Source organism: Oryctolagus cuniculus, chromosome 6 (genome assembly GCF_051225735.1).
Source record: "Oryctolagus cuniculus isolate XC-2025 breed Fujian yellow rabbit chromosome 6, ASM5122573v1, whole genome shotgun sequence".
Taxonomy (NCBI): domain Eukaryota; kingdom Metazoa; phylum Chordata; class Mammalia; order Lagomorpha; family Leporidae; genus Oryctolagus; species Oryctolagus cuniculus.
The window spans coordinates 36623441-36767619 of NC_142872.1; the positions used below are offsets into that span (position 1 = coordinate 36623441).

The 144179-nt window shown below is 39.1% G+C and overlaps 2 protein-coding genes and 1 long non-coding RNA gene across 7 annotated transcripts in view; 2 read left to right on the plus strand and 1 right to left on the minus strand.

Annotated features, from left to right (window-relative positions):
• Positions 1-245: 245 nt before the first annotated feature.
• C6H5orf46 (chromosome 6 C5orf46 homolog) lies at positions 246-17631 on the minus strand. 4 transcript variants are annotated; one of them, XM_008255202.5, is made up of 4 exons: positions 17011-17155; positions 11420-11555; positions 6835-6892; positions 246-477 (listed from the first exon to the last, which is right to left on the minus strand). In XM_008255202.5, the coding sequence occupies exons 1-3, from the start codon at positions 17150-17152 to the stop codon at positions 6844-6846; spliced, it is 327 nt and encodes a 108-aa protein (XP_008253424.1). In that variant the 5' UTR covers positions 17153-17155; the 3' UTR covers positions 246-477; positions 6835-6843. The 4 variants fall into 4 exon arrangements, with proteins under 4 accessions (XP_008253424.1, XP_089192167.1, XP_008253423.1 ...); XM_008255201.5 differs by lacking the exon at positions 246-477 and adding an exon at positions 2152-3257; XM_089336041.1 differs by lacking the exon at positions 6835-6892 and having other exon boundaries at positions 17011-17154.
• Positions 11959-91614, plus strand: LOC138850180 (uncharacterized). Of its 2 annotated transcripts, none has more exons than XR_011389798.2 (3): positions 11959-13119; positions 14231-14301; positions 91289-91614. It is a non-coding gene; the product is annotated as an uncharacterized LOC138850180 (long non-coding RNA). The 2 variants fall into 2 exon arrangements; XR_016236346.1 differs by lacking the exon at positions 91289-91614 and adding an exon at positions 18026-20037.
• Positions 91615-143756: 52142 nt separating this feature from the next.
• SPINK5 (serine peptidase inhibitor Kazal type 5) overlaps positions 143757-144179 on the plus strand; it is a 94320-nt gene continuing 93897 nt past the window's right edge. The window contains exon 1 of the mRNA XM_089336040.1: positions 143757-143853. The gene's annotated coding sequence lies outside the window, so the exon portion shown is untranslated. The remainder of the gene's footprint in view (positions 143854-144179) is intronic.

Genomic DNA, 144179 nt, shown 5'->3' on the forward strand with positions numbered 1-144179 from the left:
AAGAGGAGAGGAAGGAGGAGGAAGGGTGAGAGTATGAGATTTAGTATGCTCCTAAATCTGTATACGTGAAATGTATGAAATTTTTATACCTTAAATAAAATTTTTAAAAGTAGTAAAGTGAAAATAAGAGCTTTAAAGTCACACAGATTTTTGTTCAAGTTCAGGCTGCAGCATTAGTGATATGGGTCATCTTGGGCATGTTCCTTAAACTTTTAGGTTCTCACTTGAAACATGAAAAAGGAATATTAATATTGAATTATTTTATTTGAAGTATTAAACAACATAACATTTATAAAAGGACAAGCAGGGAAGGTGTGCCCTCAATATTTGATCCTTAACAATGAGACGTAGGTGTGAAGGACTGTAGGGCCATCTCGGAACGCCGTGCATTGCCACAGTCTGAGCTTGGGTTTCAGCCTTTCTTGTGGTAGAATCATCCTTCCTCCTCCTTCTGCATGTCTTCAAATCCTTTATCATCTGTCAAGACATGTCTCAAATATTACCTCTAAGAAGTCTTCCCAGATCTCCAGAGGGGGCATGAATGGCTATGTATCTTATGTCATACCATGCTGAGTGTGACTAGCTGGTGATGTGCTCATGTCATACCACACAATGCTCAATGTAGTCAGCTGGTAATGTGCTCATATCTTGTGCATTAAGACTATGAGCTACTTGAAGGCAAGAACTTGTTCAACATGGTCTTACCATTAGATAGAACTTACCACTGTGCCAGGATTTCAATTTCTTTGCTTAATGCAGAATACAAAAAAAAAGTATTGAGTAGCTATTTTCTACTAGAAACTGTCTTTACTGATCATCATTGTGCTAGGAACACTGAAAAAGACAGGAAAAATTCTTGCTTCCTGAAGTTCAACATCCTGATGTAGGTAGACAGAAACAGGAACAAAATAAACCAAGTCTTTAATACTGTTAAAAGATGAATGTTATATACAAAAAAATAAGGCAACTAAAGGGGACAAGAAATATTTGGGCCAGGATTATGCAATTTTAAGCAAAGCAATAAACAAAAGCATCATTGAGAAGGTGATATTTAAGAAGACTTAAAGAAGTGAGGGAGCAAGCAAGGTAGTCATCTTCCAGAAGAGTATTTCAGACACAGGGAAGAGCCCTGTGGACAAAACAGTCTATCCGGGATTCCAATGTTCTTGGAATGGAAAGAGTAAGTAAGTAGCAGGAGAATGGATAGGATATAGGTAGGTCAGACAGAATCTGAGCTACCACTGTCAGGAAATGTAATAATGTAGTTATTGCTCAGAATAAGATGAGAAATGGTACAAAGAACTGATATTATTTGAATTTCACTTAAAAAGATATACTTGTCCTTCCTTCGGAGCATTTCTGTAAAGAACAGATGTAAATTCCCTCAAATATCTGTGTTATGGTAGGGACAGACTAGTGATGATGTGAATTGTGTCCTCAAGGTTTCACGAGGAAATGCTGTGTTAAAGGTTTGACAAACTAGTTGCCCTTTATTGGCTTTGCCATGTTCAGAATGATACCAATTAGCTTCCTTTTCACGTGTCATATGAAGAAAATAATGCTTTCCGAGCTCACTTCAATCACACTGTCATTATAGGGTTACAGTGAAATGACAGTGTGAAAGGATCATAGAAGAAAACCAGTATGCAGATGGATTTTGATTTTCAAAAACTTGCTGGCTGCAGATATTGGTCTTATTGGAGAGGAGGGAAAGAATTGATGAAGGCAGGAAGAGTAAACAAGCATTGCAATGCAATCAGGAAGGTTTCAAAATCTCTATAGATGGCTGGGATCTAAGACAGGTACTTCCTAGCAATGTACCATATCTAATACTGATTTGACACCTGTTTTTTTTTCCTCCCCAAACATCAAAGAGTAAATTCAAAATGTACAGCTGACAGAAGAATGCAAAGGCAGACAAACTCTTACAGGGCATGTTTTTCACACATTAGAGCGTTGATTAATGTAGTTATAATCAATGTACTGTCCGGGCACAAATTACCAAGTGAGAAGCTGAAAAAGAATTGGGGGGGGGGTGCTTTTTGGCAGCAAAAAGCAGTCTGCATGTCAGACAGTGAATACAGTAAATGCCCTAGGTAACATGGACAAAAGGGATATGTGATATTTGAAACTGGCACAATCCCAAGAAAATGCAGAGCATAGATTGAATTTATTGTAGGAAATTAACATGCATTTTTAAATATTTAATAGGCATTAATGCTTGGTTTATTCATCTACAGAATTAAGGGTCTCTTGTGTTGCATGCACACCTATTATGGCTAAGTAGAAACAAGAAGACAAACAAACAAAAGATGTATTGAAAACTGGAGCTGCTTTCGTGATGTCTGGGACCCAGGACTCCTGGGCACTCAATAGTCAATGCACATGACAGATTTTTGTTTAAGACTAGAGCTCTGACTTAACTGTCATTCTAGTCTACTATTTCTTTCTTGTCTTTTTGTCCACATTAGTTAATTCTAGGAGCGCCTTTCTGACTCAGCTAGATCAAATTTTATTTTTGTTGACTGAGAAAGAACCACAGTAATAACGGCTGCCAAAGACTCATTTCTGTGTAATGGGGTGGTGGCAGGCCAGGGCTGCATTAAATTGTCAAGGGCTCTTCTAGCTTTGATATTCTGCTATTCTATGAGAATAACAATGACTGTAGAACAGCAAAAACCTTAAGGAAAAAAGGTTTTTAATCTATTAGCACAGGAGAGTGGGCTCAGAAATTTTTCAAAGAGTTTCCGAAAAAGGTATGTAAACTTTTAAACTTTCAAACTTCATACATTTTCAGGAATTAAAGAGTCTGTTTTCTGGCATCAAGTCCAAATCTTCTGTCCCTTACTGGCCTTGTTACTTTATTTGGGTTTTAGGTTTCTATTTTGAATCATTCTTTGGCTATCCCAGCTAAGAGTGACTAAGTGAATGTGTGAATGTGTGCGTGTGTGCGTGTGTGTGTGTATACCACTAAAAACTTTAAAAATGCCCAGGAGAAAAACTGCTTAACCATCAGAATCCTTCCCTATGAACTAACATATGTGACCTCAAAGAGGACACATATATTCAGAGAGCTAGAAACAAAACTACGAAGTGGTGGTATTCAAAATGAGTTATGTTCAGTTGAAGCAAAGACTGATGCCTGAGAACTTGCTAGGAGCTGCTTTGTGGTCTCTGTCCTGGAGGGCTTGTGAAGAAGAACTGGAAAAGCAGGAGTTGGCTGCCCTTGGATTGTCCAGGAGCCAGACAGGTGTCTCCTTAGAAATATAAGCCAGAGAGGCAAGCAATTACCACCTAGAAAGGGTTTAAGACGTAAAAAATAAAGAACTCTGAACTTATTTTTCAAAACATTTATGCTTCTGCATATTTAAATGTGAAATATTTACAATGAAAGCAACTCTAACGCATACTTGATAAAATGAATGAACAATGAACAGAAACTCAAGGTATGCAAGAGAAGAATCAGAAACAAGGATGAACAGAGAATGCATAAACACTTGGATAAAATGACCCATCAATTTCACTGCAAAATTTCACTATCAGGAGCTTCTCTTTACTTTTACTAGTTCCCTGCCTAAACAGTTCTGACTCAGCAAATCTAAGCATGAGATTTAAAATGTCCACAGTGTATTTTTCTTAATCTAATAAATGTGTATAGAAATTAAAGTATGCATAAAGTGTTTTCATGTCATTCTTTTAATAATCTTTATAGTGAAGGTTCACCAAATTTTTCATGCAATAAAGGAAATTTATACTTGAAGAAGCCAAATGACTTGACACAAAAGTATGACTTGACCCAGATGGCTTCAAGTGATACAGAACAATTGGAGCTGAAAATCTGTCTGCTGCAAATCATGACAATGTGGTTGAGCAGAGGCTAAGGATGGGCTCAGACTAATCAGGTCTTTAACTGTTAGAATTTTTTTTTTTTCTGGATACTGTCTGTTTTCCACTCATCATTCTGAGATTGTGTGCCGAATCACACACAGATCATCCTCTTTCTATGCTTACTCCTTCTTCCAGGTGCTTTTCCCTCTTCTCTCTTATTCTCAAAGCATTGCCAAGGCCTTTTCATATATAACTTCTCCCCACAGCAAAGACGAACACTGTGCTAAGCAGTAGTCTACACTATGAACTTCTCAGCGGCCTGCTGGTGTTATTCATCTTGGAAAACCTAGCAAAACCTGGCAACTAGTAGGCACTGATGAAGTAAGCATTAAAGGAATGTGTGGAAAAGAAGCATATACACTATTAGGAAAAACATGAAATGTCTATGTCTATCCATCTTAATGTAGAAAACACCTAGAACTTTGGTCAAATTTTCTAGGCCAGAGAAACAGGTATTGCTGTAAGCCTTTTAATTCTTAAGTGATGACTTGATTTTTATTAGATGAGGCCATTATCATACAAATGCAAATGTTAAATATACTTATTCAGTGCAGTCACTGGCAATTGAAGAGATGCTTCTGATTTAACTACCCAAAGTTTAATTTTTCCCTCAGAGCTATCTTCTCTCTAGTCCAGCTTCTTTGTGGCTCTAGACTGGGCCATTCCTCCATGATCATTAGGGAATCTCTAATTGGCTGAGGAACCTATTTGAAGTAGTTGATGTACATGCAGGTGTTAGTGGCACAGCAACTGATGCACAGCTAAAAGATTTCTAGCATTAATATGTGGAAAAATCTAATTCCTCACTTACTAAAATTCATAGAGAGAAAATTAAGGCTCAGGGAGGTTAAACGACCTATTCTTGCTTACATGATCAATAAGTGGCTACGTTAGAAGCTGAGCTTACATCACCCCTATGTCTTCTGCTCTTTCTAGTCCTCCATGTTCCCTTGCCTTTTGGACTACCTCACACTCCAAACCTCTAGAGTGGTATTCCAAGCATTTAGGGCATGGGTACAACAGTTACAGGTGTACCAACATCCTGAACGAAGGAAAAGTGTTAGGACATTTGCAAAAAGGGGTAGGCTCTTCCCTGAGAAAACAGGAATGGAAACATGCAAACATAAGGGAGTGTTTTCAGAAGCTTAGCTGGTTTTTGGAACTCAGGACTGTCTGGTTGAGTATGTCTTGATTCCAATGCCCAATTCTGATTTTCAACCAAAGAAGTTTATGAGACAGTGTGGGCTAAATTCTAAATTCCAAGGTAATATGATAATAGTTTTCTGAACTTTGATAATCATTCCCAGGTTATGAAATGGATCCAAGTAGGGAAAAGGAGCACTCCCAGATAATAGGAGAAGAGAAGGTCCATGCTTCTTTTTTTTTTTTTTTTTTTTGACAGGCAGAGTGGACAGTGAGAGAGAGAGAGACAGAGAGAAAGGTCTTCCTTCGCCGTTGGTTCACCCTCCAATGGCCGCCGCGGCTGGTGCGCTGATCCGATGGCAGAAACCAGGTACTTATCCTGGTCTCCCATGCGGGTGCAGGGCCCAAGCACTTGGGCCATCCTCCATTGCACTCCCGGACCACAGCAGAGAGCTGGCCTGGAAGAGGGGCAACCGGGACAGAATCTGGCGCCCTAACCAGGACTAGAATCCGGTGTGCCGGCGCCGCAAGGCGGAGGATTAGCCTAGTGAGCCGTGGCACCGGCCTCCATGCTTCTTGAGATACATATATGGTGTCTCAATTAAAGGGGTAGTGTTTTATTCCCATGTGTATCTCAAGGCATGGCCAAGGTTACACAGCTTTCTCACTATTCTCTGCTGCCTCTTCCTACATTGTTTTGCTTAGGTTTCCAATAGCACTATGGCTTACAGAGCACAGACTTAATGATTTCATAGCTTGTCCCATTCCTTGTCAATATGACCATGTTAACTAATCTCCCTGAGCCTTTGTTTCCTTATTTATAAAATTTAAGAATAGCAATACCTATTTCTCATGAGGATTATGAATTAAGTGCCACGTATCCAACATTAAGTTAAATGACTGAAAGAAATTATGCAATTTAGCCATTGACTGATATTAATATTCTTCAATTAGTCTATCACAGCTGTTTTTATATATTAATATCCATTCTCAGAAAAGAAATTAGTTAAGTAAAAACAGGCATTTCTGTGTACTCACAATAAACTACATATTAAAAATCTGACTGTGTGGGATACAGAAATTTTTAGTCCTTTGTCTTCAAATTAAGTTCTATAATTATACTCTTCTCCTTGAATTTTAGGGCATTCTTTCCCCTCATTTCACAGGTTAAATTTTTATAAATTAAGTTACTAGTGGGGCCGGCACCTTGGCTCACTTGGTTAATCCTCTGCCTGCGGTGCCGGCATCCCATAAGGCTGCCAGTTCTAGTCCTGGCTGCTCCTCTTCCAGTTCAGGTCTCTGCTGTGGGAAGGCAGTGGAGGATGGCCCAAGTGCTTGGGCCCCTGAACCCGCATGGGAGACCGGAAGGAAGCACATGGCTCCTGGCTTTGGATAGGCGCAGCTCCAGCCATAGTGGCCATTTGGGGGATGAACAAACAGATGAAATACCTGTCTCTCTGTCTTTCTCTGTCTATGACTCTGTCAAATAAGTAAATTTTTTTTTTTTAAATTAAGTTACTAGCACAGTTGTGACAGGAACCAAGTCTCCTACCTACCAGTGTTTATTGGTGTCATTCCACAATTATTAAGTTGGTAACTTTAAGATATTAAAACTATATTCATTTAAAATTAATCTTAAAAAAAACTACAGTAAGAACGAAGCAAGAACTCAAAAATACACCTTTTTTTAATTTGCTTGAAGGTAAGCATGGGTGCTCAAAATCATTAAATAAAACCAGAAAGATCCTTTCTTTATAGTCCAATAAACTATTAATTTAGTTATAAGTTGTAAGTTAAAATCACCTTGGGTGGTCACTTTGATGAATGTTCTCCTGGATTATCCTCAAATTCCACAAACCCTCTTGAAAAGGAAAAAAATGATGAATTATGATTTAGACTCAAAAAGAGTGTCAGAATGATCACTAAGGTGTTTTATAACATTTGAGTCACAGTTTTCTTCCTAAGGTTTTCCTGTATCAGAGGGAAATAAGAGCTAAGATTTCAAATAGCCATATTTGACAAGCCACTTATGCATAATTATCTCTTTGTACCTGCCAATAAACCTATTAGTTGGGTTTATCTTCATACATTAGCTCTCAAAAGTTTGATATTTTTATATATTTGTTCAGTAAAATATCCCCAGCACCTAGAACAGTGGTTGGCACATAGTGTGAATTAATACATGTTTTTCTGAATACATTTTATTATTTTTATATTTGAAAAAAATCTGTGAGACTCAAAGAGATTAAGCCATTCACCCAAATCATACTGCTGATATTTTTACAGTGAGATTTAAAACCTAGATGTCCAGTAATTAATAAACACCTGAACCTGTATACCCTACGGATCAAGTAGTAGGTAGCATGGTAGCTGTTAAGAAGACAAACGATGACTAAAACACAGTTCGTAAAGAGACTATAATCTGTTGGAGAAAACACTTGAATACAAATATCTTAAAACAACATGGAGAAAAAGCTCTTCTAAGGATTTTTACAAACCATTATAGAATTACATAAAACTGAATTTTCTAATTTTTTGGGGGAGGAGGTCTGTGACTTCTTCACACAAGTTTCTAAAAAATGGTTGGATCTGTTAGGTTAACAGAGTAAAGATGGCCTTGCAGGATAAGCACTGCTGCAAGAGATAAAAAGTACAAGCATGGGTACTGCAGGTTACAACATGACTGTATCTGAAAAGAAAAATCATTTTTCAAGGGAGTAATCAGGTGTTGGGTTACAGGTGTGAGTGAAAGATAAACTGGCATCAGAGAAGGACCTGATGCATTTGTTCTGGTTTTATAGGCAATGAAAATTCATGAAATGGGTTTTAAGCATGGCAATGATGTAACTAATTCTGTGCCTTTGATATTGCTTAGGTAGGAGTTAAAGGACCGACTGGAGCGAGCAGAGACAGAAAACAGTGAAGCTAATCATAAATCTGAGTTTTAAAAACTCAGGAGAGAGATGATGAAGAATTTATCTACATCAACTAATACAGGAAACTGAAGAAAATAAATGGCACAGGGAAAATAATTTAGAGTACAGTATTTAGCAACTGGACAAAGATGCTGAAGACCTTGAGGTTTCTGAATTCTGGGAGGATAGGGACGTGACTTCCTAGGACAAGAATGGCCAGGCTTTTGAGCAAGCCGATGGACTTGGGTTTAAACAGTGAACCTGAGGAACTAATAGGAAAACTAGACAGAGAGGTTTATTTATTTATTTTTTCTTAAGTAAACCATTAGCCACTTCAGTCTGGAGCTACAGAGAAAGAGTGTAACAGAGATATAAATATGAATCTGAATGTATTATAAGTCATATTTCCAATATGGAGGCTGCAATATAAAAAATGAGGCACATCTGGATGATATTGAAGAGACAAGTGCATGACAAAAGTCAAATAAACAGAATGAGGTTCTCTCCCTCAGCTTGGGAGAGGACTAAGTAAATATGTCAAGGAAATCCACTCTGTAGGGGAAGGTGGGTAAACATATTCACAAGAATTAGGTTCCCCCTCAAAGGGTAAGAAGAGTTAAGAATATGTATGTTTTTGAGAACAATGTTAAATAGAATACAGTTTGCATAGTTCTAAGGTCATGCACAAAGCAAGTGGAGGGAGCAACATGGTCTATCCACCGTCCTAAGCATACACATTTATCATTTATTTTGTGTATAATACAAGATTTAGGCAGCAGATATACTGGAATGAATAAAAAAGAATTCTTATTTTTATAAATCTCCACAATTCCTTTCATTTTTTTCTAAAAAAATCTCATTCCAGGCCCAAATTTTACCTCTCCTTTGCCATAAACACTTCCCAAACACTCTGGCCCACCTCCATTCTCTAAAAATAAACTTCTGGTATTTAGCTAACATTTAGTCTACTAGGCATTTTTAGTTATAATTGTATTTGTTCATTTCATTTACTGTAAGGACTAAAAATTCTTTAAAAAGGGATTTCATCACTAGAATTTTACTTAAAATTCCTGTCCCTACTTTGCACATATAGAGTGATTAGAAATACTTTTTGGTGGTCTCCTCCTATTCCCCATCCTCCATTATATTATGGTCTTCCCTTGAACAAGGAGTCACGGGTCCTGGAGGTTGTAATTCTACTACCAGGCAAATTTGTTATCTTGAGCAAGAGAACAAAGCTCCTTTAGCATTCTTCAAATAAGACAAAAGTGCTTTACATCTGATCTCTAGGATCTCTTTCCTAAATAAAATTGAACAGTTATTTACTGAGTTATCTGGTACTATGGGTCACGTATTGTGCTATCACAATGAAATGGAGAGATGTAGTCTCTACTTACATTTAGCTACATGAATAAGAATAAATAATTTCATATGGTAACAAATGTTATAATGACACTACAGAGGATGTGAATGGAAGGAGGCAGTATTAACAAGGATGAGCACAGAACAGTTGTCTGAGGAGGCAACTTTTAAATGAGCTGCAGGCCCAAGCACTACGCCTGAGAAAACAAAAGAATGTCAGTCAGAAATGAGAGCAAGGGCTGAGAGCCTGAGGTTGTAAGCTCCAGCATCATCAAGACCATTTACTCAGAATACAACCAGGGAGAAGCCAAAGAGGCAAGTGGAGCTATCTTTTCTGAGCCTGGAGTGAATGGCAATTTATTAGCATGAAAGACAGGCAACTCGGAGTCAACAGAGAAAAATGAGCCATTTTATAGGTGTGAAATCCCCTGAAAGGACAAAAAAAAAAAAAAAAAAAAAAAAAAAAACAACAACTATTATTGCTCCAAGTCCTCTCTTTACTCTGTTTTCCCTCATTTACATTAACAATCATGGGAAGGCAACAGCTGCAAAACAACCACCATAGGCAGCATTACAATAGAAAGGAAACACCACAGAGTTTCAACAATTTGTGGCAGAAGGATCACCTGAAGATTCTTAGGCAGATCCTGTACTGATTTAGGCAGAGCAAAGGTTCCAAGGAGTGAAATTGACATTTTGAGATTCCAGGATTGTTTGCAGTCCTTGTCCCTTCTGTTGAGGAACAATGTTTTTTTCTTCTTATTTGTTGAACTCTACTTAGTATAGGGTTAATCCTATCAGTATAAAGTAAACAAAGCAGATAATTGTAAAAATTAAGAGATAGAATAAGAGAGGAAGGGGGAAGGGTGGGAGCATGGGTAGGAGTGAGGGTAGGGTGGGAAGTGTCATCGTGTTCCATAATCCGTACATATGAAACACATAAAATTTCTTTACCTTAAATAAATAAAAAAGACCCCTTTTGAGAAACTAATAGAAGTCATACTTTCTCAAGAAAAAAAATTTAAATTCACATCCACTAAAAGATAAACACAAATTTAAAGACTGCGTAGAACTTTAAGGTACACCAGGTAACCCGGAACAGCTGATCAAGGCTGTGGCTTTCAAGAATTTGCTGTATATCAGAGTCCCCTGAGAACCCTGTTAAAAAGCACGTCCTGAACAGTGTTCTCAGGAGGATGCAAGATGAGATGGAGGAACCTGCATTTTTTATACATTTCTCCAGAGGATGCTGCTGCAGGTGAGTAGACTACACTTTGTCAAACTCTGCTTAGGACTCCCTAAAGCAAGAGGTAGAGAGCACAGGCTTAGAAAGGTGGAAATGGGACAATTTGTCAATTTAGAAAAACGAATTTGATCCTGAGAAACAAATCTGGGAGGTTAATGTGGGGAGAACAGGATGAGGTTGTAAGGTAAGATTGGAGCTGTGCAGGCTGAACTAAGATGTGTCACGAACAGGGTGCAGGGGTTCGGAAGCAGAATGAGAGCACCAGGAAGACTAGGATAGGTGACCCCTCATTAGGGGAATCCCTCATGATCAAAACAAACACTACTGCTGATGTTATCTAGATGAGCTCTTCAGAGAGACTGTGTGTTGTCCCCAATAATCCTTCTGAATTGCTCAAGTTAAAAAATATAAACAGACTCATCAAGCAGTCATTACTGACCACATTACTACCCCCTGCCTTAACCACAAAATCACAGTGCTGGCACTGGGCGGGTCCTGTACTCCTTGAACTTTTCAGAGGAGCAAACACAGGCACTCAAGGAAAGAACGTCCAAAACTCAGTGGTCAGGACCAGAACTTGGCTCTCTATCCCTGATCCAGTGGTCTTCCCCCTGTCTATTTGATTCTGGGATTACTGTTTATATGTAGTATGGAGCCATTTGAGAACCATCTATTGTGCTCACCCCAAAACAGAGGTCAGGGCAATTTATTCAGATGCAAAATCTATCTTAAGGCAGTGTGACATGTTTCCACGAAAAATACTAGAGAGGCATAGGCCACAAATTCTGTTTCACATTCATTTTAACTTAAGGTGTAAATTGCCAATAGCAAACTGGAGCCAAGCAAGGGTGGTTTCAGTGCTTACGTTTCCCTGGTCATGGAGCGCAGGATGAAGTCGACCGCATTCTCAATGATTTCTGTGCCCAAGATATTTAGGAATTTGGGAAAATCTGGTTGTGGGTTTTTGCCTGAGTCATCTGGTTTGTCGTCAGGTTTGTCATCTGAAAAACAAAACCATCTCAGAGGTGATTTTGAGTAACAAGAAAGGAAACTGCATTTTCATGCAGGGAGTCCTTACAGTAGTTTGTACACCCCCTCCCTCACTGTGCAGCCTGCTAGTTGTCTTTCTTGAACAGTTACTGCCTGCCTGGTTGGAGTTCTCACGCGCTTTCATTTATTTAAATAAATCAAGAAACTGACATTGGTATTTAGGCATTTGGCTCCATTTTGTGGATGAGAACATTAAAAGGTCACAGAGGCTAGGTGTTTCTCCCAGAGGAAAGCACCAGCTTAACTAACCCTGCGCCAGGACTGATACGGAAAGCCCGGGTTTTTCACGGCGGCTTCTCCGCGTCATCCCATACCCCTGGGGTAATGATAACAAAGACGAAATATCCATGAAGAGCATTTGTTTAGCACACACCTGTGGCAATCTCTGTGAACTGTTTTGTTTCACCCTTACAACAACTATATGAAGCAAGCAAAATTATGATCCCAATTTAAGGATAAAGAAATGGAATCGGAGAGAGAAGCTGGCTTTTAAAATCAGTTACCGCTGCCACATCCCCCGTGGCTGCCCCCAGTTCGAGCCCCAGCCCCGTCTGCCAGGGTCCATCCATCCGTTCGGAAGCTTCAGCAGCGTTATTTCCACAAACCGCCCTTCAAAGTCGTGGCCTCGGGCCTGATGCGTGAGGACACAAGGGGCCGACAGCCTGGAGAGCGCCGGGCGCCGCCGTGCCTGGTGCGCACGCGCGGGGCATAGCCGGCCTCCCAGCCGCCAAAGGGCGCCTGCGTCGCTCCGCGCTTGCGGGAGTCCGCCCTGGGTGCTGAGGTGCGGTGGTTTCGCCGCTTTACCCTCTTATCCAAGCACGGCCGCGTAGGGGCTGCCGTTGCCAAGACCAGCGTCCCTGTGGAAGCCTGAGAGGGCGAAACGGACGAGGAGCTCCGGTGTTGCAGTCCGAGAGCACCGGGTTACAGGACAGGGCAAGGCCTAGGGATTCTGCGGGCAATGGCGGTGGCCTCACCAGCTTCATCCGCCGCTCCCAGGCATCTAAGGCATTTCTGAGGAGACTGCGGCAGGGGTCCACATGTAGTACAAGATGATGCCCGGCAGGAGCCTGCAGGTGCCCGCCATCCACGTCCACCACTCAGCCATCAACAGCAACTTTCTCAGTAGCAGACGGGCCTCAGACGTGATAGCCCGCAAGGTGGCGGTGGGAGAGGGTTAGGGGGACAGGCGCAGACTTGGGGTACTCAGGGCCTCCGGGGGTTCAGGCTCACTGGAGGTCATGGAGATGGACCCCAGCGACTCAATGCAGGCTGTCATGTCAAGGAGCCAACCGCAGGGCAGCTCGGGGGCCTTGGAACTCTTCGCTTCGGCTGGAATTTGGTGGACGTGATACACCTGTGTTATCATCGCGGCCTGGCTGGGCTTGTGGACTCAGGCCTTTGCGCGTGGTTTCCGGGCCCGTGACAGTAACAAGACAATGAAGGGCCAGGAGGAGCTGGTGATAGAAGGTTCCTGGGAACCTGGCCAGGTGCCGGGCCTTCTCTCCAACCCCAGAGGTAGCAGGCTGGTAATTTTAGTTCCTGCTCTAGGAGGGGTGGGGGTGGGGGGGTGTTAAGCTAGACTGTTAAGAGAAAGCCAGGAAGGAACAGAACTGACAGCCAGAGTTGAGAGGTGCTAGGGAAACATAAAAACAGATCTGCCACCACTTTGTGACATGATGGTTCCAATCACAACTGGGTCAAAACGAGATTAATTTAGTGTATAATGTTTATATAATGTTCAGAATATTAGAAGAAGCCAGGAATATGGGTAAATAAAAACTGGTGCCAAATTAAAAACACTAAAATCCCAGTTAGTTACAAAGATACTTCAAAGCTGTGTCTTATATTAAAAATTGAATTTTAAGCAGTCTTTGAGTCTTTGACAGAAAAGTTATATCATTTGCATTTCCATTTTAAAATTGAAATTAGTATATTTTAATATATAGCAGTATCTATATATTGTGCATGATACATAATTATGATAACAAAGAAATTCTATAACATGTCACCTAATAGTTTTGCAAGTAATGATTTTTTTAAAGATTTATTTATTTATTTGGAAGAGTTAAACAGAGAAGGAGAGGCAGACACAGAAAGGTCTTCCATCCGCCGGTTCACTCCCCAGTTGGCTGCAACAGCTGAAGCTGTCCCGATCCTAAGCTAAGTGCCAGGAGCTTTTTCCAGGTCTCCCACATGGGTGCAGGGGCCCACGGTCTCGGGCCATCTTCTAGTGCTTTCCCATAGCAGAGAGCTGGATCGAGAGTGGAGCAGCCAGGTCTCGAACTGGCACCCATTTGGGATGCCAGCACTGCAGGCAGCGACCCAACTCTGTACGTCACAGCCCCAGCCCCAGAAGTAATGATTTTGCAAATGTGCAATTTTACCCCTGACCACTGTTGGGGTATGCACTTTTTAGCTCACTGGACTGAGAAACTGAAAATATTTAAGTGACTTGCTGAAGACCTCATCAAGAACTAGAGAAGATGCGTTTATAAACAGTAGGCCTCTTACGCTGAAATCTTAATCAGTTAATTAAGAATGAGGGCCCAGAATCCAGAGAGTGAGATTGGTTACATGCAAGTTCCCCTGAAATGTTTTGACATTGTTTAATGGTCTTTATTTTCAGGAAAGGAAAAGGATGAAACAGTGACAGCAGCTACATGTGGCCTCCACTCTGGACCCTGGTGATAGGATCAAGTAGGGCACACATCTTTTAATTAAAATGTAGCCTGACAAATAGTGATATTGAATTTGGTAAACAAAAATATAGGCTGCTCAGTTAAATTTAAATTTCTAATCAATAACAAATCCTTTTGTAGTAAAAGAACGATCCTTGAAATACTTAGGATTTACTTACACTAAAAGATTATCCATCATTTCCCTGAAAGTTATCTGGCTGTCTCATTTTATCTTGCAACCTCACCATGAGTTCTGACAAGAAATTTTGTCTCTTAGATAATGTGCCCCATGACTTTCGAGGAGGAATATTCAGCTAGCTTTTGTGTGGGATGATCAAATTATACCGGAAGCCTTGCATCTGTATTACATCCTAAAACAAACTATCAGTAAAAATATTAGCATTCTGTTTTGCAAGCATTTGTTCACTATGCCACAATCAAGGGTTTGATAGGAGCATATTCTGGAATCTATAACCAGAACCAATACATTAATTATTACTATGTCATCAATCATTACTATACTGATGAAAGATTAATTTAGTGCTTAGTGTTATGTGTATGTCTATGCTAAGAGTTAAGATTTAAAAAAAATATAGACAAGACCCTTAAATACATTGTAGAGTAACCACAGTACCCAGAATTAGTTTGTTTTTGTCATACCAGGAAGGAAACAGAACCTGTGTTTGTGCAAGAACTGGGCTAGAGCTTTCATTATGTGCCTTAATCATTCAGCTCATATATGGTATCATAGTTTTGTAGGAGAAATCAGAGATGCTTAGAGAAATAAAATGACTCATCTAAAATCACTTATTTAGAAAGGGGCTGAGCTAGGAGTTATACATGGATTTGTTTTAACTCCACAGAGCGTGTTGTTCACGTTATATAATACTACCTCAGAGCAACTGTCCTCTCAAGACGTTTACCAAGTGCTAAACTATTAATTCCTTATATGGTAGATAATTTCTTTTCTTCTCTGTTTCCATCTACCTTTTCTCCTAGCAGTGTTTAGCTATCTTTCTCATGTAAATACCACTTATCATATTACCAGGCCTAAAGTATACTCACAATGAATGTTTATGTATTATTGCTATTATTAATACTGCTTTATAATTCACTTTTTCCTTGAGTACTGTAGGAGATTATGAAAAAAAAAAAGTTGGGCATTCGGTACAGTGCTTAGGACGCTGCTTAGGATGCCCCAAGGAATTCCTGAGGTTGGGTGCCATCTCCACTTCTGATAGGAGCTTCCTGCTAATGTGCATCCAGTGAGGCAGCAGATAATGGCCCAGATACTTGGATCCCTGCCTTCCCATGTGGGAAACCTGGGCTGAGTTCTAGGCTCTTGGCTTTTGGCATAGCCCCATCCCACTATTGTGGGCATTTGGGAAGTAAATCAGAGGGTAAAAGATTCTCTCTTTATCTCCCTGTCACTCTGCATTTCAAAATAAAATAATTAATAAAGCTAACATTTTAAAAAATTGGGTTTTCAAATGTAATATGGAATACCCTTTACTTCTGCAGTTTGAGTTTCTTAGTCAATGAGATTGTAAAATTCTGAACAGAATATGGTGGATGTTTGTGCAGTTTTTGTAGTTTATAAAGTGATTATAAAAGCATGTTCATTTGACCTGGTAAAGTTGATAAATGCAAATGAAGAAACTGATATTCCAAGTAGCTTATTGATTAGCCACATTTTCAGAGTTCATGAGAGAACAGGGATTGGTCTTCAGAAAAAAAAATCTCACCTTTCACTTCACTGTGGTGTTACTTTAGGAATAAAGTGAACACAATAATTGTGATCATCTCTCTAGAATGATTCTGATGGAGTGCTAGCCTTTATGTTATGTCAGCAGACAGTGAGTAGCCCAAGGATATGAGTTCTACCAAGTTAGGTTCAAAGGACTCTATTATTAAATTTTTGTGCTACTTGTGTTTTCTGACCCATCATTTAAAATAGAATTAAGAGCACACAGTCTTCTGCAGACAAAAACAAACAAAAGTTACTTGCTACCTTGTAGCCTTCTAGACGCTTGAACAAATATGAAAGAATAAATGCTTTAGCTATACTAAAAAGAATTTAGGAACACTTCTACCTCGGTCTATGTTCATGTCACTTTTGCTATGTAACCTCAGTTAATTAACCTGTAAAAAGGTAAGTGATAATACTATGTATGTTTACTAATAGGATTACCATGAGAATCTATGAGATTATACTGATAAACAATAACAGTTACTATTTCTGGGTACTTACTATCAACCAGCTACTATTCCAACTTGCCTCTTATATTTAATTTTCATAACTTTCTAAGAAAGTTAATTATTAATGTGTTTGTTTACATGTGAGGCACAAAGAAATTAAATAGCATGTCTGAAGTCACGTTTCTAGTTAGTGATGCAGTAAGGCATAGGAGTCTTATTCTAGAGTATATATTCTTCACAATTGAACATTATTAGTTATAGTCATCAAAAAGTAAATGGCCCACAGCTCTCAAGGAACTAGTAACATGATAGTGTCACTATATCATATGAAATATATATATATATTACAAGCTTTCTGTATTCACAGAGGATAAAGAACTGAAACAAATTCTAATGAAAATCTTAATCCCAGTGTTTTTTCTGTGGTACCCCAATGCCCCTCCTCCTTCCATGTTCTGGATCAGTGTCAACTTCTTCCCATCTCTGCTAACTACTGTACAACTCATGTACTGTGATCGGAAGCACTTACCTGCATAACAGGTCAGGATTAAGGCAGAGAGTGCCAGGACAATTGTCAGCCGAAGTACTGAGACCGCCATTCTTGTAGCACTGGGTATTGATGCAGATAAAAGCTTCAGCTGTACCTGGAGCTTTGCTCCATTTATAAGCATATATAGGTGACATCATCTGCTGTGGAATTTACGTTGTTGCACAAGATGTCAGCACACCTTGCTCTTGGATCTCTACTAATGATCCCTGTGTTGTCTTTTAAAGCAAGTTTTTCACATAGCAAAGAAAAATGCTCTTGGCTTTCCATTGTGTTTTCATATTTAAAAAAGGCATTGGGATAAGAGTTGTGGAGGTAGCTCCGTTGCTAGCATTGATAATGGGTTGTGTATCTGGCAAAATTACCATTCAGTGCCAAGGAGCAGGCAACAAATCAGGTTGGCAAGTTGTGCCTACTCCCATCTCTGCGCCTTTGGCTTCTTTCCTCATGCTCTGAGTCTCTTATCTCCACATGGGCATGTCCTTTCAAACACCCTTGCCTTCTCATGCTTTATGTTCTTGTGATAGCTTCTCCACCTTCTCCCCTGGGAGCATTCTTACTTACTGTCAGGCTCATGTACAAATACCCCTTCTCTGCAAAACCTTAATGATAACCATTCTGCTCTATTCCAGATAATTTTTCCTTCATCTTCTGCCCTATAGGACCCTTGACCCAAATGTTTGAGAACTAAGTAGTTTAACAGCTCTCTTCTCCTTCAGCACACGAGTCTATTTATTTGCTTATCTAATGACAAAAACATATATCATTATGTTGTACGACATGTTTTGAAATATATATTGTAAATGACTAAAGCTAATTAATACTCAAATTATTTCACATAATTTATTTGTAGTGAGAATATGTAAAATCTTCTTAATCGTTTTAAAGTATACAATACATTTTTATTAACCTTAGTGCCATCTTGCACAAGTAATCTCTTGAATTTATACCTCTTGTCTAACTGAAATGTTATATCATTTAACCATCATCTTCCCAGTTTCCACCACCACCAGCAGTCCCCAGAAACCACCAACTACTCTACAGAGGCTTCTATGAATTTGATATTTTTAAATTGCACATGTAAGTGAGATCATGTATTACTTGTCTTTCTGTCCTCTGGGATCATCCAAGTTGTCACAAATGATTGTTTCTCCTTCTTAAGGCTGAATAATACTATATCGTGTTGTATAGAACATATTTTCTTTACTTATCTGTTGATGGATATGTAGGCTGATTCCCAGTGTCTTGGTCTCTTAAAGGAAGCACATTTTATTACTTTTTGAATCTTTAAGGAGCCTACTATACTACTTGGTACTGATCTCAACTTTACTTTCTAGGAAATTTGTTCTTATTCTTCCAGGAAGAGATGAAGATTTTCTGATGAGCCTGATGGGTGCTTATTTTAAATGTCTCCACCCTTACATTGTAGGCTTCTAGAGGATAACATATTTTTCAGAATTGAATACATATCACATATTACCTGTGGCATATAGCAAATTTAAAAGAAAAAGTACAGAAAAGGGTGGAAGGAAAGGAAAGAAAGAAAATCATTTGAGAGTTGAATCTGGCCTCTGTCCCACAGTGTAAGACCCCATTGAAGTAGTCCCAATACTTAACACATAGTCTCCCTTAAATAAAGTCTGCCTTACCATCTTAAATATTTTTTCATGCCTTTTTTTTTTAACTGGACTATATCATTTGTACTTGATGAAATGGAATGTTAGGTTTCAGATGCTGCCATGTACCTCAGGTGTAAAATACTACTTTTTGATGCAAACACTCAAGAGGGTCAGATTTGACTCAAGTGTAGATGGCATTAATTATCCTGAAGATTGCTGTAAACTCGGCTCACTTGCATGACGACATGGTTGTAAACATAGTAAATTTGTAATTGACTAAAATTTACAATTTGCATCAGAGGACCATTTTAAAACTAGGAAAATAACTGAGGCCTGAGAAGGAAACTTGTAGCCTAATGTCTTAGAGCTGAACTAAGACAAGTATCAAACCGTTTCTTGAAAGCAGGCAGTTCTGCTTGTACCCAGAGTGGAGTTTCCTCCCGAGGCCTCTCCAGTATTTCTTCTCAAGAAGATCCTGGCCCTATCTTTCCTATACAAAACATTGTGATTTAGAGGTGGTCTTCCACTTTAGAAAACTATTTTATTTCTGTCATTAGGGCCACTATGTGACTCAGCACTGTGCTTGCCCAATGGGCTAGTTGGTAAATATCATCTACATGCCCTCTCTTAGCCATGGACTGGATTCTGATGTGTAGCTCTGTCTGCATGGGCAAAGTTAATGTCTGATGACATTCTAGAAGGGAGCATAATTTTCTAATTCATTATAATAACACTGTACAGTCAAGTGAAGGCAATGTATTTTAAACTTAAGATAGAAATATGTTGGCTTTTAGGAGATACCAACTGGATAGTGCATGTAGACAAACCCTAAATAAGCTACCTTTAGTGGTTTGATGTCAAGGAAATAGAACTGTCCCAGAATGTCTGGCTTCACATCCTGTCAGTACAATTAATTCATTGTATGGCCCTGATCAAATACCCTGAAGGCCCTTGGCCCTCTTTTTCTCTGCTTCCTGTGTTCTTACCCCTTCTGGTTTCTTGATTCCTCCTAGTTTCATGTTTTAGCTAAAATACCCCTTTTTTGATGAAAACATCTATGATCCTCTATTCTAGCAAAGGTCTCACTGTTATAATCTTTTATGCCATCTCTATTCTTTCTTCTGAGCACTTAAATATTTTAATTGTTTGAGAGGGAAAGAAAGAGACAAAATGTACTCCCATCTACTGGTTCACTCCCCAAATGCCTGCAACAGCCATGACTGGGCTAGACTAAACCTGAGAGCCAGGAGCTCAATCCAGGTTTCCCATGTGAATAGCCAGAACTCAATTACTTGAGCCATTATCTAATACCTCCTAGTGTCTAAATTAGTGGGAAACTGGAGTCAGGAGCTGGAGCCAGGAATTGAACCTAGATATTACAGTATGAAATGCAAACATCTTAACTGCTAAGCTGAATATTTACTCTTAAGTATTTTTTGATTGATGATTTAATACTTCTTTCCAAAGAGATATTAAAATCAAGGAGGAAAGGGTCCTCATCTATTTAGTTCATGGAGAGCTCCCATGTCTATTGTACATAGAAGATACCCAATACACATTAACTAAGTAAATGAATACATTTCCAAAGAGACGCCTTGAGTCATATAACATTTCTGTAAGTTACGATTTGTGTGGTGCTGGCAAATGCTGCTACTACTCTGAGTCTCAATGTCTTCATCTGTAAAACTTGGAAATAATAATTTTCTGCCAATTTATCTACACTGTTTTAAAGACATAGGAGGGGCTGGATGGGCAAGGCGGGTAAAGCAGTCACCTGCGACGCCAGCATTCCATATGGGTGCTGGTTTGAGTCATGGCTTCTCCATTTCTGATCCAGCTCTATGTTAATGCCCTGGGAAAGCAGCAGAGGATGACCCAAGTCCTTGGGCCCCTGCACTCCAGGGGGAGACCTGGAAGAAGCTCCTGGCTCCTGGCTTTGACATGGCCCAGTTCTGCCCATTGCAACTATTTGAGGAGTAAACCTGCGAATGGAGGATCTCTCTTTCTCTCTCTCTTTCTCTATCTCTGTCTCCATCTACCTCCCTCTCTCTCTATAAACTCTGTCTTTAATCTTTAAAAAATAAAGTATATTACAGATAAAATGCCTGACAAACTATAAAAATTGTTTACTGTGTGCCATATTTGTAGCAGCCAAGAAGCTGCAGCATATCCTCTACTGATCTAAACAAAAGAGTTTGACTTTACATAGAGGAGAAACTGAGATTATTGAAGAGTGTTTTATCCAAGCTGAGAAAAGGAAGATGGTGAGGCCTTTCTTCCAGAACACTATTCCAGCTTGGTCGGAAGGTGTGGGAATGAAAGGAATCAGGAGTGCCTAAAGGCCTCGGAACTTTTCCATGCTTGGTGGAAAACTATTAGGTTTTTTGTTTGTTCGGGGCAAGAAAGAATTGCAGTTTGGATTGGCAGTCACATGGAGAGATTTTAGTGGATATGTTAGTATAGTGGTTAAAAGTACAAGCTTTTGGATCAGAACTGAGTTTGAGTTTGAGATTTGCCACTAACAAGCTGTGTGACTCTGTGACCTTAAATTTTTTCTGAGTTTCTCTGTACCTTGGATCCAAAGTCTGTAAAATAGGACATAAAGATACCTCTTGAGTTTATTAGTAGGATTGGATGAAAAAAAAAAATGTAGTCAGCACAGTGTCTTGAACACATTAAAGGAAAAATAAATGACACACTTGTTATTCTACTTCTATTGTATTCTGTTTAGTCCTGTACTGCCTTGTCGTCTCTAAGGAGGGAGTGACACTTAACCATTCAAGCAGTGTTAGGACTAATAATAGGCTGCTTATTCTGGCCTGGTACCAAACTAAATACAACATATCAACAAAGCTATTGGGAAGCTACCATTATCCCCATTTTGTATAAAGAAATTCAAGTTTGGAGAAGTTATTTGCCCAGCATTACAAGTCATAAATGAGCTAGAGTAGGTAGGCAGATCCAAGAACATGTGACTGCTTTATTCCTCCTCTTAAGTATTACGTTATGCTGCATTGGCACACACTGGGCAATTGCTACTGGCAAAAAGCCTAGGCCAAGCAAGGAACACTGCAATCACCGGTCTGTCCACAGATTTATCTGTGTATGTCCTGTTTTTCTTCATTGCCCTCTAAATGAAGTTCTGGTCCATCTAATTCATTATATATTAGCTCAGTGTGATGTATCAAACACGCAGGGAACACAGTGCCTTTGACTTCGTGGCAGAAAGTTAGAGTTAAGGATGCAGGATAAAATGCATGGTATCCAATTAAATTTGAGTTTCAGATAAATAATGAATAGTTCTTAATTATAAGCATATCCCAGATACTTCACAGGACATGTTTAAAACATCATTTTTAAAATGGAAATACTAGGCTTTTTTTTCCCCTGAGTTTTTGTTTGCTGTATCCGGCAACCCTACCTGGAGAAGCCCTTATAACTGTTTGCTTACAGAAAACTTCAGATCATGTAGTGGAATATGGGACTGAGAATGAGTCAAATAAATGACTAGAGAATAATGTATGAGAAGTTCAACTCATATGTCCAAATTGGAAATTATTAAAGGACCCTAATTCCTCTTTAACCTCATATCTGTGGTCTATTTTTCTCACAGAAGTTTCATAAGAAAATCATTTGCCCCTCTTTTTCCAAAAGCTTCAGAACTACCCTGGAAGGGATGCATTTGGCTTCAGGCAAGGCTGCCCTTCCCATGGTGTCTACATGCTAAGGAGTGGCTGTATTCTTTGTCACTCTAATCACCTTTCTACTTTTAGCATGTAACTTGGTCAATCTTCATGCCACAGATTCATTTATTAATTACTTATTCATTGAACATTTGTTGTGCTTCTACTATTTGCTAGGTATTCTACTAAGTACTGGGGACAAGCAAATATAAAACATTCATCCCTGACCTCACCTTTGTTGAAAAGGCAAACATGTAAGCAAATAATTACAATTTAAATATGAGAAATGCTAATGGGGTTGTAAACAAATTCCTGTAGGAGACTAGCAGTGCATGGTTAATATTGCCTGGGGAGAAGGGGTCTTGGAACTGTTTCTTCCCCTTAAAAAGTGATTATGTTCACTATGGAAGCAAAGTGTAGAGAAATTTCGGGTAGGAAGCATGACATCTGTAAAGGCATTGGGGCAAAGAAGAACATTGATTTCTAAGAATGAACACTTAAATTCTTTTTTATTATTGGTATTATAAATGAACATTAAACAAACTAATTGAATCTTAAAATAGGTTTTTAATTAAATTTTTTTTTTCTTGGTGGGGAGAGAGTTAGCAAGCTTATATCTGCTGCTGGCTTACTCCCCAGATGCCTGCCATGGCTTGGAGCCATGAGCCAAGAATGCGATCTAGGTCTCCAGTGTGGTAGCAGGAACACAGTTATTTGAGACATCACCACTCTTTCTGAGGGTCTACATTGACAGGAAGCTGTAAGCAGAAGCTGGAGCCAGGAGTTGAATCTAGGCATCCCATGGGTTATGTGGTATCTTAACCTACAAGCTAAATGTCCTTAAAAAAATGTTGTAATTAATGAAATGTCAAGAAAAGATAATAATGGAAGGGAAGCGGGGCGAGGCAGCAGAGGGAGGAGGGAATAGAAAATGTTTGGGTTCAAGGAGTAAAATGTTAGCCAGTGCTGCAGCTCAATAGGCTAATCCACTGCCTGTGGCGCCAGCACACTAGGTTCTAGTCCCGGTCAGGGTGCCAGATTCTGTCCCAGTTGCTCCTCTTCCAGGCCAGCTCTCTGCTGTGGCCCAGGAGTGCAGTGAGGATGGCCCAAGTGCTTGGGCCCTGCATCCACATGGGAGACCAGCACCTGGCTCCTGGCTTCAGATCAGCGCGGTGCATCCGCCGCAGCAGCCATTGGAGGGTGAAGCAACGGTAAAGGATGACCTTTCTCCCTGTCTTTCTCTCTCACTGTCCACTCTGCCTGTCAAAAAAAAAAAAAAAAAAAAAAAAAGGAGTAAAATGTCAGTAGGTACTTAAACTAATAGCCAGACATTTTCTTTGTTCTTTGTTCTTTAAAAAAAAAAAAAGATTTATTTTATTTCTTTGAAATAGGGAGTTAGAGAGAGAGGAGAGAGGTAGAGACAGATAGAGAGGTCTTCCATCCGCTGGTTCATTCCCCAGATGGCTACAGCAGCCGGAGCTACAATGATCCCAGAGCCAGGAGCTCTCACACGTGGGTGCAGGGGCCCAAGGACTTGGGCCGTCCTCCACTACTATCCCAAGTCATGGCAGGGAGATGGATTGGAAGAGGAGCGGCCGGGACTAGAACCAGCACCCATGTGGGATGACAGCGCTTCAGGCCGGGGCTTTAATCTGCTGCACTACAGTGCCAGCCCCTCCCTTTGTTCTTAACTTCTCTTTTAGAATTTTACATAAAGACTTTGCAGTCCATCCAATTATCATGTACAAATGCCCATGTTCTTTATGTCTTTTATTTATTTATTTATTTGACAGGTAGAGTTATAGAGAGAGACAGAGAGAAAGGTCTTCCTTCCATTGGTTCACTCTTGAAATGGCCTCTATAGCTGGCGCTGTGCCGATCTGAAGCCAGGAGCCAGGTGCTTCTCCCTGGTCTCCCATGCGGGTGCAGGGGCCAAGCACTTGGGCCATCCTCCACTGCTCTTCCAGGCCACAGCAGAGAGCTGGACTGGAAGAAGAGCAACCGGGACTAGAACCCGGCGCCCATATGGGATGTCAGTGCCACAGGCGGAAGATTAACCAAGTCAGCCACGGTGCCAGCCCCCTTTATGTCTTTCTAACAACAGGGTCTGTTTTCTCAGAATGTCCTATCAACTGTCTTCTCAAATATGTTTATCATTTATCAAATTCTCTTCACTTCCTCTGTAAATATCATAACCTGGGACATTGTCCTGACTACTGCAACAGTAACCTAAGGTCTTCTTGACTTGTGCCTCTCCCCATTCCAGGCTGTGTTCCACATTGTTCTCATTTTTATCCTTCTAAAACATACCTAAGATTATATTCAATGTCACTTCCCTCCTCTAGTAATTTCCATGACTCCTTACTACATAGTCATAAGGCCTTTTGTATTTCATTCATTATATCTCCAGCTTCATCTCAGGAGTAGTATAGAATAATTCTTGGAGTATGTGTTCTGGAGTTATATGGCCTTCATTCCATTTTTGTCTTTACCAGAGCTAGTGTTTACCTGGTTGTTTATATCAATTAAAGTATATTGGGTGGTATTTATACCATAGTTGGTAAATAATTTAATATCTTCTAAGTTACTAATAGTGCAATTGGCAAGTTGTTCAGACTATCTCAACTTGAGCTCTCCCAAGATTAATAAGAGTATAACAACAGTGTCAGCCTCATAGAGTATATGAGTATAAATTAGATTATATTCTAAAGAGCTTAGCACAGTGTGTGTCTTTACATTATCACTTCCACTTTTCTCTAACCATTAACTTCCCCTCTCATCTTACCAGTCATACCTTCAGATCTTAACTATTTTATCACTCTGTTATGCTAGGAATATCCACCGGCACCAACTCATTCTTCAAATATTATATCCTGACCACATCCCTGACCTAATCTATGGCATAATTAATCACTTTTCCTCTGGGCTCATTCAACACACATCTCTATTATAGCTTGCATTATGTTGAATCACAAATTATTGTTTATGTATCTGCCACCTTCATTAAGCTATGGGCTCCTCAAACATTGGCCATGCCTTATTTGTTTTTAAATATCTTTTGCCTACAACTGTGACTGGCCAGTAGAGAGTGTTAGGTAAATACAGGGAGTGTCCAGTACTCATTAAATTTGTGAATGATAACTGCATCTTGTGGCAGAGGTGATTTCAGAGATCTACGGGAATGACAGCTAAAGCCCAAGCCAGACCAGAGGACGAAGTATAAACAAGGGAGGCACTTAAGGGTCCAGTGGCTTTTGTTTTTCTAACAGCTGGAGCTATGGCTGGGGCAGAGACTCTAATGCAGAAGAAGGACTTGGTTATTCCTCAGCTTGGTACTTAGGGTAGAGTGGAGGTGTGGGAAGCAGCATTGAAAAAACCCATTTATTAATCCTGTGGAAGAAGTGACTTTCCCTAAATGATGAAGACAATAGCATTAATAGTATAAATATTTCTATGTCAGTTACAGTTTATCTGTGCTAGATAAGCGTATAATGATATCTAAATCACCAAGTTTGTGTGGGATCAAATTAGGTAATTGGTACAGAATTGGTTTAAGAAGTAAAAATCATCAAACTGTAAGTCGTAGGAAAATTGCTAATTAAAGATGGTTTACCTATTCCATCAATAAAGGATATAAAATAGATCCATAAAAACAGTTAATTCAAAATTAGGTAAAAAGGATAGGAAACAAAAGAAGGCATTTAGCAACATTGTATATTTTGCTGATACCATATTAATAATTACATTAAATATATGCAATTTAAATGCATTAATAATAAGATACAGACTGTCAGATTATCTGTATACAAGAAATTTGCCTTATGAAAACATAAATAAAAGTAAATGAAAGTAAAAAAAGATATATTATCAAACACTAATCAGGGATAAGCATTAGGCTCAGAGTTTAAGCTACCTGTTAGAATGTCTGCATTCACAGAGGAGTGCCTGGGTTCTACACCTGCCCCTAGTTCCCAATTCCAGCCTCAGGCCATTGTAGACCCTGGGAGGCAGTGTTGATGGTTGCAGTAGTTAAGTTCCTGCCACACTCTTGTAGGACACCTGGGTTGAGTTTCTAGGTCCTGGTTTTGGCCCATCATGGCTGTCATAGGCATTTGGGTCTTGAAGCACTGGATGGGAGCACTATGTCTCTGTGTGTTTATCACCTCTGTTTTTGCATTGTGTGTGTCTCTCAAATCAAGTTTAAAAACACTAATCAGAAGAAACTTGAATTGGTTATACTAATATCAGAACAGATGGTATTCAGAATAAGGAATTTTACTTGAGACAAAGACATTGCATAATCATAAAGGGCTTGAATAACTTAGAAGACATGATGATCCTCTATGTATATACAAGTAACATTACATCCTCAAGTCTCTGAAGCAAAAGCTGACAGATTAGAAAAAAAGGAATACTCAAATTGACAATGATAGACTTCAAAAATTTTTCTATCAAATAAAAATTTAAAAAGTGGAATATGTAATACTTGTATAACGTAAATTAAAAAAAAAGACTTCAATACCAGCCTTTTATTTATTTATGGAACAAGTAAGTAGAATAGAAAAAAATTAATAAGATACTGGAAATCTGAACAGTAGTCCTCCCTTATCTTTGAAGTATGCATTCCAAGTTTTACAGTGGATTTCAGAAACTGCAGAAAATACCAAACTCTAGATACACTATATTTTTAATATACATACATACCTATGATAAAGCTTAATATATAAATTGGATAATTTATATATTAATGCTATATTAATATTATACTAATTTATATATTAATACTATATCAATATTATACTAATAAAGTAGAGCTATGATAACTGTATTTTTCACATATTTATATAACAACTTCAGCATACAAACTTTATTAATTGAAGAACATTCACCTTTTCACTTAAAAGAAGCACTTTATGGCTTTCTCTTTGGCATTTCTACTCTTGAACTACCATTAGCAAATTAAATTAGAGTTATTGAAACTGTGAAACAGAGTTACAATTATGGTGAAATCATGACAGCCACGCTAATAATGGAGATGACTGCTCCGTGGCTTATAGGTGCATAGTGTATCAAGCATGGATACGCTGCATGAAGAGATGATTGACATCCCAGGTGGGATGGAGCAGCACAGTGAAATTACATTGCGCTACTCAGAATGGTGTATGATATAAAACTTAGGAATTGTTTGTTTCTGGAAATTTCCATGCCATATCTTTAGACCGGTTGACCACAGGTAACCAAAATTGCAGAAAATGAAACTATGGACATAAGGGAAGTGCTGTACAGGTAGTTACCAAACTGACTTAATTAACAAATAAAACACTCTAATCCGCCTTTTTAGGTACATATAGAACTTTAATCAAGATAGATTTTATTGAGCCACTATGCAAACTTTAAGAAAGTAAATAGAATTGAAATTAATGAAAGAATATTTTCATGCTATAATGAAATCAAACTAGAAATTAAATAATCATATATGCCTTGGATCTCCAAATATTTGTAAATTAAGTTAAAAATTTTTCAACAACTAATGAATCAGGAAGAATGTCTAGGGACACTAAAATATCTTAAATTGAATAAAAATATACCTTATAAAAATTTGTAGGAGTTACATATAGTAGTGCCTAGAGGTAAATTTACAGTTTTAAATACTTGTATTAAGAGAGGAAAGTCAATGATTTTATCCTCCATCTTAAACTAGAAAGAAAGGCAAAGTAATCTGAAAACACATAGAGCAAATAAAATAGGAGAAAAGATCAATTAGATTGATAGTAAAAAAAGGAGAAATATCAATGGAACTTTAATAAAGAATAGAATTGATAAGCATTGACATTACATGTCAATTCTTTCATACTTTTCTTTTTTCCCCTCATTTTTATTTCTGTGTATGAAGCTAACATTTACCTTAGAATTATTACAAAATATGTATGGGAAGCAAAATATATTTTGAAAATAAAAACAGACAAGAAAATTAGATATCAACATTCCTCAGAAATATAAAAAATTAAAAACTCAGGGAAAGGTTTAGGAAATCATCTAAGATGCATTTACTTCTGCAATGCAAGGCACATTCAACATTTGAAAATCAATAAATACAAATTTCCATATGGCCAGAAACACTATATAGCAATCTTAATAGACAAAAACAGTTTTGCAAGCTTTAGTAGTCACTATATATGTATATAAATATATGTATAATGCTAACTATTTAATAGTATTGTATTTGCACATATTTATCAGGAAACTAGGAATCAAAGGGAAATTTCTAAATTTTATAAGGGACATCTCGTAAACATCCACAGCTGACGTCACACTTAGTGTTGAAAGATGAAAGATGTCTCCCTAACATCAGGAATGAGACATAGATAGCCTCTTTTACTACTCCTTTTTTATATTTCACTGGAGATACTTAACAGGCTAATAAAGCAAGAAAAAGAAATTCTGAAATAGAAGAAATAAAACTCTGTATTCACAGAAGACAGGACTTATTATGTAGAACTTCTCAGAGAATCTATATAACAATGATAATAAAATTAATAAATGATTCAAAAAGACTGCATGATACAAGACTAACATATGGAAATCAGCTACATTTCTATGTACATATTACATGGAACAACAGGAAATTTGATATAGTTGTGCCATTTCCAAAAACATATAAAACTTATATATGCTTAAACTTGTACAGTTTTGCTGAAAGAAATAGAAAGTGATTAAATAAGATCTGTTGTGTTCATGATTTAGAAAATATCAGTTCTTCCCCAAGTGATCTATGGATTCAACATAATTATAATCACAATTATAGCAGAATTTTGTTTGGAAACTTGCATGATGATATTAATATTTAAATAAAAAGGCAATGAACTAGAATAATGAGAATGATTTTGAAAAAAAAAAAAAAAACAGAAGAATGTCTGAGGAGTCACACTAGCAGATTTTACTGCTGGTTTATTAACATTAAAGCCACAACTTGAGTGTATATTTAAAAGTGAGATTACTGAGTCATAAAGTTAAGTATATATATTTAACTGTATAAGAAACTGGCAAACTGTTTTCCTATTTTATATTCCCCACCCACAATGTATGAGACCTTCAGTTTCTCTTACTGTGTACCATGTGGTAAAGCTCAGAAATCAAAACAGTACTTTACCGAAAAAGGGAGGCATTTGGTGGAACAAAATAATGTTCAGAGATGTACTCACACTTGATGTCAGTTAATTTTTCTGAATATACATGACAATCCAATGGAGAAAGGTACTCTTTTTCATTTTGTTTTATTTTCTTATTTTTACCTAGAAATCTTTTATTTAAGATATTTAAACTTCATGCATTTCATATATACAAATTTAGGAACATAGTGATTCTTCCCACCTTACCCTCCCTCCTAACCCTTCTTCCTCCTTTCTCTCCTAGTCCTATTCTTATTTTATATTAAGACCTATTTTCAATTAACTTTATACACGTAAGATTAACCTTACACTAAGTAAAGAGGCTAACAAATAGTATGAAAAACAAAAACACTGTTAACAGTAGAGACAAAGGCTGTTCAAAGTCATTGCATCTCAAAGAGTCAATATCACTTCTATAGATTACCTTTTTAGGTATTCTATTAATAACCGTGAATCAGGGAGAACATACGGTACTTATCTTTTGGGGACTGGCTTATTTCACGAAGTATAATGTTTTCTTTTTAAGTTTTTATTTCCTTGAGATGCAGAGTTACATACAGTGAAAGGGAGAGACAGAAAGGCCTTCTTTCCGTTGGTTCACTCCCCAAATGGCTGCAATGGCCGGAGTTGCACCAATCCGAAGCCAGGAGCCAGATACCTTCTCCCTGTCTCCCATGTGGGTGCAGGGGCCCAAAGACTTGGGCCATCTTTTACTGCTTTCCCAGGCCACAGCAGAGAGCTGGATTGGAAGAGGAGCAGCCGGGACTAGAACCAGCGCCCATATGGGATGCCAGCACCACAGGTGGAGGATTAACATGCTGCACCACAGCGCCAGCCCTTAAGTATTATATTTTCTAGTTGCATCCATTTTGTTGCAAATGAGAGGATTTCATTTTTTTTACTGCTGTATAGTATTCCAGGGTGTACCTATACCATATTTCTTTATCCAGTCTTCAGTTGACATATATATGGGTTGATTCCATATCTTAGCTATTGTGAATTGAGCTTCGATAAACATGGGGATACAGATCACTCTTTCATATACTGATTTCATTTCCCTTGAGTAAATTTCCAGGCGTAGGATGGCTGGATCATATGGTAGGTCTATATTTAGATATCTGAGGTATCTCCATATTCTCTTCCACACTGGCTGTATCAGTTTACATTCTCATCAGCAGTGGATTGGTGTACCTTGTCCCCACATCCTCGCCATCATTTGTTGTTTGTTGATTTCTGTATGAAAGCCATTCTAATAGGGGTGAAATGAAACCTCATTGTGATTTGATTTGCATTTCCCTGATGGCTAGTGATCCTGAACATTTTTCATGTATCTGTTGACAATTTGGATTTCCTCTCTTGAAAAATGCCTGTTTGTTCCCTTGCTCATTTCTCAACTGAGTTGTTTGTTTTGCTGTTGAATTTTTTGAGCTCTTTATAGATTCTGAATGTCAATCCTTTATCCATTGCGTAGTTTGCAAATCATTTTTCCCATTCTGCTGGCTGCCTCTTCACATCACTGAGCATTTCTTTTGCAGTGTAGTAGCTTCTCAATTTCATACAATCCCATTTGTCAACTTTGGCTTTGATTGCCTGGGCTCCTGAGATTGTTTCCAAGAAGTCTTTGCCTATGCCAATGTCTTGCAGGGTTTCCCCAATATTCTCTAATAATTTGATGGTATCAGGTCATAGATTTAGGTCTTTGATCCATTTTGAATGAATTTTTGTGTAAGGTGTAAGGTAGGGGTCTTGCTTCATACTTCTGCGTGTGGAGATCCAATTTTCCCAGCACCGTTTGTTGAAGAGACTGTCCTTGCACCAGAGATTGATTTTAGCTCCTTTGTCAAAGATAAGTTGATTTTAGATACATTCATTGATTTAGGGTATTTCTGTTCTGTCCCGTTGGTCTACCCATCTGAAAGATATTCTTTTCACCATGTGATGTGAAACAAGTGGAATCCATATGTGAAAGGAAAAAATAATACATTTCAATTAATACTTTTTACTATACATAAATATTAACTCAGTAGGTACCACAAATGTACATGTAAAATCTTAAATTCTAAATTTTCTGGAAGAAATTGTAAGGAAAAATCTTTGTATTCTTTGTTTAGATGTAGGTTTCTTAGCTATAACATCAAAAACACAATCCTCACAAAAAGATCCTGTTAAGAAAAAATCATATGTATTGGAGGACTTACAGCCAGAAATGTAAATAATTTTCAAACCTAGGTAATAGAAAAACAACCTAATTTTTTTTAACTTTTATTTAATGAATATAAACTTCCAAAGTACAGCTTATGGATTACAATGGCTCCCCCCCCCATAACTTCCCTCCCACCCGCAACCCTCCCCTTTCCCTCTCCCTCCCCCCTTCCATTCACATCAAGATTCATTTTCAATTCTCTTTATATACAGAAGTTTAGCATATATTAAGTAAAGCTTTCAACAGTTTGCACCCACATAGAAACACAAAGTGAAAAATACTGTTTGAGTACTAGTTATAGCATTAAATCGCAATGTACAGCACACTAAGGACAGAGATCCTACATGAGGAGTAAGTGCACAGTGACTCCTGTTGTTGACTTAACAAATCGACACTCTTGTTTATGGCATCAGTAATCACCCTAGGCTCTTGTCATGAGAGAAAAACAACCTAATTTTTAAAAAGAGGGAAAATATTTTATTAAAGAGGATATGTGGATGACAAGGATATGGAAGAACTGCTTGTGTACCAATTGCCATTGGAAAAGTGAAAATAAAATCATAATGAGATATCATAACATATCTAATGCCAAACATAAAACATCAAAAACAAAATAACAATAGCAAGTACCATAGACTGTGTAAACACCTGAAAGTCTCATGTTGTATGTGGGAATGTGAAACAAGAGCAGTTTGGCAGTTTCTTTAAAGTTAAATATATGTTTAACTCTGTGATCCAGGAATGGCACTCTGAGATACATACTGAAGTGAAATCAATATATATGTTCACACAGAAACAATACATGGATGTTTAAAGTAGCTTTACTGGTAGTAATCCCAAACTGAAAACAATCCAAATGTCCCTCAGCTGGTAAATAAATTAATAAACTGTGGTGCATCCACACAATATAATACCATTAGGTGGGAACTACTGGTAGGCACCATAGCATGAATGAGTTTTAAAGCATTATTCTAAGTGATAGATACCAGACTCAAAATGCTACATAAAGTATAATTCTAATTTTTGAAGAAGGAAAAAAATATAAAGAAGGAAACAAGCCAACAGTTACTAAGGGATGTTCAGGGAATGAGAAGCTTACTATAAATGAGCAAAAAGAATTTCTCTGGAAGGTGGATGTTTTATGTTATGAGAATGATCATTATTACAAATAGTCTGTGACCAAATTCAGAGAACTTTAAACTTAAAAGGGTAAATTTTTTTTTTAAAGATTTATATATTTGAAAGAGTTACACAGAGAGAGAAGAGGCAGACAGAGAGAGGTCTTCCGAGTGCTGGTTCACTCCCCAATTGGCCGCAACAACCAGAGCTGGGCCGATTGGAAGCCAGGAGCAAGGAGCTTCTTTGGGTCTCCCATGTGGGTGCAGGGGCCCAAGGACTTGGGCCATCTTCTACTGCTTTCCCAGGCCATAGCAGAGAGCTGGATTGGAAGAGGGGCAGCCAGGACTCGAACCAGTGCCCATGTGGGATGCCAGCACTATAGGAGGCAGCTGTACCTGCTACGCCACAGCGCTGGCCCCTAAAAGGGTAAATTTAAACTGTGTGTGAGATATAACTTTTAATATTTTGCTATTTGTAAATTATACCTTTAATAAAAGGAAAAAATAATAGCTTTGTGAGTAATAGAGGTGGTGGGAGTGATGAGAATACATAGTGAACAATGTCTTACTCTTTGCTAATCTGCAACTAACTTGCTGCATGATCCTGAGCACTTTTATTTCCTCTTTCAAGGCTCACATTTATCCATTATTCTAAAAGGAAGTTTGGCTAGGATTATAATTGGAATTCCTTCTAGATTTGGCATTCTATGACTGAAGAGGTGATTTCTTACATTACCATATATTCTCTCACCATTTGAGACTTGCTGATTTTGTTGAGGTCTGAGCTAGGTACAGGTTCTGATATATTACCACAGAGGACAGGTGGGTGTATGTTGCAAACTACCAGGGATAGAGTTAATCTGATCACACCACCCTTTATCCTCCACGTGTCTGTTTCACCAGGTTGTTTACTACTTAGCTGTGGACAGTCATTAGCAACAGCAACCCGGGACCTGGGGATTAATTAGAAAAAAAAAACACCAAAAGCCAAATGTTTATCTTATGCATCAGGTATCCTGCTCTCTGTCTCTCTTGATTAAAAGATCCATAGAATTTATTAGGAATAATTCCCGTTCTTCAAGTTCATTCCAATTTGGGTACTCACACATTCCTCCCAATTACTCAATATTGAAATGTAGGCCAAGATGGGTATCATTATCCTCATTTTGTAAATTATTCTAAAAACAACAGCAATGATGACAAAATAAAACAAAGGTGTGACCAATCTAATTCACTAATTTAACATCAGTCTACTTTTAAGAGGTAGAACTAGGACTTAAACTCAGTTTCATCTGATGCTAAAACCAGTGGTAAGTGTGAATCTAGGTGGGTTCCAGTATGAAATATGTTCATATACTTCCTATTCATTCCTTCATTTTTTTTGTTTGTTAATAGATACTTTCTGACCTACAAAGTACTAGAAACCACATTATGCACAAGAGAGGCAATAGTTAATTGGATAGGCAGTGGCCCTACCACTGTGACATCACAATCTAGTGAGGGACATGTACAAACTTTTCAGACTTTCTTCATTTATTTACTTATTAAAATGATACTTTCTGACCTGCAGAGTACCAGGAACTACATTGTGCACAAGAGATAAAACAGTAAATTGGGTACTATGGCTCCATGATCTAGTGAGGGACACAAATAAACTTATCAGGGAATTACACTTTAGCATCATAATTGCTGTATAGAATATTATAGTCAGATACGGAGGGCCAAAGATATATTCTCAGGGAAATGTTATCTATGCTGAAATATGAAAAATAAGTAGGAGTTAGACAAAGATTTACAGGGAGACAAGAGCAATAAAGCAATAAGAAGCATACTTCCTCAGGAGATCAAGATCTTGAAGTAAAGAAAGCATCACTGAGTGATGTGAAGAGATATTGAAAACTCTCCAGAGGGTGGACTCATGCAGAATTCTATAAGCTGCCTCAAGTAGTTAGGACTTTTTCTAGGTTTTAAATAGAGAAGTTACATGATCAGATTTTCATTTTCGATTTCTTTAATCTGTAGTAGAAAACATGAGTCAACCAAAACTGAAAGTAAAGGGACTGTTCAGGAGATTGCTGTTGTCATGATTATCATATTTTTAGATAATCCATGATGCTAGTGGCTTGAATTTGGAATAGTGCTAGTTGTGATACAAGTGAGTGAACAGATTTGAGCAATACATTTTAAAAACTTTATCAGCCCTAAAACAGCATTTTGTGTATACAATTTCATATACATGTTTTTACTAAAATAAATAAAATATCCACTGATATATGTAATTTCAAAAACTCATAAATTTCTGAGTTTGGCCTATGAATAAGAATTAAGAATTAAAAGAAATAGTAATAAAATATGTATTTTTCATTAGGTGTAACAACACTAAAAACCAAATCTTCATAGAATTAGAAAGTGCTCTCTATGAAGCACTACCATTTCTGTTGAGTCACTTGATGACAACAGTATGTGGGCAGTGATGTTGACATGTCTTGGTGATGACTGGAAATGTTGTAGGACGGGAAAGGAGTAGTAAAATAGATTTCCACTGTTTCTGTCTTGGGTGACAGTGTGATTGGCATATATTATCCAGAACTGTGCATATACAATAAAGAGAGTTTGGGAGAGAGGGGAAATCATGGGTTCAGAATTGGACATGTTTAATTTGAAGTGCTTCTGAAGCATTTGCATTAGAGATAATTAGCACTGTTTGTTACTTAGTATGATTGAACATAAACCTAAAGTTAAAAAGGTAGGGATTTGGGGTCATCAGTGTACAGATGGGAAATAAAGCCATGGAAGAGATGAGACTAGGATAGTGGGTAGAAGTCAAAGAGCACAAAGCAGGCATTTGAGTATGACACAAAGCAGAAGAAATTTAGGAAAAAGCTACTGAAAAAGAAAAAGGGAAATAGAAGAAAATAGAGCCACAGAAATGAAAGAAAAATAGGGATTTGAAAGGCACACTGATTCTGTTGTGTTGGGTATTGCTCAGAGATTGGGCAAGATAAGGGCTGGGATGTTTAATACTCTAAAAACAAAAAGGTCTTTGTTCATCTTCAGGAGTGTCAGTGCAGTGCTTTGAGCCTTATGAGGAGATGAGACATTAGTTGGAGGCAAGGAAGTAGACTTTATCACAATGAACGTATCTCTCAGGACTGGTGTCCATATCTATAGAAATGTGTATTGATGTTCCTTTTCTGCCTTTGAACTGTATGAAAAGTAAAGAATTTTAATATAAGGTAGAATAAGCTAGATTTATAATCTTAACTCAGAGAGACTCTGTCTTGCTAGTTCTGCTGCTTCTGTCTTAAATGTCCCGTTGAACTCATTTATCTACTAAAACTATTCAAAAAATTTATTCATTTTTTATTCATATAAAAGGAACAAATTTTATGTGTTTTATATATTTGAATTCCTAGGTGATTGGGAAGGCTAAAATCTCAATTTTTCTCAACTTCTCATCAATTGTTTAAATCCTCATTCTGTCCTTCCAAGTGTGCATACAGACTTTATATTTTTTAAAGATTTATTTATCTTATTTGAAAGAGAGTTACAAAGAGACAGATGCAGAGAGACAGAGATAGAAGTCTTCAGTCCGATGGTTCACTCCCCAAATGGTGGCAACTGCAGGAGCTGGGCCAATCCAAAGCTAGGAACCAGGAGTTTCTTCTTGATCTCCTACACAAATGTAGGGGCCAAACACTTGGGCCATCTTCCACTGCTTTCCCAGGCCATCAACAGAGAGCTGGATTGGAAGAGGGGCAGCCGGGACTCCAGCTGGCATCCACTTGAGATGTCAGTGCCGCAGGGGTAAACTTAGCCTTCTATGCCACAGTACTGGCCCCATGTTTTCTCTGGGATGCCAGCACTGCAGGTGGCAGCTTTACCCACTATGCCACAGCACCATCCTCCAGACTTTCCTTTTATAATTTTAGTAATGGACAGTTCACCAGAGCTTATGTGTGCTGTACAACATTGACTCTGAGGTCAGGGAGAATTAGGTTAGAATGCTGTTTCTGCCAAGCAACGGAAAGTCCCTAAACTCTAGTTTTCTTATGTGTAAAATGGGATTATAACATTTAGGTCTCAGAACTGTCAAGACAGAATGATGCATGTAGAACAAATAGTATGCCTTTAGCACAGTGTGTTTAAAAAGTGATGTTTTTTTTTTTTCTTCTAACTTTCTTTCTGATAGATTTGACTGGTAGGATATTTCTTCCCTGTTTTGGCCTGAAGCAGTTCCCTTTAATGCTCAAACCCTGGGCAGCAAGTATAATTTATTTTCCCACAACAGCTCTTCATTAAATCTTTTCTCCTCCATGATGAGCATCTCTGTTTCTTCAGACTTTCTTTAAAGGAGTTGTTTTAAAGGCCTCTCTCCTTCATTACTGCTTTTAAAAAAAAATTACTCCAAGGTGTCTCTGTTCATCCATAGTAAAAATGGTATTTGATAGTTAAAAGATTAACTTCATGGGCTATATTCAGAGATGGTGAAGAGATAAGATATGCTTCACTGAGGCTATAGGATCAGAAGTGTTTGAAATTAAGCTTGAGAAAATACATCAGGGACAGGCTTAATGCTTCTTGAGGAATTCATTCTATTTATCTGGCAATGGAAATTCCTCAGTGTTTTTGGAGTGAGTGTGAGATCACTCACTTTGATGCATTACTGTGGAAATGTATAGATCAAGTATGTGTACTCTTGTCCATTTTTTTAAAGAAATGCTTATTTTTAAAAAGATTTATTTGAAAGGCAGAGTTACAGAGAGAGAGATAGAAAGAGAGAGAGGTCTTCTATCCACTGGTTTACTCCCCAAATGGCAGCAACAGCTGTGGCTGGGCCAGGTCGAAGCCATGAACCAGGAGTTTCCTGCCAGTCTCCACTGTGGGTACAAGGACCCAAGGACTTGAGCCAACCTCTGCTGCTTTCCCAGGAACACTGGCAGGGAGCTGGATTGGAAGTAGAGCAGCAGGGACTCCAAACAGGTGCCCATATGAAATGCTGTGCTCCAGGCAATGGTCCTCTACAGCACAATGCCAGCCCCTAAGAAATGCTTATTTATTCCATATTTTTTCAAAACATTATTTTGAAATTTTAGGGAATTAACAAAATGGAAGCAAAGCACTAGAGAAGTTCTGGGGAATGTAATTAAAAACAAAAAGCTTCCCAGAGCATGAGGTATTTGAAATAGACTTGTAAAGATAGCTATGTTTCAACTATGTGACAAGGGACAGTAAGGTACTCAGGAGGAAAGAACAGGGTAAGTAAAAGAAGGTGGAAAGACTGGGCTATCCTCAAATAAATTTAATTGGCTTAGAATTGTGCTGCCCAGGGTTTTAACTACTAGCCTCATGAGGGATTTAAATTAAAATTAGTTAATATGGGGCTCGACATTGTGGCATAGCTTCCTGGGAAGCCAGCATCCCAGTAGGTGCCAGTTTGAATTCCAGCTGCTCCACTTTCATTCCAGCTCCTTGCTAATGCACCTGGAAAGGCAATAGAAGGTGATCCCAATACTTACACCCCTGCCACCCACATGGGAGACCTGGAAAAACCTCCCGGCTCCAGGCTGGTCCAGCCCTGGCTGTTGCAGACGTTTGGGGGATGAACTAGAAGATGGAAGATCTCTCTTTCTCTTTCTTTCCTTCTATTTCTGTAACTCTGCCTTTCAAAATAAATAAATAAATATTTTTAAAAATTAGCTAATATGAATTGAAAATTCAGTTCTTCAGTCATGCTAGTAATTTTTCAGGTGCTTAGATGTTGTGTATGACTAATGGCTAGTATTGGACAGTCTTGGTGGAGAACATTTCAATCATCAGGAAAGTTCTATTGGGCAATGCTGAGTTGGAGAATGGTAATAAATATGAAGAAACCTTAAGGTTACTTGTCACCAGAGTGTGAACATATGCCAAATTTTGAGCTGGAAATTTACTGTGTTGATTTATCAAGTAGATAGTTTCTGTCACAAGGAATAGAAAATCAAATTCAAACTGGCTTTAGACAATAAATGAAATCTTTAGCACTTGTGTAAGAAAAGTTCAGAAATAACCATGGGGTTTAGAAATAGCTCTTTCAGGACTTTGATCAGTTTCCTTTCAGTTTTCCATTTTTTGACTGTATCCCCAGGCTGACTTTCTTATGTAGAAAATAACTACCATTGTTCTAGTTTGCAAGTTCAATAATGACATGCTTCAGAAAGAGAGCACGTATCTTCCTTAGATCTTGACCATACAAAAGAACATTTCCCCACATGCTCTGTTCTGCTGTGGCCAAGGGAGTGTCATGTGCTGATTGATGGCTGACACAGTCAGTCTGGCTTAAGAGATAGAATAATATGGATGGGCTTATGCTGATTGGGGTAAATCTTTGGATTCAGGGTGGAGTCAGCCCTACCCTTAATAAGTCCAGCTGCCACCAACCGTGGGTGGGATTGATTGGGGCTGTGAAAAGTTCCTCCAATAGTGCAGAATATCAAGCCATTTTTTTCCTTTTTTCTTTTTTACATAAAAGTCTTTACTTTTTTGACTAAAGCTTGAAAAACTTTATTATAGTACAAATAAAATAGAGAACAGATACAATAAAATAATAACCAGAGTTAGTTTTTTAAAGGTTTATTTATTTATTTTTGAAAGTCAAGAGAGAGAGGGAAAGACACAGAGGGAGAGAGAGAGAGATCTTCCATCTACTGGTTCACTGCCCGTCACTGATGGCCACAACAGTCAGCACTGGGCCAGGCTGAAGCCCAGAGTTTCATTTGGGTCTCCACGTGTGTGACAGTGGTTCAAACACTTAGGGCCATCTCCCATTGCGTTTCCCAGGCCATTAACAGGGAGCTGGATCAGAAGTGGATCAGCCAGGACAAGAACTGACATCACAGGCAGCTTTACCTGCTATACCACAATGCAAGTCCCTCAGAATTATTTTTTAAAGTATATGGCTTTGTTTAAAATATGACTGTACAAAAAGTGGTAAGTTCAAAGTTTTAGGAGTGGTTCATGAGGAATTTAACATGCAATACACTGTCCTGCAATAAGTAGTAAAATCCATGAACTATGAAGCAAAATATTATTCTGTAGGTGCTCTCCAAATTACACTTATGATAAAACATAACCAAAAAAATTTTGTTAAAAAATCTGTAGAACTTCTTACCAAACTAACAAACCAAATGCAAAAGACTTCAAACTAGAGATTTTTTGATCAGCTATGAAAATACTCAACTTGTCATTGGAAAGAAAAACTGGTACCTTTTCATATTATAACAACTTTAATTCTAGCTATTTAAAAATAATTTTAACATATTATTTGCAAGACAAACCATACTAAGCCTGTGTAAATACATTCATATTTTAATGGATAATTATGATTAATAAGAAAAAGATAATAAAAATTAGAATTCCATGCAAAATTTTGTGAAATTGGACAGTGGGATAAATGAGAATTCTTCTCCATGTATAATGTTATCATTAGCAGTTAAATATATCTTACTTTGTAAGATGACAATGTGAAAATAATTGAACAGTCTTCCTATAAATTATTTTATGTTACTTTTATAAAAATAACGATAACAACCATCCTATTACAAACTACCAGCATTATAGAGTCTAATTTTAGGCTGATCTTGTTATCTCTTTCTGTCTCATCTTTAGCAGCTTCTTTTTGTCCTCAGAGATATTGATCTACTCTCTCTCTCTCTCTCTCTCTCTCTTTTTTTTTTTTTTTTTTTTTTAAGATTTATTTAGTTATTTGACAGGAAGAGTTACAGAGAGGCAGAAGCAGAGAGAGAAAGAAAGTCTTCCATCCACTAGTTCACTCCCCAGAGCTGTGCTGATCTGAAGCCAGGAGCCTGGAGCCTCTTCCGGGTCTCCCACATAGGTGCAGGGGCCCAAAGATTTGGGCCATCTTCCACTGCTTTCTCGGGCCACAGCAAAGAGCTGAATCAGAAATGGAGAAGCCGAGACATTCTGTGGGATATACGGGTGCCTATATAGGATGCTGGCACTGCAGGTGGTGGCTTTACCCACTACGCCACAGTGCCGGCCCCTTCTCTGTCTCTTTTGTCAACATAACTATCATAATATCCATTCTGAGATCTATTTCCTCTTCTCCCTTTCCTTATTCTGAGCTTGCCTTATCTTATCTTTATATATAATCTTTTCTTATAATCTCTGGGTGAACCAGCTCATCCTCCACATCATTTTCATCCTTACCCTCTTCCTCTTCCAAGTTGATGTTCTCAATTACATTTCTTTTTTTTTTTTTTAATTTTAAAGATTTGTTCTTTTTTTTTTTTTAAGAATTTTTTTTATTTACTTGACAGGTAGAGTTATAGACAGTGAGAGAGACAGACAGAAAGGTCTTCCTTCCTTTGGTTCACTCCCCAAATGGCCACCACAGCCGCCGCTGCACCGATCCGAAGCCAGGAGCCAGGTGCTTTCCTCCTGGTCTCCCATGCGCATGCAGGGCCCAAGCACCTGGGCCATCCTCTACTGCCCTCCCGGGCCACAGCAGAGAGCTGGACTGGAAGAGGAGCAGTTGGGACTAGAACCTGGCGTCCATATGGGATGCCAGCAACGTAGGTGGAGGATTAAACAAGTGAGCCACAGCACCTGCCTCTTTTTTTTTTTTTTTTTAAGATTTATTTTATTTATTTGAAAGAGTTACAGAGAGAGGAAGAGCCAGAGAGAGAAGTCTTCCATCCGCAGGTTCACTCCCTAAATGACTGCAACATCCAGAGCTGAGCTTATCTGAAGCCAAGAGACTTCCTCCAGGTCTCCCATGCGGGTGCAGGGGCCCAAGGACTTGGGTCATGCTTCACTGCTTTTTGAGACCATAGCAGGGAGCTGGATCAGAAGAGGAGCAGCCAGAACTTGAACTGGTGCCCATATGGGATGCTGGCACTACAGCAGTCCTTTAACCTGCTGCGCCATAGCGCTGCCCTCCTCAATTACATTTCTTACCAAAATCTCTAAGTGTGTTTTACAGCTCAAATGGTTAAAACAATACTTTACCTAAGAACTCTTAGTGTTATGAACTTTTAGGATTGCTAAACATGTCAAGAATTTTTATGTTTAAAATTTTGCAGAATATTCACAAAATCGGGATCTTTGATTTTGGTTCCATTCAAATGGAAATAGTTAGAATTTGAGCATTTCTTTGCCAGGACTTTGAACCCTTCAGAAATGATACTGTCACTAAGAAGACAGATTGTTGTAGATGCAAGAGTTGTGATAGCCATCCTTCAAAATCTTGGCTGTTTAAGGTGACTGTTCATCCCTTCAGTTTCCCCATTGATGATGGGCAAAAATTAAGAATCAGTTTGGTCACTCACACTCTTCATGACCCCCACCTCTCCTCCTATGAGTAATTTCATTGCCCCCTTCCTCCCTATTGCATTAACTTCAACTTTGAAATATGGAAAATATTTGGAAATGCTTTAAAAGGAAGACAGATATGTGTTCACTACCAACAGAAAGATGTAAAACTTAAGGAGCAGTAGAACCAACAGACTCTAAAGAGATGGGACCCTCTTCTTCCAGTCCATACACACCCATAATTCCTTTCCCTTCAGAGAATGTTCAGAGATACATTTTTATAAATGTGTGATCAAAATTTTATTTTTAAAACATGAATCTTATGATTAAATTGGTCTATAGAGGGAATAAACAAAAAATAAGGTATTAAATTAGAGAAAAAGGAGGATTAAATCTTCTCCATAAGAAATGAGCAGAGGATAAAACTATTATCAGTGTTGTAGAGCAAGACTTGGCTTTGAGCCTGGGTGATTAGCTGGAAAATGATAATGACTTTATTATGTAATAGGCATAGGAGGCAGATCAAAGGAATGATGGCAGATTTCAGTTGGGTACTTAATGAGATTGAGTGGCCTCTTCAACCTCTAGGTGGAGTTGCCTCATATGTAGATGGCAAAATAGAACAGGAGGGACAGAACTGAGAGTGAACCCAAAGATGCTGTGGTTACTGAGCAAAGAAAATATTTTATATACACTATTTTTTAAGCCTTTATGTTTAAGACGAGGTATATAGGGACCAGCACACTGTGGCACAACAGTTTAAGCTGCCGCTTACCAGAATCTCATATTGGAGAGCAGGTTCGAGTCCCCTGCTGCTCCACTTTCTATCCATCTCCCTGATAATGTGCAGAGGATAATGGCCCGAGTATTTGGGCCCCTGCCTCCCATGTAAGAGACATGGTTGGAGTTCCTGGCTCTTGGCCCAGCCCTGGCCATTGCAGCCATTTGTGGAGTAAGCCAGTGGTTAGAAGATTGATCTGTCTCTGTCTCTGTCTCTGTCTCTGTCTCTGTCTCTGTGTGTGTATGTGTGTGTGTGTGTGTATGTATGACTCTGCCTTTCAAATAAATAAGTCTTTTTTAAAAAGAAGAAATATTTCAAAATAAACCTGAGGAGAAATAGTAAGATAAATTGTAGGAGAATCCTGAGAGTTAATTCTCTGGAGGTTGAGAAAGAGGAGAATTTAGGGAGATATATATTTGAGGAAGAGAATGAGAAATTGATTATGACAAAAGCACTGGAAAAGGATTTAATCTTCTAAATAAAAAGATGCATTTCTTTTTCACATATAGGAATATTGTCCAGTTCTTGGTAAAGTATATAGGCATAAAACAGAAAAGTATAGCTCCTACCCCCACTTTTTCTTGACATTTGTTGCACTCTTCGTCAGAGGAGGTACAAATCAGGTTACATCTGGGAGTTTGAAGTTATACAACCACCCTCCATCTTTTAGACCCTGCTTTTCTCTACTGAGGAAGAAGGCTTTGTTGGATTATATCAGTGGACTTCCTTGCCTCCTGTTTCCCTGTTGAATTTGAACAATGGTGTATACCAGTGGGAAATCACAGGCAGCATAAAATTGTTACTGGGAATTTTTCTTTTTACTTCTCTCCATGCCACATCATTGTGTGTTGGCTCTGTCTTTCTGTGATACCTTGTCAATGGTAGTGGGGTATGGTAGGATTTGGACCTGGTTTTAGCTTATAGTAGTGATGTGATTATCAGTAAATGCCCACTAAAGAACACTTGGTAGTATTTGAGCTTTGAGGCTGGTGTTTTGCCATAGTAGGTAAAGCCACCACCCACAGCACTGGCATCCCATATGGGTGCCAGTTTGTGTTCTGGCTGCTCCACTTCCAATCCTTGCCATCCAGTGGGGGACCCAGCAGAAGTTCCTTGCTTTTGATTTTGTCCTGGCCCAACCTCAGCCATTCCAACCATTTGTGGAGTGAAACAGCGGGTGTCTCTGTCTCTCTAGCTCTGACTTTCTAATAAATAAATAAATCTTTTTTAAAAAATATGAGTTTGGTATTTTTTTTGACAGGCAGAGTTAGACAGTGAGAGAGAAAGACAGAGAAAAAGGTCTTCCTTCTGTTGGTTCACCCCCAATATGGCCACTACAGCCGGTGCGGCCGGTGTGCTGCGCCGATCCAAAGCCAGGAGCCAGGTGCTTCCTCCTGGTCTCCCATGTGGGTGCAGGGCCCAAGCACTTGGGCCATCCTCCACTGCCTTCCCGGACCACAACAGAGAGCTGGACTGGAAGAGGAGCAACCGGGACAGAATCTGGCACCCCGACCGGGACTAGAACCTGGAGTGCCGGCGCCGCAGGTGGAGGATTAACCAAGTGAGCCACGGCGCTGGCCTGAGCTTGGTATTTCAAACTTGACCAGCTAAGTTTGTTTCCCTTTAAAACTCTTGATATTTTATGAATATGTATTAGTGCTTTGCTGTTCAAAAGTGTGATCTGTGAAACAGCAAAATCAACGCCTCTGTTGTCTTAGAAATGCAGAGTTGCAGCCCCTATTACAAAGACACTGAATTTAAATCTGCATTTTTAAAAGAAACCCAGATGATTTTTATATATAATAGGATCCACAAAGCTCTTTCAAACTGACCTGGTTTTGAGTTGTGACTTTATTACTAGTTTACCAAACTAGAACTTGTGACATTAAGTGCCCAAACCTGTACCAGTTGCTTAGAGTTGGGTTTCAGAAACATGGACACAATCCAAAAGGAAGCTCAAAGCTTGTCTTAACAGGATTTTTTTCTTTGTGGTTATTTAATCTCTTGTATATAGCTCCCAAGCCTTTATTGTAAAGCAAGGAAATGCATTTTATCAAGATCGACTTCTTATGTACATTATTTTCCTGTATATCAATAAATGGAAACTGTAAGCAAATATATATTACTTTGGTGCAGTGGCAAAATTAGGTAAATAGTGATGCACCAACAATTTAGGTCAGGAGACTTGACAGATGAGAGAGTGGGCCTAGAGAAAAGGGCACTGTGGTAATACAAAAGAGGCATTCTGGTTACAGTCAGAGAAGTACTATCCACCTACATTTAAGAGAGATTTGAACAGTTAAGCTGAGTGGGGATAAATGTGATGGGGCCCAGAGGACTTGCAGTAAGAGAGCAAAGTTAAAATCCAGCACTGTCACTGATAGACGGGTGACCTTGTGTAAGCCATGCTACTTTTATGAACCTCTTTTCCCCCTCATCTTGCAAAATGACAGTGACCCATATTTGCTTTCCATGAATGTTGCTGAGTTCAAAGATGGAAGAGACCTTTAAAAACTGTAAAGAGTGAGAGGCATATAAGGTATTTGCATTTATAATATGTGCTTTAAAGCAGTTAAGGAGCACGTTTGCTTGATATAGCTTTGTGAATACTTTAAAATGATTTGTTAGACAGTGGAAGCTAAAATTTAAAAAAAAAAAAAAAAGGATAAAGAAGAAAGAGAAATGCCTGTGTTGAGTGGACAGTGAGAGAGAGAGAGAGACAGAAAGGTCCTCCTTTGCCGTTGGTTCACCCTCCAATGGCCACTGTGGCCAGCGTGCTGCGGCCGGCGCACCGCGCTGATTCGATGGCAGGAGCCAGGTGCTTCTCCTGGTCTCCCATGGGGTGCAGGGCCCAAGGACTTGGGCCATCCTCCACTGCACTCCCTGGCCACAGCAGAGAGCTGGCCTGGAAGAGGGGCAACCGGGACAGAATCCGGAGCCCCGACTGGGACTAGAACCCGGTGTGCCGGCACCGCAAGGCGGAGGATTAGCCTAGTGAGCCGCGGCACCGGCCTAGTTTTGTAAGACTTTTATACCTTTCCGAAACCAATGGTTAAGGACATTGCTCTACTAGCATTTTAATGATTAATTTTTAGTTATTTTAAAAATTACAGTATATGAGTGAAATGGTCATTTTTCCATTCAATTATTGTTTATAGCTTTTGTCTGTATTCCCCTAAACAAAGCTTATTTCGCTTTTTACTTGTAAACTTCTTATAAGATGAAGTATTAAGCCTTTTTAAAATTAAAATGTTATCTGATAAACTAAAAAATATCTAGAAGAAAGGAGAGTGGAAGGAGATATTAGAGAGAGGAAGTGTGAGAGCAAAGGAATATGTTCTTAGAATTGTATCTACAAAGCACATTGAATCTGTTGAAAAAACTAATTACAAGGCCGGCGCCGCGGCTCACTAGGCTAATCCTCCGCCTAGCGGCGCCAGCACACACGTCCCGGTCGGGGCGCCGGATTCTGTCCCGGTTGCCCCTCTTCCAGGCCAGCTCTCTGCTGTGGCCAGGGAGTGCAGTGGAGGATGGCCCAGGTCCTTGGGCCCTGCACCCCATGGGAGACCAGGAAAAGCACCTGGCTCCTGGCTCCTGCCATCGGATCAGCGCGGTGCGCCGGCCACAGCGTGCTGGCCGCGGCGGCCATTGGAGGGTGAACCAATGGCAAAGGAAGACCTTTCTCTCTGTCTCTCTCTCTCACTGTCCACTCTGCCTGTCAAAAAAAAAAAAAAAAAAACTAATTACAGATTTTTTAAAAAGATTTAGTTACTTATTTGAAAGAGTTACACAGAGAGAGGGGAGGCGGGGGGGTGGGGTGGGGTCAGGGTGGGGAGGTCTTCCATCTGCTGCTTCACTCCCCAACTGGCCGCACCAGCTAGAGCTGCGCCAATCTAAAGCACTAATTACAAATATTTTTTACAATTTTTATACTGTAATGTTTGTTTATTTATTTTACTTTTATTTAATAAATATCCAAAGTGCAACTTTTGAATTATAGTGGCTTTTTCTCCCCATAACCTCCCTCCTACCTGCAACCATCCCATCTCCACTCCCTCTTCCATTCCATTCATCACAATTCATTTTCAATTATCTTTATATACAGAAGATCAACTTAGTATATACTAAGTAATAATTTTCCGCCCTTTTTTTTTTTTTTTTTTTTTTTTTTGACAGGCAGAGTAAGACAGTGAGAGAGAGAAAGGTTTTCCTTTTTTCTTTGGTTCACCCCCAAAGTGGCTGCTACGGCCGGTGCACTGCACCAATCCGAAGCCAGGAGCCAGGTGCTTCCTCCTGGTCTCCCGTGCAGGTACAGGGCCCAAGGACCTGTGCCATCCTCCACTGCACTCCCGGGCCACAGCAGAGAGCTGGACTGGAAGAGAAGCAACCGGGACAGAATCGGCGCCCCAACTGGGACTAGAACTCGGGGTGCTGGCACCACAGGCGGAGGATTAGCCTAGTGAGCCACGGCGCCGGCCCTAAGTAATGATTTCAACAGACTGCACCCACAAAGACACACCAAATATAGAATACTGTTTGAGTAGTGGTTTTACCATTAATTCTGTAGTACAATACATTAAGGGCAGAGGTCCTACATGGGGAGCAGGTGCACAGTGACTCCTGTTGTTGATTTAACAATTGACACTCTTTTTTTTTTTTTTTTTTTTTTTTTTGACAGGCAGAGTGGACAGTGAGAGAGAGAGACAGAGAGAAAGGTCTTCCTTTTGCCGTTGGTTCACCCTCCAATGGCCGCCGCTGCAGCCGGCGCACCGCGCTGATCCTGGCAGGAGCCAGGATCCAGGTGCTTTTCCTGGTCTCCCATGGGGTGCAGGGCCCAAGCACCTGGGCCATCCTCCACTGCACTCCCTGGCCATAGCAGAGAGCTGGCCTGGAAGAGGGGCGACCGGGACAGAATCCGGCGCCCCAACCGGGACTAGAACCCGGTGTGCCGGCGCCGCAAGGTACAATTGACACTCTTATTTATGAAGTCAGTAATCACCTGAGGCTCTTGTCATGAGCTGCCGAGGCTATGGAATCCTCTTGAGTTTACCACTCCGATCTTGTTTAGACAAGGCCATATTCAAAGTGGAATTTCTCTCCTCCTTTCAGAGAAAGGTACTGCCTTCTTTGATGGCCTGTTCTTTCCACTGGAATCTCACTCACAGAAATCTTTCATTTAGGGTTGTTTTTTTTTTTTTTCCCCCCACAGTGTCTTGGCACTAATGACAAATCTTTTTTAAATTTTCGAGCGCCATCTTGTGGATCAACAATGAACTAAAGTGGCATAATTATGGGGCTTGCTCTGTGGTGCAGCTTGTTAAAGCCATGGCCTGAAGCTCTGGCATCCCATATGTGCACTGGTTCTAGTCCCGGCTGCTCCTCTTCTAATCTAGCTCTGCTATGGCCTGGGATAGACGTAGAAGATGGACCAAGTTCTTGGGCCCCTGAACCCACTTGGGAGACCCAGAAGAAGCTCCTGGCTCCTGGCTTTGGACTGGCGCAGCTGTGGCTGTTGCAGCCATCTGGGGAGTGAACTAGCAGATGGAAGACCTCTTTCTGTGTCTCTACCTCTCTCTGTAACTCTTTCAAATAAATAAAATAAATATTTTTTAAAAATAAGTATGGTTTCTATTGAAAGCATATTTCTTTTGCACTATTGTAAATCTGAAAAATTGGAAGTGGAACCAGTATAAGTTGCATGATAGGATACACACACACACACACACACACATATATATGTTTCTATGGGGCAATGTTTCAATTTTTGTTAATTCCTTGCTTACAGTGAGTTTGAAACTCAGTACCATGAATAATATGAATAAAGCGAATCGACTGTGTATGATTTGTAAATATTTTCTCCTGTTGGGTAGGATGTCTTTTCACTTAATAACATCCTTTGATACACGAAGCTGTTTAATCTTGATGAGTCCTATTTGTCTGTTGTCTCTTTTGTTCCTTGTGCCTCTACATCTAACTTTGGAAGCAAAGTGCCTTTGCTTATTTTAATCATAGGTTAAACAACTATGTTGATATGAGGGGTACTATTCACTGATAAATGGCTGCAGAGGTACTTAGGAGAGACAGTTAATTGATTTGCCCGGTGTTAAGCTAATGAAAATCCATTATAGAATCATACCTGTGTCTGATACTAGACCTGTTATCTTAATGCTCTATTTAAACAAATAAAAGATAATTAAGGTGAACTAAAGAAAAAAAGACATCAATTTCTTTCAAAGAGTGGTAGCCTCTAGAAAAGAAAAGTGAATGCTTTTCATTTTAGGGAGTGTTGTTTGTGGAAGGTGTGTCCAAATACCGTAGATCAGTATACATGAGCAATGACAAACACCACTACCTTAACTTCTTTGCCTTATGCTTCTCTGCCTTATGTTTCATTAGATGTTTTTAATATTTTTAGTGGGATTGCTGTTGGAAATCACCACTAATGGACACAAGAGGGTGCTAACAGATCTTGGTTCTCTTAGTTCTTTGGGCACAGGTATAGAAAAATCCATGTTCCGTGTCCCTGAATCTTCTCATGCAAAATTGAATTTGGATTTAAACATTCAGAAAAAATTTCTCAAATAGTGATAAATAAAAATACAACCTAATATAAATGCTTATATTTCAAGAGTTATTGACATTCAGTCCTAGAGTTCTTGATGACTTCACATCATTTAGAAGAATTTAGTAGAATTTCAGGATTTCCCCCTGTCTGTTACCTTTTTCTTTCCTTCCTGGAGCTTGGTTAAATGCAATCTTTCCTGTTTGGAAGACAACACAGTATAAGCAGAACTGTCATTTATGACATCAGAGCCCAGTCTCTGGTCTTATTTTCACCACATGGCAGACAAGAAGCTGTGTCTGAGTAACTTCAAAGTACCACATCAAAGAGGTTGAAATGTTGCTGAAGGTCAAATTGATGGTCAAATATGCCCTCAGATTCATTCCTGCCTCTACCTATTTTTGTACAACGTAGGAGATAACATGATTCTTATGGTTTTAGTGGTTGGAGAAAAATAACAGAAGAAGAAAATCTCATAACATGAAAATTATATGCAGTTCAGATTTCAGTGACCGTAAGTAAAGTTATGGAACCACAGTAACATTCATCCATATATGTATTGCCCATGGTTCTTTTTATGCAGCAGTTGCAAAGTTGAGTATTTACCACTGACATGCATCTCAGCTTCTCTAGAAGACATTAAATTAAGGTAATAATTAAAGTAAGCATTGTTTGATATACAACATTTATAACATGTGTGATGATATATGATAATTATATAATAGCACAATGTCTGTATGGGAATGACATTTCCATATCTTACTAAAATTATGTTAGTGTAAATTTGAAGTAAATTGTAGTGATTAAAAAGTATATAGTATATCCCAGAGCAACCACTAAAGGAACTTTGAAAAAATAAAAAATTCTTTATTTGAATTTTATATTGGAAAATATTTCCACAGTGCAAAAGACAGCTGCAAAGGAGAAATAGAGGAACAAAAAGGCATAAGATATAGAGAAAAGGCAAAATGATATTAGGAAATGCAAGCATTTCAATAATAATATTTAATGTGAACAAAATAAATAATCCAGTGAAACAATGTCAGAGTAGATGAAAAAAATCCAATTACAAAATATACTATCTATTCAAGACACTACTTTTTGTTTTGTGTTTATTTGTGTATTGATTTTAAATTTTGTTTCAAACTGGCAGGTAATAATTGTTTACGGGATTCAGTATGATGTTCAGATATACATACAGATTGTGGAATGATTGAATCAGGCTAATTAAATTTATCGCCTCACATATTTATCTTTTATTTTGATGAGAACATTTGATATCTACTCAATTTTGAAATATACAGTCAATTATTATTATTAACTATCTTTGTCATATATTGCAAAAGATCACTGGCTGTTAATCTTCCCAACTGAAACTTTAACTTTTTTGACTAGTATCTTTGCTTTCCCTATCCATCTCTCTTCTCTTCCTCCTGTCTCTGGTAACTATCATTCTGCTCTTTAATTCTATCAGCTTAACCTTTTTAGATTCCCCAAGTTGTAAGAACATGTGTCTTTTGTCTTTCTGTGCCTAGCAAAATGACCTGCAGATTTACTCATGTTACTATAAGTAGTAGGGCTTCCATCTTTTTTACTGCTGGATAATATTACATTCTATATACGTGCCATATTTTCTTTATCCATTGATTGATCAGTGGGCATTTGTGTTGAGTCCACGTCTGGATTACTGTGAATAATGTTACCATGAACATGGAGGTACAGATAAATTGTCAAGATCCTGATTTCAATTCTTTTGGATATATACCCAGAAGTGAACCTTCTACACTGTTTTACAAAATGGCTATACTAATATACATTCCCATCCATAGTGCATAAGAGATCCTTTTGGAGTTACTATTTTAGATTTAAAGATACAGTAGATTGAAAGTAAAAATTGGGAAAAAGCAGGGAGAGTGTTTAGTATCATCATCAAGACACAGTACCTACACTTGATTTCCAGCTCTAGATCCCTATTCCAGCTTCCTGCTAATGCAGAACCTGGGAGGCATCAGTGATGATCAGTACTTGGGTTCCTAACACCCTCATGTGAGATCTGGATTGAGTTCCTTGGGCCTGGGTTTGACCCAGTCCCAGTCACTGTGGAAGTAAATCAGTGCATAAATATATAAATATTTTTAAAAGGAATGGAAAATATGTTATGCAAACAAAAACTCCAATAAATCTTGAAAGGCTATCCTAATGTCAGACAAAATAGCATTTAAAAGGGAAAGCATATGGCCTGTAGAGCCCGAAATATTTACTCTCTGGCCCTTTACAAAAGAAGTTTGCCAATCTTTGCTGTAGGTACTTCTTATGCTTCAATGGGATGAGTAAAAATATATTAGAATAATTATATTTTTAAAAATCAAGTTTTTACTTGTGTTAGATTTTATACTTTTATAATACTTATATATTAGAGTAGTTTGTATATATAACTTACATAAATAAATAGCATGTATTTTTGGTGTGTACATGTACAGAAATGTTTTCTTGATTGAAGTTAGTAAGTAGATATCTTAGGAAACCACTGTAATCTAACCCTATTGTTTTACAAGTGGAAAAAGTCAAGAGAAGTAAAATGAGTGTTTTAAGGACCCAAAGTAATTTTGTTGACATTGTCAACTGCTATGTTTCTTGGTATCTTTTAGCTTTATGGGTGCTCTTGGGGCTCTAGAGAGTGGTTGAGGCACACCCTAATAGATCCCAAATGTTTTCTATGTGCCTGAAAATATCTCATAGACAGATGAAGTAGAAATCTGCACGCATTCTGTATGGCACAATCACCTTTTGATTTAAAAATGGTGACACCAGGAACAACGAGTTTGGAGAAGTGTCCCTAGTTGACTTTGGACTTCTCTGTTTGGAATGATTCAGCTTACTTAGCAAAGTCACAAGTCAAGAGGGAAACACAAGAACTTGTGTACATCCACAAAAGGGTCCAGAATGATGAATAAAATGTGAAACATTATGTCTCTGAAAAAAAAATAGAGGAACTTGGTAGAACTTAGCCCACAAATGGCTCAGATGCCAAGATAATTCTCTTTAAGTATCTGAATGACTGTCCTGGGAAAGGAGGGACATAGCTGCTCCATAGGCCCATCACCAGTACCTATGGGTAGAACTGGATGGGATTTAGAGTTGAGCTTGTTAGTCAAAGCTGTGTAAAGATGGGCTAAATGTCACATAGACTTTGACTTCAGAGAAATGCAGGTATAGTTCCTGGTTTCATCCCTTATTGTCTTTAAGATTATAGAAATTCTATCTATGAAGAGTAATAATAATTGTGATATTGTATGTATGGCTTTTTTTCCATCTTCACATGTCCTTAAAGGTTATATTCCCACTCCAGGATTATACTGTCAAGATATTGAAATACTATCCTAAGAGAGTAGTTTGAAACAAAAAAGTTTTAGTACCCAAAGTATGGCTAGCAGAGTTAGAGGCCAGAAAGTCTGGAAGTAAGTAAAGCACAAAACATATACTATAACAATAGATTAGAACTATAGAATAGGAGTCACACTATACTGTTCCCTAAGACCTAATAAAAATTAAATAGATAGAGATCAGGATGTGGAAAAAGACAGCACTAAGAGAAGAGGCTGATGGGATTCAATATGCCTGGAGGAACAGGGGGATAGGTGTAGAATCAGCACTATGACTAACAGGGAAGCACCATTATCACACACTGGGAGTCAAGTCATTAATGCAGATCATGGGATCCCATTAGGCATTTGGGGCAGTGTCATTGATCATCCATGCCATAGAGTTATATTAATTGTCCTCATTATGTTTTGTAGACTTCCTGCTGGCAGGACCAGTAAAATGCAGCTCATTATCTAATAAGAGTGACATCTGTAGCTATAGCTTACTTATTCCCGGTGTATATAACTATTTTTATTTAGCTGTATTCTCAGATTCTGCTGAGATGATAGAGATGTCTCATAGACACTTATAGAAGGAAGGATTTTGTGGAAGAGAAGCATCATAACTGTGCCTTGATAGGAATGAATAGAACTGATTTGAGATCCAGTTCATACCACCCCAGTCTCACCCAAAACCCGAACTCTAATTATGTCTTCACCATTCTTTTATCCCTTTCATTCCATTACAGTAAACTTTTCTGAATCTTTTTCTTTCTACTGTAGAGTATAACAATTCTTTTATAGGATTACTGTGAAATTAAATGATTTAACCCATGATAATTACTAGCACATTAATTAGCATAGAATATGTTCAACAAATAGAAATTGTTGTTATTGTTCAACATATGGTGAACTCATCAGACCTTTAGATGTTCTTGTGAAACTGAATGACCATGTGTTTTGTATATGTAGTGAAAAATATTAAAATTCCTGAATGTAACAGTGTTCATGGTGAGTGATTTTTCAGTATAGATTCAACTATTTTCAATTGATTGAGGATGGACTAGACCTAAATCTTAATTATATGACTTAGTAGGTTCCTAAGGCTTTAGATAGAAATTAGTTTTCCTGACTTTTCCACCTTCGAGAGAGTCTATTTTCATTTGTTGGCTCTGGATCAGTGCTGCTTCTACTTCTGTTACCACTTCTCTCTTTCTGACTATGATGCTCTTGCCTCTCTTTTATATGAACTCTTATGAATATATTGGGTCTTCTAGGGTAATCTGGGGTCTCAAGATCCTAGACTTAATCACTGTATGCAGAAATTCTCACCATGTAAGACAAAATATTAGGGTCTGGAGATTACGATGTGGCCACCTTTGGGGAGCCATTGTTCTGTCTGTTGTGGGTAGTAACCTAGTTTTTTGACTATCATAAACAAAGAGAGATATCTAGATAATTTTATTTATTCTCAACTATCTGCATGGGTTAGGGGCTTTTTCTTCCACACCACCATGCATCTAAGTGCCTGTTTCATAGGTATTTAGTTGTCCTACAATGCCGATAAAGAGTCAAAAATTAGAGGTCAAGGTTGCTGGCAATAGAACAAGACCAAGAATGAAATTATAAATGGTTATATCTCCTGCTAGGTGGTTACTGGGCTAGATGCTGACTTTTGTCAAAAGGAGGACTTCTTCATAACTCATCAGTAAAGGCAATTTGTACAACTTCACATCTGCAAGCAGTAGTTTCTGCTGCTAGACTCGAGCTCCAGATCATGTCTATTCAGATGGACACTGGTCATCCCCTGATGCTGCTTCAATACTGTGTTCATGATTCCTCTAGCTATGTCCCCTCATTGTTTCTCCAACTATCCTTTAAGTCTCTCCTATGTTTACCTAAACTTCAAAAACCATCATTTGTTTTGGAGATCAGAAAATTTCTTCTTTTCATAGCCTATTAAAATCATGTGTTTTTGCAGTTGCTAAACCAAAAAGTGAACAATCATTGTTCTGCTTTCTGCTGTCAGTTCATCTTGAAGAGAAAGAAGGAAACATGGTTGAAGAAAATTCTAGGAACAAAAGCATATTCATTATTATACATGTACATGATTTAAAAATTAATTCCAGCCTTAAAATTAAAAACCCAATATCCTTAATCTAGCACTAGAGCCTTGTTCTACTATACCACACCCATTGATGTGCTTTAACTTTATCATTTCAATAACTTACATGAACATCGATACCTTGGAATTCAGAATTGGCACTGGTGTATTCTATATTCACCAATACATATCCCTACTATTACTAAATCTCCACTCTCACTGTTGTGAGAGCATTCTGCTCTCTAACTCCTGGGAAAAGCTGAATAACAAAAGATCTGCACCACCCTGGGTTTGCCTGCCTATTTACCTTTCCATAATTTCAGCCCACTCTCCCTCTGACTCAGCTTTCTGTCTGCCAAGCCCGGCAATGACTTATAGAAATCATCTCCTGCCACCTCTTTTCTCCCAAGGAGAATAGGATTAGCAAGCAGAACACTTGAACACAGGGCAGCTCCTCTTCAGTTTGTTTGTCTGGTATTAAAAGGAGAAGAGAACTAGCTTAAAGTCTGAATTGAGTTCATTCCCACAGGTACCTGCCCAGCCTCTAATACCCAGGTACACATCAAGAATGTAGACTCTGCTTGGCAGTTCAACTGGTCCAGCTTCCTTAATGCAAGTGGTTGCTTGTCTAACTCTGTGTCATCATTCCAGATCTTGTCTTCCAATTTTATAGTGAAATAGTCAATGAAGGGAGTCAGCCTAGATTAGTGTATAGTCACCCTGTGTTTGCATCAGACAAAATGTGGATTGAATCCCAATTCTGCTACTTACTAATTATGTGACCTTGGGCAAATTATTTAATTTTCCAAAACTTCAATTTCCTTCTCTGTAAAATAAGGATGAAGATGCCTATATGAGTGTGTTGCTGTAAGTATTAAGTAAAATAAAACATATAAAGCATTGACATCCTATTTGACACACATTGATCTATAAAGTAGAGTAATTGTATTTTGTTTAATAAAAAATATGTTGAACATTTACTTTGAAAAATGCTGTGTGTGGTGCTGTAGATGTAGATAAAGAAGGAGACACGTCCCTGTTCTGAAAAGAACATTGCGAATTAGTGGTAGAAATAGAAAATATCAAAGTAGTAGAAGAAAGAATGAAAGGGGTTAAATAATGGGAAAAGAATTGAGTGGGGATAAAGTTGGAACAACATTGCTGGGAGGAAGGTCCACCTGGAAGCCCCATTGTCAACGTATGGGAAAGACTTTGGTATTGTGGCCCATTCTGTGGAAAAAGTTTCTTCCCATATATTTTGTGGGACTCTTCTACTCAGTCGTACTGAATCAAGGCCATGAAAATGTATGCTTCTATTTTTGTTTGTGAAAACCTATGAATTAAAGCTATAGTTAGTTAGGGGTCTCTAGGAAAATAAGCAAAAAAGGTATCTTTCTTCCTGGTCTACCTGTCTTTCTCCTGCCCTTGTTATGATCATTAGTTCATTGTTAAAAGTTTAGTTAAAAGTTTTCTTGTTTTGTGTTGTTGGGTTTTTGTTTGTTTGTTTGTTTGGCTAGCTGGTGTCCATTCACAGATAATTTCCTGGCCCGGTGTCAGTAAGTCAGCTCTAAAATTTATGATGAAAATTAACTGAGGTGTATGTATGCTAAATTGAGAACATGTAAGTGTTTTCTCCACCCTAAATAGAGCGTGCAGATCCTCTGAATACTTGACCAGATAGTCATTGGCATGTGTGGGTTGATTGCCTATATAGTTTGTAGGGAGCTGGCTGGAGCATTCGTCAGCTGACTTGCACAAGTTACAAAATTCCCATGTCACAAGAAGACAGTGGAGTATTGTAACAAGAATAAGGGTGCCTGTGTTTTACTACTAGTTCAGATGTGACAAATGTATGTACAATTGTTCAGTTTTTCTTAATTGCTTTCTCAATCAAAAAATTGATAAAATAATCTTTGCCCATGGTTCTATAGAACACAAATATAATTTTTTTGTAGAGTCTAATAGTTCTTACTTATAAAATGGTGATAGATGATAATCACAGCTTAACCCACTTTATCTGGTTGTCAGGAAGGTCACATAAAATAGTTTTGGCAACCTTGTCTCCAAGGCTGGTTTTTAAGTGCCTAAGAAGATTGACTGTATCTTCATTAAGGTTTCTCCAGTTTTTTCATTTCCTATTCCAACCTCAAAAGAAAAGCTTTTCATGTACCTATAGAGCCTCCTAGGCCAGTCAATACAGACTAGTGAACAGGTTGTCATCTACCGTGTACATATCTAAGCAGAATATTAATGAGACTCAGGTTTTCCAATTTCATTAGAGAGATAACAGGAAAGGGAGGGTCATCCAGAATTTGGGTGTCTCATGGGAGACCAGGATAAGCACCTGGCTCCTGGCTCCTGCCATCGGATCAGCGTGGTGCGCCGGCCGCAGCGCACCGGCCGCGGCGGCCATTGGAGGGTGAACCAACGGCAAAGGAAGACCTTTTTCTCTCTCTCTCTCACTGTCCACTCTGCCTGTCAAAAAAAAAATATGACAACTATATTTCCGTATGTTTAAGTCACTCCAATGTGTTATTGCAATAAATTCAAGGACTGCCAGCACTCAGATGTTTGGGCCCTGGCCTGTCTTGGGCAATTTTTACTATGATCTAGTTGCATTTGGCTCCTTTCTGTTCTTCATATGTGCCAGACTCATTCTTGCCCTAGGAATTGTGCCCCTATTTTTCCTTCTGCTGATAATATGCTTCCCCTAAATCTTTGCATGCCTATTTCTCATTTTTTCATCTTCATTCTTGTCTCAACTCAAATCCCACTTCCTCATGGAGGCCTTTTTAAAAATCGCAGTATCAGGTTCTCACTCCCCATCCCAGCACCATCTCATCATTTATAACTCTTATCTGAGTTATAACTCTTATTTAATCTGAAATTGAATTATGCATTGTATTATTAACTTGTTTACTGTCTCTTCTCAATAAAATAGAACCTGTTCTCCTAGGGTGATATTCAAACTATTTAACAACCGATGCCACATGATACCAATCAGTTGGAATTGATACTGGGCAAAATCCTAGAATAGGGGATTCTGGACTTTAACCCATAAGTTGTTGGGTTTTGGAGCAATCTAGGAGTACTGACTAGAATAGATAGGGAAACATATATGAACTAAGGGACTCCAGGAAATGATATGTACCCATTAGTACATATATATTTTAATATTTTAGAAATCAATATGATTACTAGTCTCTGCTGGTTGACTTTCAACTCTTCTGATCTCTCATAGTAAACACTGTAGCCTAGGGCCCAGAAAAAACTGGCTCATAGAAGTCCCTCAGGTAGTGAATCTTGTCCGTGTAGCACTTTGTCCAACTTGATATTTTCTGGAAGAGCTGGAAGATATCCTGAATATTCAAGTCATCCAAGGGTTAAGTAATGATGTATTTAGGCTATGAGGTCTGCTCTAATGATAAAGTTTGTTATTCTTCATAATTTACAAAATCTATAGATCCATTGTCTAATTTGATCCTAACAACCCTTCTGAGAGGCTGACAGGACAAGAATTATTATCTTCATTTTTCCATTGAATAAATTCATACTCCTATAAATCAAGTGGCAGCTGAAAGAAGGGTTTCTCTCTCTGTCTCCTCTCTCTCACACTCAATATATAATATTATACTTACCCTTCTTTTTCTTGTGATGATAGTAAGTAATATAATGTCTTTGAAATGAGATGAATTGATGCACATTATATGGGCATTTGATGTAATGTTAGGACACTGTATTTTCCAACAATATGTTAGAAGGGAGATCATCAACTTCAAGTAATACTAGATTATCAAACTTTAATGACAATTCAGTGAGTAGCATACACAACATGGATACACTGGACAAAGGAATGATTCATGTCCTGGGATGGGAAAGAGCATGACAGCAGATTTCATCAGGCCACTTAGAGTAGCACACAGTTTAAAAGCTATGAATTGGGCCAGTGCTGCGGCTCACTTGGCTGGTCCTCCGCCTGCGGTGCTGGCACCCCATGTTCTAGTCCCAGTTGGGGCGCCAGATTCTGTCCTGGTTGCTCTTCCAGTCCAGCTCTCTGCTGTGGCCCGGGAGGGCAGTGGAGGATGGCCCAAGTGCTTGGGCCCTGCACCTGCATAGGGGACCAGGAGGGGGCACCTGGCTCTTGGCTTTGGATCGGTGCAGCGTGCCGGCCGTAGCAGCCATTTTGGGGGTGAATCAACAGAAGGAAGACCTTTCTCTCTGTCTCTCTCTCTCTCACTGTCTTAACTCTGCCTGTCCAAAACAAAACAAAACAAAACAAAAAGCTATGAATTGTTTATTTCTGGAATGTTTGATTTAATATTTCTGGAGTTTGGTTTACCAAGAGAAACTGAAATCATGGAATGCAAAAGTACAAATAAGGGTGGAATATTGTATACCAGTTTTGTGATTTCAAGTGTGTCACGAGTGGTAAAAGTAGGCATTTAAGTCTTTTATTAAGAAAATCACTGAAAAAATCCAAATGAATTATAATACAGGTGCTTCTGTGACATTTTACAAGGAGATAGATTAGTGAATGAGTGAAATTTTCCAAAATCATGTTCTTTGAACATATCTCTAACAATTTCTGTGACCTTGAAGCTATTCTCAATGTATGGTGCCTAATTTCTTATGTTGCCAAGTGAAAATATACTAAAACTTGTTTCATAAAATTGTGGCAAGGAGTCAGTTATTTAATGCATGGAAAATATTCAGCATAGTGCTTGGCACAGAGTGAGAACTCAGTGAATGTTAGCTACTGTTTTGACATTTTGTTAGAAACAATGAGAGCTGTTGAACCACGGAAAGCAACCTTATGAAGCAGCAAGCTTCTCATCATTGAAGGCATGTAAATAGGACTAAGTGGGCATTTATCAGTGTTGTTGCAAAGGAGATTGTTACATAGATAAGCAGCTCATTTATCACTTGAACATCATTCCACCAGAAAATGTCTGTGATTCTACTTTTTGATGAATTCCAGGCTTCAGGGAAGACTTGGAACTACAGCATTCCTCCTATGTCTTGGGAGAACACTTAGTTATTGATCTTCAGGACTCAGAGACTCATTGCTCTTGAACACCATTGTTGGCTGTGACATTCAGACCTATCCTTGTCATCACCCACATCACTGTCAAGAAGAAGAGTTCTGTGAGAACCATGCAGCTATTGTCCCATGGTTCTTGCTCAACCAGGAAAAATGCTCATTCTGTCTTCACATCTCTCCTCATAACTGTGGGAAAGGCTATGAATGTTTTTCATGGGTATGGAGAATATCCATCCTGTCTAACCTCCCATTGGAATCTGGTCTTTTCCAGCTGGTGGCTGCTGTCATGCAGCTATTTCCACCTTGAGAGTTTTAGCCATGGAAATCTTTTAAATAAGCTCTAGGTTTCACCCACATGTGCTAGTTTAATCTCCTTTAACTACAAAAAACAGGTATCCCAAGAACCCATCTAAAGTGGACAGAGAATTATGATTGTTGGTTTCTATGCTGTTCCTGATGTTCCCACAGATAGACTGTTCCTGTTGTCCAGTTTCCAGTCCCTGCCCTTCCTTGTTACCAACACTGTGTTCTACCAGAATTTGTCTCTATGCTTTGTGTAGGGCAGACTGTGGAATGTGGGCCCTTGTTTCTCCATAAAGGAAGCTACTCTCAGTTACAGTTCAGTTACAAAGGATCCAGCAAATTTATGTAAAAGTTTTAGTGACAGACAGTAATGTATTTGGAGCGCTCTAGAAGTCTGGCCCCTTTCTCACACTGTACACACTCCTAAGACGTCTCTTCCAGCCCTGCTGAACCAGTTTCTATACACAGAGTGTGGTTTCTAATATCTAATTCTAGTGCCATTTCTCTTCTGAGTTCCAGGTTCATGTGCCATGGTCTCCTGGATATCCATGTATGTATATCTCATAGGTGTTTCAACCTCACTGAATTCAAAACTGAGCCCATATACTTTCTCTCAGCTTTCCCAGCTCTGTCATGTGAATAACAATAGCACTAATTTCACAGGGTTGTTACAAAGATCAAATAAACAACTATGCAGGTTAGTATCTGATGAATAATAAACAGTAATTATATTGCTATTTTTGGTTATAGGAAAATAAACAAAGAAATGTATGATGAGTGGTGTTATTTTATGTGGAAAAAATGAAGCAGCAGAGGTTGAGAAGTACTGATAGGGACCAGAGGATATCAAAAGACAATTTTAAAAAATGATTATGTTTTCTTCATAGTGTTCTGTGCAAAACAAATGTCTGAAAAATTACTGATAAAATGTAAAAGAAATTACACAATACACACATGCATACATGAAAGATCATTAGAAAGTTCTTAGAAAAAATGCTTATTATGAAAATAATGTGCATTGATTTCAAAACTCTTTTGCATGAATATACTTATCTCAGTACCATTTTCCAAAACTTTTGGAAATATTCTTGTGTATTAGTTAGCACTTTGTCACTTAAAATATCTGAAAGAGGCTACTTATTTAGGAAGAAGATTTATTTCACCTCAGCTTTCTGGAGGATTATAGTCTATGATTGGGAGGCCCCAGAATGCATATGGAAGGTGGATCACATGGTGAGCCAGGAAGCATAGAGAAAATAGCTAAGCCAAATTCAGCCTTTGTAACTAACACTCTTGCAAAAACTACCTCCTGAGGTGAAGCCCCAAGTGACCAAGAGATCATTCAATGGGCTTACCTCTTAGATACCATAGTTGTATCAAGTCTCCATGTTAAATTCATATTAACCCATTAACTATTAACATGAGAATTTGGAGGTTAAAGATCCACATGAGTTTTAAATCATATTCAAACTACAGTATTTTTATGTTGTAGAGGTTGAGAGGTTGCACTGGAGTGGTTTTCAGATTGTTTAACATGCCTAGCCCGTGGATATAGCTATCACTCTATGGATAAAGTCAATTTTACATGTGGTATTGATTTTCCTGGCCTCCTCAGAAAAATTAATTCATGGTGAGATTAAAATAAAGGTACCAAAAGCTTGCATTTGGAGATGGCAGCAGCCTGCTTTGTAAGGACTTAGGTAGGTCAATTGCCAACTTGCTTTGGGAAAGATTTTGTGAATCTGAAGAGTGTGGGTGGTTAGGTAAGACATGCAAAAGAGTGCTGCTTAAGGTATCATCTGCAGACTGATGGTGGTTCACAAACTGCTGCTGGCCTACCTTGTGGTAAGTACAGAATTGAGAGCAAGTCTTTAAACTGCTACATGCAATCTTACAGAGGAACTGTATGTCTGTTAAATCTAACAGTGCATAAATGAAGATTTAAACATGGCTTTCATCTATATATTTTCATTTGATTGAAAGCATTGGTTAGTGATGTGTAGAAAATAAACCAAAGGGAAATAAAAGAAATTTATCCTTTATAACATCATTTGAAAGCTTTGAGATGTGGTGCAGAGCTGTGATCTGGCCCTAGCTTTGAAAGAAATTCAAAGGAGATCCTAGGCAGTTCACTCCCTCTGGGGAATTACTTTCTCACAAATAGGTTAAGGATCATGGAAAAGCTTATTTTAAATTTTTATTTATTTATTTATTTATTTATTGACAGGCAGAGTGGACAGTGAGAGAGAGAGACAGAGAGAAAGGTCTTCCTTTGCTGTTGGTTCACCCTGAAATGGCCGCCGCTGCCGGCACACTGTGGCCGGCGCACCGCGCTGATCTGATGGCAGGAGCCAGGTACTTATCCTGGTCTCCGATGGGGTGCAGGGCCCAAGGACTTGGGCCATCCTCCACTGCACTCCCTGGCCACAGCAGAGAGCTGGCCTGGAAGAGGGGCAACCGGGACAGAATCTGGCGCCCCGACCGGGACTAGAACCCAGTGTGCCGGCGCTGCAAGGCAGAGGATTAGCCTAGTGAGCCGCGGCGCCGGCCAAATTTTTATTTAGTTTTAAAAATGATGCCATAAAAAGATCTCTGTGAGTGAGATCCCAGTGGAAAGAACAGGTCTTCAAAGAAGGAGGTACCTTTCTCTGAAGGGAGGAGAGAACCTCCACTTTGACTATGACCTTGTCTAAACAAGATAAGAGTCGGAGAATTCAAGGGGCTTCCATAGCCTTGGAAACTCATGACTGGTGCATAGGGAGATTACTGATGCCATAAACAGGAGTGTCAATTTGTAAAGTCAACAACAGGAGTCACGGTGCACTTACTCCTCATGTAGGATCTCTGTCCTTAATGTGCTGTACATTGAGGCTTAATGCTATAACGAGTACTCAAACAGTATATTTCACTTTGTGTTTCTATGGGGGTGCAAACGGTTGAAATCTTTACTTAATGTATACTAAACTGATCTTCTGTAAAAAAAAAAAAAAAAAAAAAAAAAAAAAAAGAAAGAAAGAAATTATCAATTCCCAACTTGACTCTCACTGGGATTAAACATGACAATAGGTCTGATCTGATTTCATCATCATTTAAAAAAAAATCATCTATTATTTTTCACTTTATGTTTCTGTGTGGGAGCAAACTGTTGAAATCCTTACTTAATGTATACTAAGCTGATCTTCTGTATATTAAGATAATCGAAAATGAATCTTGATGTGAATGGAAGGGGAGAGGGAGTGGGAAAGGGGACGGTTGTGGGTGGGAGGGACGGTATGGGGGGGAAGCCATTGTAATCCATAAGTCGTACTTTGGAAATTTATATTCATTAAATAAAAAAAAATAAATTTGACAACTTAGATAAAATGACTAGATCCCTTGAAAAATATAAGCTGTCAAAACTCATTCAAGAAAAAAATGAGTAACTTGACTGGAAAATATATGTTAAACAAATTGAATTTGTAGCTAAAAACCATCTCCCAAGAAAATTTCAGATCCAGATGACTTTATTGGTGAATTTTCCAGATATCCAAGCAATAAAAAAATTTTTTGCAAGCTCTTCCAAAAAAAAAAAAATGATGCCATAATCCCAGGAATCCAAAAAGTTTTTTAAAACAAAAATTGAGTAAAAGTCCATTTTGAGCCAAGTGATCTTGATTTCGGGTAAACCACAGCCTAGACTCTGCCTGTTTTTCTGCAGATCCCCCTAAGGAGCACTTCATTTTCTTTAGGTGATAGGCAACCTTCACTTTGAGCACCTTTTTTTTTTTCTCTTAAGCAAAAATTTTACAGGGGCTGGCTTTATGGTACAGTGGGTTGAGCCCACAAGAGTTGTACCACACTGTTTGTATCCGATATTAGAGTGCCAGTTGGAGTCCTTGCTGCTGTGCTTCCAATCCAGCTTTCTTGTGATACACTCAGGAATGCAGTGGAGATGGCCCAAGTAGTTGGCCATCTGCCACCCATGTGGGAGACCAGGATGGGTTCCCTGGCTCCTGGCTTTGGCCTGGCCTAGACCTGGCTGGTGCAGCCATTCGAGCAGTGAACCAGTGGATGGTAGGTTTACCTCTGTCTTCTGCTCTGTTGTTCTACCTTTCCAATAAATAAATACTTTAAAATATTTTACAGAATAACTTCCTTTGCTGAGTATGGACCAACAATTTTGAATTTGGCAAGAGTTCCTCTGAGAATGTTCTCTCAGTAAAATTTAAGTAGGTTTTGTAAGGAGCCTGGATTATGTTATAAGAGGAAGGAATCTATAGGATGGTTCTGAAGTAGATAATGATCTGAAATGATTAAGTTTTCTAATATCCCTTTTGCTGGTCTTTGGATATTAGATCAATAATATGTCATAGGCTAGTTCAGAAGTTATTGCAGTAGTGAAGGCAGTCTATAATGGTGATTTGATTTATAGGATATAAAATATATATTTCACAACATCTAGCTTAATCAGCAGCCTTGGGAGTGCTATAATGCAGAATTGTGTACATAACCAAGATGTGACTTTGCTGAGCCATATAGGAACTATAGCTAGTTATGCAGTTATAGGTAGTAATTTATAGGAGTTAACATTAATTCACAAGTAGTATATCTTGAAATCATTGCTGGATGTTCCATTCATATGAGGGTATGTACTTGAATAAGGTACAGACAGAGAAGAACTGTGGATGTGGGGTTCGGATGGAAAGGCCTCTTATCTGCCATCTCTTCCACTTAGAAAACAAAGGCAGCAAACAAGAGTGCTTCAGTACAGGAGCCAAAGGCCATCCCAGACACTGTGAAGGCTTGGTGCTGTTAGCCCTGGGGCCACTGTGAAAATGAAGAAGCCGGACCTTGGGGATCAACCACCTTCCATCACACAGACCCTTCATTAGTTGACTCAGAAGTAGAGGGCACAGAGCCATTCAAATCATTTTACCTTGGGACGCAATCCTGGGTTCCACTGAGAAGTAAAGAAGTGGGAAGTGAAGGATGCCACCAAAGCAAAGGAATTCTGATAATACAACTAGTTGGACATTTCTATCTGGGAAAATGTTTGATTCTGCACATGGCCAATATTAGCAACTGCACAATGAAGAAGATAATTTAGGATGAAGAAAGAATCCATGAAACACATGAAAGGAAGAAGTACAAAGTGAGGTAGAAAAGCTCAGTCTTTGAGTTTGAGACATGATTGAATTCCCTACTCTTTACTGGCTTATAACTTCAGATTTCCTGATGATCAGAGGCTTTGTCTCTTCTGAAAAATAATATAATTATACTTTCATGGTTGATATAAGCAGCAAATGAGAGCCAAAGACAAGTGTACACTATAAAAAGCCACAAACACTTTGGTTACCATAATGAGGACTTCCCTGAATTACATCAGATTGTCAACACTATGGAATTCATACAGCTTGCATGGTTAGGACAATGCTAAGTGAAACTTGAAAGACACTGTGAGAAAGTACCTGTAGGTGTGGAATTGCATAATGTATAAATATGATTATTTTATGTGCATGTGTATATGTGTTTGTACTGTATCAGTGCTATATTTATGCTTAAATATTAATTACATTATAATGGGGCAAGGCCAGATATAATATAGGACAGAGGTTCACAGCAAGGTCTTTGGAGTCAGAGAGACCAGTGTTCAAACATCAGTTTACAGGTTTGGTGACATTAAACAAAGTTAATTAATGTATATTGGCTTTTATTTCATCGTCAGCAAAATGGTGACAGTTTTATCTATTCAACAGTGTAGATGGGAAGATTAAGGTGGTAAAAATGAGACATTTAGCAACTACCGAGAAAAACAGAAGATACAATGAAAGCCAATTTTGTCATTATTACTGCTAGTAAAACCAACTCTGGTCATTTGTGTGGTGAACGGATACTCTAGTCTGAATGACAGTCCCTGGAATGGGAGAGAAAAGAAGACATAGCTACCTCTGTAAGGAGAGAACATCATCTCTGCAGCCTGGATCATGGAAGAATTCTCCAGAGTCAGTACCAGGACTCAATTCTCTGTTCTTTTTCTCCCTAGATTCTTCTAGAAATGAAAGGGACCTAAGGGTTCTGGAAATTTTTCATGAGAAAAACAAAGATGTAAAAAAATGTTTTCTATAACCCTTCTGCAGTCATCTAAGAAATGAAGCAAGGTATATAGGGATACCAGCAAAGGTGGCAATGGGACTGAGCCCATTAAGATAAGGACAGAAGGAATGTCACATGGGCATAGTTGGTGGCAGTTAGTGGAGGGAAGATGGAGTTGGGAGACTCAGAAAGGCATAATGATGACTAGAAATGATTTTAACATCAGACAAATCTGAGTTCACAATCCATTTCTACCACTAGCCATGTATATTCTTGCAAATTACTTAAATTCTTTACAGAATACAAAATGAAAATTAGAATAATACCTTTCTTACTGGGATGGGGTAATGTATGTAAAGTGATCTGGACATATTTTTGTTTGGTAATATTTTTGGTACTCTTAATAGCTAAGAATCAGAAACTTCTCCCTTAAAATATTTTGAAGTTTATTTCCTAAAATTATTATTATATTGTTATATTTGGCAAAGGCTAATATTCATTTTGAAAATGCTACTATGGGTTCTTCATGTTAAGGTCATCACATAAAATAGATTTTGATCCAAATGGGACTGTAACTGTAAATGGGGAAGGATCCATATCTCTTGGACTTAGGGATAGACAGACAATGGCAGGTATCAAAGGGAACCCCAAAGGAAAGGAGATGGCTGCACCACTGAATCAAGGTTGTCTGGGGCAAGGCTGGTGTCTGTGGGCCAGGCACATCTTGCTCTTAAAACCTTGTAAATAGCTGGCTAATCCTCCGCCTTGTGGCGCTGGCACCCTGGGTTCTAGTCCCGGTCGGGGCGCCAGATTCTGTCCCGGTTGCCCCTCTTCCAGGCCAGCTCTCTGCTGTGGCCAGGGAGTGCAGTGGAGGATGGCCCAAGTCTTTGGGCCCTGCACCCCATCGGAGACCAGGATAAGTACCTGGCTCCTGCCATCAGATCAGCGCGGTTCACCGGCCGTAGTGCGCCAGCCGTGGCGGCCATTGCAGGGTGAACCAACGGCAAAGGAAGACCTTTCTCTCTGTCTCTCTCTCTCACTGTCCACTCTGCCTGTCAAAAAAAAAAAACAACAACAACAAAAAAAAAAAAAAAAAAAAAAACAAAACCTTGTAAATAACTTTTTTTTAAAAAAATTTTATTTATTTGAAAGAGTTACAGAGAGAGAGAGAGAGAGCTTCCATCGCTGATTCACTCCCCAATTGGCCGCAACGGCTGGAGCTGTGCTGATTCAAAGACAGGAGCCAGAAGTTTCTTCCAGGTATCCCACGTAGAGGTAGGGGCCTAAGGACTTGGGCCATCTTCTACTGCTTTCGCAGGCCATAGCAGAGAGCTAGATTGGAAGTGGAGCAGCCAGGATTCAAATCAGTGCCCATTTGGATGCCACAGCACCAGCCCCAGCTAAACAACTCTTTGCTTGATAGTTCCTTTCTTCTTTCTGCTTTTCATTTTGTTTCCTTTGTTCTGTAGATAATTATTAAATGCCTTCTTTGAATAATTACAGTTCTTGACACTGAAACACAGATCATTATGATTCCTGTACTGAAATAGCTATGGTACAGGCAACATGTGGTTAAAAAAAAATGTAAAAACCTAGGGAAAATACCAAGAAAATACTTTGGAGTTCCATGAAGAAAGTTGACCTACAGCTACAATTTGAATTATAGAATTAATAGTTCATGAACACTTACTTTCTGAAAGTAATGATGACAGAGAACTCAAAAGACTAAATGCAGTGTGTTCTCAAATGCTGGTAAACAGTACAGTTTGGAGAGATCAGTTCTTTGGGATTAATTCTAAAATTAATCTTTTATCAAGATTAATGCAGTTGAGATCAATGTTACTAACATCTATATGTCCTTGTTTTGATACAGCTTTATTTGTTAGCTTGTGATCCTGTGGAAAGTTTCAGGGATTTATGTCTCAGTTTCTTTTTTTTTATTATTTATTTGTTTTTATTTGACAGGCAGAGTTAGAAAGTGAGAGAGACAGAAAGGTCTTCCTTCTGCTGGTTCACTCCCCAAATGGCTGCCATGGCCGGTGCACTGCGCCAATCTGAAGCCAGGAGCCAGGTGCTTTCCTCCTGGTCTCCCATGCACATGCAGGGCCCAAGCACCTGGGCCATCCTCCACTGCCTTCCTGGGCCACAGCAGAGAGCTGGACTGGAAGAGGAGCAGCGGGGACTAGAACCTGGTGCCCATATGGGATGCCGGTGCTGCAGACGGAGGATCAACCAAGTGAGCCACAGCACCAGCCCCTTATGTCTCAGTTTCTGTACCTGTAAAATGGAATCATCATGCTGACTCTTAGAGTGACTGAGATGATTAGGTTAGGCAATCAATGTAACATCATTATTACAGATTCTGGCTCATTGTGTGTCCTAAATAAGTATAAGTAACTATTTTTTTTTTTTTTTTGACAGGCAGAGTGGACAGAGAGAGAGAGACAGAGAGAAAGGTCTTCCTTTTGCCGTTGGTTCACCCTCCAATGGCCGCCGCGGCCGGCGCGCTGCGGCCGGTGCACCGCGCTGATCCGATGGCAGGAGCCAGGAGCCAGGTGCTTTTCCTGGTCTCCCATGGGGTGCAGGGCCCAAGCACCTGGGCCATCCTCCACTGCACTCCCTGGCCACAGCAGAGGGCTGGCCTGGAAGAGGGGCGACCGGGACAGAATCCGGCGCCCCGACCGGGACTAGAACCCAGGGTGCCGGCGCCGCTAGGTGGAGGATTAGCCTAGTGAGCTGCGGTGCCGGCCTTTTTTTTTTTTTTTTTTTGACAGGGTGAGTTAGACAGTGAGAGAGAGAGACAGGTTCCATTGGTTCACCCCCCAAAATGGCCACTATGGCTGGCGAGCTGCACCTATCTGAAGCCAGGAGCTAGATGCCTTCCTCCTGGTCTCCCATGTGGGTGCAGGGCCCAAGCACTTGGGCCATCCTCCACTGCCTTCCCGAGCCACAGCAGAGAGCTGGACTGGAAGAGGAGCAACCGAGACAGAATCCGGTGCCCCAACCAGGACTAGAACCTGGAGTGCCAGCGCCACAGGTGGAGGATTAGCCTAGTGAGCCGCGGTGCTGGCCAATAAGAAATATTAAGAGATTTTTAATTATTTTGAGACAAAATAGAAGACTTAATATTCTTATTAAGGTTTGTTTTAAGATACACTGCAAGTTCATGATACTTGGACAAAAAAAGCTTTGCTTAGAAGGCATAGTAATGAAGAGATCCTTTTATAAAACATATATCCTTTATGAGGTACAACTTGAATCTTTGTATTCTTTGCAGAAAGCATATGTACTACCACTGGCATTTTATTTATTCTACTGTGAGCCCACAGAACGTAATTTACCTTGTTATATATTTACATGAAAGGCAATAATACGACTCAGCCAGTGTTCTACTCTCTTCTTCCCTACTTGGATCAATATGGGTATTCTTTCAAACCTGATTTAAATGGGCTTTCTTTGAAACTGGTTTTTCTGGTAAAAATAACTAACCTTCTTTTTATAATTCATTTAATTAACATCCTTTATTCCAAAACAAGAAATTAAAATAAAATTATTCTAACATTTGCAGTTGTTTGTGAAGATTCTGATATTACATCTGTTCTGTTATTCTTAGGTAACCAAGCAGTAGAACATTATGTTGAGTTTGATTTTAATCCTAGTCAGGCACTCAAAGCCTCAGTGCTTGTGAAATTCCAGGAGCTGCCATACATAGAGACTGCAATATGGATGATGCCAACTAGAGTTACATACTATATCAGTTCTTACTGGCAAATCGTTTGATCTCTTGTGCCTTGATTATTTAATTTTTGTGTCTTGGGGATATCCATTCATATTACAGGGTTTTTGTAAAGTTTAAATCAGGATGTGTGGATATATGATGTTTAACATAGTACTTGCCACCTAGGAAATCATAAATGAGAGGTATAATTATGGTTGTGGTCATGATCACTATTTCTCCTAAACCTTAAGGCAATGCTGTGACCTTAATAGCTATTATTATGGTTTTCCTTTACTGCTCTACAAATAAGGAAATTGTGGCATGTACAATATAATTACTTCTTTCTAAGCAAAAGCAAAGTCTGTTTCTAAACTGACTGCTTTTGCCACAATTTTTTCAATTGTTTAAAAATTATGTTTTTTATTTATTTCACTAAATATCCTTTGCTGTTGTGTGGACATACATGAAACCTAGAGTTTAAACCCCGAGTACCAAAACAGCTGAATAGCTATTTTACCTGTGTTGGCCCTGGAAACTTCGAGAGGAATGTGCTGTCATCCTCACATTCCTGAAGACTGAGAACCCCTAGGCAGGTTGAATTGGTTGGACAGGTCTCTTTACATGCAGTTTTCTCCTTAGGACACCAGATGTAACAATAGATGCACTGACTATTATATCCCCCCTTACAGAATCATGTGAAAGTACACATAGGAAAACTATTTTCTTGGTCATTAGATTTGTTAATGGGAAACATTAGTACCTTATGAGTAAATGATGTATTTAATGCTGAGTGTTATTCTGAGTGGTTCTTATAATTGCAGTGAAGGAATCTGTGATGTTTAGAAATGATGAGAACAGAATGTCTCAGGAGTGAGAAATACTAAGAGTCAACAAAAAAATAATTGTGGTCTCTTGGGTGGGTAGGTCAACTTTGCATTAGAATAATTTTTTTTTATTTCAATTTTGTGTCTTTGTGAATTTTATTTTAACAATTATTTGATAAAAGTTATATTTTATTTGATAAAAGTTTATTATACATCAAGTACATGGCATGCACAATTCTAGCATTTGGGGGATACAATATAAGATGAAATTGACGTAATACCTGCCCTGACAATCAAACAGGGTAGAAAAATAAATAAATGAACTCAGATAAACAAAGAGCACAGAGAGATCAAGTCACAGAACAGCTCGGGAGGAACTTGCTTGAGGACGTCATTTATAGTTTGAAACTAGAAAGATGATCAAAAATTAAGTGCACCCTAAAACAGATCTGGTTCTGTGCACTCATTCATTACTTAATTTATTTTGATTCTTTCATCTGACATATGTATATTATCCTACAATGAGTCGTACTCTGTATTCTAGGCTCTCAGGACTTGGGAATGAACTAGAACTCTTTCTAAAACAAGGAAACAAGCAAGTAAACAAAATAGAAGACAATTTCATGTCATGATAAAAAATGAAAAGAGAAAGGAGAAGGGGAAGCAGAGGAGGAGAAGATAATCACAACAGGAAAATGTGTTAGGAAAAATGATCTGGGCAGGTCTTACTGTAGAAAATACATTTTAGATGTATTTAGTAGCCAGCCAAGCAAAAAGCCCTGTAAAGTTATTGTCAGTATAACAGCTTCCTGTTGTTATCCACAAAGCTTCAGTAAAGTTTGGTAAAAATGAAGAACCTTTCTTCAGGCATGCTTTGAGCAGCTAAGGTAAAACAGTTTGGGGAAACTGCCTTTTCCAGCTGTTGCCAGGAGAGAGTCACAGTGGTGATCCTGGTCTGCCACCATATCCAACCAATGATTTCCAAGGGCCATCAGTAGTAGTGGTGTTGGAATGGTGGCAACAGTTGAGGGCAAAAGAACTAGATGTTCTATTTCCTAATTACACAGATATTATATTTTCTAACTACATGAACAGAGCAGAACTAGATGTTCTATTTCCTAATGACACAGACAGAACATCTTCCTGGGGGACTTGTACAGGATGTTTGGATTTTGACCAGGGGATTTTTTTCCCAAAGAAACCTTTTATTTAAAGAATACAAATTTCATAAGTGCAACTTTAGGAATATAGTGACTCTTCCCACCATGACCGCCCTTCCACCCACACTCCCACCCCTCCTCCTCCTTCCTCTCCAATTCCCAGTCCCATTCTCCATTAAGATTCTTTTTCAATTAACTTAATACACAAAAGACCAACTCTATACTAATATTTCAATAGTTTGTACACAGAGAATTTTTATGTAGTAACAATAACACTTACTGAAAAGCATGTTTCACCTCCCTCTGTAAACACTCAGATATGTTAATTCATGTACTACTCATAATACCTGTAGATACTATTGTACTTTGTATTTCACATATGATGCTGATAGTAGTTAGGGAATTTGTCCGGGTTCACAAAATTGGTAAGTAGATCCTGTAAGTCAGTCCCAGGGTGTTTAGTAACAAAGCTCCTAAACATTTTGTAAGCATTCCCCTTTAAACCGCATCAGCATTTTCCCCCTCATTAGCTATTAGGTAAGCATGAGTGTGCTGTTTTTTTAAATGATGATGAGTAAATTGTACGTGCGTATGAAAGGGAGTGAGAACGTGGATAATTTGCTGTTTAAGAATTGCCCCTCCTGAAAATTATTTAAAAAGATGAAATGAACAGTTTAGTTAATGATGAAATGCTTCAAGAAAACCTGACTTAACTAAAATCCCAGTGGCACTATCTACTCTTTCAATATCTGAAGCACTGGCATAGAATTTCAAAACTTCAGATTTAGTCTTTGGGAAATAGGATAGGGACTGTCAAATATTTGTTTTCTGATTTTCTAGAGATGATTTCAGTGATACAGTCCTTATTTCTCAAGACTTAAGGCAAAACAAGCAAACAAGGTATTTTAACCTTGCTTTACAGATGAGAAACTCAAAGAAATTCTGCAGATTGGATCTGCAATGCTCCTTACCTTATGCATTTTGCAGTACTACTCTCTGGGGATATTTTAGGAGAAATCAGAAGCAAAAATACAAAAAAATAAATAAATAAAAAGATCTGACCTAATCTTCAGCTACGGATGATGATACTGAGATAAGTTTTCACACACAAAGAAAGAAAAAGTAAAGGGAGCTTTTAATCATAGGCTGCATAAATATACTTGCATATACAAAAATCTACATGATCCACTACCAAAATACACTTTATGGAAGAAATGTGGCACAACATTGAGAATGTTGGTATATCCTAAATTCTTATTGATACCTAGTGTGTGTGTGTATATATATATGTGTGTGTGTGTACATATATATATATACATGTATATATGAGATTACTTGAAAAGGTTTGTGGGAAAATGGAATTAAAAATAAGTATTTTGGTGCAAGATTCTTTGAAGTTCATGCATTGAACAGTTCTTCAAAAAAGCTTATGAAAATGCATATTATAAAAATATGCACTTGTATTTACATATACATATTTGTAAATACATGAACATGATGACATTCTTTTGAGCATGAAAAAAGACCATATAAAGAAGTAAAACTTTTGAGAAAAATTTAAACCCTATAAAAGGCTTAACATACAGAGACACATTCTTTTACTTAGAATGTTTCTAAAATGGCTATTACTTCTATCACAAAATATATAAAAAAATTTTTTATTTGACAGGGTATCACAAAATATATAAAAGATTAATGATAATCACATTGTTTCACTCACATTTCTTTATTTTGGGGAAATTATGCAACTTTCTTCTTGGATTGTATTTTTGAACATTTGTGTTTTTAAAATGTAAAGTCATCTAAATTAATGAAACTTTTTTTAAAAATTGAGTCTTAAGTCATTTTATGAAAGTATCCTCCCTACAATAATAGAAGTTTATGCTACTGCTTTTTTTCTAAATTAGGTTTCTTGACTGGATCTATATTATTAATCATATTTAATGATTAATTCTGGATTGTGCAATAGGTTAAGCTACCATTGAGACTCCCGTATCCCTTATCAGATTGCCTGGGATTGAGTCATGCCTTTGCTTTATTTACTTTTTTTACAGTTTATTTTACGTGTTTTTTTAAAAAATTTATTTAAGGCCGGCACCCCGGCTCACTAGGCTAATCCTCCGCCTTGCGGCACCGGCACACCGGGTTCTAGTCCCGGTCGGGGCGCCAGATTCTGTCCCGGTTGCCCCTCTTCCAGGCCAGCTCTCTGCTGTGGCCAGGGAGTGCAGTGGAGGATGGCCCAAGTGCTTGGGCCCTGCACCCCATGGGAGACCAGGATAAGTACCAGGCTCCTGCCATCGGATCAGCGTGGTGCGCCGGCCGCAGCTTGCCGGCTGCAGCTTTCCGGCCGCGGCAGCCATTGGAGGGTGAACCAACGGCAAAGGAAGACCTTTCTCTCTGTCTCTCTCTCTCTTACTGTCCACTCTGCCTGTCAAAAAATAAAAAAAAAAAATTTTATTTAAGATATAAAAATTTCATGTATTTCATATATACAGATTTAGGAACATATTAATACTCTCCACACTGCCCTCCCTCCTGCCTATCCATGCTTCCACCCTTCCTCCTCCATCTTCTATTCCCATTATTATTTTTTTACAAAGATCTATTTTCAGTTAACTTTATACTCATAAGATTAATCCTACACTAAGTAAAGTTAAAAAAATAGCATAAAAGTAAAAAGCCAAGCACTGTTCCTTAACAGTCAAAACAAGAGCTATTAAAAGTCACTGCATCTCAGAGTGTCAATGTCACTCCTGTAAATGACCTTCTAGGTACTCAATTAGTTACGATAGATAAGGGAGAACATAAGGTATTTATCTTTTTGGGACTGGCTTATTTCACTAAGTATAATGGTTTTCAGTTGTGTCCATTTTATTGAAAATGAAAGAACTTTTTTTTACTGCAATATAGTATTCCCTACTGTATATATGCCATAATTTATTTATCCAGTTTTCAGTTGATGGGCATCTGGATTGATTCCATTTCTTAGCTAATGTGAACTGAGGTTGTACAAACATGGGGGAACACTCATATGCTGATTTCTTTTTGTTTGGGTAGATTCCCAGCAGTGGAATGGCTAAGTCATATGGTAGGTCTGTATTCAGATTTCTGAAGAATTTGCATACTGTCTTCCACAATAGCTGCACCAGTTTATATTCCCACCAACCAAAAGGGCACCTTTTTCCCCTACATCCTCACCAGCATTTGTTGTTTGTTGATTTATGTGTAAGAGCCATTTTAGCTGGGATAAGATGAAGCCTCATGGTGGTTTTGATTTGCATTTCCCAGATGGCTAGTGAATCTGAACATTTTTTTCATGTGTCTTGGCTTTTTGAATTTCCTCTCTTAAAAATGCCTGTTCAAGTCCTTTGCCATTTCTTAACTGGATCATTTGTTTTGTTATTGTTGAGTTTCTTGAGCTCTTTATAGAGACTGAATATTAATCTTTTGTTGCATAGTTTGCAGGTATGTTTTCCCATTGTCTTGGTTGCATGTTAACTTTGCTGAGTGTTTATTTTGCAGTACAGAAGCCTCTTAGTTTGATGTAGTCCCATTTGTCAGTTTTGCCTTTGATTGTCTGTGCTTCTGGGGTCTTTTTCAATGGTGATGCAGGGTTTCCCCAAAGTTTCCCCAAGTAATTTGATGGTATCTGGTTGTGGATTTATGTTTGTGATCCTTTCTGAGTAGATTTTTGTGCAAGATGTAAAGGAGGGGTCTTGTTTCATACTTCTGCATGCAGAGATCCAGTATTCCCAGCACCATTTGCTATGTCTTTGCTCCAGGGATTCACATTAAAGTTGATTGTAGATGTGTGAATTGATTTCTGGTTTCTATTCTGTTCCATTGGTCTACATGTCTATTTTTATGCCAGTACCAGGCTGTTTTTATCATAACTGCTCTATAGTATGTCTTAAAATCTGATATTATGATGCCTCTGGCATTGTTTTTATTTTTAATATTGCTTTAGCTATTCAAAGTCTCTTCTGTTTCCATATGACTTTTACCATCTTTTTTCTGTATTTGCAAAGAATACCCTTGCTATTTTGTTGAGATTGCATTGAATCTGTAAATTACTTTTGGTAATAGCAACATTTTGATTATATTGATTCTCCCAATCCGTGAACATAGAAAATTTTTTACATTTTTTGTGTTTTCTTATATTCGTTGCTTTAATGTTTTATAATTTTCATTGTAGAGATCTTTGATATCCTTGGAAAATTTATTTCAAGGTGTTTAAATTTTTGTAGCTATTGTGAATGGTACTGATCTTAGAAGTTCTTTCTCAGCCATGACTTTGTCTATATCCTTCCACTATACAAAACTGTTTATGAGTTCCAATAGTTTCTTAGTGGAGTCTTTTGGGTCCCCTGTATAGTATAATGTCATCTGTAATTAGGGTAGTTTGACTTCCTCTTTTCCAATTATATCTCTTTGATAGGAATCAAAGGGTTAGGGTTAGGGTTAGGGTTAGGGTTAGGGTTAGGGTTAGGGTTAGGGTTAGGGCTAGGGCTAGGGCTAGGGTTAGGGTTAGGATTTTCTTGCCTAATGGCTATGGCTAAAACTTCCAGGACTACATTGAATAGCAATGGTAAGAGCAGGCATTCTTGTCTGATTCTAGATGTTAGTGAGAATGCTTCTAACTATTCCCCAGTCAATAAGATGCTGGATTTGGGTTTGTCATAAATTGCCTTGATTGTGTTGAGCAATATTCCTTCTATACTCAGTTTGCTTTTGGTTCTCACCTTAATGGATGTTGTATTTTATCAAATGCTTTCTCTGCATCTAAGGAGATAATCATAAAGCTTTTATTATTAAGTTTGTTAATGTGATGTATCACACTTACTGATTTGTATGTGTTGACCAATCCATGTATACTAGAAATAAATTCTACTTGGTCCGGTGAATGATCTTTCTGATGTGTTGTTGGATTTGATTAACTAGTATTTTTTGAGGATTTTAGCATCTTTTCTCATCAGGAATATTGGTCTGTAGTTCTCTTTCATTTTGTATCCTTTTCTAATTTAGGAATTATAATTCCTTATAAAAGGATTTTGGGAGGATTCCCTCCATTTCAATTGTTTTAAATAGTTTGAGAAGAATTGGAGTTAGCTCTTTAAGTCTGGCAGATTCAGCAGTGAAGCCATCTGGTCCTAGGCTTTTCTTTGTTGGGAGGATCTTTGTTATTGATTCAGTATCTGTCTTGGCTAGTGATCTGTTTAGAGTTTATTTTGTCTCCATGATTCAATTTTTTAAAACTTTTATTTAATAAATATAAATTTCCAAAGTACAACTCTTGGACAATAGTGGCTTTGTCCCCCCATAACCTCCCTCCCAACTGCAACCATCCCATCTCTCACTCCCTCCCCCATCCCATTCTTCATCAAGATTCATTTTCAATTATCTTTATATACAGATATACTTAATATGTACTAAGTAAAGGTTTCAACAGTTTGCTCCCACACAGAAACATGAAGTATAGAGTACTGTTTTATAGTAGTCTTACTGTCAATTCACATAGTACAACACATTAAGGACAGAGATCCTACATGGGGAGTAGGTGCACAGTGACTCCTGTTGTTGACTTAATAATTTTACACTCTTGTTTATGGCATCAGTAATCACCCTAGGCTCTTGTCATGAGTTGCCAAGGCTATGGAAGCCTTTTGAGTTCACCGACTCCGATCTTATTTAGACAAGGTCATAGTCAAAGTGGAAGTTCTCTCCTCCCTTCAGAGAAAGGTACCTCCTTCTTTGATGGCCCGTTCTTTCCACTGGTATCTCACTCACAGAGATCTTTCATCTAGGGTTGTTGTTGTTGTTTGTTTGTTTTTGCCAGAGTGTCTTGGCTTTCTATGCCTGAAATACTCTTATGGGCTTTTTAGCCAGATCTAAATGCCTTAAAGGCTGATTCTGAGGCCAGGGTGCTGTTTAGGACATCTGCCATTCTATGAGTCTGCTGTGTATCCCGCTTCCCATGTTGGATTGTTCTCTCCCTTTTTTATTCTATCAGTTAGTATTAGCAGACACTAGTCTTGTTTATGTGATCCCTTTGACTCTTAGTCCTTTCATTATGATCAATTGTTAACTGAAATTGATCCCTTTGACAAGTGAGATGGCATTGGTATATACCACCTTGATGGGATTGAATTGGAATCTCCTGGCACGTTTCTAACTCTACCGTTTGGGGCAAGTCAGATTGAGCATGACCCAAATTGTACATCTCCTCCCTCTCTTATTCCCACTCTTATATTTACCAGGGATCACTTTTCAGTTAAATTTAAACACCTAAGAAAAATTGTGTGCTAATTAAAGAATTCAACCAATAGTATTATTTCTTCTATAATTTTGATTATTTCTTTCCTCCTACTAATTTTGGGTTTGGTTTGTTTTTTGTACCTTTCCAATTTCTTCATGTAGGCACCAATTACTATAAACTTCCCTCTCTCTCTCTCTCTCTCTCTCTCTTTTTTTTTTTTTTTTTGACAGACAGAGTGGACAGTAAGAGAGAGAGAGAGACAGGGAGAAATGTCTTCCTTTTACCGTTGGTTCACCCTCCAATGGCCGCTGCGGCCAATGCACCGTGCTGATCTGAAGCCAGGAGCCAGGTGCTGGTCTCCCATGCAGGTGCAGGGCCCAAGGACTTGGGCCATCCTCCACTGCACTCCCGGGCCACAGCAGAGAGCTGGACTAGAAGAGGGGCAATCAGGACAGAATCCAGTGCCCCGCCTGGGACTAGAATCTGGTGTGCTGGCGTGAGCCACGGCACCAGCTAAACTTCCCTCTTAACAGTGCTTTTGCTGAATCTTGTATGTTTTGATATGGTGTATTGTAGACTTGATTTGCTTCCAAAATTTCTTGATTTCTCTTTATTTCTTCTTTAACCCATTGTTTATTCTGGAGTGTTTTGTTCTTTCTCCCTGTGTTTGCATATGTTCTAGAGATTCTTGAGTTGTTAATTTCCAGCTTTATTCCATTGTGGTCAGAAAAGATGTGTGGTATGATTTTTATTTTTCTTCAGATTTGATTAGGCTTGTTTTATGGCCTAGCATGTAGTCTGTCTTAGAGAAAGTTCCATGCACTGGTGAGAAGAATGTGTATTCTTCAGCTGTGAGTGATAGGTTCTGTAGATATCAGTTGTGTCCATTTGGTTCATAATATTGATTAGCTCTGTTGTTTCTTTGATTTTCTGATTAGTTGATCTGTCCACTGAAGAATGTGGGGTGTTGAAGTCCCCCATTACTGTTATATTGGAGTCTATTTCTCCCTTTAGCTGTGTTAACATTTTTTTTTTTTTTTTTTGGACAGGCAAAGTTAGACAGTGAGACAGAGAGACAGAGAGAAAGGTCTTCCTTTTTCATTGGTTCACCCCCTAAATGGCCGCTACGGCCGGTGAGCTGCACCTATCCGAAGCCAGGAGCCAGGTGCTTCCTCCTGGTCTCCCATATGGGTGCAGGGCCCAAGCACTTGGGCCATCCTCCACTGTACTCCTGGGCCACAGCAGAGAGCTGGACTGGAAGAGGAGCAACTGGGACAGAACCAGTGCCCCAACCGGGACTAGAACACGGGGTGCCAGTGCTGAAGGCGGATATTAGCCTAGTGAGCCATGGCACTGGCACATTAACATTACTTTCAAATAGCCAGGCACCATGTAATTGGGTGCATATGCACTTATTATAGTAACATCTTCCTGTTGAATTGATTCCTTTATCATTACATAGTACTCTTCTTTGTCTCTTTTAACAGTTTCTGTGTTAAAGTCTATTTTGTCTGGGCCAGCGCTGTGGTGCAGTGGGTTAAAGCCCTGGCCTGAAGTGCTAGAATCCCATATGGGTACCAGTTCTAGTCCTGGCTACTCTTCTTCTGATCCAGCTCTCTGCTGTGGCCTGGGATAGCAGTAGAAGATGTCCCATGTCCTTGGGCCCCTGCACCCGTGTGGGAGACCCAGAGGAGGCTTCTGGCTCCTGGCTTCGGATCGGTGCAGCTCCAGCCATTGCGGCCACCTGGGGAGTGAACCATTGGATGGAAGACCTCTCTCTCTCTGTCTCTATCTCTCTCTTTAGCTCTGTCTTTCAATTAAATAAAATAAATCTTTTAAAAAAAAGTCTATTTTGTCTGATATCAGGATGGCTAACACCTGCTCTTTTTTGCTTTTTGTTAACATGGAATCATTTTCCATCTTTTCACTTTCAGCCTGCATGTATCTTTGTTGGTGAGGTGTGTTTCTTGCAGGCAGCAAGTAGATGGGTCTTGTTTTTCAATCTGTTCAGCCAGTCTGTATCTCTTAACTGGAGAGATTAGGCCATTTACATTCATAAGTAACAACTTGGCCCTGCCATTTTTCCATAGATATTCCTATTGCTTGTTTTGGATTTCCTTTGTACTTTTACTGGGAGATTTTCTGCCTTCACATTCTTTGATAATGATGACTATCTTTCTGTGTTTATCTGTGTTTCACATCCTTAAGCAATTTTATAAGGCTGGATGAGTGGTAAAATTTAAAATTCTTTAAATTTCTGTTTATTATGGAAGGTATTTATTTCACCTCCACCTTCACTCAGGAATGTGAATTTTGTATGGTAAAACATTCTGGGTTTACAGTTTTTTCTCTGAAGACTTGGACTATGTCTCTCCATACTCTCCTAGCTTATAGGGTTTCTGATGAGATCAGCTGTGACTCTCATTGAATATCCTCTAATTTGTCTCGTGCACATTTTAGAATCTTTTCTTTATGTTTTACTGTTGAAAGTTTGACTACAGTGTGTCATGGTAAACATCTCTTCTGGTCATGTCTATTAGGAATTCTATGTGCTTCCTGTACTTGGATGTCTCTTTCTTTCTCCAAATTGGGGAAGTTCCTCATAATTATTTCTGTAAATAGGCCCTCTAATCCGTTCTCTCTTACCATGCCTTCAGGAACTCCTAAGACCTCTATGTCACAGCATTTGATAGTATCCCATAAATCTCCAACACTGTTTTTAATTTTTCTAATTATTTTTCCTCCTCTTCCCCCTTGTCTTCCCCTTCCTTCTGCTCATCTTCCCCTTCCTCCCCTCCTCCCCTTCCTTCTCCTTCTTCTTCCCATCCTCCTCCCCCTCCTCTGCCCCCTCCTTCTCTTCTCCCTCTCCCCTTCCCCCCTCCCTTCCTACTCTTCCCCCTCCTTTTTTTTTTTTTTTTGGTCTGGAAAATTTCCAATGATTTGCCTTCTAACTTGTCTATTCTTTTTTCTGCCTCACCAACTGCTGTTAAGGCTTTCTACCGCATTTTTCATTTGGCATACTGAATTCTTCAATTCAAATACTTCATTTTGATTTCTCTTTAAAACATCAATTTCATGGGAAAATTTTAATTTATTCATATATGGGTTTCTTTAATTCATGAATTTGCTTCTCATTGCTTCTGAGTAATCCTATGATTAATCTTTTGAATTCCATCTCAGGCATTTCATCTTCACATTTTAATATTGAAATATTGTTGCATTCTTTTGGAGGGGTCATGTTGTCTTCTTTAATCTTGTCTCTTGAGTTTCTGCATTTATTTTTGGCATTTTTGGAGATACTTGTTGATTGTTTCCCCTGATGGCTTTTATCTTTTAACTATGCCCCTGTGGCTTAGTGAAATGTCTACTCTTTCAATGAATACTCAGAGGTGTGTGCTGGGTGTGGTCAGGGAGATCTGGTTAGTGCTCCAGGGTGGGGCAAGTATCTAGGGTGATACCCAAGATGGGCGTGGCACATCTCCTCTTGTTAACAGAAGAGGAGGTATGATCACCTCTGTTGGCATGATCACACCCTGACCTCCTCTGTTCCAAGGCGATCAGTACCTGCTTGTTAGCCCTCATTGGATGCAGTACTCATCCACACTGCTTCATGAAACACTCAAAGTTTCTTTATAGCCCTCAATGTGAGCATAGATCCTGTTGAAATGACCCACCCCAGGCAATTAGGTAGCTCCGAACATGTGGAACTGCACACAGTGATTACCCAGAGATCCAGCCACACCCTGTGCCCTCTCATGCAGTCACAGAATTCCCACAGTCTCAGCACTCAGGGCTCCCACAGTCACAAGTTGCAGAGGATCCACCCCACCCTAGCCTGTCTCATGTGCAGAGTCTGAGATGTTCCCAGAGTCAGCTGCCTGTGGGTTTTCTGCCTAGGTGATTTGGGCCCTGGGGCCTATCATATGTTGAGAGGCTGGGGGTACATCACAGTTGTATGTGGATGACCAACCTCCACAAGATCTAGGGCAGCTACTACCTACTTGTGTGCAAAATGGTGCCCACCCTCTCTGAGCCTGTTGCTGTGTGTCATTGTAGGAAGGATGGGGAGGGAGAGACGTGGGTAAGTGGGCAACCTGTTCCCCTCAAGGCTCTGGGATGGACTCAAAGATAGTGTAGTCTGCTATGCTCTCCCTCCAGCTATATCATCAGTGGCAATGGCTGCTGCAGTTCAATATCACCTTGCTCTCCAAAGCTGGTGCTTTCTCCAGCTCAGGGCTACTGGGGTTGTTTGTTGGCTCTGTGCTTGTTGCTGTGTGTCTGCACCTTCCATATAGATTCACGGCATCTCTCCTTCTTCTGGAGGATCTCCATTGCAGTTATCCCTCCAACTCTTCTCTGAGAATGCACTATGTCCACTTGTTTTTGTTTTAAACCATCTTTGCCTAGCCTAGAGCAGCTGACCTGTCGCTATTCTCCCATCTTGGAATCCCTGCCTCTGCTTTCAACCCAGCTTCTGCTAACATGCACCCTGGGAGGCAGCATGTGATAGCACAAGTACTTAGTTCCTTGTCACTCACTTGGGAGACCCAGATGGAGTATCTGGCTCTTGGCTTTGGCCTAGCCCAGCCTTGGGTATTACGGGCATATGGGTAGTGAACTAGTAGATAGAAGATCTCTCTCTTACTTTGCCTTTTAAATAAATAAAAGATCTGTTAAAAAAAAATATTGAGGCCGGCACCGCGACTCACTAGGCTAATCCTCTGCCTTGCGGCGCCGGCACACCGGTTTTAGTCCCAGTCGGGGCACCAGATTCTGTCCCAGTTGCCCCTCTTCCAGGCCAGCTCTCTGCTGTGGCCAGGGAGTCAGTGGAGGATGGCCCAAGTGATTGGGCCCTGCACCCCATGGGAGACCAGGATAAGCGCCTGGCTCCTGGCTCCTGCCTTCGGATAGGTGCGGTGCGCTGGCCGCAGCGCGCCAGCCGTGGAGGCCATTGGAGGGTGAACCAACAGCAAAAGGAAGACCTTTCTCTCTGTCTCTCTCACTGTCCACTCTGCCTGTAAAAAAAAAAAAAGAAAAAAGAAAAAAATTGAGACCTTACCAATTTTCATGTGCTTGTAATTTTTAATTAGATATAATAGCTTTATTTTGTTTTCATTTTATGTGAAATGTAGAAAAATAAAAAAAGAGACAGATAGACAGAAATCTTCCATCTGCTGGGTCACTCCCCAAATATCCACAACAGCTAGAGCTCAGCTGGGCCAGTCAGAGACGGGAATTCATTCCAGATCCCCCCCAGTAGATGGCAGAGACCCAAGTGCTTGAGCCATCAGTTGTTGCCTCCAAAGGGCACGTATTAGCAGGAAGCTGGAATTGGAAGCAGAGGAGACTTGCACCCAGATAGTCCTTGCCACTAAACCACTGTGCCAAGTGCCTACTCTTATAATAGTAGTTTTATAACTGAAAATATTGTATTTTTTTTGGTATGAGGTTTTATTTTAGTTTTGATGTAAATGATTCTATAAATTCTGCTGTGAAAGATTTAATATTTAATTATTTTGAATACTTTTCAATGGTCTGCTTTTGCTGGAAATTTCTTTCATTTGTAACAAATTTTGTATTGATGTAAAATTTTGTCTCTGATAATTCTTTAAATATGGATAGAATTTTCTTTTCATATCTTTTGATTCATAATTTTTATATATTTCAGATTATAATTGTAAAACCTCTGAAGCTTGCTTAATTTTGTATTTGCTTAGTTTTTTTCTTTATCTGATGTTGATATTAGCAGCTTCTTTTAAATCAATTTGATTTTTTCACTTCCCCAGACTTTTAATTAATTAGAAATTTTGTTTTTAAAATACCTTTTAAATTAGTATTACTAAATTTCAGCTTTTAAAAATATATTTATTTGAGAGGCAAAGAGATACAAATACACGCATACACAGAGAGACAGAGACCAAAAGAGAGAGAGAGTAAGAGAGAAAGAGAGAGCATTCCCATCTGTTGGTACATTCCCCAAATTCTCATAAGAGCTAGGGCTGGCCTGAGGTAAGAGCCAGGAGTTGGTAACTCAATACAGGTCTCCCATGTGGGAGGCAAGAATTATTTGAGTTATCTGTCACCACTTTTTCAGTGTCTGTATTAGCAAGAAGCTGAAATCAGGAGCTGGAGCCAGGGATTAAACTCAGGAATTCTGATCAGGGACATGAGTATTATAATCAGCCTCTTAACTACTGTGTTCAGTATCCACCAACCCCCCCCCCCCCATTAAATTTCTTTTAAAATATAGTTGGAAACTCCTTGTCTTTAATTAGAAAAAATTTAGATCATTTATATTTGTTGATTATTTTTTCCACAATTTTACTCTTTTATCTTTTTGTATATTTCCTTAGATTTACATTTATTTAACTTTTTTATTTATTAGTGCATAGACTGTGTTCTGCTTGATTATTTATCCAGAATTATTTGTGGAGACAATTTTTTCTCAATATCATTATTTTCTAAAATAATGTCAGTATGATTAACTAAAAATTATCTATATATGTTCATCTAAAATAAACTTTTAACATACATTTATAGAAAAAGAGATTATTCTCTAAGACTATTTTTATTGCTACTTTTTTTTTAATTAATCTGAAGAATGAACCTCTATGGTTAATTACTTTTTAGTGGTTGTTCTGACTTAAACTTCTTTATAACATTACATTAATTTCTTGTAGAATTTTGTGTGTCTTGAGCAATCATTCTGCACCATTCCAAACTGCTCTTGGCTTTTCTTATTCCAAACACAGCTGCACCACTTGGTTCCATTCAAACTTTGACTGGCTTCACCCAGGTACAACTGGACAGTGCTTCTCTTTGGCAGGTGTCATGCACTTCTCGCTTCCTTCCCTGGGGCTTCTCTGACTCAACACGAGCCCTCTTTGCATTCACTCATAGACAACCAGAGTTGTGAGGGAGTTTAACACATATATGGAGCCAATCTTGACCAATGGGGAAGAGGAGTCAACAGATAAATGATTTCCCCAGCTCTGAGATTCATTTCCTTAAACTTTATAGAGGATCCCAGTGGGACTGTGTACAATATTCTATAGTGGAAACCAACTCTATTTGTGGTTAGGATGGCTCTTTTTCTCCTTCCCTTTTCTACTTTGCTTCTTGTACATAGTTGTGTACTATGAACATAGCTCAAAATAAACTAGATACCCACAAACCTTAATCTCAGCATCTGTTCTCAAGGGAAGATAGGCTAATACAGTAGAGCTTATATTTATATTTATGGTCTTATATGCATATATTATGATAATTTAATTTGGATATAGCTATGCAATAATTTTTTAAAAAACTAATGTGAAATAAGATAATATGGTATTTCTGAAATTTGGCTGCAGAGTCTGGTTAAAAATCAATTTAAAAAAAAACGTACATTACTTTAGAATGATTATTAGTTCCATCTTTTCACCTTTGCTATTAGTGTCTTATTAAATTTTACTTCTCTCTGTAATGTTAGTTTTGTTCATCTTCAAGTTTTTTATCGTTAATATTTTGTGTTATGTCTCTGTTACTTTCTGTCACTGCAAAACAATTGCCATCAACTAAGAGTGCCATAAGACAACATGAATTTATGTCATAGTTTCTGTGGGTCAGGATCCCAGGATGGGTTGGCTTGGTACTAAATTCATGGTATCACCAGATTCAAATAAAAATGTCAGATGATGACAATCTCATCTGAGACTCATAGTTTTCTTCCAAGTGTACTGATTGTTGAGAGAACTTAATTCCTTGCATGTGTTGAACTGAGGCCCTCAGCCTCTGGAGGTTAACTCATTTCCCGGGAGGTAGCTTTCCTCAAAACACAGCAGTGCACTTCTTCCACACCTGCTGGGATATATCTGCTACTCATTTGAATCTTTCTAACTTTGCCTGTCTCTTACCTCTGATCCTCTTCCCATACTCATCTGATTTGGTCAGGCCCATGCATGACAGTCACCCTTCCAATGAACTTAAACAATGGATCAAGGGCCTTAATTACATCTGAAAAAAATTATCCTACCTCTTTGAAATCATAACCTCACATTGATGGGTGGTATGCTCTCACATTTATAGAACCTAACACACTCAATATTAGGGTATTATTGTAGGAAAAATGCAATAGAGAATGATAATTGGGGCCCTTAGAATTCTACTTGCCACAAGGTATAATTTAAATCATACAAGCTTTGTGTAATCTTCAAAAAAAATTTAGGTCTCATTTGAGGATTTCTTTCCATTTAAGTAACTTTTGTGCTTGAAAAAATTTGTACACATTTTCCCTCTAAATTTGAAAAATTTTATGTATATATATATATATATATACACACATATATATATGTATGTGTGTGTAAAAAGCAAATATACAGTGATACAATGTTGGTAAATTTATAATGAAGCATGTAGCCTAATACATGATCTGATTTTATTTCTAATACCTGTTGGTATCACAAATTAGTATAACTTTATAAAATATTAATTTTCCATAAATTATTGCCAAAATATGCCTTTTTGGTCAATACTGTCACTGGTAATCCATAATAAGAACATGATGGAAGGCAATGAAAAATATTTCTATATGAAAGGTTTATTTTCATTTTATATTATAGTAAATATTAGAAGAAACTTCAAGATACAAAGTTGGCAAGTTTTCAGGACTATAGAGTGAATTCTCTGTATATATATTACAAAATATGGATATTATAAGTCTATGAAGATATGTAAAATATATATGAAATATAGAAACATAAAATTGTATGTACACTCTGATTAGTGAAATCTATAAATGATTGCAATAGGGCTAGAATAATTTGTGGGAGATTAGAAATAGTTGATGTAACAGGAGGGGATAACATGTACTTTTTGAACAATTTCTTTACCATTACCAAAAGGTTTATACAGTGTATGAAACAAAATCTATTTGGATACCCAGGTGTCTGGAAAAGGGTAGGTATGGACCTCCTCAATTTCTGATTCTCTGTCATCGGCAATCTGCTGAGCCTTTGCTAAGTGAACGGTGAAATCCTCTATTGCTGCTGATGAGAACTGAGTGAATTATAGTGGGAGTAGACTTACCTGGCCCTTCCCTCATGATAATGACTAATTGCCAAATCCTCCTGACTGGGTGTGACCTAGGGCTGACCCCTGATGACTGGGAATGGATTAAATACAGAATACTCACTTTTCCTTGATTTTCTATTAGATTTTAAGTGGTATTGCATCATATGAACAAGAAAGAATTACTGGATCCTTTTAAGAAAAATATCAATCTAGTCAAGAGACTAGAGAGAATAGTTTAGTTGTGTAGTCAGTTCTTTCATCCATCACGTAAGTCATGCATGAGAATGACCATCATCCTCTTGCCTGATGGTATAACATGTACTTGCCATGCCCAAACATAACCTGTGTTTTTGAAAAGAAGCATATTTATTTGACAGTAGGCCATCATTTTCATGGGACAAATCCTAACAGTACTGTCTTTTGAAGTGCATTTTGGAAAAGGTTGAATTAAAAGTGATTGTTTAATCCTCATACAGAGGTCTTAGCCAAGTAGCTCAGATTTACTTAAGAAGTTTTGTTCCTGTAATACTAAGAAAACCTTAAAAATGTGATTAATTTTAATGAGATTTGAGTGTAATGCACCAGAGTTGAGGCTGCTCCAATTTTGTAAACTCTAAATTATTTCATGAAGACAATGATGTCTCTTCTGATCCTGAAAAAAAAGATTCTCCCCATGTTCTTTTTAAAATGTTATTTATTCATTTGAAAGGTAATGTTACAAAGAAAGAGAGAGAGAGAGCTAGAGAGAGAGATCTTCCATTTACTTTTCATTCCCCAAATGGCCAAAAAGGCCAGGGATGGGTCAGGCTGAAGCCAGGAGCCTGTAATTCCATCTGGCACTCCCACATGGGTGGCAGAGGTCCAAGCCCTTGAGATGTCTTTGGTTGCTTTCCCATGTGCATTCGCAGGGAGCTGGATCAGAAGTGAAACAGCTGAGACTCAAACTGGTGCTCACGTAGGATACTGCCATTGCAAGCAGCTACTTGTGGGGAGCAACCCGGACTAGACTGTTACTGGAATTAAGACTTATTCTATGCATCTGCTCTCCCACAATATGGCGCTGGGAGAGAAGAAAACAGCTTCTGCACAGCTGCCTCCAGTTCAGCCAATAAACTGTAGGACTTGCTCCTGATTGGAGGAGAGCAGCGTACTCGGCGTGTGGGCAGCCGAGTTAGGATTGGCGGAGGAGGACTATAAAGGAGGAGAGAGACGGCATGCACCAGGAACATCTAAGGGGAACATCTAAGGGGAACACCTGTGCAGCCCCCGAGAGAGCCGGCCGGCGGTGTGCTGCTCCCCTGTGGAAGTGGGGAATGTGGCCAGGGGGAACTGCCCTTCCACGGAGGTGGAAGGGATAGTAGCCAACCCGGGAAGAACCAGCAGCAAGCCCGGGGAGGGCCGAGCAGGCCAGAGAACAGCGCAGGGTCCTGTGTTGTTCCTCCACGAAGAGGGGGAGCGACATAATGGTGCCGTGACTCGGATATGAAGCCTAGGCAAGGTTTAGTGTTGTTCCTCCATGAAGAGGGGGAGCGACATAATGGTGCCGTGACTCGGATAGGAAACCTAGGACGGATAGGAAACTTAGGAGGGAAGAAACGGGAAGAAGTGGGAAAATACCGGAGAGAGAGACTAGCGAAGAGCCTAGGGGAAAGCCGGACAAGAAAGGTGCCGGAAGAAGCTATCAAAAGCCTAGGCATAGACTCAGATACGGACTACGGGGGGAAGCTGGGAGAAATCTCTAAGGTCGAAAGCGAAAGTGAAAGCTAGAACAAACTCGGATGCGGACTGTGGGGAGAGGCCAGGAGAAATGAGGGAGGAGTATTGTTGGAGGAAAGCTTGGGGAAACATACCGGGTAGAGAAAAATGTTAGGGAAATTGAAGCCGCGGGGGGCAGGCCGAGGCGGAAACGAAAGCCACTTTGGGATTCTCAAGTTAGCCTGGGAATAGGGGGCGAAAAGTTGAAACCAGAAGCGGAAACGTAAGCCAGATTGGGATCCGTCTGATTAGCCCGGGGAGCAAAGGACGGGAAGCCAAATCGTGGGGCAGAGACGTGAGCTGGGTTGAATTCGCCAGGCTAGCCCGGGGAACTTGGATTGAATGCTAGTGGCGGAGACGTGAGCCACGCTGTGTGACTCGTGGAGGCTGCCGCGCGCAGAGAGAGCGTGCGGGGCACAAGTAGATAGGGAACGCTGGGCTAAGTGCGAGACCGCGGAGTGTGCGCGCAAAGCCGAGCCGCGCAGATGAGAGAGGCGCGGGCTGAAGCGGCTCAGAGCCGGAAAGCTGCCGAGAAGCAGCCTCGGGGCGGGCGCCGGGAGGCCGCGGGGATAAGAGAAACAGAAGTTTAGAAGTAAAATGAGAGAAATAGGAATGTTGGCAGACAGAAGTAAAATGGGAGAAATAGGAATGCCCGGAGATAGAGAAATAGAGAAATAGTAAGGCCTCCCCACAATACCGCAATTAGAAGGCTTGGATTCGGTCTGCCTGATTAGTGAGGCGATGAGCACCTGCGGGCGGCTAGCAGCTTATGCGCCGCAGGTCACCGAAGACAGGCACGAATTAACATCAATAAGGCCTCCCCACAACACAGCAATGAGAGAGCTTGGATTCGGTCTGCCTGATTAGTAAGGCGGTAAGCACCAGCAGGCAGCTCGACCAGAGTGTGAGCTGCAGGTCACCGAAGATAGGCACGAATCAATACCAATAAGTCACCCCACAACATGGCAATGAGAGAGCTTGGATTCGGTCTGCCTGATTAAGGCGGTAAGCACCAGCAGGCGGCTTGACCAGAGTATGCGCCGCAGGTCACCGAAGACAGGCACGAATTAACATCAGTAAGGCCTCCCCACAATACTGCAATTAGAAGGCTTGGATTCGGTCTGCCTGATTAAGGCGGTAAGCACCAGCAGGCGGCTCGATCAGAGTATGAGCCGCAGGTCACCGAAGACAGGCACGCATCAGCGCCTAAAAACCTCCTCACAACATGGCGAAGAGAGGACCCGGATTCGGTTTGCCTGATTGATAGGACTTGTAAGAACCTGTGGCAACTCTAGCAAGTAGAGCAGAGTGTGTGCCGCGGGACACCGAAGACAGGCGCGTATCAACGCCAAAAAATAAAAAGAAAGGGGGATCTGTGGGGAGCAACCCGGACTAGACTGTTACTGGAATTAAGACTTATTCTATGCATCTGCTCTCCCACAATATGGCGCTGGGAGAGAAGAAAACAGCTTCTGCACAGCTGCCTCCAGTTCAGCCAATAAACTGTAGGACTTGCTCCTGATTGGAGGAGAGCAGCGTACTCGGCGTGTGGGCAGCCGAGTTAGGATTGGCGGAGGAGGACTATAAAGGAGGAGAGAGACGGCATGCACCAGGAACATCTAAGGGGAACATCTAAGGGGAACACCTGTGCAGCCCCCGAGAGAGCCGGCCGGCAGTGTGCCGCTCCCCTGCGGAAGTGGGGAATGTGGCCAGGGGGAACTGCCCTTCCACGGAGGTGGAAGGGATAGTAGCCAACCCGGGAAGAACCAGCAGCAAGCCCGGGGAGGGCCGAGCAGGCCAGAGAACAGCACAGGGTCCTGTGTTGTTCCTCCACGAAGAGGGGGAGCGACATAATGGTGCCGTGACTCGGATATGAGGCCTAGGCGGGGTCCTGTGTCGTTCCTCCACGAAGAGGGGGAGCGACAGCTACTTAACCAACTACATCACAGCACTGGTTGTTCCCTATGTTACTACATTAATTTTTAAACTTCTCCTTCAAAGTAAACTTGCCATCTTACTTATTTATAGATAATATATTACTCTTCACTGAGATAAGGATGTCCTTGCTTATCTTTGCAGTTGTATTCAAGTATTTGTGCATGCTTTTTAAAAAATAAATTTCAAATCATGTACAGTTTATAATTTTGCATTATTTTTGTACCTTAAGATTTTTAGTATGGACCAGCACTGTGGCTCAGCAGGTTAAAGCCCCAGCCTACAGCTCCAGCATCCCATTATGGGCACTGGTTCGAGTCCCAGCAGCTCCGCTTCCAATGCAGCTCTCTGCTATGGCCTGGGAAAGCAGTAGATGATGACCTAAGTCCTTGGGCCCCTGCACTCATGTGGAAGACCTGGAAGAAGCTGCTGGCTCCTGGCTTCGGATCGGGTCAACTCTGACCATTGCAGCCACTTGGGGAGTCAACCAGCAGAAGGAAGACCTCTCTCTCTCTCTCTCTCTCTCTCTACCACTCTCTGTAACTCTGTTAAATAAATAAAATCAACCTTTAAAAAATTTTAAGTAATATTTGAGAGCATTTTCTGATGTCAATCAAAAATTTATTTCCTATACTTTATCAGAGGAATGAATAATAGTAGCTAGTCATACAGATTGATTGTAATTGTTTAATAATATCTATTTTGGAGTTTCCAAATTTTGCAGTTTCCAAGTTTTCATTCTTTAATTTTACAATTCACATTTTTTTTTTTTTTTTTTGACAGGCAGGGTGGACAGTGAGAGAGAGAGACAGACAGAAAGGTCTTCCTTTGCTGTTGGTTCACCCTCCAATGGCCACCGCGGCCGGCAAGCTGCGGCCGGCGCACCACACTGATCCGATGGCAGGAGCCAGGTGCTTCTCCTGGTCTCCCATGGGGTGCAGGGCCCAAGCACCTGGGCCATCCTCCACTGCACTCCCTGGCCACAGCAGAGAGCTGGCCTGGAAGAGGGGCAACCGGGACAGATTCTGGCGCCCCGACCGGGACTAGAACCCGATGTGCCGGCGCCACAAGGCGGAGGATTAGCCTAGTGAGCCGCGGCGCCGGCTAGAATTCACATTTTTAAGAGTGGAATGATTCACACATAATTTGAATGCTAACAGAGGTTTGAAGATATTTGTGCATAAATCTTTCCATATAATTATAAGTCCTGGTCAAATATTTATATTTTAGATTTTCTTGCTCTCTGGCATCTAAGGAATTTTCAGAATGGTTGTATTACTTCAGTTAGTGACCTTGAGAACATTACCTATACTTTCAGTGCTTCAGCTCCCCTTCCTTAATAGGTGAATAATATTAGTATTTACCTAATAGAACTAAGTTAACATATGATACGTATTTAGAGTAGTGACAGTAAAGTACTTAAAAATGTATACCAGCGTACTTCAAGAAGTTGGTGGAATGTGAAATTAAGAGATATTTATTTTGATACAAAGATAATTTGAAATCCATACATAATTTTCATTCATATTTTCCAAATCTGCTTTTTCTAATATAATTAATTTGAAAGGCAAGAGATGAAGACAGAGAGAGGGAGAGAGAGAGAGAGGGAAAGAGAGAGACAGAGAGGTCACTCATCTACAGATTCACTCCCCAAATGTTCAAATTGCTGGGCCTGGGTCATGCTGAAGCCTAGAGGCACAGGCTCACTCAAGGTCTCCCACAAGGGTAATAGGGACCGAGCCATAATGAGCCATCACCGTTGATTCCTAGAATGCACATCAACAGGAAGCTAGAATTGGCAACAAAGATGATACTGGAAGTCAGGCAACAACATGGGATGCAGACATCCCAAGCAGTGCCAAATACAGCCTCTCTATAAACTTTCTGAAGTTCCCTTTCATAACTATAGCCACTAGCATAACTATATTCAAAGATATATTTGCTACTTTTATTATATCCTTGACCTCAACCACATTAATGTCTTTTTTTAGTGTAACAAGCTCACAGTGTTTACTTTTATTATGTATTTTAAAAATACTGGTTTACTGGGGCCAGTGCTGTGGCTTAGCAGGCTGTGGCGCTGGCATCCCATGTGGGCACCGGTTCATGTCCTGGCTGCTTATCTTCCAATCTAGTTCTCTGCTATGTCCTGGGAGGGCAGTGAAAGATGGCCCAAGTGCTTGAGCCCCTGCACTCATGTGATACCTGGAAGAAGCTCTTGGCTCCTGGCTCCAGATTGGCCCATTGTGGCCATCTGGGGAGTGAACTAGCAGATGGAAGACCTTTCTCTCTGTCTTTCCCTCTCTCTGTAACTCTACCTCTGAAATAAATAAATGTTTTTTTTTTTAAAATACTGGTTTATTGATAAAAGGTACTATCTCTTTATTGGTACTTTTTAAAAAATTCTTTATGTATTTGAAAGGCAGAGTTACAGAGAGGCAGAGGCACAGAGATAATCTTCCATCCTCTGATTAACTCCCCAACATGGCCGCAATGGCTGGAACTGTGCTGATCTGAAGCCAGGAACAGCGAGCTTCCTCTGGGTCTCCCATATAGGTACGGGGCCAAGCACTTAGGCCATCTTCTACCACTTTTCCAAGCCATAGCAGAGAGTTGGATAGGAAGTGGGAGCAGCCAGGATACCAACCTGTGCCCATATAGGATACTGGTACTGCAGGCGGTGGCTTTACTCACTAGATCACAGCACCAGTCCCTTTATTTGCACTTTTTTGATACTTGTGAAGTTTGACACTTTATATTTATGTAGCCACTTGTGTTTTTTTTTCATATATTTTATTCATCCTTTACTTTGAGTCTCATTTTCTTAGCAATTTTTTGAGCTCTTTATATTGTGGCACATTGTGTAATTTACATTATAGCTGTTTTTCTGTTTTGTGGGCTATCCTGTATTCTAATTAGTTTTGATGTGGGTCAGAAAGGACTGAGAAGGCTTTAGGGGGGGGAGTCACCCTTGGACTATTTCCTAAACAGAAGTGAATGAACTTTGCAATCTGTAGAGGCAATGACTGCAGCTGGAGAGAGAAAATCCTACATTAGGGATCAGCAGACCATAATTTAGCTTCAAGTTTTGTCCCTTGGATAAGCAGTTAGATCCCTAAATGGGCTCTTGTTAGTAATTATGGGATGTTCACCAGGTTCAAATAACTTTGCAATATTCAATTTCTGCATAAAGCAACAAACTTTAGGTTAATGTGATATCGTTTTTAATTTGTAATACATATAATTTCCTCAAGAGGGAAACCCCCTTTGTGTTTTGAGCCGATTTTGCTTGCTTACTCACGGTGTAACTAGGTTGCTCATAATTCAGGTGTCAGCTCAATTGACTTTCCACTGGAATGTCTTTCCTCCTTCCCCCACACCTCTCTGATCAGGTCAAATCCCACATTATTCCCTTCTAGCACTGTGTGCCTTTTAGGTGTGTAGGATTCAACACAGTTACAATTTCACATTTATTTGTGGGATTACTTGCTAAATGCCAGTCTCTGCCTCTAGACTGCAAGCTCTAGAAGGGAGAGCCCATGCTGCATTTTTCCTCATGACAGTGTTGTATGTGATAACCCTGTCTGAGTAGGCCCTCAATTAATATTACTTGAATGATTAGTAGGATGGTTGGAAATGCACAAATGCATTTTGGAGGTCATGACAATGTAAGCAACAGAGGCAGGGAAGAATATGTCATGTAAAGTGTTGCTGAGGGGACAAGTATGTTTTAACTAGAGTGGTATATGGAGAAGAGCCCAGGAGATGGTCTGAAAAGGGGAGACTCATAGAGAACTTTGAATACCAGGTAGAAGAGTTTTAGTGAATGAGATATCAAATGGGAGCCAGTGAGTAATTTAATTCTGAACTGGAATGGCATATAGAAGAAGTGTGTTAAGAGGATGCATGTGGGGGCCGGCACTGTGGCTCACTTGGTTAATCCTCTACCTGCGGTGCTGGCATCCCATGTGGGCGTGGTGTTCTAGTCCTGGTTGCTCCTCTTCCAGTCCAGCTCTCTGCTGTAGCCCAGGAAGGCAGTGAAGAATGGCCCAAGTGCTTGGACCCCTGCACCCGCATGGGAGACCGGGAGGAAGCACCTGGCTCCTGGCTTCAGATCGGCACAGAGCTGTCTGTAGCAACCATTTGGGGAGTGAACCAAGGGAAGGAAGACCTTTCTCTGTCTCTCTCACTGTCTATAACTCTACCTGTCAAAATAAAAAATAAAAAGAAAAGTAAAACATGTCCTTTTATTTTCTACTTCTGTTGTGGTTGATGGATATAAATCAACTCATTGCCACATGCAGAACCCTGGAAAACTTAACATTTTCTACTTTATACCTTCTGATCCTTTACATTCAGTTAGTCACTAAATCCTATAAGTTTACATTCTGAATAACCATTATTTCCATCCCTTCTGTTTCCATGGTTACTGTACTAATAGACTGTGGTTTGATAAAATTGCTTTTTAGCTGGCCTCCAGCAAAGCTGTCAAAGTAATATTTGTCTTAGTCTATTTTCTGCTGCTATAACAGAATACCACACAATGGGAAATTTGTAAATTATAGAAGTTTGTTTGGCTTATGGTTCTGGAGGGTAAGATATCCAAAAATGCAGTGCCAGCCTTTGGGAAGGTTTCATGCTCATTAAAACATGTTATAAGGGCAGGTAAGTATATGAAAGACCGAAAAGGTAGGAGAGGTTGAGTTTATAACATACCTACTCTTTTGATATCTAAACTACTTCCACAAAACTAAGATTAATCCATTGATGAGACCTTTGCCCTCAAAACATAATCACCTCTTAAAATTCTTACCTCTTAATACCATGATAGTGACAGTGTTGTAAATAAATAAAATCCGCTTTCTTCCTTGATTAAACATATGCAATGACCTAAATCCTACCCCATTACCTATAGCAGGCACCTTGTATTTGCTAGTATGGCAAATAAATATCTTTTTTTTTTAAATATTTTTATTGAGTCTAACACTGGATATCATTTTTTCATTCCATAAACATTCCTTCGATTTATCTTGTATCCATTCCTTATGAGTCTCTGAGTGAAGCATTTGATATCCTATACAAGATTGTTAGAGGAATAGATCTATATATGTATCTTTATATATGTATATGGTATATATATGGTGTCATATCAAGATTATATATATATATGGTAACATATTTATTATATCATGATTAAAATGACATGGTGAAGACTTTGGGAAACTAATTCTGATGAAGAAAAAAATCAACATAAACTGACACACAAGACCAGGTGTCATATGACTAATATCACATTGTAGAAAACACAGAATTTCATAGGCATGAGAGAAGAGATGTTTCTGCTTCAGATATTCAGAAAAGGGATCAAAGAGGAGAAGGTATTTGAGTGGTTAAACAGGGTTTCTCAAATGCACAGAGAGGTGGAAGCCATCCCAATCAAAGGCAATGTAAAAAGTTAACATATTTATGAAAATAAAGAGGTCTAGAGATAAAGAAGTCTTGGGTGTGGCAGTATAGGGTATAATGAAGGGCAGTTACATGCAAGGGAACTGGTAAAGTGTGCTGGGGTAGATTGAAAGAACATCTATGCAACACTAATGATTGTGAACTTTCCCTTGATAACAATCTCCATGGTTCTGTATTACTCAGAGAATACTGAAATGATAGCACTTGCATGTCAAGCATAATCCTGATTGATCCTATGCTGTGTAATGAGGAGAGAGTCTGGAAGCCTAAGGATCAGTGTAGGGAGAGCTGAATTTTGCTTGGCATGAGAAGAATAGGAATGTGAATTAAAGTAGTCCAATGGTAATATAGAGGAGATAGTGATTCACAAAGAGATTGTAAAGGTTGAATTAACAGGATGTGGTTAATTTAGGTATATTCAAAGTTAAAGAAAGAAAGAATGTGGCATGATAGATGAATACATTTGGTCAACAACATGAAAGGAAGTTTCATGAACAACATGAAAGGAATGATTCTTCATTATAAAATAACTATTAAGATTTCTGATGTCCAATAAATGAAAAATTTGTTTTTCAGCAACAAAAGAAAGAATAATATAAAACAAAACAGAGTAGCTTTAAAAATCAGCACTTACTTATAATGACATACAAATAAGAATTACTGTGATCCTTTTCAAGACTATAAAGTTGAGTGTGTAAGGTTTAAGGACACTCAGATAATGACAAAGTGAAATAGAAGACCAGTAAACACTAATTAAAAAGTAATATAGCTTAGTCCTGAAACTTGTAACCAGAATCATTTCCAAAAATGTATCACTATAACTTCTAAACTCTGTATAATCTTACTTTTATATGCATTGCACTACTCCACTGCTCATTTTCTATACTCAGTAATACTACGTGTTATTTAGTTTCTTTAATTTGTCAAACTCTCCTCATAGGTCCAACTGAACCCAGCAGCACAAGGGTGACCCCAGCTGCCTAGCTCACACAGTATTTTGTTCTGTAGGACAGAGGAAGTCCAGAGTAGCATGGAGATCTGGCACCTTAGGACCTTAGAAGTAGGGGCACACGACCTTTTAGATTTGGAAATAATCCCCCATTCTCTTCCTTCTCTCAGCCACTCCAGTTATTGTTTTTGCCACTGAGATTCGTGAATACCAGGACTCTGGGTCAAGATTCATGTGGCCCTGCTTGGTCTGCCCTGTGTACATGCTCAGGACTGTGTTTGTACTGTGCATTCATACAGACACTCCCAGTGCTAGAGCCAGCCAGATAGTGAAGGACTCACAGTCCAATCTCTAGCACTGCTCAAGATTCCAGCCCCTCCCCAGGATGGCAGTTGGGTTTCCTACACTGTTTATTCTGGCACCAGCACTGTATTTGCAGCCCGGTCCCTCCTTTGGAGAGTGGCTTGGGACATGTGTGTCTTGCCCATTCAAGAGCCAAGGCTACTCCGGTGCCTCCAGCCCCACCCCCAGACAACAGCTAGGCTCTTGCCAATCCCAGTGCTAGCACTGCTATCTGACCTCTAAAGCCAAGCAGTGGTTTGGGGTATGTGAGTTTATGCTGCTACTAGGGCAAGCCCCATCTACCTGTAGTGCCATACTGTTCTAGCACTTCCAGTTCCTATTTTTGATGATGGGTAGGAGCCTGGTCACTTGAAGCTCCAGCAGGGCTTGCTCCCAGCACTAGTGTAGCTTTTGATTCCAGTCCTTTACTGGGGAAGTGACTGGAGGGCTGTGTGACAGGGATCTGAGCAACTTTACTGGACCCCAGGCATACCCCAGATCCCCACTACTGCTGCCATCAACTATAGCAAAGATAGTATAGGGAGACTTTACTACACTATACTACATGTCCAGCTGGAACTAAGACAAGCTAGCCTACCAAACTGATACCCGAAGATGTGTCTTTAGGAAAAAGCCTTCAATTCCTCAGAACAATACCCTTGATTCCATATCTTAGCTATTATGAATTGAGCTGCAATAAACATGGGGGACAGATAACTCTTTCATATGCTGATTTCATTTCATTTGGGTAAATTCTCAGCAGCAGGATGCCTGGGTCATATGATATTATCTGTTTTCAGCTTTCTGGAGTATTTCCATACTGTCTTCCACATTGGCTTTACCAGTTTACATTCCCACCAACAGTGGATTAGGGAGCCTCTTTCCCCACATCCTCACCAGCATTTATTGTGTGTTGATTTCTGCATGAGAGCCATTCTAATTGGGGTGAGGTGAAACCTCATTGTGATTTGATTTGCATTTCCCTGATGGCTAGTGATCCTCAGCATTTTTTTCATGTTTCTTTTGGCCATTTGAATACCCTCTTTAAAAATACCTGTTCAAGTCCTTTGCCACTTTCTTAACTGTATTATTTATTGTTGTTGAGTTTCTTGAGCTCTTTATAGATTCTGGATATTAATCCTTTATCCATTACATATTCTGCAGATATTTTCTCTCATTCTGTCAGTTTGCCTCTTCAATCTGTTGAGTGTTTCTTTTCAGTATGAAAGCTTCTTAGTTTGATGTAATCTCATTTGTCAATTTTGGCTTTGATTGCCTGTGCTTCTGAATTTTTTTTCCCAAAAAGTCCTTGCTAATGCCAGTGTCTTTCAGAGTTTCTCCTAGTGTTCTCTAGCAGTTTGATGGTATCACCTCATAGATTTCGGTCCATGAACCATTTTGGGTAGATTTTTGTATAAGGAGTAAGGCAGGGTTCTTGCTTCATACTTCTGTATGCAGAGATACTGTTTTCCCAGAACCATTGTTGAAGAGATTGTCCTTGCTCCAGGGATTGATTTTAGCCCCTTTGTCAAACATTAATTGGTTGTAGATTCACAGACTGATTTCTGGAGTTTATTCTGTTCCATTGGTTTGCTTGTCTATTTTGTGCCAGTTCCAGCCTGTTTTGATTATAACTACCCTGTACTGTCTTTAAATCTGGTATTATTTATTTGGTATTATTTGGTATTTGGTGTCATAATAAATTGTAATACTAAATAACTTCATCATACTGTCTTTTGAGTTCCAATAGTGTCTAGGTAGAATCTTTTGGTTCCCCTCTATATAGAATCATATCATCTTCAAACAGGGATAATTTGATTTTCTCTTTTCCAATTTGTATCAATTTGATTTCTTGTTCTTCTCTAATGGCTCTGGCTAAAACTTCCAGAATTATATTGAATAGCAATGGTGAGAATGGACATCCTTGTCTGGTTCTGGGTCTTAGAGGAAATGCTTCCAACTTTTCCCCTTCATTATGATACTGCTGTGGGTTTGTTATATATTGTCTTGATTGTGTTGGGGAATGTTCTTTCTGTACTCAATTTGCTTAAAGTTTTTATCATGAAAGGATGTTGTATTTTATCAAATGCTTTCTCTACATCTTCTGAGGCAATCATACAGTTTTTATTCTTTGATTTGTTAATGTGATATATCACATTTATTGATTTGTGTGTGTTGAACCATCCCTGCATATGAGGGGTAAATCCCACTTGGTCCAGGTGAATGATCTGTTGGTTTGTTCTTGTTTACAATTAGCTAGTATTTTGTTGAGGATTTTTGCATTGATGTGCATCAGGGATATTGGTCTATAGTTCTCTTTCTTTGTTGTATCTCTTTCTGGTTTTGAGATTAAGGTGATATTGGCTTCACAGAAGGAATTTGGAAGGATTTTCTCCCTTTCAATTGTTTTTTAATAGCTTGAGAAGAATTGAAATTAGTTCTGCTTTAAAAGTCTGGTAGAATGCAGCAGTAAAACCAGCCAGTCGTGAGCTTTTCTTTATTGGGCGGGTTTTTATTACCAACTGAATCTTCATCTTGGTTATTGGCCTATTTAGGTTTCTCTTTGTCTCCACGACTCAATTTTGGTAGATTATATGTGTCCAGGAATATATCCATTTCTTCTAGATTTTCCAATTTTGTGTCATATAGCTGTTTTTAGTAATTCCTGATATTTTCATTGTTACATGTCTTTTATCATCCCGGATTCAATTGATTTGCATATTCCTCCCCACCCCTTTTTTAGTTAGTTGTACCAATGATATGTCAATTTTGTTTACTTTTTCTAAAAACTAGATCTTCATTTCACTGGTCTTTTGTAGCATTCTTTTGTTTCAATTATTTAAATATTTTTCTAATTTTTATGTTTTTTTTTCTCATACTAATTTTTGGTTTGATTCGTTATTTTTCTGGGTCCTTGAGATGCATTGATAACTCATTTATTTGTTGCTTTTCCAATTTCTTGATGTAGGCACTAATTGTTATAAAGTTCCCTCTTAACACTGCTTTTGCTGTATCCCTTAAGTTTTGATATAATGTGTTGTTATCTTCATTCATTTCCAGAAATTTTATTTCCCTTTTGATTTCTTCTGTGACTGTTCATTCCAGAGTATGTTGTTCAGTCTCCATGTGTTTTCATATGCTCCAGAGATTCTTAAGTTGTTAATTTCCAGCTTCATTCCATTGTGGTCAGAAAACATACATGATATGATTTCGGATTTTTTTTTAATTTGTTGAGACTTGTTTAATGGCATAGCATATGGTGTCCTGGACAAAGTTCCATGCACTGATGAGAAGAATGTGTATTTTTCAAATGTAAGATTAAATGTTCTGTAGATATCAGTTAGGGCCTTTTGGTCCATAGTGTAGACAAACTCTGTTGCTTCTTTGTTGATTTTCTGTTTGGTTGATCTGTCCATTGATGAAAGTGGGGTGTTTCATTGTATTGGAGTCCATGTCTCCTTTTATATCCTTTAAAATTTGTTTTAAATAGCCAGGCACCTTGGCAATGGGTGCATATACATTTATTATAGTCACATCTTCCTATTGAATTGATTCCTTAATCTTTATATAATGCCTTCTTTGTCTCTTTTGAATTTTTTGGATTAAAGACTATTTTTCTGATGGTAAGATAGCTATACCTGGTTGTTTTTTCTTTCCAGTAGCAAGGGATATCTTTTTCTATTCTTTCACTTTCAACCTGCTTATATCTTTGTTGGTGAGCAGTGTTTTTTGTAGGCAGCAAATAGATGGATCTAAAATAAAGAAATTTTATTAACTGAAATAACAACTTTGCAAATAAATTTGAAATGGTTAATTGAATACTGGTTTACATTTATCTGTTTTTTGTGTGATATGTTGATGTTAATTTCAGTATTACAATATCTAAGAGAAATTTAATTTTGTCATTTTATATTGTTTATAAAAATTCATTGGTACTCAGAAAAGTACAATTCATTAAATCAGTCAATTATAATATTGGAAAGGGAAATCAAGTTTATCAATGTAAAACCTCTAGACAATCTAATTGACTAAGTTTTTAAAATGGGAAATATTTTTTCAGAACCTACTTATAAATAATTTTAAAAACTTGGTTAACCTGCCGGCGCCGTGGCTCACTAGGCTAATCCTCCGCCTTGCGGCGCCGGCACACAGGGTTCTAGTCCCGGTCGGGGCGCCAGAATCTGTCCCGGTTGCCCCTCTTCCAGGCCAGCTCTCTGCTGTGGCCAGGGAGTGCAGTGGAGGATGGCCCAAGTGCTTGGGCCCTGCACCCCATGGGAGACCAGGAAAAGCACCTGGCTCCTGGCTCCTGCCATCGGATCAGAGCGCTGTGCCGGCCGCAGCGCGCCAGCCGCGGCGGCCATTGGAGGGTGAACCAACGGCAAAGGAAGACCTTTCTGTCTGTCTCTCTCTCTCACTGTCCACTCTGCCTGTCAAAAAAAAAAAAAAAAAAAAAAAACTTGGTTAACCTAAAATGTTTTATAAATGAAGCAACAAGATTTTAAAGTCAATTTAATAGCTTAGAAAGGAATCTTAAGTTTTTCTGCCTTAGGTAATTTTAATCTAGAAGGAAAAATATTACACTGTGGTTTCTACAACTAACTCAAGGTATCTGCAAATAAAGATTTTGTGACAAAACAAATAGCCTTAGGACTTGTGGTACTGACTAGGAAAACCACATTGCTAATACTACCTGGGTGGATGTTTCTTCCCTATTTCTCACCATGCTCATATCCTCCATAATCCATTATTGGGATGGTAAGCAATTCTGTCATCACTATGAAATTTATAGCTTAGTGGGCATACAGATATAATTATCTTGATTTAGTATCCATAGACTGGGGAATTGAAGAAGAGTTTGCCCCATCACTCTGCAGGATATGACAGCGCCTTCCGTCAATGGGGAGGGGTGAGGAGAAGGGAGGAAAGGGTAGATTAAAATTTCAACCATAGAAATCTTTTAAACAATGTGACCCTTTTGTAAATCATAATGTTTTACTAGACAAAATTACACTTCCTTCCAAATATATAAGTACCCATTCTAGGCTGCTCTCTGGAGTTTGCTACTTGTTACCTTACCCAGGTCTCTTTTCCATAATGAGTGCCTCAAGGCTTGTTCTCATTTATTGGGAAAAAGCAGTCAGAGAGGGTGTGTAGAAGTTCTAAACAGTTGAGAAAGGTAAAGTAAATCAAGGGAAGCAGTTTTAAAGAAAAAGGCACTGCACATGGCATCTACTTTTCCTGTCTGGACATTAATCCCTTTGTTTAAAAAGATGTGACTGGGTTAGTGGTTGCTGCCTGTGTTGGGCAATTTGCTCCCATCCTGTTGGTCAAGTCTTGCTAGCTGGTAGTTGTGCTATGGCCCCTGATGCAGGCCACAGTGCCCACCACACTGTTGCTCTCTATGCTAGATGTGAAGTGACCTGTGGTGAAAGTTGTTGAGTGGTCAGACCCTGGGCTGGGCTTCCATCATTTCTGTTGGCCTCAATGACCCTGCTTCCTACAGAAGTCGAAGTGCTTGCCTTTTACTGACTATCATTGCAATGAAGTTTTAGATAGTACAGAGTGTTCAAAAGATAGTAGTGAAGATGGAAAAGATTTATTGTTTGGTAACTGCAACAACTACTGCATGGCATATACAGGCAGGAATGTTAATGTCTTCCAGTTTGTCTTCAATGTGAGTGATTCTACCCTGTCAAAAACTGAAGTCAAAGTATCTGATATTCTGGAAGGCAAGAGCATGGCTTTCAAATGGAGTGACAAATCCCTATTTTTGTGCTATAGAACAAAGAAAGAAAGTCACCAGGAAGCTTCAGGTGAAGTGTTCCTGTTGAGCATGATTTAGAACAAGTCAGGAAACATAAATTGGTTATCTTAATGGGTGTTTACTCTCATCTTGGTTGTGTACCTATTGCGAAGGCAAGATATTTGGATGGTTTTTACTACCCTTGTCATGGGTACCACTATGATGTATCTGGTCTTGGAGGAGCAGGAAGGTATCCATGTCTCTCAACTTTGAAGTTCCCTGGTATGAGTTCACCAGTGATAATATAGTCATTGTTCGTTAGAGTCATAGACTCAAGTCACAGCTTTCTTTCAGTCTTTAATGTCACCTCAGAAGAGACATTTGAGAGCAGGCCTTCTGTTCTTCAAGATGGTTAATTTAAAAATTTAGGAATTGCTAATGATATATTTGCAAACAAAAATGTGAAGTAAATCGAATTTAATGTTGAAAATTTTCAAGCATTCACTTAATAAAGCCACTGTTAAACATTCAGAGGTTGGGGTGGGGAGGGAGAGGTCAGCACTGATTACCACTGTCCTGACTTATCCCTGATGAAGAATACCTGGCAGTATGGGGGCAAGGGATTCACTGTTTTATGCACCTTGAGACTTTAAGTTAGTGGAAAGTAAAGTAGGGTAGAGGGTTTTTATTTCTATGGAACTGGGAAGAAGACCAGGGCAAATAAAGATTTTGGTTTTGAATATGTGCTGAAACCTGATTTTAGGTTTTATGTGAAACACAGATTTCCCACCTATTATGAAAGCTGTTTTGTTTTTGTTTTAAATTCCCAAAACTAAGATCTAGGAAGATTAGATTTTGCCAAGTATTCCTCATGTTTTTGAATAAGAATAGTTTATAGTTCAGCTGGTAAGTTTTGGAGTGACAAAATAAACCCAAGTCTGTTTATCATGAAAATTCATATTCTTAATTACAACCAAACTGTCTCCCCAGTGAAACAGTGGATTTGCATTTAGTGTTCAGTAATTGTTCTTCTTTAACTGATAATTAGTAAATTTTGTGTGGCAAGAAGAATTCTGTGTATAATGTCCCCCATCTCTTTCTCATCTGGTATGTGGGGCTTCTCTTCAGGGATTTGCTGTTTCCTTTATTTTGTTTGTTAGTTCTAAGATCGTTTTTACACCTGGTCAGTCACTGGAATGACAGACTTTCAGGAAACACTGATGCCTCCCTGCTAAAACAAGGTTAACAAAACTTCCCCACCCTCTGTACAACGCCTTGCCATGACTGGTTGCCTCTTCCTAGTGGCGGCACATTGTTGGACTCCAACTCAGAATCATTGTGTTCTACTTTTTAAAAAAACGGTATAACCTTTTTGTATTTATTAAGTGAATAAGAGAAAAAGTACAGACATGCCTTTAGAAAGCCATGCAGAAGCTCCTAGAAAGGCATAATTTTTCTGCACAATATATTACAAACATTAATATGGCAGTAAAAATTTAAATGCCCTAATCATCCTGTGTCCATTCACAAATTAAGTTTTCCATGATATGTCTTTAGAAACCAGACTAAGTGCAGGGCTTTAGACCTTGAGTAATACCTTGAACAATGTGCACCTTTTTTTGGTAGTGCTGTTGTTATTGCCATTACTGTTCACTGTAATTAGAGAGACATACCTAATGAGTTTTGTCCCTTTAGAAGGAATGTAAAATTTATAAATCTAGTTGGAAAATAATTTGCATTGTTGTATTACATGTATGTGATAGGATGCTTTATCCATTGCCTTTACATGAAATAAAATACTTTGATATTTATTTGAAAGATCCATATGTTTTCCATGATTTGAGGTTACTAATAGAGACCTGAAATGTAATGTATTGGAGTGAAATAGACATTGTGAAATTCAATGATTGTTTACAGCCCTTGTCTCTTTCATGAGGAACAGAATTTTGTTTTGTTTGTTTTTTTCTCTTCATACTATTTGTTGAACTCTTTTACTTAGTTTAGGACTAACTATCTAATCATTAAGTAAACTGAAAATAGGTCTTTGTAAAAACAGAGTGGGAATGTGAAAGGGAAGAAGAGGAAGTGTTAGAGCATGGGCAGGAGGGAGGATGGGGGGGAAGTGTCACTATATTCCTAAATCTGTATATATGAAATATATGAAACTTTATAACCCAAATAAAATTTTTAAAAAATTACTCTGCAAAGAAAAGAAAATGAATTACTTGGGGCCAAAATTGTGGTACAGTTGGTTAAGTTGCCCCTTGCAACACTGGCATCCCATATGAGCACCAGTTCATGCCCCAGGTGCTCCACTTCCAATCCAGTAGCAGAATATGACCCAAGTGCTTGGGGCCCTGCACCCATGTGGGAGACCTGGATGAAGCTCCTGGCTTCAGTCTGGCCCTTGTGGCCATTTGGGGAGTGGAGCAGCTGATGAGAAATCTCTCTGTCTGTGTGTGTGTGTGTGTGTGTTTATCTCCCTCTCTCTCTGCTTCTGTAACTGTGCTTTTCAAATAAATGAAATACATATTAAAAATATGACTTACTATCTGTGAATATTGTGTGTCAGGGGAGGATGGGTGACAGGAAGAAAACTGATAAAGAAACTGAAATCTGAAAGGTAAGTAGATGTAGAGTCAGAAAGAGGGGAAAATAGTGTTCAAGACAAAAAAAATTTTTCTAGAATATAGGTGATAAAGGGAGAATTAGAATGAGGTAGAGAAAATTTAAAATAAAATTCAGAAAGAGAAAATAGAACCTGTTCAAAAGCAGGAGAAAAATAAGAAAGGAAGAAGAGTTCCAAAATAAAGAGAATGACAGAGGACAAAGGGAGAAACAGGAACCAGAAGATGGATTAGAGAAGCAAGAAGTGTTGTAGAGTGGAAAGAGTAGGTTAAACAGACTCAAAAGCTAGGAATGAGAAAGGCAAGTGGAAAGACAATGCGTGGGAGAATTATTAAGAAGAGAAAAGGAGCCAGCGCTGTAGCATAGCAGGTAAAGCTACCACCTGCAGTGCCAGCATCCCATATGGGTGCTGGTTGGAGTCCTGGCTGCTCCACTTCTGATCCAGCTCTCTGCTGTGGCCTGGGAAAGCAGTAGAAGATGGCCCAAGTCCTTGGGACCCTGCTCCCATGTAGGAGACCCAGAGGAATCCCCTGGCTCCTGGCTTCGGATCTGCGCAGTTCCGGCCACTGCGGTCATCTGGGGAGTGGGCAAGCAAATGGAAAACCTCTCTCTCTTTCTCTGCTTCTGCCTCTCTCTAACTCTGCCTTTCAAATAAATACATAAATCTTTAAAAGAAAAAAAGAAGAGGAAAAGAGGAAAGAAGAAACTCAAGGAAGGAAAGGAAAAGGAAAGAGCTGAAATTCAAGAACAGGCTACTAGTTGCCTTCCTTAGCCACTTGTAATCTTTCTGAAACTCCACATAGCAATACCACTTCCCCTTCTTTCTCTTCTTCATTTCTCTCAGTGATACCAAAAAGGATCCAGCTGGGCAGATACAAAATGTAGGGCAGAAAAGCTTCTGGGAGGAAGATAGCAGTCATCATGTTTTATGACTTTGTCTGCATAGGCAAATGAGTTCCAATTCAAATGCCAACTTTGATTGATGACAGTGGCCTTAACCTAGAAGAATCTCCTGGGCTCCACAGATAAAGGTGCAGGGATCAATAGGGAAGTTTCTCATGCCTGTGGCAAGGGGAAGTAGTATTGTCTGGACACGTTGCTTGCCATCCTTGACTTAGAACCAGAAATAAACTGAAACTCTTTCAAGACTCTGATTTTGTAATTTATTTTTACTTTCTTAAATTATTTTCCAATTTGATATTGTTTTCCCAATTTCTGATGTTCTATCTCTGAATATAAATAAGTTAAGAATCTTATTTTTCAGACACTTTGTCTCCTGAGACTTAACTCTAATAATTTATCTCACTCATTTGCCAAACATTGAGCATCCCTAGATGTCACAAACATAGAAAATGGGCTAAAATAAAGCATAAGATGGCGTTCCTGCATTCATGCAGCTTGTAGCCAGTAACATAAGCTGGCAGGAAGTAGGGCAGTGGCAGTACTGCCTCAGGAATGGAAAGTAAGGTATGCCATGTTGAGTGCCTAAATGGGACACCTTACCCAGCTTTTCTGGGAGGAGGGTTAGAGGTCAATGAATGTCAGGAAGAAAATAATACAGAAACTGCAACTTGGAAAACTAATGGGAGGGGGAGCCAGCGCTGTGGCATAGCAGGTGAGGCCACCGCCTGCAGTATTGGTGTCCCACGTGGGTACCAGTTCAGGTCCCAGTTGCTCCACCTCCAATCCAGCTTTCTACTGTGGCCTGGGAAAGCAGTGGAAGTTGGCCCAAGTCCTTGGGCCCCTGCCACCGCATGGGAGACCCAGAAGAAGCTCCTGGCTCCTGGCTTTGCATTCTCACAACTTCGGCATTGCAGCGTGGGCCAGTGGATGGAAGACCTCTCCCTCTCTCATCACTCTCTCTGTGCCTCTCCTTCTCTCTCTGTATAGCTGTGACTTTCAAATAAATAAATAAATCTTTAATAAAGAAAAGAAAACTAATGGGAGTAGGGCCAGAGGTAGAGGAGAAGGAGAATGTTGTTCTAGGCAAAGGAATAGTATAGCTTATTAGGTGATAGTATGCATGGCTGAAAAGAAGAATGATTGTGTAATTAAATGGCATACAGTATGGGTAAGTGGTGCATTGGGAAAGCTGTTATAAAAAATTAAGCCTTCATTTATAATTTTTCTCATTTCTGTGGTGTTAATATTTCCACTTGGCCAAATTCAAACTACTAACATCTTAACAACTGACTTACAAAATTCCTGCATATTTAACAGGTATTTCTTAGAGGCTGGTAGGAGTCAGATCTGGTACAACAGAAGTAAGCAATAGCTAGACTTAAAGTCCCACAGTTACCCCAAGTGCTTTAAAATATATTGAATCTCAAAGTGACATCATCAGAGCTTTGCATCAGGAAGATCCAGTCACTAACTGTGTTGAGGAGTGGATTGAAGGAAAGCAAGGGCCAGGCCAGAGGCAATCTCTTAATCCTGCCTTCCCAAGTTTACATCTTAATTCTGCTCCTTGAAGCTGTGTGAATTCAGAAATATCTCTTCACTTCTTTGGGCTTTTGTGTTTCATAACCATGAAGGTATTAAAAATATTTTTTGAGTTTATTTTTCAGGGTGGGTAGGGAGGGAGAAGAGATGATACAGAAACACTTTCATAAATGTAAGATTTCTATTTCAGTCTCTCTCACCTTCTTCTACTCTCTCCAGTCCCATGTTTCTCTGTTTACCTGCTATCATCAGAGTCCTCTTCCCTCTCTAGGCCTAGGTTTTGGAGTGAGCTTTAAATTGGTAGCAAGAATGCCCCAAATCTTCACATTGCTCTACCACCAACTTACCCTCTTCAGCCTTGCGTTATGTCATGGGTTATATAGCAGTGTCCAAATTCTGAGGAGTTAAAAACATCTGCTATTTATTTTAGGGGTATGGTATAATCAAAAATTCCCATTTCTGGATCTCTCATTTATATAAATTATATAAATTGGAATAGATCAAAATTTGATTGGATGTCATGTACAGAGAGGATGGGTTGGTTAAATAATTGAAAGCTGATATTTTTCTCTTCCTTTATTCTTCCTGCCCCCACCTTTTTTACCAAGGCAAGTGATTGTTGTCATTAGTAGTGTAGCAATATATATTCTCTGACTTAAATAAATAAGAAAGTGATATGTAAACAGAGTACAATATGGAATTGAATAATACCTTGCTATATTTATTCACTAGATGATTAAAGTCTTGGAAAAACAAAACCAAGAGCTGGTTCTTTGAAAAAAATAAACAAAATAGACACACCATTGGTCCAACTAACCAAAAAAAGGAGAAGATCCAAATCTGTAAAATCAAAGATAGTAATGAAAATGTAACAACAGACACACAGAAATAAAAAGAATCATCAGAAACCACTACAAAGAGATGTATGCTAACAAATTGGGGAACCTGGAAGAAATGGATAGATTCCTGGACACATACAACCTTCCTAAACTGAGCGTGAAGATATAGAAAACCTAAACAGACCCATAACCATGAAAGAAATTGAATCAGTAATAAATGCACACTGAAAAAGAAGAGCCAAGGACCGGATGGCTTCACCACCGAATTCTACCAGACATTTAAAGAACAACTAACTCTAGTTCTTCTCAAATTATTCAAAACAATTGAAAGGGAGGGAATCCTCCCAAATTCTTTCTATGAAGTCAATATCACCTGAATTCCTAAGCCCAAAAAAGACACAACAGAGAAAGAAAACTACAGACCTATCTCCCTGATGAACATAGATGCAAACATACTCAACAAAATTCTGGCAAACCGAATCCAACTACACATCAGAAAGATCATTCACCCGTACCAAGTGGGATTTATTCCTGGTATGCAGGGATGGTTCAATATTCGAAAGTCAATCAATGTGATACATCACATTAACAAATTGAGAAACAAAAATCATATGATTATCTCAATAGATGTAGAGAAAGCATCTGACAAATACAACACCCTTTCATGCTGAAAACTCTAAGCAAATTGGGATTAGAAAGAACATTCCTCAACACAATTAAGGTAATTTATGATAAACCAATGGCCAGCATCATATTGAATGGGGAAAAGTTGGAGGCATTTCGATTGAAAACTGGCACCAGACAGAGATGTCCACTCTCACCACTGCTATTCAATGTAGTCCTAGGAGTTTTAGCCAGAGCCATCAGGCAAGAAAAATAAATTAAAGGGATACAAATGGGAAAGGAGGAAGTTAAACTATCCCTATTTGCAGATGACATGATATTATATATAGGGGATCCAATAAATTCCTATAAGAACTATTGGAACTCATAAAAGAGTTTGGTAAAGTAGCAGGAAAATCTAATGCCTGTTAATATTTTTTGTGGCTTGTAAGTCACGTACTTTCAGATGCATTTGCAAGCCATTTACCATAATTAGTTAACTTGGGTGGGGGTGAAGCATATAGTGATTTCTGCTTCTGTAGCCACGTAATGGAAATTTTTTGTCTACAGTTTTTTTGTTTGTTTGTTTGTTTGTTTGTTTGTTTTTTGACAGGTAGAGGCATAGACAGAGAGAAAGATAGAGAGAAAGGTCTTCCTTCCGTTAGTTCACTCCCCAAATGGCCACCACGGCCGGCACGCTGCACCTATCCAAAGCCAGGAGCCAGGTGCTTCCTCCTGGTCTCCCATGCGGGTGCAGGGGCCCAAGCACTTGGGCCATCCTCCACTGCCCTCCCAGGCCACAGCAGAGAGCTGGACTGGAAGAGGAGCAACCAGGACTAGAACCAGGCGCCCATATGGGATGCCAGCACTACAAGCAGAAGATTAACCAGGTGAGCCGTGGCATTGGCCCTGACGACAGTTTTAAAAGTCCAGCTGGGAGCTAGCACTGTGGTGCAGCGGGTTAAAGCCCTGGCCTGAAGCGCCAGCATCCCATATGGGCGCCCGGCTGCTCCTCTTCCGATCCCACTCTCTTCGATGGTCTGGGAAAGCAGTGGAAGATGGCCCAAGTCCTTGGGCCCCTGCACCTGCGTGGGAGACCTGGAAGAAGCTCCTGGCTCCTGGCTTTGGATCAGCACAGCTCCAGCTGTTGCAGCCAATTAGAACCATCGGATGGAAGACCTCTCTTTCTCTCTGCCTTTCTTCTCTGTGTAACTCTGACTCTCAAATAAAATAAATCTTAAAAAAAAAAAGCCCACCTGGACATATGTTCAACAGTCATTCCCAGGGATGAAAAACCTCCTGCAGTGCACAGATGGACCCTGGGGTCATATCCTGGCAAGCTCCTAGAGCAGGAGTCCTTACACTTTTTGTATATGTGCCATGGATACCTATGGCAGTGTGGTGATGCCTCTGGCTTTCTCCGGAGAATTCTTATAAATGCATAGTATTAAATCCATAGGGCCATAAAGACACCACTTACTCCAAAATGTAGTAATAAAATAACACAAATTTATTATCTAGTCTTATATTTGCTTGCTTTTCCAAGGCAATGATAAAAATGCATCAGTGAAGGAATATGCAGGCCATTTCTCTGTCTGTCCCTCTTTTAATTTCTGTCTTTTTTTTTTTTTTTTTTGGACAGGCAGAGTTAGTGAGAGAGAGAGACAGAGAGAAAGGTCTTCCTTCTGTTGGTTCACTCCCCAAATGGCCACCACGGCCGGCGCACTGCACCTATCCGAAGCCAGGAACCAGGTGCTTCCTCCTGGTCTCCCATGTGGGTGCAGGGCCAAAGCACTTGGGCCATCCTCCACTGCCTTCCCAGGCCACAACAGAGACCTGGACTGGAATAGGAGCAACTGGGACAGAACCGGTGCCCCAACTGGGACTAGAACCCGGAGTGCCAGCGCCACAGGCAGAGGATTAGCCTAGTGAGCCACGGCGTCAGCCTCATTTTGTTTTTCAAATAAATAAATAAATAATATTTTAAAAAATAGGGCTAAAATAAGCATTTATGGGATCCTTAGTAATGGAGCACTTTTATTGAACTTGCTACTGTTTACAGCTGTCTGAAATAAATAAGGGAAACATCTATTTACACATTTTATTCAGTCTTGTCCCTGAAAGAATCCCAAGAAGATGGGCAATAGTAAGAAGAAAAATGTTTTTAAGAACACAGAGATGGAAATGTGGTATTATGTTATCTTGCCTTAATGGACATTTCTTTACTTCAAAGTAGAAATCCTGGGAGCATTTGGTTGTGCTTTGTCACCTGGGAAAGTTATTTTCCTGATTGAATCTCAAGATCATCCATCTTTATGAAGGGCACTTTCACATACTGAAGCTGACAGTGGAGGAACTGATACCTAGGAATGAAAAGTACCTAGGAATAACTTTAGACCTCTCTAACATCATAGAGCCAGTTGGAATCAGGAAAAGTCCCAGGAGTCTCAGGTACCACCGGTATACCCACACATGGGATAATTTGGTATTGTAATATAAAACTTAGGTTATAAACTTTGTAGCTGGTAAGTGTTCCTGTCTCTACAGTGAAGGCTTCTAGATAAGATAAACTAAGTAAGATCATTATTCATGTGTGTTTTTTAGTAAAATTTTAACCTTTTCTCCAGGGTGTCTTAAGTGTCAGTGGTAGAGTAGGTTAGCCATTTGTTACTAAGCAGTGGGTAAATAATGCAAAAAACTTTCATCTCAGAGGTACTGATTCAATGGGCTTGGGTGGTGCTGAAGAGTTTGAATCTTTAACAAGGATTCCAAGTGATTTCAATATATGTAGACTATGGATCACCTTTTGAAAAGCGCTAGTTGAAATATGAAAAGTACAGGCTTGGAGATAATAGAGTCTGGGTTCAGTTCTTTTATCTGTATCTGTAATTTAGTCCCTTGGGCAAATTGCTTAGCTTCTCTGAGTTTCAGTTTGCTCATGTGTAAAATAACAATGATAGCAATAATGATATCTATCTCATAAGGGGCTTTCTGATAAGGTCTTGTTTGTGAAGAATATGAGAACTTAATCTATGATATAGTAATTATTAACTATCAAAGTTTTGGATTCCATATTTAAATTATCAAAGCTTTCTTTATAGAGAGTGATCTGTCATAGCTTAAGCAAATACAGATTGTAGTTAGTTAGGTGTCAGCCATGCTGGTCTTACTAGAGCTGTACTTGGGAAAGTAGCCATGCAACCATCTATGTCTTATGTGATTCCATGTTCAACCTGAATGTGAAGTCTATAATACTTAAAATGCTGAAAGCATTTCTACATAGCTTGGTCAACAGTATTCTCTGTCCTGCTCCTAGGATGAAAGTATGTATACATTTATTTATTATATTTATTCATGATTTCTCATCATATATGTATATAGTTACTCATTAGCCTTGATCCAGTGTACTCTTTTGCACCGTACAGTATGAAACATATTATATTAAAATGCTTACATATCTGTTTCCCCCAATTGCTGACATACAACAACTGAATAATTTATCTTTGAATACTCAGTGCCTAGACTACTGCCCAGCATTTAGCATGTGCCCAGTAGTTATTTATTAAATTGATTAATGAACTTTGTGAATGAATTACTAAAAATACTCTATTCTTTCCTCCCTTACAAATGATAATTCTCCATCAAATTAATAGACCATGAAAATGTATTGTCACCCTAAAATGTCAGATATTGAGTCCCATTTTAAAGGAATGTATAGAGCAAATTCTATAATCTGTTCTTACAATGTTCACTTGAGCATTCTTTCCTATGGGCCCTGTTCCTACACAACTATTACCCTAATGTTGACCTCTAGTGAACCCCATTATTTCCATATTCAGCATGTATTCCATTCTCCTTCTCACAGAAGGTTAGTTTTGTTCCTTATTCATCTCTTCTATAGCTTTGTTCCTCTACAGAAACTGACCTTAGCTGAAGTTCCAGGATGCCTCTGAATGGTGTGAGGGAAATCCCATTCCCTTTGCCGGTGTTTAGCTCAGGAATGACCTAAACTCAATGGAGGTCAATGGAACATCTGCCATGAACTACTCGAAAATGATTCCTGTCTTCTACAGCTATCCCTGAAGGAGACCTTGTCTTTTTCTCCTATTATCTGATGCTCAAAACTGCTGTAGCCAGATGACCCACATCCTGAGACTGACGCAAACCCTGCCAATGAGTTACCTAGTCTTGAGGCCTGCTCCACCTTGGATTTCCGGTTGTGGAAGGTAAATAAATGCCTTGCTGATTAAGCCCCTGTGATTGAGACATGCTTCTTGCAGTCAGGCAATTTTGCAAAGCATATTAACATAGTGGTTCTTCAGCGGATGGAATACCTCTATCTACCTCTCTGTAACTCTTTCAAATAATTAAAAAATAAATTTTTAAAAAAACATAGTGGTTCTTTATAAAAGGGTCTCTGAGATTGTATAAGCTGCTAAAGAGTCCATAAATACTCAAATATCGTTGGTAGACTGAATAAATGAATATACAACTTTATACTTATGGGATAGAATCCATCAAAATATAAAAAGTAATGAAACATTGATACTTTGTTCTGGAGAATAAGAGTTTATATTTCAGAAAAAAATCCTTAACTCTTAATAGTCTAGACTTCTGTAGATCCTATTCAGAGGAACTCAGGCAAAATATTTAACCTCATCAAACTTTAGATACCTGGTTGTAAAACGAGAAAAATAAATTGCTTCTCTAGCAGTGTAATTGTGAAAATGAAATGAGATATGGCAAATAAAAGGTTCCATACATAAAAACTTAGTCACATAGAAGAGGTGATTTTGTTAGTAAGGAGTGACTATTAGCTAAAGTGAAAGATTGTATTCATTCACTGTGCTTCCCACCCACACCCTTCTCTGGAATCGGGACTTTGCCACAGCTTTCCAGGCAGTATTTTGAGGAGCTTTCCCCTTTTCTAAGTTTGTCAGTTTTTCCATCTGCTTTCAATGCCTACAGTACTTCAGTATGAAAATGTTGCTTCCTCCATTCTTGAACCATAATTTAATGCTAGACATTATATATAGCCACAGCATTACAGTTGCTTATTCCTGCCTTATCTATAAATTAAAAACTCAGAAAAATGACCACATTGTCAGTTCAATACTTCAAGTTCACAGGGTTTGTTTTTTTTTTTTTTTTTTTTTTTTTAGGACTTATTGTATTTATTTGAAAGTCAGAATTAGAAAGAGGGCAAGACAGAGAGAAGTCTTTCATCCTCTGGTTCACTCCTCATATGGCCCCAGTGGCTGTGGCTGGCCAGGCCGAAGATAGGAACCAGGTGCTTCTTCTGAGTGTCTTAGTTGCATTGGCAGGGGTCCAGGTTTGGGCCATCTTCTGCTGCTTTCGCAGGTGCATCAGCAGGGAGCTGCATCCGAAATGAAACAGCCAGGACTTGAACCTACACCCCTATGGGATCCAAGCATTGCAGGCTTTGGCTTAACCTGCTGTGAAAAATTTATTTTCTTTTTAAAAAGTATCCTGAAACTTACATCACAAAACAGGATACCAAGCCTTAGCAGCCTTAGGCTTGAGAGGTGAGCCATCTCACGTCTGTGAACCTCAGATGTGTGAACCTTGGCAGATGCATGTAGGAAGAAGGCAAAGGGAATGACTGCTCACAGCAAGTGAAAATAGGGCAGGTATGACATACCATATAGAAGAGCTACTCCAAGAGAGTACAGCTGCAACATGCTGGCGGAGTGCAGACAGCCAAAGCAGAAATACAAGAGAATGTCAGAAATGAAAATGAGATTAAAAGATGGAAAATGAAATTAAAAGATAAATTTAGGAGCTAGGATTGTCGTGCAGAGGGTGAGGCTGCCATATGGGGCACTTACGTGCCATATCGGAGTGCCAGTTCAAGTCCTGGTTGTTCTGTTTCTGATCCAGCTTCCTGCTGATGCACCTTGGGTCCCTGGCATCCACATGGGAGATCTGGATGAAGTTCTATTTGCTGGCTTTGGCCTGGCCCAGCCTTGGCTGTTGTATACGTTTGGGGAGTGAATCAGCAAATAGAAGCTCTCTTTCTCCCTCTCTTTTACTCTGCCTTTCAAATAAATTAATCTTTGTAAAATAAAAGATAAATTTATTTTGGTGCCCAAATTTGTTTGAAATACATGTATAATTTTTTGGATCATGCTAAATACAGAATCTCATGTGTTCCTTACAATCCTGAGGCTTAGATAGAGCTTATTAGTCTTATCAATAAAGAAACTGGAGCTAGAAAGATTGAGCAGCTGATCTCAGGGTGGCCAGTTTTGAGTTGGCATTTCAGTTGATCTCATTCAGAATCCAGGCCCCACTGCACTCTCAGTGCAGGCCTATAGTCTCAGTGTTTCCAAGGATTTTAAAATGATCTCCTCTAACCTATCTTTAATTTAAGGACTGGTCCTACATTTGATTAATTAGTTGATAAGGTCATCATTCTATACCCAAAAGAAATTGAAAGTAGAATTGTAGCAAATGGGTACTTCCATTTTTCACTATCCCCTGTCACAAAAAAAAAAAAAAAAAAAATCGTAATACTGAAAACACAACTACCATAGGATCTTGATTTCACTTATTCTAGTTCATAAATGATCAATTTTTCTATCATGTTAATGAATTAATAAGAAGGAAAACTTTAATTACATAGCTCTTGAGAGGAAAGAGTAATGTATTGAGTGTATATACCTCGAATTTGACAGTGACTCACCGTAAAATCTTAGGTATGTCACTTATCCGTTCTGTATGTCACTGGCATCACTCATAAAAGGAAGGAGTTAGAAGAGATGACCCATGCCGGTGCTACTGCATAGTGGGTAAAGCTGCTTCCTGTAGTGCTGGCATCCCATATGGGCGCCGTTTCAAGCCCCGGCCGCTCCACTTCCGTTCCAGCTCTCTGCTAAGGCCTGGGAAAGCCATTGAAGATAGCCCAAGTAATTGAGCCCCTATACCCACGTGGGAGACTGGAAAGAAGCTCCTGGCCATCTGGAGAGTGAACCAGTGGATGGAAGACTTCTCTCTCTTTCTTTGTCTCTGCCTCTCTGTACCTATGCCTTTCAAATAAATAAATCTTAAGAAGAAGAGATGACCCTAGGAGCCCTTCTACTCAAAAGTTCTATACCACCTGAGGAACTAACTAGAGAAAACTTGGTCTCCCAGCAAGGGTACAGAATGAGTGATCTCTGGATATTTCTTCGTCTGGTATGATTTGTCTGTGAAAATTGTTGAGGGTTGGTCACAAGTCTCCCTGTTTACTGAGTTCTCGTCGGTGGTGTTAATTGCTTCTGCTACTCTGAGCTCATGTCAAATATTGAAACGTGTCAGCTGAAAATGTTTGGAAAACCTACCTAGCTTTGAAGGACAAATGTATTAACTTTCCAAGAAATTAACAAAATCTTTCCTTTCCTGGTTCTTGTCTAGAACCACCCAGGGATCTTACTCACTTCACTGTTACTTCATTCCTTTGCTTCTCTTCTATAATTATATAGTGACGTTCAAATCCACTGTGTCATAGGCTCTGGATCATTGAATGTGACTGCTTCCTAAGCTGAATGGACTCTTGTTCTAGCATATGAACTAATGTGGTACACAGAGGAGATGAGTAAAGGTTAAGAGACTGACAACATCTTAGCCTCAAGCAATTATGCAGAATTGAATTTATATACACTTCAACATAGTCATGGGTTGAACTGTGTGTGTGTGCGTGCGTGTGTGTGTTTCATATTCCTTGCCTAGTTTAAAACATTACAGGGGAATTTAGTGTATAGTGCTTTAGTGTTTGAGTCGGGAAACCTGGGTTCATAGTTTCCCCGCTGGCTAACTATATTAAACCAAGACTAGTCAAAGTAATTATCTGTATCTCAGTGGGACTTAATATCTATGTGATATAAATTCCACAGGACTTTAGGGAGGATCAACCAGGTGACATGTCATATCTTGGGAAAGTTCTAGGCAGAGTCTGGATAACTTCAGTTGAATTTAATGATTGGGAGAGGCTAAAATATGGAACTGCATCCACCTAGTGGGATGGGTCAGTGGTAAGCAGAGACTCAGCTGTAGATAGTGCAGTTAGGAACTTAGGCTAACACAGTTCAGTATATATCATAAGGATATGGTGAAAGGCAGGTGATTATTAAGTTAACCTGTATAAATGGCTAGTTAAGAACACAAATTTTAAATTTTATCAGACTTGAGTTTAAATCTACTTATTAGCTGTCTAAATTTAATTAAGTACTAAATCTCCCAGAGTCTCATTCACTTATCTATAAAACAAAGGAACAACACTGTGAACAGCAGTGCTGTGAGATAATACATTTAAAGCACTTAATGAGCTTCCAGGCGCAGTAAATTATATTGATATTAACATTAAGCTATTAGCATTAGAGGAGTTTAGAACTAAATTTTGAGAGAATGTGTTATCATGGAGAAGGCTGACCATTATTGTGGGATGTTAAGAGGACATTGCTTGGGCAATCAGTCAAGTGCACAGCATCAGAGAATTCTACCAGCAAAGAGTTGGATTCCACCTAATGTCTGGGGCTGGACTCTAGGCTGTGGAGAAATAAGGGTATATCATTGCAAAGCCTGAGATTTCAAAGGGCTGAGATTTATTCATATTAATAAGATAGGGGACCAAGTAGAAGTTAAATTATCCATACCAGCCTCAACAGGTGAAACAGAATATTAAGAGCCTCATGGCTGAAATGAATCTAAATTGGGAGCCCAGATACTTCAACAGCTAATAAAAGTTTATCACAACCAAGAACAGGCTGAGATCTGCTTAACTGTCTTTGAAGACCCTTTAAAAACTACAAAGTGCTGAACTTAATATAAGGGGTCGGTACTGTGGTGTAGCCAGTAAAGCCACCGCCTGCAGTGCTGGCGTCACATATGGATGCTGGTTCAGGTCCTGGCTGCTCCACTTTTGATCCAGCTCTCTGCTATGGCCTAGGAAAGCAATAGAAGATGGCCCAAGTGCTTGGGCCACTCTCTGCCTCCACCTCTCTGTAACTCTGCCTTCAAATAAATAATTTTTTTTAAAAAGATACTATTAAGTGTGTCTGCAGAAGGTATGCAGATACAGTTTCCTCCTGAAAGAAAGTGGAGTGTTGGTGATGTTGACCTGTGACCTCATACAGACACCTGTAACAAGACAGCTATTGAGAAAAAGATCCCACACTGTCAGATACCAGTCATCAGGGCAAGTTCCCAAGGTAACAAAGAATGGATGACCAAATAATTCTCTTCCTAAAGGTAGTTTCAACATCTCTATCTGCTGGTTTTGCCTTCATTTCACCTCTGCTTTCTTTCTTTTTTTTAAAGATTTTATTTATTTATTTGAGAGGTAGAGTTACAGAGAGAGGGAGAGACACAGAGAGGTCTTCCATCCACTGGTTCACTCCTCAAATCGTTGCAACAGCCAGAGCTGAGCCGATTCATCCCTGGTCTCCCATGCAGGTGCAAGGGCCCAAGCACTTGGGCCATCTTCCACTGCTTTCCCAGACGATAGTAGGGAGCTGGATCAGAAGAGGAGCAGCCAGGACTAGAACCAGTGTCCATATGGGATGCTGACACTACAGGTGGAGTAATCAACTTTGCCACAGCTCTTCACCTCTGATTTCTTAAAGGGAACAGTGACTTTTACTTACCAAGGAATTAAACCATATAGATACCCACTGACCAAGACATGTCTCACTGCTCGTACATCATGAAGATAATTTTAATTTTCACCATGTACACTCTGTTTCTTTACAGAGGTAGAAACTGTGGCATAGTGAAAGGGAATTTGGGTTGGTTTCTTAGTTATATGACCTCTTGAAGACCACCTAAGCTCTCTAAGCTACAGCCTTTTGATTGGAAAAAGATAATTGCACCAGTATATTTCAGGTTTCTCTTTTGATCAAATGAGGAGTTATATGTGAAATTCTTGTGAATGGTGTGCACTACAATTCGTACCTACACATGGTTAATCAGTTGGTAAAATTCTGAAATATCTTTTAACTAGAATACCAATTTATTTCCTAATTCTGAGAATATGTTGATTTGTAATCACTGTTTGCCTTCCTAAGTTCCATTTACAAATCTAAACCCTTGCTTTTCTTGTCCATTCCTTGTAAACTGTGCTTCTCATATTTTGCACCAATGGAGATTACCTGGGCATGGCTGTTAAGCTTTCAACTGTGGTGCTGCATCCTGTATCTGCTGGTTAGAGTCCCAGCCACTCCACTTCTAATCTACCTTCCTATTAAGGCATCCAGGAAGGCAGTAGAAGATGGCCCAAGTACCAGGATGGAGTTCCTGGCCCATAGCTGAGTTCCTGGCTTTGGCCCAGCCCTGGCCTTCCTGTTGCAGCCATCTGGAAAGTGAACCAGTGAATTGAAGATCCCTCTCCCTCTCATCCATCCTCTTTCTGTCTCTGTCTCTTTCTGTTGCTCTGCCTTTGAAACAAACAAATAAATCTTGGAATGAACCAGGGAATAGAAGATACTTTCTCCAAACCCCATCTCCTTCTGTTTCTCCTCTCCTTCTCTCTTTCTGTTGCTCTGCCTTTTGAACAAACAAATTTTAAACAAATACCTGAGGAATTAGTTAAAATACAGTTTTTATAACCCTTCCTCAAGAGATTCTGATTTAGTAGGTCTAGGTTTAGGCCCAGGATTCTAATACTAGCACATCATGGATCTCAGTTACAGAAATATAAGCTGAATTTTGTTCCTGGTGAATTATTTTGTTATTAAGTGCTTGACGGCACATGTAGCACAAAAACCCATAGCTGAGAGACTGGGAACCTGGAATTTATTCCTGGCTCAGGTATCAATGTAGAACTCAGAACAAGGTCAGAGTTTGGTAAATATTTACCTTAACGCATATGTAAAATAAGTTGTCTTATGACCTCTCTCGGTAAGTACCTCTTCCTCTCAGTTTCTTCATCTGTAAAATAAAGGTGTTGAACTAGGTTACTTCCAATATCTTTTTCCGCTTTGAATGGTTTTGAACCTTCCACCTCAGAGCTCTCTGTGGAAACAAGTAACAGCTTCTATAGAGTTGCTTAAGCATCTTGAAAAGCTAAGGTTATAATTTCAAGAAAATAGAGGATTTTCCTTAATGTAATTTAATTGCCAAATTGCCACCATGTTGGTCTGAGTTAATGCAGTTTTTTAGTTTAACTTATTATATTCCTTAGAATAGTGGATAAATGGAAAATATCATGAAAATATCAAGAATTTCATAAGATATATACTTAATTTTTATAAACTTACAGGTACTCTTTAAAAATGTCTTTCTCATGCTGTTAGCTAAAGAGCATATTCTCTCCCAAGTGAATCTAAAGTTCTAGAATTCAGTAACCTATTGCATATTTAGAAAGAAAAAGGTACCTAATTAGCCTGATCAAGCTACCATCTTATTCGAGATTCTCTGTATATTTTGCTGTATCCTCTAAATAGCTTTTCCTTGATTTCTCCTTTTCAGTCTATTCTCTGTTACTCTCTTGTTTTTTTCCCCAAAAATTTCTTTTTTTCCTCTTTACAAATGGTACAAATCATCAGTGGCTCTTTATCAGGAAAAAGATAATCTTGTTAGGATAATGGAATGACATTCAAAACGACCCATCTATCTACATTTCCCACTCAGTCTCTTTTGCTGTTACTCTTTGGCAGCTCTTCCTCCCTCCCTTCCCCTCTCCCTTCCCTCCCTCCCTCCCTCCCTCTCTCCCTTCCCTCCCTCCCTCCCTCCCTCCCTCCCTCCCTTCTTTCTTTCTTTCTTTCTTTCTTTCTTTCTTTCTTTCTTTCTTTCTTTCTTTCTTTCTTTCTTTCTTTCTTTCTTGTTTATTTGAAAGGCAGACTTACAGGGAGAGAGAGAGAGAGAGAGCTTCCATACACTAGTTCACTCCACAAATGGTTTCAACAGCCAGAGCTGGGCAGGCCAAAACCAGGAACCAGGAGCTTTTTCCAAGTTTCCCATGTAGATGAGGGGCCCAAGCATTTGGACCATTTTGTGCTGCTTTCCCAGGCACATTAGCAGGGAGCTGGATCAGAAATAGTGTAGCCAGGACTTGAACTGATGTTCATATAGGATGCTGGCATCACAGGCAGAAGCTTAACCAGCTGTGCCACAATTTGCAGTAGAGCTTTCCAAGCAGAGGAGTTAATGGGGGCAAAAGTTCTGAGTTAAAAAAGAGCTTTGTATGTGTCAGAAACAGAGAGAACAGTTCAATAAGAGCCAGGTTAGTCCAAGTGAGAAGAAGCACATGATCAAGTTGAAGAGTCAGGCAAGGATGAATTAGGGCTTTATAGGCCACAGTAAGTAATTTTGTATTTAACTATAAATGTAATGTAATGGGGAATCTGTTAGATAATTGCTAAGAGGAGAGACTTATGAGCTAATTTTATTTAGGTCTTTAACCTTAAGCAACCTGTGTAATTTTTGGACCTCAGACCTCATACGCATACTGTAATAATGAAGTTAGTTAATACATGTAAATCAATAGAAGAGAGTCTAGCATATTAGACATATTCTGTGTGTTGGTTATTACAATGATGATGGTGATGTTCCTTAAAAATTTTACTTTAAAATGTCTTATGTTTAAGGTAATACTGCTGTTTATACAGAATAAATTGAAAGAGAAGTAGGTGTTAGGAGTAAAAGTAGGACAACTACTTAGGATTTCAAAACTTAGGTGAGACACCTTGGTGGCCTGATCTGAGGGTGATAGCATAGATGGAGAAAATGTTGTATTGATTCACATTCATTAGAGGTGGATCTTCAAGAATACATGATGGATTGCGTGTGGCAGTTGAGGGAAGTGGAAAATGAAGGCAGCTCCAACATTTTGGCATGATTGATGGGGAGAATGGTAGTGTCCTTAACTATAGCAGAATGAATTGGAGGTGGGGGTCGGATTTGTGTGAGGAAATTCAAGAGGTCTGGTTTTTAAATGAATAAAAGCAAGTAAGCTAGCATGTGAGCATTAGTAATCAAGTTAAGAATACAGATTTTATTTGGGATCTTATGGCTAGGATTGATAAGAAGTCACTACTATTTAGGTGTAGCTGGGTAAAAAGATGTTAATAATGACTTCCAGATTTCTAGTTGAGGTTGGAGAAATTCTGAACCTGGGTAACTGTAGAGGAGAAGGAGTTCTGGTGTGGGGAAGAAACAGAAATGTTCAGTGTGGTAGTTGAAGGTAGTGCCAGTGGAATAAAAAGCAGAGCTAAGAAGAAAGTGCAACAGTTGTGTTAAAATCTAATGAGAGATTAACGACGAACAAAGGTTTACTTTTAAATATCTATGCTCAGTGATCTTCAGTAGAATCATGGGTGAGAAGCTAACTTGGACTTATTATGAAGGAAATATGAATGAATAAGAGGCAAGGAAGCAAAAGTCATAAGGTAGGCACTGCCTTTTAAAGGAACTTGGCAAGATGAGAGACGGGAAAAATGAGGTAACAAGTGTTGAGAAAGATAAAGCATGTTTGTGGGTTAAAGAAAAAACATCCTGATGTGTTGAGAATGCTATAAGAAAATTTGATAAGGAAATGCTTTGAAGGTGTGGGAGAAGGTGGAATGCAGAGGAGAGGTGGAAGATTAGTTCTGGAAAATTGTAGTCATTTCTTGAATCAAATAGAAAAGGGAAACTTGACTGAAATTATGGCTGCATTTGAATTTTTAGAAATGGTAACATTGTATGAAATTAATGGCCTTTTTCATTATATTTAGGGATTTAATGCTAATATTTACCAACAGATTTGTATTTTACATCTGATTTTGTGTCAGGAAGTATTCTCTGGCTGGAGACAGAGCAGTTCATTTATCATACATACAGAGCTAAGGCAGAGAGAAGCAGAATAAATGGCCTCGCATCACAGAGATAGTAAGGGAAGAATTGGAATTCAAATTAGGTATGCCTGAATACAGAGCTATTTTTTTTTAATATAAACTAGGATCTTGCATGAATATAGCTGATCTTTATTTACTAGGGTTGTAATTTGGCAAAGAGGTGGAGAGGAAGTTCAGGATCATGTACTGAAGGTTACATAATACCTATTATGGCTGATCGTTGAATTTTTGAAATAAAAACACAGCAAAGCTAGAAATTTGTGTTTAGTCAGGGAGAATACAAAGGGGAGAAGGAAGTTTGGGCATGATTATTAAAAGGAGTGAGTTGAGTAGGAGTTATGGAGTGGGAAAAGATAGAGATGATATCATACAGGGGATTTTAAGTTTTGCATGTTGGGGGTGGAGGAATTCCATATGAAGAGGGTTAGGGTGTGGCTTTCTGTACGGTTTACTAAAATAGAATGCAGCAAAGAAAGGTTACAGGAAAACTCAAAGAACATATTAATTTGGGGATAAAACAGTGCAGGGCAAACAACGCTGCATGCCTTAATACAATGTAGAGGATTTGACTGTATTTTACATCGTTGTCAAGGATAAATTAAACTATATGGATTATTTTTTATTCAGTGGAAAAATATGTGTGTATATAGTTTTAGAATATTTTCCCTTTGAGGCCGGCGCCACGGCTCACTAGGTTAATCCTCCGCCTTGAGGCGCCAGCACACCGGGTTCTAGTCCCGGTTGGGGCGCCGGATTCTGTCCCAGTTGCCCCTCTTCCAGGCCAGCTCTCTGCTGTGGCCAGGGAGTGCAGTGGAGGATGGTCCAAGTACTTGGGCCCTGCACCCCATGGGAGACCAGGAGAAGTACCTGGCTCCTGCCATTGGATCAGCACGATGCGCCGGCCGCGGTGGCCATTGGAGGGTGAACCAACGGCAAAAAGGAAGACCTTTCTCTCTGTCTCTCTCACTGTCCACTCTGCCTGTCAAAAATAAATAAATAAATAAATAAATAAATAAAAATTAAAAAAATTAAAAAAGAATATTTTCCCTTTGGACAATGATAAGGCATATGGTATGTAGAGCTTAATTGCCAATTGCTGAGAAATGTTGGCCATAGTAAATAACATGTTCTCTAAAATACTACCTCTCTGATATCACTTTCTTTAAAATTATTCTCATTACCTTCATGCTCCTTAAAAGTGTTGATCGCAGTTGATTAACTGATTCTTCTGTTACATTTGGCCAAGTTGGCTTTATATCTGTAAGATATAGTGTAAATAGACACAAGAGTTCTCAGAGTCTCAAGAACCTCTTCTCCCCTGCGGTGATATCTCAATGAGTTTCTCTTCCACCAGGTTTGGTTAGTTTTCCCCTCCTTCAGACAACATCTTATGATATTTCCACCCACATTCCACCTGAGTCCCAGCTGCTTTCTTCCTACTCAGATATTTTGATCAATTCATAAATATCACTTCTGCCTTCTCCCTGACACAAACAAAATTTCTCAAGTAATATGAGCAATAACAAGTGTACATATGTTATAATTTTCAGAATGCTTTGGTATGCAAATTTTGATCCTCACTTCAATAATGTGAGGAAGCTAAACTATTTCCAATTTGCTGACATAATAAAGGTCAAAATAATTGTTCAAGTTTGTTGTAAATAAAAGGGTGTTGTAAGTAAAGTTGGACAGTGTGAGAACCTAGGTCATCCAAAGTTTAATATAAAAAGATTTTCACCCTTTTATAAAAATTTAAATCCTAAAGATGGATGAAAATGATTTTAGGCATCATGAACTTCAACTTTCCATATGTAACTGAAATACTATCTTTAATATCTTTACAAAAGTAGGCAGTACATTACCTATAGAGGCTGGTTAGTCCATGGCTGGTCCATCTTAGATTATTTGCTTTCTTGATGAACTGATCTCCATAGAACTTATTCTATCCATGGGTCTCAGTCCATCTTATATAGCCACACAGAAAACCTTTTTAGTATTTTCAGGTATTATTCTCTGGGCACATGTCACTACCCATCTTTTTTTTTTAATATTTTACAGAACATACTTTCCAGACTGCTGTTGAAGTCACCTTTTAGACCTGTGTTATTTCATTAATCACATCTCTTGAACATGAACTCTGTCATTGAGCACAGCACTTTAGATCTGTTTGGTGGGTTATAGCACAATACAGTTATCACTTTAGATCTGTTTGGTGGGTTACAGCACAATACAGTTATCACTTTCTTTGCTCCAGTGGTGTGTTACTGTGACTATGTCCAAAGTTCCTGCTGTATTTGAGGGATAAGATGGTTCATCCAAGGCTTCGAGTTAGAAGTTTGGACAATTGAGTTTCTTGTGATAGTTCTATGGTGATTGTGCTTCTAAAACTATATATCTGACAAAGGCCCATCAGAAGTTTGCAGTTTTAATTACTGAACTTGGAGGCTTTACTCCTGAGTTTTAAGCATTGGGATGTTATGTCTTATTCACAGAAACAATAATTCTACGTGGGATGAATTTTTACCTGTTCAATTTTCTTTTATTAATTTGAAATGCATCCAATTTGTTGAGAATATTTTATATTTCTCAAGTTTTCATTTTTATTTTAGCATATAATTTAAATTAAAAATGTTCTGGACTAAAAGGAAAGTTAAACTTTTGATTTAGTCATCCACCATAACAGTTGTCCTTCTAGATATCCCTTACCTCAAATCACTCCTGGTTCTTCTTTCTTCAAGTTATACTCTGTAATAATTGATGATCTGTAAAAGTTTTCAATTGGATTGTCATGCACATAAATGTACATGTAATGGGTCTTAAACCAGGTTCCAAAAACTAAACATACTTGTTTAATCAGAATGTTCTCATGCTCTTTCCAGTCACTGTCTTTCTCAAGAGTAACCATTTTCTTGACTTATGGAATAATTTTGCTTTGTTATGAATTTAAACAGATGCAGTCTTACTGCATTTAACCTTTGTTTCTTGCTTCTTTCACTGAATATCATGTTTATGACAGCCAAATTGGTGCCTACATTAGTAAATTATTCACTCTCATAGCTATGTTGTATTCCAAGATACGAAGATAGCACATCCATTCTAAAGCTAATGGATATTTAGGCACTTTCTAGCTTTTGGATGCTTCAAATATTTGGTTATACATAGTCTAGTATGTGTCTTTTAGTGACCTCATGTATGTCATATATGCATTTGGGCTGGGAATATGATCAACAGTGGAATTATTAGGTAATAGTATTCTCCTGTTAGTTACCAGTGTTTAAACTTCCATCACCACAGATTTCTCTCATCTGTCTGGAACTTCATCTAAAGGGAATTATAGTCAATATTTTTGTGTCTGGATCCATACAATATCTCTGAGATTCATTCAAGTTCCTACATAGAATTGTAATGCCAGAAGGACTTCAGTTTCTTCATGTACACAATGAAAAGGACTGGGCTAACAACTCTAAAGGTGTTTTAAGTGAGAAGTTCTTTGTACTGTTTTATAAGACTTAAAATGCAGGAATCCTGACCTGAATCAGTTGCCATGATACCATAACAATATTGGGAATGACAGCTTTGAATGTGTAATCCAGTGAGAGCATCAATGTTGCATGTCTGGTTGGGGAACATTTTATGCACCTGTTAAGTAAGATCAGAAACAGTGTTCCAACTTGGGATGCCCTCATTGACTTCTGAGCCTTCCCACATCCAGCATTCCTCCTGTGTGACTCACTGAGTTGAATCACCAATATTACAATTTAAAAAGTCATTGATAAATGGGCTTAAAATAAAACTGTATGCAAAACTCCTATCTGCTTTATTTAGCAATCTGTAAATGTAGTGTTTAAGAGTAGTCTGTGAAGTTAGGCAGTCATATTCAAATCCTGGTGCTTCACTTCTGTCTGCAAAATCTTGGGTAAGGTGTTTAAATTTGCTGTAGTTTTATTTCCTGGCCTGGAAGTGGAGCTAATGATAGCTGCCTCACAGGACTGTTACGAAAACCAAAGTGGACAATGCATGCGAAATGCTCAGAGTTCCTGGAACATGGGCAGTGCTCAGTCAGAACAGCCATTAGTGCTGTTGCTTCTTCTCAACAATCTGTCATCCTGGCTCCTATGACTGCAGTTTTTCACCGAAGTTCCTTTTCTATGCCAGTCTTGTTTGTTCATATTTGCTGGGGCAAAGGTGGGTGTAAATAGTGAATAGTGAATAGCGCTGGGATTTTTAATCAATTCTATGAAGAGTATAAGTTGTAGTAGAGAATGGAAGGGGACAGTCAATGAGAAGAGTGAGCCATGACTTATGGGACAGGAGCCTTGCATTCTTACAACTTCTATAGATAGCCATGAAAAAGTTCATGACCTTCAGTGTGGTACTGAATCTCATTGGAATAAACTAATTAGTTAGTTAATTGGCTGAGAGTAAGCATTTTTCATCCAAACCATATTCTGCCACTTACTCTCCTATTTCTCAAACTGTATTGAAGAAATTTCCTCATATGGGGAAGCAGTATGGTGTAGAATTAATCTGGACTCAGATTAGTTGGGTTTGAATCCCGATGTTGTTAACAATAAGTTGTAAAATCTCAAACAATTAGTTAATTTCTATGCTTCTTGGTGCTATGAAATGGGGTGGTATGAAGATTGGTTGACATAAAGATACTTTTTACAGTGCCTGGCATAGAAGAATCAATCAACAAATGCTAGCTGTTATTTATCAAAGTAGTCATGATGATAATTGTTGGGGATATTTACATGATATACAATAGGTTGAATAACTGGCACAGATTCATATAATATTTCAAGCCTGGTTGCTATAAAAATATTGTAATTTATAAAAAAAGATGCTGAGATGTTATTGATGAGGAGATTTGAGGAAAAATTAAAACCATTAGTAGCAAATTAATGGACTTACTATTTTTAAATTGTAGAATAACAAAAATGCATATGAGAGATTATTTATAATATCCATGTAAATGAATGCTTTATATTTGTTCTGAAATAGGGAAAAACAAGTGGAAGTTTTCAAGATGGTCAGTAATATAATAATGATAGTGATAATAATAACAACAGTAATTAATTGCATGTTCCAAAATAAAATCTGAGAAAGAGCATGTGGTTCTTTGTTATTTGAGATCCTCACCTTATAAAGCTTATGTACTAGCTAGAAAGATAAATAGTAAAGAAGTAAATAGATTAGGAAAAAGTAGACATTTGACAGTGATTATACTACAAAGAAAAACAAACCCATGTAATAGAAAGTTACCGGACATGTAGATGCAGGAAGGGTGGACAGAATCTATTTTACATTTGATTGCAAAAGAAAATCTGGAAAAATAATAACTAAGTTGAACTGCAAGTAATATAAAGGTTCTAGCCACTCACAAATCTATAGGAGGAACTTTCCAGGCATAAGGAGCACCCAGCATAAGATGCTAAACTGGAAATGAGGTTGCCATGTTGGAGGAACAGAAAGAGAGCTATAGATATTGGAATATGATGAGGGAAGCAAGAAAACAAGAGTGTTGGCTGGCATTGGAAATGTTTATTAGCACCAAGTAGGACACAGCTAGGAGTTTGAATCTAATTACATGTATGAGGTTTGATAGAAAACAGAAAGGTTCTAAGAATATGGTTTAATCTGATTTAGATTTTTAAAAGATAGCTCAGGCTATGTTATGAAAATGGATTGGCATGGCGGATCAAAATGACAGCAAGAAAACTGCTGGGGAGGAAAGAGCAGCAGTCCATATGAAAGATGATGGGGGCTTGGTTCCGTTAGCAGCAATGGAGTCAATCACATTATGTAGTAGAGGCAGAACTGTTAGGACTTACTAAACGATTAGATAGAAAGGGTGGAGAGACGTGGACCTAAGATAGTATGTGTGGTTCAGATATCAGGTATTCTGGTAGTTAGGGGCAAATATACGTGAGCCAAATAAATCTATTTGTTTGTTTAAAACTTCCTTAAATTATTGAAAGAGAAAAATATTCTCTATTTTCTGCACCTTTACTCATCTGACCAGGAAAACCATCATCCTCATCATCACCATGACTATCAATCATTGAATGCCTTATATATCAGATCCTTAGTTATAAACATGATTGCTATTATTGACAATTCTCATATTACTGTCCCCTTTTCATAGTGTGTACTCTAGGTTAAGTAAAATCCTTAAGGTCCCATGGATACAAGGAGACAGAGTCTTGGTTTAAAGTCAATTTGCCCATATCTAACTTCAGAATTTTTACTCTTTCAACAATGGCAAGTGGAGGAATGAGAAAGCAAAGACATAATCAGGTTATGTGGACTTTGGTGAACAAAGATGTGTAGGAAAATCTGGATTCTTTAGCTTGGAGGAGTCAATGGAGGATTTTTGTGGATGGAAGTCCTAAAGTAAGATTGTTTTTTCTTCAGGGCTGGCATAGCACGTAAAGCTGCCACCTACAATGCTGGCATCCCATATGGGCACAAGTTCATGTTCTAGCTGTTCTACTTCTGATCCAGTTCCCTGCTAAAGGCCTGAGAAAAGCAGCAGAAGATGGCCCAAGTGCTTGTAGTGCTTGGGACAAACATCAGTGATATTTTCCTGCCAGAAACAAATCACATCCACAATTTTCAATAAATCTAAGGTATTAAATTTCTAAATGTTAAGAAGACAGAAAATAGCAAGTTTCTGTTATCAAGTATTCACTCTTCTTTGATGCTCTATCAGGGATTATATTTACAGATATGTATGAGATAAGACATTGACTTTGTTAGAAATATAAATATGAAAAGAAAAAGCAACTTATAATTTAATCTTTAAAATAATTATGTGCTGGAAAAGCTGTGAGGAAGGAGTGATCCCTGAAGCCAGGTGGACAGAGACAATTCTTTGAAGCAGGTAGAACTTTGGTTCCACCTCAGTTTTTAGAAAGGTAGTGCTTAATACCTTGATTGATATTTATCTCCTGCAACAGAATTGTATAAAATTGGGGTGAAAATGATGGATCAATTAAGTCACTCTCTCATATCACAGATAAGGAAACTGAGGTCAAAGAGGGCAGTTTTCCTAGAATCTAACTGTTGTTATTTTTTTACATAATGAGATCAGTCCTCAGTTATAAATTAAAAAAAAATAGTTGAAAGGCAGAAAAGCAGTTAGAGACAAACAGTGAGTGAGATCTTCTATTAGTTCACTCCCTCAAATGCTAACAAGGCTGGACCAGGTCAAAGCCAGGATCCCAGAAGTCCTTCTGGTCCCCCATGTGAGTGGTTGGGACCCAAGTACTCCAGCCATCAGTCACTGTTGCCTTCCAGGGTGAATGTTACCAGCAAACTAATTTGGAGCAGAGCCAGGGGATTGGTGAATGAGTGAGCACTAATATGTTTTTATTACTGTTTCCATCTGGGCAATTTCATGTAAGAGCTGAGTTGTCTGTTGAAATGCTCTTTAGAACAAGGAGGGGTGGAAATAAATTAGTAAGTGAGCATAAATAGACATGAATAGTCTTGGATAAAATGGCATTCATTCTAAGGAAATTTTTAGGATGAGACATGCCTCATGCAATTCACATTATAATTTGACCTTGAAATGTTTAATGCATATTAAGTACAGTGTTATTTAATTTTTAAAAAGAGGTTGGGTGGGATTTGGGATGGAATGAGAAGAAAATAATCATTTATTGAGCACTTTTAATTTTCAATTATTTGGCTAAATTTCTTTTACCATTTTTGAAGAGGCAGAGAGAGCAAACTCTTATCTGCTTGTTCAGTTCCCACAATGCCATCAACAACAGAGACTGGGCCAGGCCAAGGTCAGAGTCAGAAACTTGACCCAGGTCTCCATTGTGGATGGCAGGAACCCGAACACTTGAGTCATCACTGCTGCATCCCAAGGTGCACGGCAGTAGGAAGGGAGAATTGGGAATGGATCTGGCACTCAAACCCAGGCACTCCAATTAGGAATGTGGACATCTTAACGAGTATCTTAACTGCTAAGCCAAACACCCATCACTCTATTTAGCATTAACATTTATTTTATGAAGACAACTCCATTATTTTCCGTTGTGCAAAAGTTCATGTGCCTGGTAAGTGGAAAGGGAGATTCTGAAGCAGGGCTTCTGTCCTCTGCACTGGTCTGCACTGCATAGTCTCCAGATTGGGTGTGACCGTAGGCTTCTTCATCTATACAAGAGAAATGCTATTACCTTTTTCATCTGTCTCCAATATGGCAACAAGTGAAGTAGTCTTATTATCTAAAGAGCTATAACTATGATAGTATTTTGAAAAATATTGTCCTCTTGTTTTCAGTTAGAAGTGTGGGGTCACAGACTTCTGGGACTTTAAAACTAGAAGGGAGTACAGTGCTATTGACCTTGTAGTCATGCCCTCCTACATTTGAAATCTGTCTGTTCCACTCTTTCATTTTAATATTAGGGATAAAAAATTCAGTCATCTGAACCTCAATTTTAAAAGGAAGATAATAATATTTCATAGGTTAATTGTAAACATTAAACGAAGTGACAGATGCAAAACATTTTATTAGGTCATTCTCTAGTTTGCAAAGAAAAGTGATTTTACACAAGCTGCCTCTTAAAATGGGAGTGTATAGTGAGATAACATCTGGCAATAAGAAAAAAGGACCCAAAGAGGGAAATGTAATCTATACACACAATGAACTATTATAAAGTCATAAAAAAATAAGGAAATTCTGCCGTGTTTCAACATGGATCTACTTTGAGGACCTTACACTAACTGAAATTAGCCCTGTTACAAAATGCAAATATAGCATGATTCCACTTAAATGAAGTACAGAAAATACTCACACTCAAAGAAATGGAAAGTAAAATTGTACTTTCCAGGGGCTGAGGGAGGGGAGATGGAGAGTTGTTGTCCATTTAGTATAGACTTGCATGATGAATAAGTTCTAAATATAAATATCTATTATACAATAGTGTGCTTAGAGGGAATAGTTCTATATACTTAAAAGTGTAGCAAGAGATGACACTGTGGCAAAAAAAAAAATGACCTAAATGAAAGATCTCTGTGAGTTAGATCCCAGTGGAAAGAACGGGCCATCAAAAAAGGAGGTACCTTTTTCTCTGAAGGAAGGAGAGGACTTCCACTTTGATTATGGCCTTGTTTAAATAAGGTCAGAATTTGTGAACATAAAAGGCTTCCATAGCCTCGGCAGCAGATGACGGGAGCCTCGGGAGATTACTGACGTCATAAATAAGAGTGTCACTTCCATAGGAGATGGGATGGTTTGTGGGTAGGAGGGTAGTTATGGAAGGAAAAGCCACTATAATCCAAAAGTTGTACTTTCAAAATTTATATTTATTAAACAAAAGGTGGTTTTTTGTTTTTTGTTTTTTTTTTTTTTGACAGGCAGAGTGGACAGTGAGAGAGAGAGACAGAGAGAAAGGTCTTCCTTTGCCATTGGCTCACCCTCCAATGGCCACCGCGGCCGGCAAGCTGCGGCCGGCGCATCGTGCTGATCCGATGGCAGGAGCCAGGTGCTTCTCCTGGTCTCCCATGGGGTGCAGGGCCCAAGCACTTGGGCCATCCTCCACTGCACTCCCGGGCCACAGCAGAGAGCTGGCCTGGAAGAGGGACAACCGGGACAGAATCCGGCACCCCGACCAGGACTAGAACCCGGTGTGGCAGCGCTGCTAGGCAGAGGATTAGCCTAGTGAGCCGTGGTGCCGGCTCAAAAGTTTTTTTTTTTTTTTTTTTTAATGGAAGCATGGGAGAGAGAACAAAAAAATGTGGTTAGATCCATATACAAAAATCAATTTGTTTTGTATTAAAAGACTTATATGTGGACTGGCGCCGCGGCTCACTAGGCTAAACCTCCGCCTGCGGCGCCAGCACACCAGGTTCTAGTCCTGGTCGGGGCACTGGATTCTGTCCTGGCTGCTCCTCTTCCAGGCCAGCTCTCTGCTGTGGCCCGGGAGTGCAGTGGAGGATGGCCCAAGTGCTTGGGCCCTGCACCCCATGGGAGACCAGGATAAGTACCTGGCTCCTGCCATCGGATCAGCGTGGTGCGCCGACCACAGCACGCTGTCCGCGGCGGCCATTGGAGGGTGAACCAACGGCACAGGAAGACCTTTCTCTCTGTCTCTCTCTCTCACTGTCCACGCTGCCTGTCAAAAAAATAAAAATAAATAAATAAAAAGACTTAAATGTGACAGAAAATACAGGATACTCTATAAAAACAATCTCTGCTCAGAAAAAAAATAAAAATGTGGCAAGAGGATAGAACTCAGGTTATATGTTTTTCAACACAAAAAATATGAGAAAGGAGGAAAAGGAGGAGGAGGTAGAAGAAGAGGATGAAGAGGAGAAGGAAGAGAAAGAAATATCCTGTCAGGACTTCAGAAAGTCTTTGGTTCAAGACTAGAAGCAGTTCAAATCAATGGTCCAATAGGAAAACTGAGACTGTGCTTGAAGACATGGAAAACTCAGGTATGAGACATTTTTAAGGTTTACATATTTTGCTATAATCAAAATATAAACAAAAGTGTGTTGATCTGCTGTGCAGATAGTATTTTTATAATTTTAAATAACATTCTATAGAGGGAAGCTCATCAATATCATCAAAACACTTGGAAACACTACTTTCATCTGAATTTTCTTATTGTGCCTTTCGCCAACTTCTAACTCCACTGCTGTCTGGCTTCAGCTGCCTTTTTTGACTCTTGCTTCTTTTTCCGTTGGAAATTTGTTGATTTTTCTCCACATTATACTCCTCAAATTCTAATGGGAGGGAGATAAATTGTTTAGCTAAAATAACATCCATTGGCCTATTTAGGCAGAACTCATTATACACGGCGTAGATAGACTGCCCCTGAGCTATGTGTCTATTACTGTCGAATTAGTGGTCATGCTTCTTGAGGCTTAAAGAAAGGCCTAGAGTTTCTTTTCCCTTAAAAGAATCACATGAGGGCAATTTCCCATAGATGTGTCATGATGTTATTATTACTATTTGAAGTCAGAAGTCGTTTGGCCTATTCTCTAAATGGCATTCATAAGGAGTCCCTTTCATGAGAGGAAATACAGTTTCTTCCAAGGCTATATTGTTGTATTAGCCAAACTTACAGTTTGTCTCTGGATTTCCATTTCTAATGTTTCTCCTGTCCCAGGCATCAGTGTGGCAATCAGCATTGTTAAAGAAAACTAGCTAGTGTCAAACACTTTTTCTGAGTAGTGCCCATCTGTTATCCCCTTTGTCATAGTAATTCTTATCACCATTGAATGTTTGGGTAGGTAAATAAAGAGTGATGGTGTAGATGGATATAGATAGGTATGGATATATTTGAAAACCATATCTTTTTTTTTATAGCTCTTTTTTTTTTTTTCTTTTGACAGGCAGGGTGGACGGTGAGAGAGAGAGAGAGAAAGGTCTTCCTTTTCTGTTGGTTCACTCCCCAATGGCTGGTGCGGCCTGCACACTGCGGCCGGCGCACTGTGCTGATCCGAAGCCAGGAGCCAGGTGCTTCTCCTGGTCTCCCATGTGGGTGCAGGGCCCAAGGACTTGGGCCATCCTCCACTGCATTCCCAGGCCGCAGCAGAGAGCTAGACTGGAAGAGGAGCAACCGGGACAGAATCCGGCGCCCCGACCGGGACTAGAACTCGGTGTGCCGGTGCTGTAGGCGGAGGATTAGCCTATTGAGCTGCAGCACTGGCCGAAAACCATATCTTAAAGTATTATTTTTTAAATAACTTTGGTAACTTCATTTTACTTTTTAAAAATATTTATATAGCTGGACTCATTTCCAGTAGAATTGCTGACATAACTGAGTTTTAAATGTTATTTGTGTTAACTCTGAACAAGCTTTTAATAATGATCCATTCTTATTGATTATATATAATTGATAACTATAATCATTCTTATTGATTATACAATTGATAACTATATTGATTGTATATAATTGATAACTGTATCAATTGATAATTGATACAGAACCACTGATTATATTCTCCAAGGTATGAAAGTATAATTCACTTGATCTTAGCCAAAAGGCCAAGAAGCTATTGTGAAAGTATAATTCACGTTACCCTTCAATGTGATATGCCAGAATTTGGCTACACTCAGTAAATACTCAAAGTAGAATATTAACCAGAAGTTTATTTTAATACAGCATTAGCCTAGCATAATAACTTCTTATAAAAAGATTTTTTAAAAATATGTATTTATTTATATGAAAGGCAGAGTTACAGAGAGGGGAGAGAAGAGATATCTTCCATCTACTGGCCCACTCCCCAAAATTACTGCAACAGTCATTTCTGGGGCAGGCCAAAGCAAAGAACTAGAAACTCTATCCTGGTCTCTCATACATGTGACATGGACTCAAGTACTTGTGCCGTCATCTGCTGACTTTCCAGGTGCAGTAGCAGGGAGTGGATCAGAAGTGTAGGAGCTTTGACTCTTGCTGGCACTCTAATATGGGATGCCAGCATTGCAAATGGAAGCTTAACTTGCTGTGCCACAAAACTGGCCCCATAAAGAAGAGAGTCAATTTTAGAAAAAATCAGGTAGAAAAAAATATGAGATATAAACCAGTAGGTTCTTCACATTTTGAACTTAACTTCCTTTTCTAATCATATCTCATTATTTTTATTCACTGTAGTTAGTGAAACTAAAGTCTATACCATGACTTTTCCCCCAGAAATTTTCCTCCTGAGCTCAGCCACTTAAATGCATTCCCTGATCTGCATGTCCTGTCAGGTCTAATCGCTCATCAATCTTTTCTTTCTTTTTTTTTATACTTATACTGACTCAACAGAATTTTTTTTAAACTTATATATTTATTTGAAAGGCAGAGTAGCAGCAAATTGGGAAGAGACATAGAGAGAGAACACGAGCAAGCTCTTCCATCTGCAAGTTCACTCCCTAAATGACCACAACAGTCAGGGGTGGATCAGGCTGGAGCCAGGAATTCCATCAAAGTCTTCCATGTGGGTGGCAGGGGACCAAGTACTTGGGTCATCATCTGCTGTCTTCCCAGGTTAATTAGCAGGAAACTGGATTGAAAGCAGAACAGATGGGACTCAAACAAAGCTCAGTTAGGAATGCCATGTCATAAGGGTGGTTTAAACTGTTATGCCACAATGCTGGCTGCAATAATTTTTTTTTTCTTTTTGAGATATTGGTTACAGACAGAGATAGGAAAAAGAGAGAGAAAGATCTTCCATCTGTTGGTTCACTCCCCAAATGGTTGCAGTGGCCAGAGCTGAGCCAATTTGAAGCTAGGAGCCAGGAACTTCTTCCAGGTCTCCCATGCGGGTGCTGGGGCCCAAGCAGTTGGGCCATCTTCCACTGCTGTCCCAGGCCATAAACAGAGAGCTGGATAAGAAGAGAAGTAGCCAGGACATGAAGCAGATCCTGTATGGGAAGCCGGCGCCACAGGAGGAGGCCTAGACTACTGTACCACAGCGCTGTTCCAGTCATTTTTGATCCTTCAGCTTATGGTAAAATTTCTCAGTCCAAATTCTTGTGAGATTTTATGTTGTGGCAGTTGTAATTTTCTGTATCAAAATACAGCTATATTGGGGATATACCTTTTTATACTGCTAAATTATAAGGTCCTTGAGGGCAAGGCTTACACCTAATTCAACTCTAGGAAATCTACAGAACCTTGAAACAGATGCTTAATGATGACTGAATCAGTGACTACATAATGATTTTGATAGATATGCTGGAAAATGAGAGGTAGATTTTTAAAAAGAAGAAAATGGGCAGCAAGTCTAAACAACATGGTGAAGTATGAAATTCTCCATAACACAAAGAACAGTCAGCTGATTAAAGGTACAGTGTACTTAAGAAAAGTGGAGCTATAGGGGAAGACGTAGCAAAGAGAAAGTGTCCATATCTGGCATGGTTTGATTTCTAAACTATTGATGACTTTTCCTACTTTCATTTTCATCAGTGTATTAATGAAAATGTCTACACTACTGTGCATGTACCCATTCTATAAGATGCTAGAGATAAACTGATGATTTTACAAGTCCTGTTCCTATAATTGTGATAAAAGAGGAAGCAGATGAGTTGTGTTTCTCTGCTTGAAAATGCAGCTCTTCTATTATGTATGCTATGGTTACTTTCAAGATCTTAGTTGAACATATTTTTATTGTTTAAGCATGGATTAGATGAGAAAGACCAGGAGATTTTGAAGGAGCAAAAAGAGAGGAAGTAAGAAATGTAGACTTTGGAATGCATTTTTTTCTTTTTTTTTAAATTCCAAGGTTACATTTCTTACTAAAAATAAAAATAAAAATTTTTTCTCCATTCTCATGTTAATGTGATGTTAATACAAATAGATTCAATGTAGTTCCTAGATACAATTCCAAGATTATAATGTTTCCTTTCTCTCCTTCCTTCCTTCCTTCCTTCCTTTTTTAATTTTTGAGATAACTTTTGAAGGGAGGGGGTGAACCCAATCACCCCATGTGGTATGTGGATATCTATCTGGTTTTAAAGATTGATTTATGTATTTGAAAGGCAGAGTTACAGGGAGAGCAGCAGAGACAGATTTTCCATTCACTGACTCACTCCCCAAATGGCCACCATGGCCAGGTCTGGGACAAGCCAAAGCCAGGAGACAGGAGCTTCATCCAGGTCTCCCACATGAGTGCAGGGGCCCAAGAATTTGGCCCATATTCTGTTGCTTTCCCAGTTCATTGGCAAGGAGCTGGATTGGAAATGGAGCTGCCAGGACACAAACCAGCACCCATATGGGATACTGGTGTCACAGGTGGCAGTCTTTACCACAACAGTGGTCCCAGCATATTTTTCATTTACATCATAGTCAGAGGCTTAATACTACACTAAATTAAAGAATTGATAAAGTAAAAAGTAAAAACTTTAATTCAGCAGGAATATAGGAAAGGGCTATTAACTGTAATCAAGTGAAAAGATTTCCATTTCACTCATATACAATAAATTTTAAAATAATCACCAATCATTGAGATAGACTATGATTCTAAGAATGAGAAGTCAGAAATAGAGACAAAGCTTTAAAATATGACAAGTTTTGAACCTCCGATTAGTTTGGTATAGTTTTAGCATAGTTGAGAAGCCACTCACAGGATATCTTTAAAAGAGCAGCTTCTGGAAGTTAGGTGTCAGAAGAGTTTAGCCTTGGAGGCAACACATGACAGAATAATGATTGGAAAATATAGAGGAAAGGGATAGAAAGACCAAGGTAAAAAGGCCAGTATGATGCATCTTCTGTTTAAAGTGCCCCTTTCTCTGTCCAAAATGGATTGAAGATATTTTTCTGCATTCTGAAATCAGTAGAGTGTGTGTGTGTGTGTGTGTGTGCGCGTGTGTGTTTTCAAATCAGGAATGTGTAACTGCCTAATCTAGTAGATTACTCAAGAATAAGTGTTTTTTATTTTTTGCTTTTTTGGTCATACCTATATCCCCTTTAATTATCACAGCAGAGTTCTTTGTTACAGAATCAACTGTCTAGTCACAAATTTAGCAACTTTGGAACTAAAACCTAGAGCAGCAGGGTTTCTGATCCTCTTTATTGGCATTTTCAATTGGATGGTTTTTTGTTTTGTGCCTTGTGGAAGGTTTAGCACATCCCGGCTCACTTTTCCCCAGTTGCCATAGCACTTCTTCAGTTGCAACAAGCAAACAGATCTCTACACATTGCTACATATCCCCTGAGGGGGCACAACTGCCTACCATTGAGAGCCAGTGGAGGACAGTAAAGTTATAAAAATGTAAACTAGAAGTTAAACCCATTAAATAAGCTGCTCTATTTGAAATGAGTCTGGGTTTGTTCCCTGGAATACAGGGTGATGAAAAAAGAATTAAGCCCCAACTCAGGCAGGAGTGAATGAATGAAAAAGAAGTTTGGGAAAAGTACACAGAAGAACCTGGAGTCAAGAGAACTGGAATGAGTTCCAGTGTTGCCACTTTCTAGTTATCTGTCCTTAAATCAATAACTTCTCCTTCTCAGGTCTCATTGATAAAATGAAAATAATTGAACATACGGAATATGTCCATTCTAGTTCAAAGGCTAGGGTAAGTTTGTGATCATGCATAACTCTATACCTAATTCATTGGGTTTTGAACTCTCTCAGAGAACAACACTCCAAAGTGGTGAGTGTGTTTTCTTGTTAGAGAGAAACTTAAAACATCTTCCTTTTTTTTTTTTTTTTTTGTCCCACAGGGCTTATCCCTATATCCATCCTCACTGCTTAAGGAGAAATGGAGGGAGAAAGATTTGAAAAAGGCAGCTATTTTTTCCCAAAATAATATTGATTACTGCCCCCGACCCAGGACAGCAGTCTGGGGCTTGGAAGTTTTGGTCCCATGGGTACGTTCTGTTGAGTTCAGAAATGTAGGCCATGTGGACAAGGAATCAAAGGCAAACTTCCATAGGAATTGTATAGGTCAGACCCCTATAAAAACGGATGTCATGGCATATTTGGCATTCCCCCCTAAGTAGGCTGCCATTTTTCCATTGCATCACAACTCAAAGCTGAAAGATTACTTCGACTCCCAAGGGTTGTTTTCCACACACCAGCTAATTAGGCAACATGACAACAGGGTGGAGTGATACTTGCATTCTGGTTATGTCTCCACACCCACAATGGATTTGGCCTGGTACCGCCACCAGCCACCCTCAGAGCGTGACATCTTACAGTACAGCCACACCCAGGTGGCAACACTTTGTATTTTTTAAGGACTCAATTTAGTTTAAAAAAAATTAAATAAAGTAATCTAATGGTAAAAAGAAAAGTGTCAACTCTTCCCTCCTAACCTTCTCCACCTTTTTTGAGAACAAAATGTACTTAGCTAGCCTTATAAGTGAGTCCACCTGAGAAAGGTTAGAGTACAGGTAGCTTGGTATACACAAGAATAAAACCTTAGTATATCAGCAACAGTGACTAGCTTCTCCTTCTACTTATATACTTTAATTGTATCTTCACAGCAAAACTGATAGGTAGGTGGCATTATTATTTATATTTTATAAATGACAAAGTGGGCTCAGAGAAGTAAATAAAAAAATAAAAAAGTGTGTCTGATATCACGCAAACAGACTGAGGGGTCCAGTCTTTTGACTCCAAATCTCATTTTTTTTATTTACTTTGTTTCATAGCTGTTCCCTACATAACTTAAAGATGAAGTATTCTCCTCAAAGAAGTTACCAGTTAACTCATTATGATAGATTTCGGGTTCAGCTGTCTGCAAAGACAATATTTTATTACATTAGCTGATATATTTGATGAGTACAGTTTAATTTGTCTACCTTTTATGATCTCCACTTTCTATTTCCCACCATGCCTCACCTTATGAATAAGTTAGGAATTCATTGTGTTCTCACAGTATCAGCTAAAAGTGAAGCCTGGAATTAAAATGCAGACTTCATAATTCCACATCATATACTACTCTGACTACATTTATGACCATGATGGCAACTTAGAGGTTTGAGATGGACTGATGGCAGAAAGAAAAGACATTTTTTTTCCTTCAGTATATGATACATTTCCTCTTTGTAAAGAGGAAAAAAATGTTTAAACAGTTAAGATTTTTGATTTTTCTATTCTGTTTGCAAAGATATCTTTTTTTAAATGTATCAGATGACCTGTCAGTTTATCCAACCATGTGTGACCATTCATTATGATGACCTAATTCCTTGCAAAGGACTTACCACCTGGAGGACAATAAGCTGTCAAAAGGAAGGAGCACTAACAAGTAAATAACTCCTCTAGCCTGAAGGTTACTTGTTCCTGAAAATTAAGCTTTTTGTTTTTGGCACTTTCCACAAAATATTCAGTACTACAAGAAACCTAGAGATGAGTGCTTCCATTGTTATTTCTAATTCAGTATAACCAACAGGCTAACATAAGAGACTTTTGATAACAACTAACATTGAGCCCTCCACCTGTGCCAGATACCTTTAAAGGCTTTCCACAAATTATCTCATTTATCCTCCTGACCATCACTATTACAATTATCAGTTTAGTGGGTGAAGAAATTGAGATATTGAATTTAAGTAAATTTCACAGCTTCCCACAGCAAAAGAGTTTATATTTAAATTTGGATAGTATTGTTCTAAAGCTCAACAATTATCTCCTAAGTTATATTTACTTCTGGTTCTCAAGTTCTTCATAACCCATGACTTGATCTGCTGGCACCAATCATAGTTACTTCAGTTTCGCAGTCATTCCAGTCTGCTCAACAATCCTGTCAAGTGGTTGATTCTCTTTCCATGATTTTCCTGATGTCAAATACCAGCAAGACACACATTTTCAACAAGTTAATGGTCTTCTGTGGTGCAGATTGGCACAGAGCTCTTCCCTGTCCAGGTACTTACTGGATCTACTGGTAGAGGATAGTCCAGAAAATTCTTCAAACACTTTATTTGCAGTAGTTTTAGAAGGATGAAATCATGAAGGATGAATCCCCACAGCTCAGGGAAAGGTGGCGTGTCTAACTTATTTTAGGAAAAGTCGTTCTATTTGCCTTACCTTTGTATCTTCGTGATAGAGTGTCAGCTTGACTGGTCTAAGGGATACCTAGGGAGCATTCCTTCTGGGTGTGTCTGCCTAGGTAAACCCAGAGAAGGTGGCATGTTCAGGGTCTGCAAACTGAGCTGGGAAGGCCCATTCTTGATGCGGGTGGCTACCATCCACTTGGCAAGGGAGTTCCATGGGGCAGGAAAGTAGAAGGGGGAAATTCTTTCTGGAGTAGGGTGCTGCTCTTATTTATCAGACAACAAGTTCTTTTGTCTTTGCACTCTGGGAATGCACCAGTGCTGTAAGGCCTTCAATCCAAGATGGAGGCTGCATGGTTGACCTGCCTGGTTCTGAGGCGTTCAGCTTCTCGGATTGAACCATGATAGTGTACTTCTCTGGCGCACCACCTTCCAGATGGCCTGTTGTGAAACTTTTCAGCATCTGGGCTTGTGTGAACCAATTCCCCAAGAAACTTTTGTTTGTATACATTCTATTAGTTGTGTTTCTCTGGAGAATGCTGACCAATACTGGTGGTGGGTGGTGAAGGGAGGAGACTGGATGAATTTCAGTGTACTAGCCAGCCCTGAAAATATCTAACTGCTTTCTTTATATATATATATATATATATTTTTTTTTTTTACTTGACAGGTAGAGTTATAGACAGTGAGAGAGAGAGAGCGAAAGGTCTTCCTTTCCATTGGTTCACTCCCCAAATGGCCACTATGGCCGGCGCGCTGTACCAATCCAAAGCCAGGAGCCAGGAGCTTCTTCCTGGTCTCCCATGTGGGTGCAGGAGCCCAAGCACTTGGGCCATCCTCTACTGCCCTCCTGGGCCACAGCAGAGAGCTGGACTGGAAGAGGAGCAAACGGGACTAGAACCCAGTACCCATATGGGATGCCGGCGCCACGGGCAGAGGAATAACCAAGTGAGCCACGGTGCCAGCTCCTCTAACTGCTTTCTTTAAAATGGCATTCTTGTTCTTAAAAATAATGGCATTGTTCTTAAAAATAATGCCCACTTTGTGCAGAAAACTTATCAGTCAACAAAAGTTAAAAAAAAATTATCATACTCATGTACAATTCTAGCCACCCGTAAGAAATAACAAAGGCTAGGATTTGGAGGGATTTATATATATATATATATATATATATGTATCCTAATTTAAATATTATATACCTATATAAATGCCTTAAAATTAATATGATATTGAATGAGTTGTTTTTCTCAAGTCGGGCTTATTGAGGTAAGTTCTATAAAAACAAAATTTGCAATTTTGGATGTGCAGTTACATGAGTTTTGGCAGACATGAGCACTTACATAAGCACCAGCGCAGTTGAGAGCTGGAATAATTCCAGCACCCTAAATAGTTCCTGTGTGCATCTTTGTAGTCAAGCTCTTGCTGATCCTCAGCCCCTGGCAATCACTGATCTGACTTGAGCCCCTAAAATGTTGTCATTTAAAAAATGTTATATAAATGGATTCATAAAGTAAGTAATACTTTATATCTGACTTCTTTGTCTCAGAATAATGCTGTTGAGATTTACCTGTGTTATCGCAGGTATAGCAGTGCATTTGTCTTTATTCTTTATTTGAGAGCCATTCCTTTCAGTGGAGGCATAGCTGCCTCTGACTTCAATGAGATTCTAGTTTTGGTTTCTTAGATTCCATGGACAAAAACTAAATTTTTTTTTCTGCTTGATCATGAAGAATTTCAAGTTCTTTCTAAGCGTTTGAAATGCCAAAAGATACTAATTCATGATTAAAGTGAGTTATATAGAGCTACTATGAATTCTGTGTGAGTATGAATTATGTG

Excerpts from the sequence above, each read along its gene's own strand:
- C6H5orf46 (XM_008255200.5), bottom strand. The coding sequence starts at position 17,152 with ATGCTTATAAATGGAGCAAAGCTCCAGGTACAGCTGAAGCTTTTATCT. Across the intron at positions 11,556-17,010 it reads AATCCTGACCTGTTATGCAG|ATGACAAACCTGACGACAAA; the intron begins GTAAGTGCTTCC and ends TTTGTTTTTCAG. Across the intron at positions 3,258-11,419 it reads CGCTCCATGACCAGGGAAAC|GAGACACCTGTCTGGCTCCT; the intron begins GTAAGCACTGAA and ends TATATTTCTAAG.